Source organism: Phascolarctos cinereus, unplaced genomic scaffold, assembly GCF_003287225.1.
Source record: "Phascolarctos cinereus isolate Bilbo 61053 unplaced genomic scaffold, phaCin_HiC Scaffold_726;HRSCAF=1367, whole genome shotgun sequence".
Taxonomy (NCBI): domain Eukaryota; kingdom Metazoa; phylum Chordata; class Mammalia; order Diprotodontia; family Phascolarctidae; genus Phascolarctos; species Phascolarctos cinereus.
In genome coordinates, this window is record NW_027556098.1 from 349090763 (window position 1) to 349234162 (window position 143400).

Below are 143400 nucleotides of genomic sequence, written 5' to 3' on the forward strand. Positions count from 1 at the left end.
AAATGGGGTCTATTCACTAAGAGCTCTATCTCATATTATGCTATAATCCCTCCTTATTTTCATGACTAAACTCCTTGAGAAAGCCATCTATAATCAATCATGCCTTCACATCATTTCCTGTCACTCTGCTCTTAACTCTCAGTAATCAGGCTTCCTATGTCATCATTCTATTAGAACTGCTCTCTCCTAAGTTACTAAAGTTAATCTCTTTTCTCTAGGATTTCATGACAATACTCACTCCTTGTTCTCCTCCTACCTGTCTGACTGCTCCTCAGCCTTACTTTCTGGATCTTCAGCTGTAGATGTCCACTGAAGTGCTGACCTGAGCCTTCTCCTCTTCTCCCCCAAAGTTATTTTACTTGGTGAGCTCATGAGCTCCCATGGATTCAATTATCATCTTTAGGCTGAGGATTTAGAGATGTATTCATCCAGCACTAACCTCTTACATGAGTTCTAGTCTTGATGTGGAGAAGGGAATGGAAAAAGCAACAGTGCCAGCTATTGTACTAAGTGCTTTTGCAAATATTTTATCATTTGATCTTTGTAACAACTTTGTAAGGAAGGCGCTATTTTTTTATATTATAATTGAGGAAACTAAGGCAAATAGAAGTTGTGACTTGCTCAGGACCTCAGAGCTAGTCAGTGTCAGAGTTCAGCTTTTCCCAACTCTAGGCCCAGCACTCAACTCATTTTGCTACCTACCCAACTCTTGGCAGAAAGCGAGGGTCAGGTCACTTGACCTCTTGCTTCATTGATAGAAAATTCTTTCCTTCTTATTTCTATGAATCAGCTACCAGGAATGGACTCTTGTCATCTAGACATATATAAGCAGAATGCCCTGCCTTCACTGAAGAGAGCAAGGCTGAGGGTTTCTACCTTAGTAGAGGGTAATTCTCTTCCTATACTGATCCTTGATCTATCCATGAGCCACTGACCTTAGCTGTGGCCCTGTATCCTTCACCATCCAAGCATACTTTAGCTAGTATAGGTGATATTTATATTTACCAACATGATGGGCTTTTTGAACATCCACAGTCACCTGGGTTAGCTATGGCTATATGGATGCTGATGGCACCAAGGATGCTGTAGTGATGGCCAAAAAGGCCATACAATGCCTAAACCACAGTGACCTCCATCATGGAAACTATACCAAGTCTTCAGTGGACATCTAGGCTGGCTCCAACATCTTGCAGTAGAACAAGTCAATTGGTGGTTTGTTAAAGGTTCTGCTCATAGGACTATAAAGATCTGAACTTGGCTAGTGGCAAATTAGAACTGTCATTGACTGGATATATTAGTAATATAATGCTGGAGGCCATACCTCTTCTCCTGTGGTGAAGATAAGCAGTTAAAGTGCTGGAATCTTCAATACAATAAGGTTATCAGACATTATCATGGATATCTAAGTGCAGTATTTAGTTTGGATTTGCACCCAACAATTGATATGCTTATGACTTGTAATAGAGATTCAACTGCAAGGATATGGGACTTGGAGACATGAGCCAGTGTACACGCATTGGTGGGACATACAAATGCAGTGGCTGCAGAAAAATGTCAAGCTGCAGAACCACACATTATTACAGGAAGTCATTATACAACCATAAGATTATGAGACTTAGTGGCTGGAAAAACACAGGTCACCTTAATAAATCACACACAAATCTGTGAAAGCAGTGGTTTTGCATCCAAGACATTACATGCATCTGGTTCTCCAGTTAATATTAAACAGTGGAAATTCCCTGAAGGAAACTTCCTTCAAAACTTCTCTGGCTGTGATGCTATAATTAATACATTAGCTGTGAATTCAGATGGAGTTCTGGTATCTGCAGCAGATGATGACATTATGCCTGTTTGGGACTGGAGAACTGGATACGATCTCCAAAGAGTGCATGCAGCTGTGCAGCCTGGATCTTTGGACAGTGAATCAGGAATATTTGCATGTGGGTTTGACCAATCTAGAAGTCGATTACTCACTGCAGAAGCTAAAGTATACAGAAGATAATTTAGCTCAGCTCAGTAATGAAGAAACTCATCCAGTCAGTTGGAAACCACAAATTTTCAAGAGAAAAAAATCTTAAAGTGGTAACAGATACATGATTGGGCCATTGTTTTATTTTGGTTTTTATAAACACATTCAGTCACTTCATGCTGTACATAGGACTATGAAGCAGAAACTCAGAAGTCATTACAGCTTTATCATATTTTATAATAAACTCCCTTTTTTCTTAAAACATAAAATCATTGTGATCTTGTACACAGTACCGGGCATGTTGTGCTATGACTAACTTTGATAGACTTAGCCCTTCTCAGAAATGCAAGGATCTAAGACGTCTCCAAAAGTCTCATGATGAAAAACGCTATCCACAACCAAAGAAAGAACCTTGGAGCTTGAATACAGATCAAAGTATACTATTTGCTATCTTTTCTTCTGTTTTGTTCTGTTTCCTCTTTCTTGTGGTTCCTCCTATTAGTTCTAATTCTTCCTTACAACATGACTAATGTGAAAATATATTTAATAGGAATGTATGTGTATAGCCTATATCAGATTGTGCGCCATCTTGAGGGGGGAGGTGGGGAGAGAGAGGGAGAAAAATTTAAAACTCAGAAGCTTATGGAAGTGATTGCTGATAAATCAAAATAAATTAGTAAAAAATAAATAAAATTGTAAAATATATAATATTTATGTGGAAGGCCCCTAGTATGAGAAGAACAATGGGGAGAAGAGGAAAATAATGACAGATACACTAAACTTATTCAAGAAAGGATGAGACTGCCTTGGAGGTCAGTAGATAATAGCTACCAGAAGTTTGATTGACTGACAGAGATGGATTGAGTGAAACTCAGACATGTCTTTGTGAGGGTGCAAGAAAATACAGTGAGAAGGAAGAGGGCTTGACATAAAAGCTAGGTTACTTCTATGGAGTAGATATTCCAGAGAGTGCAGTGGAATAGTGGGCAGAATGGGACACTGGGAGACCTCAGGTTGAGGGGAATGAGTTGAAGTAAGTTATTGTACTCCCTAGGGGTTCAGTCTCTGGAGACTTACTCCCAGAGCATCAGTCTGTGTAGCTGGAAAGAAGCTGAATAGTTTTCCCTCTGAGGCACTGCACTGCAAATTAAATATGTGGCTGCAAAACCTTGTCAGTTGAACTTGCACATCCACATTGGTTTGACCTCACTTCAAATTTTCTCCCTTTCTAAACTTATCTTCTGTTTATTCCCAATTGTATCCTAGCATTCAAGTAAGAAGAATTGGTAAAGATTCAAACCACCATCTATTTTAAAGCTTTGTCACAAACATAGATACATTTAAAGCATTGTCAGATACATAGAAATAAAATTTCAATCATACTATTTACAAGGATGGTAGCCTTCTTTAAAGCATTTATTTTTTTTAATCACCCCATCACCAGAATTTTTCCCAGTATTCCTCTTCCACACCCTCAGAGAGCCATTCCACATAATAATATTTATTGTGGAGGGACAAAAATTGGAAAAGGAAAAAAAAAACTCAGCAAAACTAATCAATACATCAAAAAAAACCCTGTAAATATGTGCAGTGTCCCACTTCCACTGCCCTCCCACCTCTGCAACCAAGTTAGGTTCAGGTGTCTTCTCAAATCTCTTCTTCAGATCCATTCAAAATGGATCCAAAAAGCCTTGTTTATATGAAATTGGCAGTGGTGCCCTGAAGAATTCCTCCTCTACAAAGAGAACTGAGTGATGAGAGGGGCCAGGCAAGAGATGCTGCTTCAGGTGGCTCCAGACTTGATGGAAAGGAAGATCTGGAGCCAGGTTTTTCACAATCCTCTGCTGAATGTGTAAATATGTCAGGGGCCTGGTTGGCTGCTGAGCTGGTCATGGAGGAAGTTGTTCAGACTTAGGAAGGCAGCACCTAGGCACCTTTAAAGCAGACAGGAAACATGGCAGTGGGTTGGGCAGTTGGTACTGCTCTAAGTGCTGGTACAAGTCTATCATTTCTACAGGTATCAAGGATGTACTTTCCTGAGTGAGTTTCATGGTGTTGGTGGTGAAGCAGTAGAGGGTGTTGCTGAGTTGCCCTAAGATCCAGGCAGTGACCAGCAACAGGAGAGCCAAGTGAAGAAACTGGCAGAGGTGGTGGCAACTTCTGGGGAGAGGTTCTGGAAGTGGTGACTTGATGACCACAAGGTAGAGAAGCTTCCAAAGGAGAAAGTCACAGACCACTCATCTTCCATTTCAGGCCTTGAATGTATCCACTGAAATGAGCTGAGTTTGGGCTTATCTTGTACAAGTCCCCCAAGTAAAGTGCCTGGTCCTGGTACAATGATCTCTTTCTGCACTGTTTTGCAGCTACAGAGAGAAGGGTATTTTAAAGTAGCTTTCACTGTCTGAAATGGCAGTTGGCCTAGGCAGTTGCTGTTGGCCTTTCTTTCCCTGAATATCAGAGACTTCCCCATTATCTGGTGGCTAGATTGCTCCCCAATCCTTCAGCCATTGATGCCAATCACTGATGGAGGGAGGGGGAACCACTTTGTTCTACAGATTTTCTGTTGGTCAGTTCAAACCTAGCTTCCAGGTTGAAGCTGTGGTGCCTTGAAAAGTTCCTTTCTAGGAAGAGGCCTGAAGGGATGAGAGCACTGAGACTTCAGTGAAGAGTAGCTACCTTTGGCTTCTCCACTGGGATGCTTACAAGTTACTGGCTAAATTTTTCAGGGGTCTGGTCAACCTCTGAGCTGGTCATGCCGTGGTTGGTACTGGAAGATGGGTACCCCATGTACCATGAAGAAGGCAGGAAACATGGCATTAGGTTGGGTACCTTGGAGTTGCTCTAACTGCTGGTGTTATCGGTAGTAAGAGTAGGTTCAGGGGCCAGAGATCATTCCTTATTAAGCCACAGTTTGGAAAGGCACCAGGGATATAAATTTCATGATCAAGTTTCCTGATGTTGGTGGGTGAGCATTAGATTAAGTCAAAGTGCCAAGGGATCCAGATGATGACCACTAATAGGCATAACATGAGAAGTTGATGGAAGAAAGCCCAGTGTTGAGAAAGGGGTTCTGAAGGTTGTGTGACCTCAGGGATGTAAAGGGCTTGGTCACTTGCAAGGTGCAAAGTTGGTGTTTGTAAATTATCCATTTCAGGCCTTGAGTATCCACTGAGATGAACTAGGTTTGTGTTCTTCTTGAACCAGTCTCCAAAGTGATTTGCTAGTTCTGGCCCAATGATTTCTATTCCACCAATGTGCCTGGAGAGGGAAAGGTTAGTGTCCAAGTCACTTTGAGTGGCTGAAATGGCAATATGAACCTGGGCAAGGGCTATTGAACTTTCTTTGCTATAATACTGAGTCCTGGATCACAAGATCAGACTCAGAGTCCTAGAGCTCAGAAAAATTTTAGAGGCCAATTGAATCCAACAACCCTCGTTTTACTGATGAGGACACTGAGAGGGCAAGAGTTTGGATGACTTGCTGAAGATTGCAGGTAAATAGCAGAGCTACATTCAAACCTAGTCCTTCTCTATCTGAGCTGTCTCCATCCTACACTGCCTCCACGGAGCAGGGGTCCCAGCTAAGGACTTCTCTCATTAACTGGCATCCAGACTGCTCTCCCCCCTTCTATCCCTTGATCCCTGATCACTGAGAAGGGGATAATTTCATTATACAGCTCTTCTGCAGGGTAGCTCAAACTTAGCTTCTTGGTTGAGAAAGTGAAGGCAAACACTGTACATTCCTTCTTCTAGGAATTGGGCTATGAAAGGAAAGAAATTGATAATCATTTGAGGAGAGGATAGAGTCAAGTGGTTTCAAAATTTAAATAAAATTCTGTGGAAAATATCGTGGTAAAAAGGAATTATCACATTGGAGTTACTTTTTTTTTTAAAGCATTGCCTTTCTTTATATTTTCCTTAAAGCTGTTTTTAGATAGGTCAACGAGAAAGTTAACCCTCATTCCCTCCTCTTCCCACTCCCCTAGAAAAAATCAAGTTGAGGACTGTGAATACCCCCTGCTCTGTGGGAATGCTTGCCTACCTACGAATTCACTTAGGCCAATACATGGAGGCAGTGTAGGATGGAGATAGCTCAGTTAGAGAGGAACTTGGTTTGAATGTAGCTCTCCTATTTACCTGCAATCTTCAGCAAGTCATCCAAACTCTTGCCCTCTCAGTGTCCTCATCAGTAAAACGAGGGTGGTTGGATTCAATTGGCCTCTAAAATTTTTCTGAGCTCTAGGACTCTGAGTCTGATCTTGTGATCCAGGACTCAGTATTATAGCAAACTTCCTCCTTTCCCCTCCTAGTTTCCTGGGTCAAATTAATATGCTCTTGGATCCATGCAATTGAAGGAAGCAGAATTATTTTAGACATTTAAGAATATAAACCTGAAAATGGGTCCATAGCTTTCACCAGATAGCCAAAGGGATCCATGATACCAAAAAAGTGTATTATCACACCAGTCACTCTAATCAGTCTCTCATGGGTTCAGTTATCATCTCTATGGAAATGATCCTCAGATCACACACATAGCTTAACCTTTCTGCTAAGCTTACCTTTGACACCAACAAGTACCTTTTGGACAGCTCAAACTGGATGTCTCATAGGCATCCTAAACCCAACATATCTAAACCAAAGCCATTATCATTCCTTCCAAGTACTATTCCCTATGGACTTCAAGTCCCCTTAAAAGGCCAGCTCTCAGTTTTCACAGATCTGCAAGGAAAAAGGCTTTTTCCCAGGAGAAAACCTATCCTGAGTGTCCTGCTAGGAGGCTTCTCAGTCTGGAACACAGCTACAGCTGGAATCTAGACTCTGAGCAGAGAGCTCAAACTGAGCCAGTACTGGCCTTTTACATTCCTGTTCCTCCCAAGGTTCTCCTGTCCTTTGCTGTTTACATAAAGAAGGTGTGAACTGCCAATCTTATGCTGAGGGGTCCAGTAGAAAAATCCCTTTGTTCCCTTTGATCAATCACCACCCCTCAGCCCTAGACATGCCCTCTTAGCTCTTTGCTTAGCACTCATTTAATTAACTTTTAACTCTGAAACCCTTTTAGGTACACCACTCTTCAGAAACAATGAAGTGGGAGTTTATACCTTTGATTAACCACACAGTAATTAGATTAAGGAAGGGAGGTGATTAGATTAAGGAAAGCTCCAATCTTCTTACAGTGAAGAGAGCCTTTTGCCAAATGATCACATGTTACTGAAGGGCTGAGAAAAGGAACCCAGTATCTCAGTAATCCAAGCAAGACCCAAGCTCCTCTTTTTCTGAACTTTGGACTAGACAACCATTATCTACTAGGAGAGAGTGAAAGCTTCAGGGGCCTCAGGCCCTGGGGCAGGAAAGTTACATGGGTCAGGCAGGGCAGCCATGGCATGAAGAACCAACCGTTGGAGGCACAAACTGAAAGAGTGGCCATGAGAGGTTCAGGGATTGTCCTAGACAGAGGTGCTAATGTAGCTCGCTGGGTGTCTGGGGTTGGCTACAAGATCCAGGTTAAGGAAATGAAACCCCCTGAGGTCCAGGCACCCCAGGCAATAAGAGCAAGAATGAGTGTGAATGGACATGATGCAATGGTTTCTATGACCTTAGGAAGTTTGATGACCATTTTATGGATGAATATTCAGTGGTGGCTCATTGTCCCCATCCCTCTCCCAGACAGGGTCCTAACTATAATGAAAGACAACACTTACATGACTAAAGGGCCTTCACATATCATTTCATTTCAACCTAACAACAATCCTTTGAGGTAGGTGCTAGTCTACCCTTTTTATAGATAGGAAAACTGGTTGAAGGAGGAACTTAAGTTCCTCACCCATGTTCTCACAGCTTCTATATTTCTGAAGCAGACTTGGAACTCAGGTATTCCTGATGCCAAGACAAACACCCATCAGGGAATTTGCACTGTCTAATATTATCTGGGGAACCGGATGCAAATGTGCAATGTCTTGGATGCAAAATCACTGCTCTCACAGAATGTTATAGATTTTGGGTTTCTTGGGGTTCTTTTTTTATGTTAATGTGACCCATGTTTTTCTAGCCACTAAGTCCCATAATCTTATGGTTGTGTCATGACTTCCTATAATGAACTTTGGCTCTGCAGGTTGACACTTCACTGAAAGTCACTACATTTCTATGACCCTCCAATGTATGTACACTGCTTCCTGTCCTCAGGTCCCATAACCTTGCAGTTGCATCTCTGCTACAAATCCCCAGCACATCAACTGTCATGTGCAAATCCAAACCACATACTGCACTGAGAAGGGAATTTATAATTTTCATATTAATCAATATATGTGTAATGAATATACTAATAATTGGGTTTTCTCAAGAGCTGCCTGTCTGGCTTGGGAGTCAGAGCTCACAATGCAGCTTAAACTGAGTGATTAAAACTGGCAATGCTCACAATCACTGAACCTTAAGAGAATCAAATCAAAGATTGAACCTGTTGGTATCGCAAAACTCTGGTTCTGTACTTTAGGGGAGGTGGTCACAATCCCCAAACTTGACTCCAGAATTGTTGTATTGTGGGACTTGCGGGTTTCTCCTGGGAAACCAGTAAATGATTGTTTGTGATCCACCTTTCCCCCTCCTTCCCCAGTTGCGAATTAAGTATATAATCTGTGCTTTTACTTCAGTTAAGAGAACATTCCACACTCTGAAGTTGATTAATTAAACTACTTGATTACTGACACTCCTGTCTCTAGGCCTGCTTTGTGGGGCTAAGCATTCTCAGGTTAGAGACTGGTTCAGTAAAGATCCTGTTGACAGAACTTAGATGTCCATGATAATGACTGATAACCTTACTCTGTTCAAGATCTCAGCATTTCACCTCCTTATCTTCACCACAGGAGAAGAGGTATGGACTCCTTGAACTTACTGTCACCCCTCTTACCCTACTGATATGCCCAGTCATTGACAGTTTAATTAGTCACTAGCCAGGTCACAGGTCTTTATAGTCCTATCAGCAGAACCTCTAACAAACTAGAACCTGATTGCCAGGTTCTACTGCAAGACATTGGACCCAGCCTAGACGTTCACTGAAGGCTCTGTATAGTTTCCTTGGTGGATGCCACTGTGGTTTAGGCATTGTGGGGTCCTTTTTGCCCATCATTACAGAATTCTTGGTGCTACCAGCTTCCATAACAGCCATAGCTAACCCAGGTGACTGAATGTCCAACCAGTGTGCCATGTGAGTTAATATAAATATCTCCTATCTTAGCTGAAGTAAAAGTAAATTATGTATCTAGCCTGGATTGTGAAGGAGACAGGGCCACAGCTCAGGACTGTGCAATAGATTCACTGTGCAGTCTTTGAATCTGAGTGTGTGCAGTCAAAGGCACACCAAGACCTGGTGATTGACCAGGAAAAGCAAAGTCTGCATCATTTTCTCTGTGTCAATTATATCTTCAATGATCAAGACATTCTTTCCAGTTAAGGTTGGGAGATCCTCTCCCCCAATCACTTTTTTATCACCTGCTGACAGATTGTTACAGTAGCTTTCCAATCTGATAAAATCTACAGTCATAGGGATTGTGATCACTATCCAGTAAATTCAGCAAAGAATTTACAGCCACTCCTGAGGACACAGATGGAAACCACGTGGTGGCCTCCCATCTCTTCCATCACGTCTCATGCTAAACATTTGATCCTGTCAGGGATTACCCATGAGGAATGAATACTTTTTCTAGATCTTTAGCATGATGCTTAGGGATGCAAAAAGAATCCAGGTCATAGTCTGGTTCATCATCTTCAATCATGATGTTGTGGCTGAAGTTTGCCATGATGGTGCAGGAAGCTCCATTGTGTCAGCTAGGCAGCAGTAGGAGAAGAGTAGATGGGAAGGGAAAAGAGGAGAGGACAAGAGAGGAGAGAATTAGGAAGAAGAGGAAATGGAAGCAATTCCCAGGGAGGAAGGGAGCTATCAAGACACTACCTACATTGGGAAGGGTTAGTATCAAAGTTACTGGGTTGAAAGAGCAATATGGGCCTGGGCAGTGGCTATTGACTTTCTTTGCCTGCATTATCAGTGAGAATTAGCTAATAACTTCCCCTTTATCTGATAATCAGACTTCTCTCCTCTTTCACCCCTTTATACCTGACCACTGAAAGGAGGATCATTTCGTTATGTAGGTTACCACAAACATAGCTTGTAGGTTGAGAAAGTAAAGACAACCAGGTTCCTTTTTATAGGAGATGGAATATGAAAGAAGGCAGAGACAAATGGTCTCAAAATGTGAACAAAATGATGTGGAAAATGTCATGGCAAAAAGGAACAACATATAATTATCATTACTTTTGAATTGCTTTAAATCTGTTAAGGGCAGCTAGGTGGAGCAGTGGGTAGAGCAGTAGGCCTGAAGTCGGAAGACTCATCTTCCCCACTTCAAATCTGGCCTCAAGACACTTACTAGCTGTGTGACCCTGGGAAAGTCACTTCACTCTGTTTGCCTCAGCTCCTCATCTATGAAATGAGGTGAAGAAGGAAATGGGCAAACCACTCCAATATCTTTGGCAAGAAAACCCCCAAATGGGGTCATTTTGGAAAGTCAGACATGACTAACAATGATAAGAAGTCCTGGTATTCACTCACTAGCCCAATGGCTCCAGACTCCCAACTGTCATTTACCAAAATAACATTTTCCATCCACCGCTGGCAAGGGACTACTTCCTTAACAACCACCAACACTAGGAGGTAGGTGCTGCTGTTATCCCCATTTTACAGTTAAGGAAATTGAGGCAGATATGTTAAGGACATGACCAGGGACCTATAGCTAGCAAATGGTTGAGGCCCTGAAGAGTAGTATTGCTTCACCTTCTGAGGCTGTGCCCTCCACATTAAATATGGGACTGCCAATCACTTGTTCTGGCACATCCAAATTGGGTTTATGAAACCTCACAACTTTAAATGTTCTCCTTTTCTAGAGGTATCTTCACTCCATTGCTAATCTTATCCTAGAATTCAAGTAAAAAGAACTGGCACAGATTTGAATGACCATTCATATTTTAAACTATTATCTGACAGAGAGAAAATAGCAACCAAATTTACAAGGATAGTATCTTTTTAAAATAACTTTTATTGATATCTTGATTTTTCCATGACTCGAGTTTCTCCTGGTATTCTTCTCCTACCCTCTACAAGAGAGCTATTCCATATAAGTAGTATTTATTACAGAGGAGAAAATGGAAAGGGGAAAAAAAATCGAACTGATCAATACAATGAAAACATCTGCAGAAATATTGAATGTACCTCACCAATTATCCTCCCAACTCTGTAGAGAAGTAGGGTGGCAGTGTCTTCTCAAATTTCTTCTTTGGGTCAACGCTTGTTTATATTAAGTTTACAAGGGTGTCCTGAAAAATTCCTCCTCTAGAAGAAGAGTAAGTGGAGATAGCAGTAGATAAGAGGAGCAGCTTCAGGCTTCCCCAGAGTTGTTGGAAAGGCAGATCTGGAGATGAACATTCTTCACAAGGCACTGGCAAAGATCTTCAGGGCCTTGGCTGGTCTCTGACTTGATCATGAAGGAGGATTGGTATTGGAAGGTGGAACCTCATGTACCTTGCAGCAAGCAGGCAGGAAACATGGCAGTATATTGAGTGGTTGGAGCTGTTCTAACTGAGGGTGTCATTAGTAGTTAAGAGCAGGAGCAGGGTCCATAAGCCAGGCCTTATCAATCTATAATTTGTACAAATCTGAGGAGACATGCATGGATTTCATGGTGTTGATTTTCAGCCTGTAGAGGGTGGTGGGATGAAGTGCCATATAATCAAAATAATGGAGGGTATTATGACACTCAGGATAGCATAGCAAAGAATTCTGCTCATACAGTGGCTACATGTGGAGTGGTTTTCTGGATGTGATGGTGTTGAATTCACCACTACAGAGGAGTTCAGTGGTTGGTTTTCTTCATATACCAATGCCAGAGCCCAAGAATCTTTTTTTTCTGGCTGAACGGTATCCATTGAAATGACCTAGGTTTGGGCTCTTCTGGTACAAGTCTCCACAGTGACGTGTCTGATCCTGGGGCAATGATTTGTATTTCACCACTTGCACCTGTAGAGAGAAGGATTAATGTCAAAATAACTTTGATTGGCCAACATGGCAATCTAGACCCATTTAGTTGCTACTCACCCTAGAGCAGTTTTGCCTGGTAGACTTAACTTTCCTGTCCTATCAGGGGTCTCAGCTAATGACTTCCTCTTTATCTGGTTGACAGATTCTTTACTCCACCTCCACCTTTTGATGTTGAAGTCACTGAGAGGGGGGATTCATTTTTTTCTTAAAGGTGAGAAAGAAGTCAACTATTATATGTTCCTTTCTCTGGGAGATGGATTGTAAAAGGGAAGAAATGGAGGATGGAGCAGCTGAGGAGAGGGTAGAGTCAATTGCTTTCAAATTTAAACAATATTATGGAGAATATCATTGTGAAAAGAAACAAAATGTAATTATCACTGATTTGATTACTTTAAGTTTTGAAACATTAAGAAAGCCTGTCATACATAAAGGGTGACTGCATAAGTAAAATCAAAGAACAAGGAATAGTCTACCTGTCAGATCTATGGGGAGGAGAAGAATTCATGACCAAGTAAGAGAGAGGATTATGAAATGTTAAATAGATAGTTTTGATTATATTAAATTAAAAAGCTTTTATACAAACAAAAGCCATGCTACTAAGATTAGAGCAAAAGCAGAAAGCTGGGAAACAATCTTTACAGCAAGTGTCTCTGATAAAGACCTCATTTCTCAAAGAACTGAGTCAAATTTATAAGAATACAAGCCATTCCCCAATTGAGAAATGGTCAAAGATATAAACAGGCAGTTTTCAGATGAAGAAATCAAAGCTATCTATAGGCATATGAAGAAGCCCTCGAAATCACTTTTGATTAGAGAAATACAAAATGAAATAATTCTGAGGTACATGACAAAAAAAGGAAAATGATAAATGTTGGTGAGGATGTGGGAAAATTGAGACACTAATGTATTGTTGGTGGAGTTGGGAGCTGATTCAACCATTCTGGAAAGGGGTTTGGAACTATAGTAACCAAAGTGTTGCCAAACTGTACATACCCTTTGATCCAGCCATACCACTAACAAGTCTGTCTCCCCAAGAGATCACTAAGAAGACCAACATGTGTAAAAGTATTTATAACAGTCCTTTCCTTGGTGGCAAAATGTTGGCAATTGAGGGGAGCTCTATGAATTGGGGAATGGCTGAACAAGCTGTAGTATATGAATGTAATGGAATATCATCGTGAAATAAATGAACAAGCAGATTTCAGAAAAACCCAGAAATGAGCAGAACCAGGAAAATATTGTGCGCACTATCAGCAACTTCTGTGCTATGATCGACTCTGAATGACTCAGTTTTTCTCAGCGAGACAATGATTCAAGACAAGTACAAAGGACTCATGGAGAAAAATATCATCCACATCTAGATAAAGAACTGATGGATTCTTAATGTGGATTAGAGCATATTTTCTCACTTACTTTACTCTTTTATTACTTTATTCTTTTATATTCTTTTATTACTGTGAATATCATAGAAACATGTTTTTACAGAAACCATATGTATAGCCTATATCAATTGCCTGCTATTTCAGAAGGGGGGAGGGCAGGAAGGAATAGAGGGAGAAAAATTTGGAAGTCAAAATATTGTAAAAATGAATGCCAAAAATTGTCTGGACATGAAACTGGGAAAAAAATAAAATACTATCCAAAAAATAAATAAGAAAACCTGTCTTAATACTTTCTTTGTGTTTTGCTTTTGTAACCCCTCTGTGATAGCCCATTGGTATGGGACTCACTTTATTGGTGGAGATGAATGGTCAGCCACGTGTGCCAGGGCTGTGTGAGACTGGCAGGATCAAAGAGAGCTTCACATATTTTTGGAGTCTTTTTTGAAACTTTGATTCACTTCAGGAACTTCTGGCTTCCAGCTTCAAGAAGGGAGATGGATGAGGCCAACCCCACCTCAAGTGGCTGAAGGAAAAGACTCTGTGATAGAATTCATAGGGCAGCTAGATGGTGCAGTGGATAGATCATGGCACCTGAAGTCAGGAAAATCTGAGATCAAATCCAACCTCAGACACTTACTAGCTGTGTGATCCTGGGGAAAAAAAAATCATTTAACCCTATTTGCCTCAGTTTTCTCATTTGTAAAATGAGGTGAAAGAAATGACAAACCACTCCTGAACAATAACTCTAATCTCAAGTCATGTCCCTATCCCCAGCTTGCTATAGTAGAGACTTTGGGGAACTTCCCCTTGGGTGAAATCTGAGACTCTTATCTCTTGGTTGAGCTGAGTTACCTCACTGCCAATGGGAAGAGATTCTCTACTCTGTATTATCTGGTATCTATCTTCTCTTATGTGTACCTTTTCAGACTTCTGTTTGGATATGAATTTGGATAAATGGGTTTTCCTGGTTAAGTGCTATGTATGTCCATTTTGGAACTGGTAGTTAATGGGAAAAGGGTTAAGCCTTAGATATAATGCTTGGAGTCCTTCTTCCCCTGGCCTCAATAATGACAGGGCCAGGAATCTTTGTCTCTCCAGCACTCAACTCACTGCCTGGTTTCTAGTAAGTGCTTAAATAGATGCTTCCTGCCTGACTACTGAATCTGTAAGGTAGAACCTGTAAGGAAAGCAATTGGTGCTAGACCACTCCAGTGCAGCATCCAAATGCTGGCTCAGGACCTTCCCAAGAATTCAACTACACCCAATCTCCCTAGCCAAGACATTTGCTTTTTTTTGGGAGGACAGGCAATGGGGCTAAGTGACTTGCTCAAGGTCACACAGCTAGTAATTGTTAAGTTCTGGAGGCTGGATTTGAACTCAGGTCCTCCTGAATCCAGGGCCCGTGCACTATGTACTGTGCCACGTAGCTGCTCCTAGCCAAGACATTTGAGACCAATAGATCACTGAATCAGAATCAGGACACTTCTGAGTTGGTCTGATCTAACTTTAGCATCAGACCAACCTTAAGACCTATTGCCAGTCTCCATGTATTATCACATTTGATTTTGTCAGCCTGCCTGAGTTAGGATCTTACAGGTATTAAAATGCCTGTAATTTACAGATGAGAAAACTGAAGTTTAAGCAGAGTAAGAAACTTGACTACGCTCATGGAATTATGACCAAGTCATAGGCACTGATGCAAACCCCATATCTGAATTGACTCCAAGTCCCCTCAACAGGACCAGCTCTCAATTTTCACAGACCTGGAAGAAAAGGGAAATTTCCTGGGGTCAAAACTTACCTTGAGTGTCTTGGTTGGGAGGCTTGTAGGTCAGGAACACAGCTCCAGGTGGAGTCTAGGCTGTAAGCAGAGATTTCTCAAACTGAGCCAGTGCTGGCCTTTTATAGCCCATTTCCTCCCAGAGTTCTCCTTCTCTTTCCATTTATATGAAGAAGGTGTGAATTCCAACCTCAACCCTAGTGGTATAGAGAAAAATCCCTTTGTTCCATCTCACCAGTCACCATCCCTCAGTACTTAGTTATCCTCTCAGCTCTCTACTCAGCACCCTTATTTAATTAACACTTCATTCTGAAGTCTTTTAGAGTCCATCACTCCATAGAAACAATGAATAGGGAGTTTACATTATTTATGGATTAATGACACCACTTACTTACTAAGTGTAAGTTACTTAGATAAAGTGAAGCTCCAATCCTCTTGACAGTGAGGAGAGCTTACTAGCTTTGTGGCCCTGACCAAGTCACTTAGCTTTTCATTCCCTCAGGTTTCTCAACTTTAAAATGGGAATAATAACAGAACCTGTTTTTTAGCAGAGTTATGAAAATCAAATGAAGTCATACTTTTAAAGTACTTAGCACAGTATATGGCATGTAGTAGACGCTAAATAAATGCTTATTTCCTTCCCTTTCTCCCATTCTCCAGAGAAGATAGAGCATAGCCGTAGGGCTGCCTCTTTTACCCTCTAGGTAAAGTGTAAGTGCCAGGACTGTTAGTCTAAGCTATGGTTAGTGACTCAGGAACTAAGGGAGTTGCTGATGGCTTGCCTGTCCTGGACTATTACCTATTTCCCCTCCCTTTAGTTGGGTCAGCAACCACAGCAGGGATGGAAAAGACCCTTCTCATAGAGCCTTGAAAGGGGGAGGGAGGTGAGGGTGGTTGGGAAGCCTTAAGATTAGATGCAGCTGGGAAAGTGGATTGGCCTTCAGGTGTGGCTGATCTCAGGATCTTAGTGTAGCACCCAAGGCAATAACATAGCGAATGCAGTCAGGTCATGATTTCAAACTGCCTGTTGCTTTGACAGACAACTGTACAGAAGAGCAGGACAATCGTGATAGGTGCACATGTCCAAAAGAAGATGACCTGGTGTTATCTCAGAGAGGAGTTTACAATCACTTTTCTAAAGGGGATCAAAGCACATGCTCCTTCCTGGACTCTGGCTGGCATGTACAGAGGCTGCATTTGATTTGATTTGCAAGTATTTTGGCCACCCTTTAATAGAGGGATGTTAAGCAAAACTAGGAAAGGGGAATGGGAAATCATGGGTTCACCGAAAATAACTTTGCAGTCGTGGCTAGCTTCTGTACACGAGTACAATGCCGGGTATTCATTACAGTTTTCAGAAAGGACACTGGTCCGTGGTTAGGCCCCTCCCTCACAATGTCCCTAATTATGGGGCCCACCACTGATCTCTATCTTTTCGTATTTTTGTTTCCTCCCCCATTTGCCTCAAAATCTCCGTTTACAGGATTCCCATTTTCTCAGGGGCTACTTCCACCTGGGTGTTCAAACTCCCAGCTCCAAATATAGGATGAATAGATTTTTCAAGCATTAAATCCCCACTATAAAGGATTACCTCTTCCCTAGTGTAAGGCCCTCCTCAGGGCAGCTAGGTGGTGCAGTAGACAGAGCACTGAGCCTACAGGCAGAAGGACTCCTATTCTTGAGTTCAAAACTTACTAGCTCCTCACTTGTAAAATGAGGTCAAGAAGGAAATGGCAAACCATTCCAGTATCTTTGCCAAGAAAACCCTAAATGAGGTCATGAAGAGTCAGACTGAAAAAAAAAAGAGATTGAATAAGAACTAATTCCTGACAAGAGAAAAGCCACCCTGATTGGTGGTTTGGGGAAAGTAGGCTGAGAGTTATCTACTCCTCCTGATTACTTCATTATGGGTTGGGGTGAGAGGAAATCATGTAAGGAATGAAAAAGAACTAAAAATGACTCTATGTAGTCCAAATCTCAGCTATGTCTTTCCTCTACTTTCACTCTTATCCTAGTATCATCCTAGAATCATTTAAATCCAATTTACCTGCAAGTCGAGAAATCACCTTCTTTATGTCATTGTTCCTTTTTCAGAAAGGATAAACAACAATCTGTGAGTGGTAGTAGCTGTCCCACTGGGGACCTAAGTGGCCAGTTCCAGTTGGGCAATGTTGCTCTTTCTTTCCCTTCCTTCCTTCCTTCCTTCCTTCCTTCCTTCCTTCCTTCCTTCCTTCCTTCCTTCCTTCCTTCCTTCCTTCCTCCTTTTCTCCTCTCCCTCTTTCTATATAGGGAATCAAACTCTTACCTCTGAGTGCTCTTCCCAAAGAAATATAATTCTTTCTTTCTTTCTTTCTTTCTTTCTTTCTTTCTTTCTTTCTTTCTTTCTTTCTTTCTTTCTTTCTTTCTTTCTTTCTTTCTTTTTTTAAAAAAAAAATATTTTTTTCATATGCTTTTGAGTTGAAAATTTTTTTTCTCCCTTTTTCCACCCCCCACCCTCCCCAAGACGGCGCACAATCTGACATAGGCTTTACATTTACATACCCATTAAACATATTTTCACATTAGTGAAGCTGTAAGCAAAAATTAAAACCAATAGGAGGAACCATCAGAAAGATGAAACAAAACTCAACTGAAGGTAAAAATAAGTGAGAGCGATTCGACTTCCATAGTTCTTTCTTTGGATATGGACAGCATTTTCCATCCCAAGGCCTCTGGAGATGCCTTAGATCCTCGTAATGCTGATAAGGGTTCAGTTTAACATTCTTAGTCATTGCATAATGTGGCTGCTATTGTATACAAAGTCCTCTTGGTTCTGCTCACTTCACTCAGCATCAGACCATATATGTCTTCCCAGGTTTTTCTGAAGTCAGCCTGTTCATCATTTCTTATAGCACAATAGTGTTCCATTACATTCATATACCACAACTTGCTCAGCCATTCCCCAGCTGATGGGCATCCTCTCAATTTCCAATTCTTTGCCACCACGAAAAGAGCTGCTATGAATATTTTTGTACATGTGGGTCCTTTTCCCATTTGTTTGATCTCTTTGGGATATAGCCCTAGAAGTGCTATTGCTGGATCAAAGGCTATGCACATTTTTGTAGCCCTTTGGGCATAGTTCCAAATTGTTCTCCAAAATGGTTGGATCATTTCGCAACTCCACCAACAATGTATTAGCGTTCCAATTTTCCCGCATCCTCTCCAACATTTGTCATTTTCCTGTTTTGTCATGTTGGCCAATCTGATAGGTGTGATATGGTACATCAGAGTTGTTTTGATTTGCATTTCTCTAATCAATAATGATTTGGAGAGGAATATAATTTTTTAAAATTAATTTATTTCAATTTATCAACACTCACTTCCATAAGCTTTTGATTTTTAATTTTTTCTCCCTTTCCCTTTCCACCTCCCTCCACAAGACCACATGCAATCTTATATAGGCTATACATATACCCTCCTATTAAACATATTTTCACATGTTGTAAGTAAAAATTAGAACCAATAGGAGTAACCACCAGAAGGAAGAAACAAAACACAACAGAAGAAAAAAAATAAGAAATAGTGTGCTTTGTTCTGCGTTGGAACTCCATAGTTCTTTCTTTGGATGTGGATAGCATTTTCCATCATGAGGTCTTTGGAGATGTCTGAGATCCTTGTATTGCTGAGAAGAGTTAAGTCTATCAATATTAGTACATTACTGATTATGTTATTCCCTTCTTGAACCAAATCTGATGAAAGTAAGGTTCAAACAATGCTCATCTCCCTCCCTTCTTTCTCTCTGCTGTAATAGGTTTTTGTGTCTTTTCCTGTAATGTAGTTTACCCTTGTTTGCCTCCTTTCTTTTTTCTCAGTACATTTTCTTAGATCAGATTAATCCACTTACTTGGATCCATTTAACCTACTTGATTAGATTTTTTTATCATTACATCAAAGTCAACTTATACCACCCCCTTTATGTATACCCCTTTTACATGGTATAATAACAATATAGTTCTAAGAATTACAAGTGTCATCTTCCCTTGTAAGGATGTAAACAGTTTGCACTTATTAATAACATGTTGTTTCTTTCTCTTCCATTTACCTTTTCATGTCTCTCTTGAGTCTTGTATTTGAAGATCAAATTTTCTGTTGAGCTCTAGTCTTTTCATCAGGAAGTTTTGGAAGTCTCCTATATAGTTGAATATCCATCTCCTCACCTGAAAGATCATACTCATTTTCACTGCGTAGTTGATCCTTGGTTGTAATCCAAGCTCCTTTGCCTTAGGGAATTATGATCTTCCATGCCCTAAGGTCTTTTAATGTAGAAGCTGCAAGCTCCTGTGTAATCCTGACTATGGTTTGATGATATTTAAATTGTTTCTTTCTGGCTGCTTGAGGTATTTGCTCTTTGACTTGGTAATTTTGGAATTTGGCTACTCTATTCCTTGGCATTTTCCATTTGGGATCTCTTTCAGGAGGTGATCTGTGGATTCTTTCTATGGCTATTTTACCCTCTGGTTCTAGGACCTCAGGACAGTTTTTCTTGATGATTTCCTTAAAGATACTGTCCAGTCTCTTTTTTTTTCATCATGATTTTCCAGTAGGCCAATAATTTTTAAATTGTCTCTCCTGGATTGATTTCCCAGGTCAGTTGTTTTACCAATGAGGTATTTTACATTTTCATCTATTTTTTTCATTCTTTTGTTTTTGTTTGACTGATTCTTGCTCTCTGAGTTATTAGCTTCCATTTGCCCAATTCTAATTTTTAACAAATTATTTTCTTCTAGTAGATATTGTACCTCCTTCTCCATTTGGACAATTGTATCTTTTAGGGACTTGTTTTCTTCAGTGTACTTTTTTTTTTCCCAGTTGGCCAATTCTACTTTTTAAAGACTTTTTTTTTACAGTTAATTTTTGTCCTTCCTTTACCAAGCTATTGAACCTCTCTTGCATACTTTTTATATAAAAAAAGAAATTTGAATTTTTCCCAGCATTCTTCCCTTATCCTCTCCTAAAGAGACATTTCAAGGGACAACTACATGGTGCAGTGAATAGAGCACTGGCCCTGAAGTCAGGAGGACCTGAGTTCAAATTGGGCCTCAGACCAAATGCTTGACACTTACTAGCTGTGTGACCCTGGGCAAATCACTTGACCCCAACTGCCTAAAAAAAAAAATTTAAAAAGTATTCTTAAAAAAAAAGACATTTCATATAACAAATAATATTTATTATGGGGTGGGTGGGGGGAGAGGAAATGGGAAGAGGGAAAAAAATCAGCAAAACTGATGAATACATTTGAAAAATCTGCAAAGATAAACCATATACCACACCCATGATCTGTGTACCTCTGCAAAGGCAGAAAGTTGGGTGTGTCTTCTCATATCTCTTCTTTGGGTCCATGCTTGTTACTTGCAATTACATAATATTTGCTTTTGATTGTTTTGTAGTCATTCTTGCCATTTATTTTATCATAAAATAGTCCTAAAACCTGGCTTGAGAAGAGTAGGCAGAAGCACCCTGGTTGTCTTCCCTAGTGTTGAGGTTTAGAGGTTTAGAGGTGCTGGGATCCCCAAACAACAAGATGTGGGTCCTGCCCAAATGAATTCTACCCAAGCCTTCTTTCAGCCAAAGACGGGGTTTATTAGAACATCCTTCTTATTGGCCAGACTCTTAAGGTGCATTTGTATCATTAATGCAAGTGGGCCAGATCTCAAGAATCTGAGCCCTTGGCTAGACCCTCAATGAATCTGGGTACCTTAATGAAGACAAGATGAATCTTATATACAGAAAAACTGTGGGAGGGATCCAGGAGTAGCCAAGTAGTCTGAGGTGACTGGAGGAGGGGTCTAAGGAGGATATTGATGGAAGTGACCAGTAAACTGTGGTGAACAGAATTCCAGGGACATGGACCACAAGACCAAGAGAGAATGGAGTCTAGATTAAGGATTAAGGATTAAGGGTGGGAAGTGGCCAGGAGCAATTGGGAGGTAACAGAACTGAATTAGGAGATTGGGTGTGGACACAATGAAAGGCCAGGTAAGTGGATTACAGCCTCAGGCAAATGCCAGGGTTTTGGGAAAGTTCAGGGATTTTCCTTTTTGGGGTCCAGATCCCAAAGACATGGTCTTTTCCTTTTAGGTGTTCATATCCCATCCCTATCACCTAGTATATCTGATTTCCCTCCCATCCAGCTCTCCCTTAGGGAAAGGGAAAAGCAAGAGAGAAATGGCTGTAAATCTCAGCCCTTATCCACCCCCAAAGCACCAGAGATTAGCTTCCAAAAGGATCACGCCATCAACCCTTTTACAGTAAAAGGTAACTAGTAGGCTGGAGGGTATCTGTCCTTGGCTCCCTGTAGTTTATTATGGTCAATAAGGAGTGGCAGCAGATGGCCCTCATTGGCCCAATCTGGATTTGCCAGCTGGGAAATAATCTGTGACCCCCCTAGGATGAAAGCGGGATATAAGTAGTCCCGGGGAAGGAGGCTCACAGTGGCCAAGTCAGGGGACCCGGTCATTAATGTTGCTGGTCAAAAGGTGCTGACATCAGTCTGCTCTGGTTGAGGTGGCTTCTAGTAAGGCAGAGGTTGACTAAGTAGATACTGTTCTATCACCCACAACTAAGTTTTGCAACAAATGGAGGGGTGCGAAATAAATTGGCCAGAGGGTCAGTGAAACACTGAGCCAATTTATTATCTGAGGGTCCAGATTATATAGTGAAAGCTAACAATCATCCCTGAGGTGTCCTCACCATTCTTACCTGACTAACCCCAGCCCTTATGTGCATCCTTAATTGTTTACACCTGCTTACAATCAAGGTCTAAGGGTCAGAGTATTCTAACCTTTAGGCATGGGAGGTTGGTGAGCCAAAGGATCTGAATAATTAAGCCCTTATGGGCAGGAAAAGGAAGAGTCAAGCTGTAATCTAAATTCCTTATCCCATATTTAGACTTTCCAGTTCTGGCCCTCCACAATGATCAAAAATCACCTCTATCCTAAAACACATTGGAAGCATCCCTTTGCCATGGTATAATCCCCCTGCAAGGTGGTAAGTAATGCAAACTTAACTCTTCTTGTACAATGTTGGTCACTTTAGCTATGTGTCCTGGGGTTGATTCTTCCCTTGAGAGGTCACATCCCAAGGTGGAGGAGAGGAGAGGACTCAATTCTGACTGGTTTGTCCTTGTAAAATGAAAGAATATATTGTTCAGGCACTGAAGAAAAACAACACCTCAAGGTTGCAGTGGAAAATGAGAGTCAATGCTTTTATTAGACTTCAGGGTGGTCAACTGCAGCATGTTCATTATTTGTAATGTCTTTGTTGTCCTCCTCTGTCATCTGGGACATCCCCTTCTTGTTCTTTTGTCTCTGCGCTTGTTCTGCAGTCTGAGTGTCTGAAGTTTCTGGGTCACTTCAAGCACAGATCTGGATGTTCCATCCAGGAACCCATATTGGTCTTTCTGCACCATCTGGAAAGACAGAAGCATACCCTCACCCCCAAGTCAACAACCTATCTGGCCCAAACCAATGATTGGTGTTTGGGTCCTTCCACATGACTCTTTGAGTCTTTTGTTCTCCATTATTATCTTTCCCATAAACCTTAAAGTGTTTTTCAGCCAGGGTATAGCCTTCTCTATCAGGCCTAAGAAAATTTAGAGCATACACCGCTTGTGCCAATTGTCTTTGTGGCCTTCCCCTTTCTTCTCCCACTTTTTGCTTTTGAAGAAGCATTTTCAGGGATCTAATTTTTCTTTCCACAATTGCTTGTCCCGTAGGGTTATATGGGATTCCAGTAATGTGTTTTATTTGGAAAAGCATGAAAAACATTCCATTATTATTTTTCTCTCTTTATTCAAAGGATAGTCAATGCCACTAGACTGGTTAGAATTAGTGAAAACAGATGCATTATCTGCAGTGTTCTATTACAGAATGACTGATTTTAAGATTGCATTTCATGTATAAGTTAAGCATGGGCTACTGGTGCACCTTATATTCAGTAATCTGGCATGCATGCTGGCAAAATTTCTTCCTACACTTTGACGGCACCACAGGCCTTTTCATTCAGTTACTGGTTATACATGCAGAATGTTAATGCAGTGTTGCAATGGTAAAAATGTGCAAAGTGCCACCAACAGATATAACTGACAACAGATCAAATGTGCCTGACAAAATCTTGTACCACACACAGTATGTTAGGTTTTTGGCTATTATGGACTTCAGTGGAATAGTCTTTAGATATTCCAAGCCTTTGTTTTACTTACACAATGCCATTCTATTCTGTGTTTTTTCTCCTTTCCAAGAGGCATTTGAACACTTGCATTACATATTACATCTAAAAGAGTCTAAATGTGATTAGTTTTTCTAACAACTTTTGTTTTGCAGTCACTGCAAAATAGTCAAATTTCCACTATATCTCTTCTCATCTTAGAATATTTGTTTTATACACTCTGTGCTGACTTGGACCAGATAAGTCAGTAAATATTATAAAAGATGAATGGATTCCACATTGCCTTTGGAGTGTGTCTGTATCCAAATAAAGTCTTAACAGCTCTACTTTAAGCTAATAAAAACCAGGGACTTGTCATTCTCCAATAGTGCTTCTACATCAATGACTTCCCTGTGAAATGGTCACTTACTATGAACTTCTGTTTATAACTTTTTCCAATGGATTTGATTTTTGTATTTTACAGTGGTTCAGTGAAGCAGGTTGCCGTGAGCTGACATTCCAACCAATAAACAGGTGCTTTCAACCAGAAAAAAAAATCCAACCTGAAAAATTTCCAAATATCCTAAAAACTCAGTGTAATGAAATTCAATTTCTCTAAGTTCACAGTAGAACATGTCACTCATAGTGTCATTGTATTATTTGAATGCCTTGAAGTATGTGCAAAGAATTCTCTGTATAGTCCTAGATAGATATGTTTGGAGAAGGTGCTTTGGTTGTGCTGATAAGAACACCCATTCCAAATTAACAATGAACAAATGGTTAAAAGAACTACTCAGAACTGCCATCATATACAAGAATTGGTTCTAATAACAAAACCCAAATGAGCAGATGCCATATTCAGGATAATTCTTTCTTGTTCTTTGCCTTTCTTCTTGAACTCGGTAGAGTCTGAGTCAATGATGTTACTTTCTTGTTAACAACTGGTGATAGTTTAAGTACAATTTCATTCTCTACTTTATCCTCACTCATTTCAGCTGCTTGAGCTTTCCGCCTCTCTAAAGATGTTGGTGAACAAATGGGTGTGGGGCCCTGGCTGTTTACAGAATTAAAGACAGCATCTGAAACATACATTTTTTTCCTCTTGGGTAAACCAGTTGTAATTGTTCTTGCAGGTCTATATGTGCTCTGAAAAAAACATTTAGGGATTTCATAATAAACTGTCCTATAAGGCTTTTTCCTTTTGAAAAACTTAGATGCTTCTGAAAGGTCAAAACTCAGATTCAGGAGTAGGAGAAAGCATAAGGTTTCCTATACAGCTTTCCCAACACCCCTCATTCTTAAGCTGTGCCACTCATGTTACTCTGATGCAGAGCATCTTAATTAGCTGAGATTGGCAATTATATGTGATCTTACTTTCTTTGAGGGGGTGAAATAAATCTGTAAGAGTAGACAGATAACTCAAACTATTTTTTCCACCTCATGACAAGGTACACACTATAAGAACCATAACCAGATCCTAATTTTTGTGCGTATACCTCCACCATTTGTTAGTAATAAAGTTTTGAAAACTGTTTTTCCCTTCTACTTGGGACAGTGATGATATGAAGCATGTCAAGACTAGGAACAGGAGAATTTTATTTTAGCTCTTAATGAGTTCTTATAAAACTTACCAAAGACACCTTTCAAAATCTGTTATTAAAGTCTTTTTCTATGGTTTTTCCCTCTCCTCCTCAAAAAGAAGGAAAAATATCCTATGTACAAGTGAATTGCCTTTTGAAAATCATGTTTTTAAGCAAAAAACCTAAGTTGCCTGTACCTCTTGTTTTGTTGTTAAAAGTTTTTGATCTCTGTTCCTGTCAAGTGTTCCATAGTAATAGGAATCCCTGTTCTGAACTTTATTGTATCTTCTGCTACTATAATATTTTTTTTTGCTGACATCTAAGTTCAATCTTTGGGTATTTAAAAGTCCCTGCATGTGGTATCCAATAACAATTCTCTTTTTCCAGCTATTTTTAGTTGGTCTACTTTAATCAATTCTTTACAAAGATGCACCTTCTGGCTGCTTAAACCACTTATCTATAACTGGTCAATACTTTTCTAAGTTCCAACGGTTCCTTAACATGTTCTTCCATGCCATGATTTGTCTGTTTGAGATCTTCAGTATCCTCCACTTTCCTGACCTCTTTTTGATGGCAAATATTGGAGAGTTTCATGGGCTTGTGAATGGTTCTATGTGTCCTGCAGCTAATTGTTCCTCTACTATCTGATGAAGAGCCCTGATTTTGTCTAGATTAAGCGGTCACGGGTCCACCCATATGGGAAGCCCTTCTTTCCAAGTTATTTTTGGAACTTGTACTGTTTTTTTTTTTTATCTTTGGCTGTGACCCCTGTGAAAAATTCTTGCTACTTATGGTGACATTCATGTGTTCCAGTAAATCTCTTCCCTGTACTATTATCTTTAATGTAGATCTGACATCTGTGATAGTTCTATGCCAAAACATCCCTGTGCTCCCAAAGCCTTCTGTTCCTCTTACTCTTTTAGCTGTTTTTCCTAACTTTGTATATTCCATGATAATCATTTGAGCTACCCTTTCCCCTTTTTTGATAGAAATATGGCAACAAGGGAAAGCATATAACATAACATTAATTTCCCCAACAAAATCAGAATCTATTACTCCTGGGATAATCATGAGACCACGGAATGACTGTGAACTCCTACCTAAATAAGTCCCACTGTCCCAGGAGGGAGTGGACCATATACACTAGTGGGAATGCAAACTACATCATCACTAATTTCTGTAGAGATATGAGAACTTAAATCCTGTTGAGAGCTGATCTTAAGAGTCTGATAAGGGTTTAAGATCCAAGGCAGAGTTTGACCTCTGCTCAGGCTTTCACCCCAAAGGGCTCAAAGGATTAAGTGATATGGCTCCCCAAATTCCTTCCTGATAAAGAGGTCACTGAGATATCCCTTCTCTCTCTTTGAACCTTAGATTTACGTATTTACTCCTCTATGCAGGTGGCGCCTAGGTGCCTGGGAAAACCTTGGAATCTACAGCCCAATCTAGGAACCCTGATAGGAGGAAATTCATGATTGTTACATCCTCAGCAGATGTTCTGGGGAATGTCTCACGGGGAGGACTCTGAAGTTAGGCTAGATCTTCCCTATATATTCTGTGCCCTCAGATGAATAAACTGAGTCAGTAATTCTACTCCGCCTGGCCCATGTCATAAGTTATTTCATGCCTCTCCGTTCGGTGTACAATCTGGTTGCGGGCAACAAAATCCAACCCAGCGCTACCAGAGGTAGCATGTCAAGCACAGTGGTTATTGTGGAGTCGGAGCTGGCGTGGGGTGCATAAGAGACAGCGCAGCTCCTATTGTTTGCTGGGGCCTGAGTGGCCTCACTGGGAGTTTAAAGGTTGCCCATCAATATCAATAGAAGATCTACATTGAGGAGCCCAATGCTTACCCTGGCAACATTTGGGACAGGGCAAACTAGGAGAATTTTGAAAGATTTTTCTGGATATTCTACATTCCCTTTTTAGATGACCTGGTTTCCCACAATTAAAACATTTTAGTGTTCATTGAGGCTTTTGGACATTATTAAAGGCAGCTGCTATGACTTGTGCTTGAAAATGTGTGATTCCTCTTACTCTTTTTTTCTTTGTTTTTATGATTGTTTCTTCTAATATCCTTTTACAATGTGTTTTATGGCTTTTTTGATCTTTATTTGTCTCCTCACTATCTTCTCTGTATGAGCTTGATCTATATGAAGGTGGGGGATGTGGTGCTGCTGAAAGTGTGATAGATTTTGCATAGATAACATCTTCTTCTACAATTCTAAGCTTTTCCTTAAATACTTTATTCATCTTTTCTTCTTCCTCAGTTCCCGCCCCCAGGAGTAAGACACACTTTTAGCACTTTCCAAATTGAGAATGTAGCCATGGAGAATGCACCTGGCCCTACTTCCTTGTAGTGCTCACTCATTTGTCGGCCCACTGTTTCCCATATTTCTAAATCTATTGTTTCTTCTGGAAGGAACCAGGGACAGCATGTTTCTACACGTTCCAAAAATTCCTGTAACTGACCATCTGTAATAAATAAACTTCTTTCTTTCACTGTTTCCTTGAAAGTTTAGGTAATATTCTCTGTCTTTGCTTCTGCTTTGTGTTTGACCCATACTTTCAATCCCAGGCATGCCTCCCAGAAGCAAAAGTAAGTGCGCCCGTTCTAAAGTGGCACTATTCTTATGCTCAAGTCCTTTTCTTTTCTTATGCTCCTATTACGGAGCCTTTTTTCTTTTGTTTGTTTCCCCTATATTACCACTCAGTCCGGTGTAAAAGATAGGGTATTGTGTGCGTCTCTCTCTTACCTTGTTTTCACAGCATTGGAGCTGCCAAGATTCTTTTTTCTTTTTTCTTCTCTGGAGTCCAAGAGAGCTGCCCCTCTTGTACCTTCCTAGGTCCCTGTTCGTAGGGCTACCTGTCACCCACGACTAAGTTTTGCATCAAAAGAGGGGTGAGAAATAAAGACGTGGGCCAGGCAGGTCAGTGAAACACTGAGCCAATTTATTATCTGAGGGTCCAGATTATGTAGTGAAAGCTAACAGTCATCCCCAAGGCATCCTCACCATTCTTACCTGACTAACCCCAGCCCTTATGGCATCCTTAATTGTTTACACCTGCTTACAATCAAGGTCTAAGGGTCAGAGTATTCTAACCTTTAGGCATGGGAGGTTGGTGAGCCAAAGGATCTGAATAATTAAGCCCTTATGGGTAGGAAAAGGAAAAGAGTCAAGCTGTAACCTAAATTCCTTATCCCTATTTAGACTTTCCAGTTCTGGCCCTCAACACTATTCATGGCTAGAGTCTCTGGGCTGGTGGCTAACTGACTAATCATGTCTCCTATTGTTATTATCAGGTATTGAATGATAAGCTAGCAAAGGCAGTTTGAGTTATGTGGTTGACAGTGTTTACAATTATGGAGAGCTGTCATTTCTAGGATCGATATTGGTATGACAGGTGACAAGAAGAAGTATGGTATAGTTTACAGTCACAGGAACTATGGTGGTGGTACTAAGAAGGAAAAAAAATGTGGGAGTCATTCCTCCTTCTTTTTCTTTTTTCTTTTGTCCTGTTGTGTGTATTTGTTTGAGGTGGGATGAGGAGGTGGGGCTACCTACTAGTATAGTTCCTGACACTGGCATATTTCCTATTTATGCAAAATTAATCATAATAATACCATTAGTTCAAACTTAAAACTTTTATTTAATGGTAAGAAAAAAACCAAGAATAATTATAACACCACAAGATACACAAGATAAGGGAAATACAATAATGATCAATACATCACAGTCCACTAACCCAGGTAACATTCTTCTACAATAGCAGTGGGGAAGATGGATCAAACACAGAGAAATCTAGGAAGGAGTCACATAAATGAGAACAGCTCATGTGTATGGGACCATTTACAACTCTGGGACTGTAGGTATTGATGTGTTCACTTTCTTCATGAATATTCTGTGCCACAAAAAAAGCTGCTTTTCTGCTAATAACTGTTTTTATGGTTCCACTCCCCTACTGCTTTCCTGCTAGGCAAATCAACATTCTTTTGCTGTCATATTAGTAATGCAGTGGCAATTTTTTTAACCTTACAATCACCCTTAAACCAGTGCTCAGTATTGCACTATTAAAATGACAAGAATATCCCTTAAATCAGAGAACTGCCAAGTTCCTCAGGATGGATCTGCAGGGCAATATAGAGAAGCTCAGCCATCTTCTCTCTCAATTGGATTCTGCCTCATCCAATCAGATCCCATCATGTTATTATTGGAAAAAATCAATTGAAAAATAAAGAGTTGACTGGGTTGCTGCATCTACCACATCACCTTGGATCCATACCCTCAATTAATTTTTGGAAGTTTTATTTAACAAATTTTACTTCATATAACATGCCTAAAAGGAAATTTCAATCCAACAAAAGATTTAAATCAATGCCTCACAATTTAATAGGAACACTAAGACCAAAGCCCTAGAATATCCATAATGTTTCTAAAAATTGTCTTCATTGACTTAAAAAGAAACAAACCTTAAATGTGCCTTAGAGGATGGTAAAGGAAACAAACTAGAACATGTCATACGTTTCCCTTTTGAATCACACAGTTCTTTATTTGTTGTTTTTTTTAAATTCATATCAAATGTTGGAAGGCATATGGACAAAATTGGGACTCTAGTGCATCGTTAGTGGAGTTGTGAACTGATCCAAACATTCTGGAGAAAAAATTAGAATTGTGCCCAAAGGGCTATAAAACTGCATATCCTTTGACTCAGCAATACCACTACTATGTCTCTATCCCAAAGAGATCAAAGAAAAAGGAAAAGAATCTATGGGTCCAACAATGTTTATACCAGCATTTTTTATGGTGGCAAAGAAGTAGGAATTCAGAGGATGCCCATTAATTGGGGAATGGCTGAACAAGTTGTGGTACATGATTTTGATGGAATACTATTGTGTGGTAAGAAATGAGGAGCAGGATGGTTTTATAAAAAACCTGAGAAGACTTATATGAAGTAATGCAAAGTGAAGTGAGCAGAACTAGGGAAACGGTGTACAGAGTAACGGCAATGTCGTGTAACGACCTGAGACTGATTTAGCTATTCTCAGCAATACAATGATCCAAGACAGTTCTGAAGGACTTGTGATGAAAATTGCTATCCACCTGCAGAGAATGAGCTGATGGAGTCTGAATGCAGATCAGAGCATGCTTTTTAAACTTTATTTTTCTTGCGTGTTTTTTGTCTGTTTTCTTTTGTTGTTGTTGAGTCATTTCAGTCATGTCTGACTCTTCATGACCTAAGGTTTTCTTTTACAATGTGACTGATACGGAAATGTTTTGCATGACTGTAGATGCATAATCGATAGAAAATTAGTGTCCTCAATGGGGGGGGAAGGGAAGGATGGAGAGAATTGAGAACTCAAACTTTTAAAAATCTAATGTTAAAAATTATTTTTGTATGTAATTGAGAAAGTAAATAAATATATTTTTAAAAACTGTGTCTCTCAAAATGCATTTTGACATTCCTGATAGTCTGGCATAAAAGGTACATTTAACAGAACTGAGATTGCTTTAACCTCAATACTTAAGAGCACTCATGCAACATAACTACCTTGAGAAATACCAAATTCTTTTTTAGCAATTATAATCTTTATTCGGCTTGCTTATCGTAAAAGATTATTTTCCTGTGTTCTAAAAATATCTAACTTGGGAACTTTAAAAAACAATTCTGATTTCAATAACAGTAAGTATAAACAATAAACTTGAATTGCAAACCATCATCTTTGTTCGATTTTCTTTAGAAAAGTTGACTAAGGGTCAATTATCAGGATACACTACTGATTCAGTTCCCATACTGGACATGCCTGATATTTCTTCCATTCCATTCATTCCCACAGATGCAAAGCTCTCCAAGTTGTTGTAGCTGCTGTTCACTTCCTCTTGGTTCTCTATGCAATGTGTGGTTGAAAAGCTGCTGAAGTTTTCCTCTAAAACTTGGTCACGTTTGCTCATGCTGATCTGACCATCATAGGTGCCTCCATAAGCTTCATTCAAATTCTGGCTGGATAGACTGCCATAACTAAACTGGTTTGACAAGCCCATGCCTTCCATCATCTGGGGATCATAAACCCCACTGTCTGCTTCTGCTATAGAACACAAGAAGAGTTCTATGTACCTGTGTTGCATATTTGCTTTGTCTTTTGACATAGCTGCCACAGCATCTTCATGAGTAGCAAATTCAACATCTGCTTCTCCAGTCACTCTGCCATCATATCCAATTTCAATGTGTGCTCCCACAGGTTTGAGTGGTGAGAAAAAATCATAGGTATCATTTTCAGTAACTTTGTAAGGTAGTCTTCTCATGTGCACGAAATGGCCTGATAGACTCTGGAAGGTAGACCAGCGGTCTCCATAGCTATGACCAGACATTCCTAAATAGTAATTGAGGTCTCTTCTAAAGTAATATTCAGTACTATATCCATTGTAGTCATCATAACCTGTATACCCACTTTTACAGGCACCACACCTCATTCCTTCCAACCCAGCTCCTCTACTAAGACTGTCATAGCATCTGCCAGCCTGAGGTCTATCATAAGGACCTGGACATTGCCTAGTCATTAGCTTTTGAGGAGGATCATGAGTACTAACTTCTGTCTGGCTACTCTTGAAGATTTCAATGTACCTGTGCCCTATTCTTTCCTTGTGTTTCTTTAGAGCCTTTTCAGCTATTTCCTGGGAGGCAAACTGCACAAAAGCTTCCCCACTATTCCTCCCTCGAAAGTCTACTGGCAACATTATCCATTTGGCATGATTTCCAACCCTGAAAAAAACTGAATAATGTCTTCCTTGTTGCAGCTAAATGGGAGTCCTCTAAGGCGCACATAGCCATCACTGGTGGTGTCAAGGCAATTTAAAGCAGTATGGTTCAATACCCAATCCATTTCAACCTTGTTTGACTTGAATACTTGAACATATCTGTGTGCCATAGTCTCTCTATCTTTTTTCAGTGCCAGTTTGACATCATCTTCAGATCTGAGTTCAATGAAAGCTTCTCCACTTGGTCTCCCATCTCTGGTATAGATGAAATGGATGCCTTATGCCCCATTTTGAATTTTGCATTCTGAGAAGAAGTGTTGGACATCACTGGCTGAGCATGACCAAGGCAAGCCATGGACCTTCACTACAAAGCTTTCTTCTCCTTTTGTGTAATCAGCAGCAGCAGCTTGATATAGGTCTGTCTTGAGACAACTTCAGCCTGTCTGTAAAGAAAAATCTCAATTCATTTTTTTTTAGTTGACTCTCTAGAGTTCTCTAAGTAAACCGTAATGTTTATATACATAGATATTGTGAAGAGTTCTCTCAATAAAATTTCATATCATCCTCTTTAACTATTTATTTTCTCAACTTCCTTTTCTTTTGTTATTGATTTATCTAGAATTTCTAGCACCATAATGTATTAGTGGTGGTAATAGACAAGTCTGCTTTTCCCTTGATCTTATAGTAAAAGCCTCTAGTTTGTTCCTTTTACATATAATCTGGCTCTTGGTTTTAGAAAGCTAGTAATTACCACATAAAGGAAAGATCCACTTATTCCTATTTGTGTGTGTGTGTGTGTGTGTGTGTGTGTGTGTGTGTGATACTGCAGGTCTGATATTTCTGAAATTGATGGCAGTCCACGGAGAAATGGGAATTGACCCTTTTCTATCATCTATTACTACAAAACTTGACCTATTCTTTTTTCTACCCATCTTCAGCCTCATTGTGGTCACTTGTGTGTTACCCTTACCTTTTTGGACTAGGTTCTTTGGCAAAACCGGCAATTGTTTGAACCTGCCTTAGCATACTATAGCTATGGTACCATGGAGGTTTTTTTTTTTTGTGGAAATATTTCTCACTTTCAAAGTAGTGAGTGTTCAGGTAACCCAAAGTCACTCTATGATTGTTGAAAGGACTCCCCATTTCACAAAAACTGCAGAGAGAATTTTGGAAAGCATTCTGGCAGACATTAGGTTTAAGCCATCATTCACAACATACACCACAGTAAGCTTTAAATGGATAGTTGATAGACAAACTATTAAAAAAAATCACATCCTAAATAAATTTGAAGTCCAAAAGTGGAGATTCCTCTCAGAGGTATGGAGAGAGTAAGAGATTATGAACAAATGAGACACAATCATAGTAGATAAAATGGACAATTTTTATTACATAAAATGGAAGTTTTGGCACAATAATAGCTAGAATTTATGTAGTCCTTTAAGGTTTGCAAAGCACTTGACAAATATGATCTCATTTTTATACTCACAACAACACTGGGAAGTAGGTCCTATCATTATCCTCATTTTACAGTTGAGAAAACTGAAGCAGACAGAAGTTAAGTGACTTACCTGGGGTGATACAGCTAGTGTCTGAGGCCAGATATGAACTCAGTTTTTCTTATCTCCAAGTCCAGTGTTCTTTCCACTGTACCATCAAGCTGCACAAACAAAAATCAATGCGGTTAAATTTGGAAGGGAATCAATTACCTGGACACTCTTCCCCCCTCCCCCCCCACAGACACCTCGGGACTTTTGTAGGAATTTTTTTTGATGAAGATCTGAAATCTAAGATGCTTATAGAATTGATTCAAATATAGAAGAATAAGAGCCATTCTCCAATTGATAATTGTTAAGGGATATATATAGTAATTCTCAAAGGTAAAGATCCAAGTAATTAGCAGTGATTTAAAAAGGTTCTACATCACTGCTAGAGAAATTCAAAATAGCACTCTAAAGTTGTACCTCAGAGTCATCTGAGTAGCAAAGATGGCAATAAAAGACAGTGACAATGGTGGAAGGGTTGCAGGAAAATAGGTAAATTAATGTGCTACTGTTTGAGTTATGAACTGGTCTAGCTATTCTGAAAAGCAATTTAGACCTATAAAATCACCAAAGTCACCAAACTATATATACTTTTTGGTCCACTTGTTATCAGTAATTGGCATATACCCCAAAGAGAAAAAATAATGATGGAAAGGAGCAATACACACACACACACACACACATACACACATACACACACACACACACACACACAGATACAATATTACTTTTTGCTCTAGCAAAACCTGGAAAGAAAGTCAAAGTCTATCAATTGAGGAATGGCTGAAAAAACTATGGCATATGAAATGGAATGGAAAATTATTATAGTCTAAGAAATGATGAAAGGAGTGAATTCATCAAAACCTGGAAAGATGTGTTGTATGAACTGATACAAGGCAAAATGAGCAGAACCAGGAGAATAATTTAACAACTACAACTTCATTACAAGAATCTTACAGACTTAAGAACTCTGATTAATGCAATGAGCAGTCATGACTCAAGACTACCAGTGATGAAGCAGGCAACTCATTACCTGACAGAGAGGTGGAGGACCCAAAAGGCAGATGTGTTTTGGGATATGGCCAATGTGAATTTGTTTTGCTTGACTTTGCTTATTTGGTTTTATGAGGACAATTCCTAGACAGAAGAGGGCTAGAGTCAAAGCTGCCAAACTGAAAAAGAGGGGAAGAAAGAAAGAAGAGAAAATAAAGAAAAAGAAAAGAAATTAAAGAAAGCCCTTGTAGCGTCTCACACAAAATGGATAGGAGGGGCAGCTAGGTGGCGCAGTGGATAGAGCACTGGCCCTGAAGTCAGGAGGACCTGAGTTCAAATTCGGCCTCAGACCAAACACTTGACACTAGCTGTGTGACCCTGGGCAAATCACTTAACCCCAATTGCCTAAAAAACAAAACAAACAAACAAAAACCAAAATAGATAGGAGAGAATAAAAGAAGTTTCAAGAGACACAAATAGTACAGCTTTGAAACTCATCTGCACAATTTATTATATACATTTGAAAAGAAAAGCAAGCTGAATTAAGTGGAGATTTTTGGTTTCATATATAATCCTCATTCACTGTTCTCCTCTGTATATAGAAATGTTTATGTTTGTCAATGTCTGTAAAATTCAGAGTAACAAAAAAGGTCATAGATAAAGTCTAGATCTTCCAGGTCAAAGGAAAAAATAGTGCAAGTGGTTGGAAAGAAAGAGTGCAAGTACCAAAGACCCCCAAGCAGGATCATGGAAGACTATGCTGCAACTGATGTGGGTTGAGAGGGTCTGCCTCTATGCCTTTTCCTTGGCATTTCCCTAAGCCTGTAATGATCCCTTTCTTGCCTCTATCCACTGAACTCCCTGGCTTCATTCAAGGGTCAACTCAAATACCCTTTCTGGAGCAGGCCTTTCCCATCATCCCTTGCCCCCTTTTTTTCTGTGATTACCCAAGTTGCACACCATATATTTTCTGTATAAATAGTTGTTTGCTTGCTTTCTCCTCCATTGGAATGTGAGCATCTTGAGGGCAGGGACCATACTTTTGCCTTTCTTTGTATTCCCAAAACTTAGCAAATGCCTAGTACCTGGTAAGAGCTTAATAAATGCTTATTGCCTGACTGCCTACTGTATACATAGGTAGGTACTGCCGAGGAAAGCAATAGGTGCTGGATCCCATCCCAGAACTTCCCCAAGAATTGAGCTGCAGCCAATCTCACTAGCCAAGATAGTCAATACCATGATAGCCATGGATCATAGTCAAGACATTGTTCCTCTTCTGAGTGAATATAAATGAATGTGATTATAAGGCTAACCACATGACAAGCAATCACTCTCTGTGTTATCCTATTTGATACTTACAGTTTTGTGAGTTCAGATATTACAAGTATTAAAATCCCTGTTTAACGGATGACAAATCTGAGGGTTATGCAGAGTAAGTAACTTGACTACGGTCATGGAGGTATAACCATGACACAGCACTGGTTCAAATCCCATATCTCTTATTGATTTCAACTATAAAGAAACCATCTTTCAATTTTGAAGAGATTTGATAGAAAAAGACATTTCCCCAGGAGGAATCTTACCTTTACTATCCTGCTAGGAGGCTTCCTAGTCAAGAACACAGCTTCAGCTGGACTCTAGTTCATATGCAGAGATTTCTCAAACTGAGCTAGCCAACTGAGCCAGGCTTTTATACACTTTTCTCAAGTATCTCCTCCCCTTTCCCATTCACATTAAGAAGGTGTGAATTGCCAACCTCATAATGAGTGGGACAGTAGAAAAATCCCTTTATCCCCCTTCATAAAAGACCACCCCTCAGTGCTTGGCTATCCTACCTGCTCTATGCTTCAACCTCATTTAATTACATTTAATACATTTGCCACTTTTTGAGTACAACATAGTGTTCACACCTCAGAAATAATGAAGAAGAAATTTATTCCCTTGACTATCTGATCACACCCTCTCCTAAGCACTTACTAAGTATAAAGACAGATGAAGATTCTAGTCTTCATTGCAATCAAGAGATGTTTTTACTGAATGTTCACTTATTTCTGGAAGGCCTGACAACAGGATCTCAATATCTAAGTAAACCAATCAGGGCTCAAGCTTAATTTTTTTCTGATCTTCGCAACTGAGAATTACTATCATCTAGGAGAGAGTCAATGCATCCTCAATAGCCATAGTCACTGTAGCAGGTAAGTCACATGAGTCATTCAGTGCAGCCATGACCTCCAGAAAAAAGGTACTAAAAGGACAAACAGAATAAAAAAATGTCTCCTCCAGCCTCAGAAATGGTCTAGGACAAGGATACTAAAGTATAAATATGAATTTCTGGGGTAGGCTATTGAATTTAAACTAAGGAAAGGTAGCACTCTGAAGTATAAACATCCAAGGAAATACCAAGAAATAATGTGAATGGGTGTAAGAAAGGTGTACCTTCTAATAAGGGCGATGACCATTTCAAACCTCAATACACAGCAGTGGCTCACATTTGCCCCATGTTTTTCCGCAACTACTCATAAGTATAACAACACATTTCCATATCACTTTAAAGTTTGCTAAAAACCCTTTACATTTATGATTTCATTTACACCTAAGAAACCTGTGAAGTAGGTACAATTTTACCCATTTTAAGGCTGGGGAATAAGCCAAAGGAGGTTAATTGACTTAAGTACCTTGCCCTGGTTTTCACAAGTAGAGATTGTCTGAAGCAGAAATGGAAATCAAGTGTTCCTGAGAATAGGCCTCTATCACCACCTAAATGTCTCAAATATCTTCTTTTTTAATTAAAAAATTTTCATGTGTTTTTCATTTCAAAAAAATTCATTGTTGATTTATTTTTTAACATTCTTCTCTTTTTAAATTTTGAGTTCCAAATTATTTCCTTCCCACCCTTCTCCCACTCACTCAGAAAGCAAGCAATATGATGTCAATTATACATGTGCAAAACACACCTACATATTAGCCATAGTGTTTTAAAGGAAGAAAAATACAGGAAGTGAGAAAATTATACTTTACTTTACACTCATAGTTTATCAGTTCTCTTCCTGGAGGTAGAAAGCATTATTTTATCGTAAGTCCTTTGGAACTGTATTGGATCATTGTATTGATTAGAGTTGCAAAGTCTTTCACAGTTGATCATCATTACAGCATTGCTATTTACTGTATACATTGTTTTCCTGTTTCTGCTCACTTCACTTTGCATCAGTTCATATAAGGCTTCCTGGATTTTTCTGAAATCATCCGCTTGTCATTTCTTATAGCACAATAATACTCCATCAAATTTTATGTCACAACTGATTCAGTTTATCCAATTGATGAACATCCCCTTGATTTCCAATTATTTACCACCATAAAAGAGCTATTATTAATATGTTTTATATGTCTTTTTTCTTTTTCTTTGATCTCTTTAGGTTATAGACCTAGTAGTGGCATTACTGGGTTAAAGGTTATGAAGTTTTATAGCCCTTTGGGCACAATTCCGAAATGTTTTCCAGAATGGCTAGACCAGTTGGCAATTCTACCAATAATTCATTAGTATATTTCTTTTTTTCCTTATCACCTCTAATATTTGTCATTTCTGATGTTTGAGGTGGCACCTCAGAACTGTTTTAATTTGTATTTCTCATATAGTGATTTAGATATTTTTTCTCATATGAATATAGTTAGCTTTGGTTTCTTCTTCTGAAAACTGCCTGTTCATATCCTTTGACAATTTATAAATTGGGGAATGGCTCTTACTTCTGTGAATTTGATTCAGTTCTATACTCAGTATATATTTTTAAAATGAGGGCTTTACAAGAGAAACTTGCTGTAAAAAGTTTTAATATTATTTCATTGTCTATGGTACCTTTTAGTAAAATAGTTTCCATGATTATCTCTTTTAATTAGGTCTATTTTTGCTTTTGCTTTTTCTGAGATCATGATTGCTATCCCTGACTTTTTGTAGTTTTAAAAAAAATTTAATATTTTTTTACCAATTACATGTAAAAACAACTTTAGCATTCTTTTTATCAATTTTTGATTTCAAAATCCTCCACCTCTCCTCCCTCCTTCCCCAACTGGGAAGGTGAGCAATTTGACCTACATTATACATGTATAGTAATGAAAACACATTTCCACGTAAGTCATGCTGTTTAAGAAAACACAGACAATGCACCCTCCTACCCCCCCAAAAAAAAGAAAAAGAAAAAACATCTTTGTTCTGCATTCAAATTCCACCAGTTCTTTTTCTGGAGATGGACAACATCTTTTATCATAACTCCTTCAGAATTGTTTTGGATCATCATATTGCTGAGAATAGTAAGTCATTTAGCAGATTATCATACAATATTGTTGTTACTGTGTACAGTGTTCTCCTGGTTCTGCTCATTTTATTTCACATCAGTTTGTGTAAGTCTTTCCAGGTTTTTCTAAAAGCATCCTTCTGGTTATTTCTTATAGCACAATGCTATTTCACCACAATAATATATAACAGCTTGTTCAGCCATTCCCCAGTTGATGGACATCCCCTTAATTTCCAATTCTTTGCCACCATTAAAAGAGCTGCTATAAATATGTTTGTACCTATTTTTTTTTTATCTCTTTGGGATACAGTCCTAGTAGTGGTATTCTTGGGTCAAAGGGTATGTATGGTTTTATAGCCCTTTGGGCATAGTTCCAAACTGGTCTCCAGAATGATGGAATCAGGGTACATCTTTACCAATAGTGCATTAGTGTTTTAATTTTCCCACATTCCCACCATTTATCTTTTGCCTTTTCTGTCATATTAGCCAATCTGAAAGGTATGTGGTGGTAGCTCAAAGTTGTTTTACTTTGCATTTCTCTAATCAATCATGATTTAGAGCATTTTTTCATATTACTATAGATAGCTTTGATTACTTTGAAAACTTCCTTTGCATATCCCTTGACTACTTATCAATTGAGTAATGGTTCTTATTTCTATAAATTTGACTCAGTTTTCTTTATAGTTGAGAAATGAAGTCTTTATCAGAGAAATTGACTGTAAATTTTTTTTCACAGTAATGATTGCTATTTATTTCCCTACATCCTATTTTCCCCATTCATCATACTTTCTCTCCTCTTTCACCCTGTGCATTCTCAAAACTGTTTTGCTTCTGACTTTTACCTCCCCCAATCTGCCCTCCCTTTTATCAGTTCCAAAACCCCTCTCTTATCCCCTCCCCCTCTTACTTTCCAGTGTGGTAAGATAAGATTTCTACACCCAACTGAGTGTGTTTTTTCCAGCCCTTTTCTTGTAGTTTAGTTGAAGCATATTAGATTCTGCTCCAGCCCTTTATTTTAACTCTCTGTGTGTCTTTCTGTTTCAAGTTTATCTCTTGTATACAACATGTTGTTGGATTCTGGTTTCTAATCCATTCTGCTGTTTCTGTTCTATAGGTGAGCTCATCCCATTCACATTCATTATGATTACTAACAATGTATTTTCCTCCATCCTGTTTTCTTCTGTTTCTTCTCTCTCTTTTTATCCTGTCCCTCCTAAAAAGTCTATTTTGCTTCTAACCACTGCCTCCCTTAATCCTCCCTCTTCTTTATCTCCCTCCCTCTCTTACCTCTCCCCCTCCTATTTACCTATTGGGTAAGTCACATTTCTATGCATAACTGAGTGTGTGTGTGTGTGTGTGTGTGTGTGTGTGTGTGTGTGTGTGTGTAACTGTGTATGGGGAACAGTTACCAATCAGTATATCTGTGCCAAATGCCAGCAAAGGGTCCTCTGTAATCTCTTTTTGACCAGTTGTCCAATCCCATTACCATCTCCGGACTGAGGGCTCCCAAAGCTGCTCCTGTTGCTGCTGCTCTTCCAGTGTTGCCAGTGCCCTGTGTGTGGACTCTGGATAGAATTCCACCAGACCTCCACCCCAGGCATACAGACTTCTCCTTCCAATCTTGTAAACTTTCTTAGACTGTTTTAAATCTTCCTCCCATGACCTGAGCCTGCCTCCAATGTTTCTCCATTCTTTTCATTCTGTTCCACTTCTATTGGTGTGCACCAACACTGCTTGGGTCTTCACCAACAATCTTTGACAGCTAATTATTCTTGTCTTTTTAAATTTTCAAAATTCCTCCCTTTGATTCTAAGAAGACATTCTAAAATTCTTCTAGGAAATGGTCTCAATTATTCCATCAGTTAATAATCATTTATTAAGTGCTTACTATGTGTCAGGCACCATGCTAAATTTCAGGCTTCCAAAGAAAAAGGAAAAACAATCCCTGTTACAGGGGAGGGCATTAGCATCTTGGAAGGATAGAAAAGGCTTTCTATAGAAAGTAGTGTTTGAGTTGAATCTTGAATGAAGCCAGGGGAGTCTCAAACAACTTCAGAAGAAATAAGAATTCAGATCAACACAATAACCAACCATTTCTCCAGAGAATTCATGATAAAACATGCTACCCACTTTTTTGTCAAACTGTTAAAAGACTGAGAGAGTAGATTGAAACATGTTTTTTAGAAATAGCCAATTTGGAAATTTGTTTTATTTGATTAAAACATATTTGTTACAAGGGTTTTTTTTCAGTTGGGATGCATACCTCTGATCCTTCCATTTGGAATACTTTCCTCTCTCTTGTCAATCCACTTCCTTCTTTTCCTTCCTTACCCCACATTCAACATTTATTCCCTCCAGAAAGGTTTCCCTGATTAACTCCACTTAATTCTTATAATTGCATACATTCCCCTTGTCCCTCCCCAGGCCTAACACTTCTCTAGGTCTGTCCAGATAGTATTAATCTTTCTTCTTTTCTGCCATCTTTTTACCCAGTACCATGATGCAGACTAGAACACAATTGAATATCGGGAAAGACATGGGAATTGGAGAAACTGTTTTCTAGTCCAACCCTGGCCCTTGAGTTGCTGAGCATCCTTAGCCAAGTCTCTTAACCTTCCTTGGCATCAGTTCTCTTATTTGTTCCAACTCTAGAATTCTACAATGCTCTGGAAGAGAGGTTCTTACCCTAGAGTTTGTGGTTTTTAAAAAAAAATATATATTTTGTTAATGATTTCAACAGAATTGGTTTTCTTTGTAATCCTATGCATTATACTCTATTCATTAATATAGCACTTTCAGATTTGTAAAGTACTTTATAAATATTTCATTTTGGTCCTCCAAACAACATTGGGAGGTAGGTGCTATTATTTTCCCCATTTTATATATGAGAAAACTGAAGCAGACAGAGGCTAAGTGACTTACTCAGGTCACACAGCTACTAAGTTTCTGAAGCTGGATTTGAGGTGAGGCCAGAGCAGTAGTGATAGACAGTAAATGGAAAGATATCATAGGAGCACAGATTTAGAATTGTAAGGTGCCTCAGAGTACATCTAGTTCAACACTGTCATTTTACAGATGAGTAAGCTGAAGCCCAAAGAGATTAACTGACTTACTCATGGTAACAGAGGTAATGAGGAGCAAGGCAGGAATTTGAACCCAGACCCTTAGACTTCAAATCCAGCAGTCTTTCCCCTTCACCACATGGGACTGGAGCTTTTTGTGAGAGCAAAGAATAGGTTTAAGTGTAAAGAGAGAAAGGATAGAAAATTACAATCAGAAGTGAATTTCAGAGTTCTAGGGAAAGAAGAGGTTTGAGTAGTTATGAGGTCTGAGTTTTGACCACCTCTGTGGCTGGCTGAGGTAGAGTAGAGCTGGGCATCAAGGCAACTAAGGATGGTGATGAACTAGAAGGCCAGGGGGCTCAAAGGGATATAGTAGAGAAGACTCTGAGCCAGGTATTGAACTCCTAGGGAAAAGAGGGAGAATAATTTAGAGGCTAGGTTACCAGAAAATAGAATTCAAAATGGACAGGTGGGGTGAACCTCAAAAGAGAGAGGCTTCTGAAGGAGGATCAGAAAAGTGGCAGCTCTTGGTGTTACAGGGTTTGTGAGAAGGCTCACCGAGCGCTGGACAGTCTAATGAGGGATGAAATGTCTTCAGAAAAAAATCCAGGTTCCTGCAAGTACCAGAAAAGAGAGAGTATAAAAGAAAGATATCTAAGACAACGGCGATTTGGTAACAATAGATTCCAGACAGTGATGAATAAAATGGAGGGCAGAGGTGGACAGAAATAGGTGGGGGCAAGGCTAGGATGAGAAGGGCTGAGAATGCAGTCTATCCTGGGAAAGAGGATTCCAACTCAGAAAAGGAGTCTGAATGACAAGGATAAGGGGAGTTGGAGGAAGGAATCTGCTGCCATAGGACAAGAGAGGCATCTATTGATCAGAATATTATATAGATCAGAGTAAGGGCAGGAAGGTTCTTAGAAATGGTGCTCCAGAGATCCCTGCAGTGGAGGTCTCTAATCTCAGGCAATCTGTGACTTGGGATGGTGGTTCTTCTTCAGTCTTCAGGGGCAAGAGTGGTCGTGTGGGTCTTCCTTACCCCACTAGGAAAAGGTGAGTAGAAGAGATTTTCTAGATATTGATGGCAGTAGAGAGGGCTCTGTAATGCAGGAAATTTCTAATTCTAGGCAGCTCGTGGCCTGGGCACGACAAGATTTTATTGATTTTAGGCTTGGTCAATGCCCTCTCTGATTCCTCACTTAAGTCGAATTGCTGGAGGCTGTGAAAACCAAAATATTTTGTCCAATCTTTTGCTGAGTTTCTTTTGTAATCCTGATGCCTATGCCCTCTGTCAAGTACCTTCTATAGTCACTTCTGCCTCCCACCCTCCTTCCTCTTCTTTGGAGTCTGTGACTGTAAATGTGTGTGTGTGTGTGTGTGTGTGTGTGTGTGTGTGTGTGTAGAAGCTGCTGTGGGATGGTTTTTAAAAACACATTTGTTATATCTGAAATAGGTTTAAGATTTACTCTTCCAATACCCCCCACATGACTGGCTCAGTGACAGTCAGGAGAAGACCTTGTATGCATGGACTTCATCAGGAGCAGGTCCAGCATAGGCTGGATAGACTCTCTCTTCACAATCACAGCCAAGACAAATGGTTAGTCCTATGCATAGGCTTAAAAAAAGCCAAGTGCACAAGTACTGGAAGGGGGGGTACATGGTTACACAATAGTTCATATGAAAAACATCTGGGTTTTCAAGTCATTATGAATCAGTAGTGTGATAAATCAGACAAAGTAGCCAAGGTGAATTTTGGCTTCATTAAGAGAAGCATGGGATACAAATGGAGGAATGGTTAGTCCTTCTACACTTTGGCCTGGTCAAGCCAGGGCTGGATCATTGTATACTATCGGCAGAGGGGGAAGGGGCTAATTTTAGAAAAGACATTGAGAACTGAAGGATGATCATAGGAGGATAATCAGGAGAGAGAGGTGGGAGGGTGTTTGGGGAGGGGGGGAATAAAGAAGTAAGGAAATAAGAGATTTTTAAGCACCTACTATGTGCCAGGCACTGTGTTAGGCACTTTACATATATTATCTCATTTAATCCTCAAAACAACTGTGAAGTAGGTGCTATTGGTCTCCCCACTTTACAGTTAAGGAAACTGAGACACATAGAGGTTAATTGACTTGCCACTGGTTCACACAGCTAATAAGCATCTGAGGACATACTTGAATTCAGGTCTCTTCTTGACTCCAAACCTAGTGTTTTGTTTTTTTTTGTTTTTTTTTAGGAAATCGGGCTTAAGTGACTTGCCCATAGTCACACAGCTAGAGTCAAGCGTTTGGTCTGAGGCTGGATTTGAACTCAAGTCCTCCTGACTTCATGGCTGGTGCTCTATCCACTGCTCCACCTAGCTGTCCCCAAACCTAGTGTTCTATCCATGCCGCCACCTAGCAGCCTTCTTGACAAAGCTTTGTGTGGGTCAGAAAGAGTTTGGGGAAGGAGGGGAAGGCAGGAATATGCTTGCTGAATTTCAATATTTGGAGGCTATGTATGGGAGGGTTTCACATTTTTGGTTTCGTTTTTATTGTTCTACTGGTGAGGAGGCAGTGGCAGAAATAATAAATGACTGTAAAAATAAATGTGTTCTCTCTACCTATCCTTCAAAAGAGCTTATAAGTAGCAGAGAGACCTGATTAGGTACAGGTTGGACTTGACCAGTGACATCAAACTCAAATACAAATGAATGCCTGAAGACCATATAGATTTAGATAATGACAAATTAACATTATCTATGTTGTGCATTTTTATTTATTTTGTTAAATACTGCCATCTGACTCTGCTTGGGCCAACCTGGGAAGTGTTTTGGCCCCATGTTTGTCCCATCTGGACTAGATGGGGTGGGGGAGGTTTTGACTCCACATGTAAGCAGTATTAAAGTAGTTGTCCTCTACAGTTCCCTCTATGCCCCTCTTCCAGGGTCTGTCTTCCAGGGCTGTTGCTCAACCTTCTCACACTAGAAACACAGACCCTTTCTTTACAAAAAAGAAACAAGAGGAAACATTGAGACAGAATGGGGGAGAAAGGGCGGTAGAGGTCTCATGTGAAGGGGATAGGCTAAAGGAAGGCTAGATTTGTCAGGGGGATGGACAGAAGGAAGTGGATTCTCTTTTGAGCAAACCAACTCTCACATAAGGAAGTGAGAAGGGGAAGACTCCCTGTCTAGAATGTCCTGAGGGACTGAAAACGTCTTAGAATCAGACTGGTGACACCGTATCAGACTGGATGATTCTGGCATCCTTCTCTGATTTTCCCTGCTCATAACTCTTTTTGTGGTTCCAGTAAAGAAGTGGAAACTGAGAGGGTGTCCATCAAAGAAGGAATAGCCCAACAAGTTATAGTATACTAATATAATAGAATATTATTGTACTTGAAGAAATGATGAAGGGGATGGTTTCCTCTGAAACCTGGGAAGGCTTGTATGAACTAATTTGGAGTGATGTGAACAGAACCAGAAAAATAGGTTTTACAATGACATATACAATGACAATTATAAAAACAAACAATTTTGAAATACTTTAGAATCATGATCAATGCAATGATCCACCACAATTCCAGAGCACTCCTGATGAAGCATGGTACCTATCTCCTAACAAAGAGGGTGATGGATTGAGGGTACTGATTGAGACACGTGTTTTTTGGAATAGGCTATTTATGGGAATTTATTTTGCTTGATTATAGATATTTGTTACAAAGTTTTATTTTTATTTATTTTTTTTCTATTTAAAATTGGCAGGGGGAGAAGAGTGATAGAGGGAGATAAGGTAGATTTTTTTTAATTGAAAAAAAAAGGTTTTTTCCCCCACCATTTGCTCTTCCTACTTCCTTTTTTAACCTAATACTTAAGGAACATTCTAGAAAGGAAACTTGGGGAACTCACTTTAGTGTTTGTAATTTGGTCCAGCCTCCCAAGGCCTGACACAGGAGCATTTTTCCTTCATCACCAAAGTAATTACAACTCAGATCCAATGTTTTTAGGCTCTCACTGCAAGAGATAACAGGGAGAAGGTCCTGAAGACAATCATCCATGAGTCCACATTTGAACAACCTAAAAAAGAAGGACAACCAAAGGAGAAATGACAGTTTCATTTCTCTAGGAACCATTCATTTCCTGACTTTTTGTGAGAAGGGGATCAAATCCACAGCCCCTTTAGAATCATACCCTCACAACACACACACACACACACACACACACACACACACACACACACAACACACACACACACACCCCAAATGCTGGAATTTGTTTTGTTTGATCCTGTATATTTGTTACAAGGGCTTTGTTTTTCTTTTCCCTAAAAGGGGAGGGAGGAAGGCAGGTAAGTGGGGAATAAGGATAAGACAGTGAATTGAAAAAGGGAAAAAAAGTCACTAAGGAGTTTTTTTTTTAAATAGAGAGAAAAGAACAGAAGGAAAGCTGGAAAGAAACACAAACAGGACAGTTTTGAAAACTACAGACTGATCTCATATATTTAAAAATAAAACCAAGCTCTACATAAGAGATCCACAATTTCATGCATAATTCTCTTTTTTCTGTTCTACTATATAGAATAAAAGTCCATTCTACTTGGTGTTTGTTAATTTCAGAATTAAAAAAAGAATTCATTAGGTTATATTGGAAATGACAGTTTTTTTAAAATGGCTCCTTCTAGAAGAGTTAATGACCAAATAAGGGATAGAGAGGATCATAAAAATTTAAATGATAATTTTTGATTAAATAACATTAAAGTGTTTGCATAAACAAAACCAATGCAGCTGAAATTAGAAGAAAAACAAGTAAATGGAAGGAAAGAATCTTTGGATCAAGTTTCTCTGATGAAAGTCACATTTCCAAGTTACATAAAAATTAATTTAAATTTATAAGATTAAAAACCATTCTTCAATAGATAAATAATCAAAGGATATGAACAGGTAATTAAAAAATACTATTTTATTTTCTCCTTATTACATATAAGAATAATTTTTAATTTTTTTAAGTTTTGAGTTCAAAATTGTAGTCTTCCTTCCCTTTCCTCCACCTTCTTTGAAACAGTAAGCAATGTGATATAAATTACATGTGTGCAATCATGTAAAACATTTCAATATTAGTCAATTTGTGCAAGAAGACAAGGAAGGAAGAAAGTGAAAAATAAGTATGCTTTCAGTCCAGAGGTGGGGAACTTGCAGCCTCTAGGCCACATGTGGCCCTCTAGGTTCTCAAATTTGGCCCTTTGACTGAATCCAAAATCCACAGAAGAAATCCCCTTAATAAAAGGATTTGTTCTGTAAAACTTGGACTCATTCAAAATGCTGCACCCAAGGACCTAGAAGGCCACATGTGGCCTCAAGGCCACAGGTTCCCCATCTCTGCTTCAGTATATATTCAGACATCAGTTCTCTCTCTGGAGGCAGCAATTTTCATTATGAGCCCTGTGGGATTGTTTTAGATCATTGTATTGCTGAGAATAGTCAAGTCATTTACAATTCTTCATTATACAATATTGCTATCACTGTCTACAATGTTCTCCTGGATCTGCTCACTCCACTTTGTACTAGTTTATGTACATCTTTCTGCTTGTCATTTCTTATAGCACAATAATATCCCATTATAATTATATACCATAACTTGTTCAGCTATTCCCAAGTTGATGGGCATCCTTTCAGTTTCCATTTCTTAGCTACCACAAAAAGAAGTTCCATAAATATTTTTGTACATGTAGGTGCTTTCCTTTTTTTTTTTTTTGTTATCTCTTTGGGATGTAGACCTAGCAGTGGTATTGCTGGATCAAAGGGTATGAATGGTTTTATAGTGCTTTCGGCATATGAACAGACAATTTTTAAAGAAAGTAATACAAGTCATCAACAATCATAATAAAAAAATTCCATAAATCAATAGCAATTAGAGAAATGTAAATTAAAGCAATTCAAAATTCCATTTAACACCCTTCAGACAGGCAAAAATGACAAAAGAGAAGAACAAGGAGTGCTGGAGAGGCTACGGCAAAACGGGCACAGTGATACATTGTTAGTGGAGCTGTGAATTGGTCTGGATATTCTGGGAAGTGATTTAATTTCCTGGAATGCCAAGAAATTGTGAATACTAAATTGTGTATACCCTCTTACCCAGCTATACCACTACTAGTCCTATACACCAAAGAAACGAAAGAAAAAGGAAAAGGAGTTATATGTACAACAATATTTATAGAAACTCTTTCTTTTGTAACCAAAAATTTGAAACTAAACGGGTGTTCTATTGGGGAATGGTGAAACAAGTTGTGGTATATGAATGTAAAGGAATATTGTGCCATAAGATATGATGAAATGGATGGTTTCAGAGGAAACTGGAAAGACTTTAGGACCTTATGGGGAGGGAAATGAGCAGAACAAGATCAATCTACACAATAACAAGATTATGGAGAAAAATAACTGTGAAAGACTTTAGAACTCTGATAAACACAATGATAAATGAGTCCCAAATAATGATGATAAAACAGACCACCCACCTTCTGACAAAGAGATGATGAACTTGAAACACAGAAAGAGACATATATTTTCAGACATAGTTAACGTGGAAATTTGTTTTGCCAGACTCTCTAGCTATGTATTGAGGGATTTTTTTTCTCAATGGGGGAGAAGCTAGTGGGGAGGGACAATTAAAAAAAAATGTTATTTGAAAATTAAAAATAATTAAGAAAAAAGAGAGAAAAATGTGACTGTTGAGTCTTTGCTAGTCATATGTGGAAGACCATGGAAAATAAGACAGGTCCTCCTAGGTTGGAGCAGGACAAATGTCTGTATTTTCAGAAAAGGAAAGATAATAGGGTCAGCAAACTTTGTGCCAGTGAGCTTGAATTCAATTCCTGTAAAATATATAAAATGACTTATTAAAGAGATGGTTGGTGTACATCTAGATGAGGAAATTATGATTATAAAAAGTCAGCCAATAAAGAATTCATGAAGAACAGGTTATGCCCAACTAATTTCATGTCCTTTTTCAGTTGGTTATTCTTCTTTCTCAAAGAGGATCAAAATGACATCACTATGTTAGAGTCAAGTGTCCAACTCTAGCTGATCAGACCAATATGAGCTTGGAATGCTCTACCACAGGTTGGGCACAAATAGTCCATGTGAATATTTGTGGTGGATTCTCTAAATTTGTACTTTTCCCATTTCTTTTGAGCTACTTCAACTCCACTTTGCTCATTGAGCACAGCACCTTCTTTGATGAGGGCATGCCATGCTGGGTGGTTCTTTGCCAGTGTCTCCCATGTTATATAATCAATTCAAAAGTTTTTCAGAGAGACTTTGAGAGTGTTCTTGTATCACTCTACCTGTCACCATAGGACTTTGAGATAGGTAAAAATGGTGTATCTTTTGATTCATGCACAAATTAAGTAAGCAGAGTTGTGTGAAGCCATCAGCCTCTCTCTTCCACAATTATTACAGTCCAGTGGCAGGATAGATTGACCCAACAATACCACTTCTAAAGCTATATCCCAAAGAGATCATACAAATAGGAAAAGGACCTACATGTACAAAAATATTTATAGCAGCTCTTTTTGTGGTGGCAAAGAATTGGAAATTGAGGGAATGCTCATCAATTGGGGGATGGCTGAACAATACATTATTGTATATTAATGTAATGCAATGCTATTATTCCCTAAGCAGGGGGTGATGAACAGGCAAACTTCAGAACAACCTGGAAAGACTTATATGATCTGATGCTGAGTGAAGCAAGCAGAACCAGAACATTGTACGCAGAAATAGCCACATCATATGATGACTAACTTTGATAAACTTACCTCTTAGCAATGCAAGGATTTAAAACAACTCCAAAAGACTCATGATGGAAAATGCTCCATCCAGAAAAAGAACTATGGAGTCTGAATGCAGATTGAAGCATACTATTTACTCTCTTTTTTTTGTTTGTTTTGTTTTTTTCTTCTTTCTTGTGGTTTCTCCCATTGCTTCTATTCTTCTTTACAACATGACTAATGTGAAAATGTGTTTAATATGAATGTATACGTAGAGCCTATATCAGATTGCATGCTATCTTGGGGTACAGAAAGGTGAGGAAGGGGAAGAAAATGTGGAACTAAAAATGTTAGGGAAGTGAATGTTGAAAACAAAATAAATACATTTAAAAAAATAAATTTTACTAAAAATAAATTAAAATATTAAAAAATAAATTTTAAAAAATCATTACATTTTGGAAGGTTCCTAAAGAGATACATAGTGATAGAGGTACCCATTTCACAGGAACTTCAATAGCTAAACGCCTGTATTGTGCCTATCACCACAAGTCCTCAGGAATGGTTGGAAGAGTTAATGGGATACTTTGCTTTGGTTCTGTACTCTAGGGGAGGTGGTCACAACTCCAGAAGTGTTGTATTGTGGGACTTGTGGATTTCTCATGGGAAACCACTAAGTGATTGTTTATAATCTCCCTTCTCCCCTCCTTTCCCACTTGTGATTTAAGAATATAACCTGTGCTTTTACTTCAGCTAAGAGAACATTCCTCACTCTGAAATTAATTAATTCAATGGCTACCTTATGACTGGTACTGTGTCTCTGGTCTGCTGTTTCATCATTCTCAGGTTAGAGACTGGCTGAGTAACATCCTGTCAACATATTATTTTGCACATTTGTCTGCTTCTCTCCACTTACATGACCATTGACTTTCATTCAGGTCCTATTTCAGCGTTGATCAAACTTTAACTTCTATAATGATTTCTAGTCTACATATTCTTTTCTTATTATATGTAGAAGGATACGATTTAGCATTTTAGAATTGTGTAACTACAAGGGCTACCCTTCCTCGCCCTAAGGAATATAAATAAATCAAAATGACTTGCTGTAGAATACATACACATCTATGCATAGGTCTACCTATATTCACAAATGAGGCCTTTATTCCCCTATTAGGATTCTTGTGTCTCCCCACCACCCCTCCCATCCCACCAAATCAGGGTTAGCATTCATATACAAAATTTCAAAACAAAAACAAAACAAAAACAAAAGCCAAATAAAGCACAAACACCTCTAAGAGGTCTTTGCCCCAGCGTTTAAAATAATGACCCCAGACTACTTTTTTTGCACTTACCAGATAATTATTATGGATCCAGGAGGAGTTAATTTTCCCTTGCTCTTTGTACTCACTCCTAAAATCACCAGAGAAAGACTCTCCTTCTTTACTCAAGAATAATCCCTTAGATAAAGTGTCTACCCGTGCCCAGGCTTTATAGAAACGACTGTACACATCCCTCTTATTAGACAACCTTGACTGAGTCAAGGAATATTCCATTTTCACACTTTCATCTCCTTCAACCAATCACTGTGTTCAAAAAAACCCAAAGCACAGATCTGAAAGCAGAGGTAGAAGATAATCCCTTGTTACCCACAAGTAACTATACTAAAACCCTGAAAAAGGAGAGAGAATCTGTAAAACACATCAGAGTTGGGGTAAGTGCCGAATCATCACCTCAGCCTGGATACGGAGTAGGAGGCCTGCAGCTTCCTATGCTTTCTCTAGATATCTGTAAGGAATATCCTTTAGCAAATTTCATTTGAACATTGAAATCTCACGAGTGTGTTTCCCTTTCTCCTCCCTATTTCACATAGAGGGCTACAACATTTGGTCTGATCATGTCATTCTTCTCATCAATAAACTCCAGCAGTTCTCTACTACCTCTAACATCAATACAGCATAGGTCTGACCATTTCACCTTATAATAAATAAGGGCACTGGCAGTATTTTTCCATCTTGCCCTCCTAGGAGATATATTATCTTCTAGAACCCACAAAATTTTACTTCACTCAATGGTTGGGGAATTGGTCCAGGTTCCTGCAGCACATCCCCTTAAATTTTACTGATGGCACCCCATTAACAGACAATCTGAGCTCCAGGATGACAGATGAGAAAAAAAACACGCTAATTGCGCCTAGACTTGTACATTGACAGTGGTTACAGACCTGAGGCGGCTGGAAGAACTGTAGCAGGAACTAATCCAAGAGCCTCTGTAAGAAAGAAAAACAGAAGATAATGAAAGACCTATCCATTGCATAAGTAGATAGTTGGGAGCTGAAAGTAGGAATGAAGCTGGAGGACAAATATTTTATGAATATTGTGATTATTTTTAATGGGATTTCCCTTTATATTATGTTTTGGATTTTGTTATTAGTGTACAGAAATGTTATTGATTTTTATGGGTTTTTTTTAGGAAGTACCTTTGCCAAATTGTTTTGATTAGTATTCTAAGTATAAACATAGAGAGTCTTCTTATTTTTTTAAATTTATATTTATTTACTTTGGCAATCAGGGTTAAGGGACTTGCCCAGGGTCACACAGCTAGTAAGTGTCATATGTCTGAGGCTAAATTTGAGTTCAGGTCCTCCTGACTCCAAGGCCAGAGCTCTATCCACTGCGCCACCTAGCTGCCCCCATTGAGGGTCTTTCTAAAAAATAACAAAACAGTATCTTCTAAATAATCTCTGTGTTATCGCCCTGTAAATCTTGTTCTCTCCACCCTCCCCCAACTCTTTTTATTTTTATTGTGTCTCATTCTTAAAAATATCAAATTCTATGGGCAGTATTGTCTTATGTTGAATTTTTCCCAAATCCTTAGACATGTGGTCTATTTCTCCCCTTGTCTTCCTCATTTGCCATGAAATCTGCTTCCTGAGTTGATGGCCTCTCACCTTTCTGGATGATCTCCAGGGCTCTAAACATCAAAATTTCTGCAAATTATATTCATTGTACAGTCAATCTTCCATCACAAGAGAACTCATGGCAAATGAGGAAAGGGAGGGATGGAGGAAAGGAAGGATGGAAAGAAGGAAGACTTTTTTTGTTTGTTTCTAGGTTTTTTTTTTTCAATTTGGTGAACATTCACACTGTGGATTCAGGGAAGGAATGAAGAATGGAGGAAAGAAAAAAGAAAGAGTGAAGGAAAGAAGGAAGGAAAGAAGGAAGAAAGGAAGGAAGGAAGGAAAGGAGAGAGAGAGAGAGAGAGAGAGAGAGAGAGAGAGAGAGAGAGAGAGAGAGAGAGAGAGAGAGAGAGAGAGAGAGAGAGAGTAGGGGAGAGGGTAGAACCTTGAGGGGACATAGAGTTGGGAGGGAGAAGCCCTGACTCTCAGCCGGACCCTTACCCTTCCTGCCTTGCTCCCACAGCTCCCTCAGGCCCATCTTCTTCCAGATGCTTAGAGCAATCTCCCAGGCCTCCTGCTGACCAAGAAAAATGACCAGGAGATCTGCCACTTTTGTGCGATCGGCCTTCTTCAGCAAGCACCTGGGGATAAATCCCACCAGGTACAGCTTGAATTTTCCAGCTCCTCCCACGTCAGGTCGCTCCAAGTCCCGGACCAGCCTGCAGCGAACAACTTCCGCTAAACCAAAGGGCCCTTTGGGCCCTTCCCCAGGCTCCAACTCCCGCCCAGGTGTCCTCACTGGCTTCAGTTTCTTCTGTGGTGTCAGGAAAGGCTCGGGGCTCGCTTCGGGGTCTCCATGCCATTCTCCTGGAGCCCTCTCCCTCAAAAATCAGCCTTTTTTCCACCTGTCCCCATCCAGGGCTCCCAGATCCCGACACTGCTCTGGGACCAGAGCAAAAAGGGAAAGTGAAGTGGTCCAGGGGCCGGCGAGTCTGGGGCTTGGCCACGCCCCCTGGAATTCAGAAGCGCAATTAGGGTTAGAGCAAGGACTCGGCGCGCCCACTACCCACCCACCCCGCTACCTCTTCATCGCCACTTACTGGCTACTCTGGCTTCTTTCAAGTCCCAGCTACGATTTTGTCTTCTGCAAGAAGTCTTTCTGTATCCACCTTAATGGTAGTGCTTTCCCTAGTTTAACATCTCCATTTTCCCCTGTATGTATCTTATTTGTGCATAGTTGTTTGCATATTATCTTCTCTTATTAGACTTTGAGTTCCTTGGGAGCAAAGGTTAGACTTTTTCATTTTGTTTTGGCCTTTGTATCCTCAATATTTGGCAGATAGTAGGCGCTTAATAAGTGATTGTTGACATGACTTGAGTTGACCTGGCCATAAATCTTTCCCCCAAGTCCTAAAGTTCATTCCAGGACAACCCCTGGCTGCAACTACATGGAAGATATTGGAAAACTAGGGAAGGAGTTGGAGGGTTGGTTAATAGGGAGGGAGAAGATAAGAATCTGGGAGGCAGAGCTGAAGAAAGGGAATCCAAGGAGGAAAGGACAGATGTGGGAAAGGATAAAAAAAGAGATGAGTGAGAATAGGTAGGGGGGCACAGAGTACATAAGGGTCACAAGGGAAGAAATGAGGAAAGAAGGGAAAGAGAAGAGCCAGGGAGCACTGAGGTGGGAGGGGGAAGCTGCAGTCTGCAGAGGCACCCTTATCCTGCAGTCCTGCTGCCCTGGCTTGCTCCCACAGCTCCCTCAGGCTCATCCTCTCACTGGTGATTAGAGCCAGTTCCCAGGCCTCTTGCTTCCCATGAAAAGTGACCAGGAGCGTCACCATTTCAATCCTACCTGTCCTCTCTGGTGGCTCTGGGGAACTGTTTATGGAGATGGTCTGAGACATACAGCTTGAATTTCTTCAGCTCCTCTGACGTTAGGTGCTCCAAGTGCTAATTCATTCCCAAATTTAAAGGCTGTCTCCATAGCAGTGGATTCTCTTCACCTTCGCTCCCTCCTTGTCTGCCCTTCCCTGAGCTCAGGTTCTGGCTAGAGCAGACCCTCCTCCGTTATACCCGAGCCTAGGCCAAGCATGAGTGTCTCTCCCCTTCCTCTTGGGTGATCTTAGCCACATTGCCTAACCATCCTGGACCTCTGTCACAGATCGGAGATCTCTTCATCTCTTCCTATGTTGTCCTTCAGGGGCCTTCTCCACCTAACAATACTCCTCTGCCCACAACAGCCCCTACCTGGAGCTCAAGTACACTTCCACTCCTTCCCAGATCAGCCTGACCTTCCTTGGACCTTGCAGATCTAGACTTTGTTTTCTGAACAGCTTGGACTTAGGTGAAAAGGAAAGCTGGTGTCCCCCACCCCTGCCCCCACCCCCAGCACTGACACAGTCAGAATCATGTGGTGAAAAGGAGTGGAGAGGGGATTTAAGATTGACAGCCTACATTCAGGGGAGAGTTTGATTCCTGAGCTTGGGAGAATGTTTACTTTTAAAAGCTTGGGCTTTTCCCAGCAACTGGTTGGAGGAGACAGGGAATGAATGGAGGAGATAAATGGTGCTGCCTTCTGAGCAGTCTCACTCTTCAGGCCCAGCTCAGACTCCTAGCCAGACATTTACATCCTCCCTCCTCTCTCCAACATCCACCCAGATGAAGATTGGACTTTCGGCCAAGTGGAGTCAGTTCTGCCCACCCCTCATCTTCTCCACTCAAAATCCATTTAATGCACATTTCCTACACCCCAGGGTGCCTTGGGTCCTCTTCTTAATTCTGACAGTGGCCTTTCTCTGCCATGATATGTTTTTTTCTATGGCTGCCATCTGGCAAAGCTTTTCTTCCCGATGCAAGTCAAAGGAGATAGGTCTCTCCTTTCCTACACTGAGATGTGGTTTCATCCTAGGACTGCCTTGGAACTGGTTCTTTTTTCAACCTTTCCTTGCTCCTCTTGCCATGAGATATTGGTAATACGTCTTCCTCTGAATTAGATCCTCTTCTTGATCTCATTCTATTACAAGAATCAAGGGAGAGGTCCTGCTTTGAACATTTAGACAAAGGTAGAGGCAACATCTTTGGCAGTACACAGACTACCCCTGACTCCTTTAAAACATAACCTGTTCCCATTACTTCTCCATTCTCCTTACATCTTATGTCCCCATTGCCCCCTCCACTCCTCCCTGAATTCTGTGATCTGGTTAAACTGGCCTCCTTGCTGTTCCCGGATCAAGACCTTTCACTTCCCAACTGGTCATTTCTTTTCAGGTGTCTCTGAAATCACTCTTTTGTCATTTCTTATGTCCATTACATTAACATACCAAAATTTATTTATTCATTCCCAAATTTAAAGGCTATCTCCATAGTTTCCAGTTCTTTCCCACTACAGAAAGAGATGTTATAAATATTTTTGTATATCTGGGTCTTTTTCTTCTTTCTTTGACTTTTTAGGGATATGAGTTTAGTAGTGATGTTATGAGAGAGATGATTCATTGAGGACCCCTACTCAAACTCTAATCTCTTTTAGTCAGTTTATTATGATTCTATAAGGGGTAATGATTGTTAGCAATTATTTCATTATGTTCATCTAGTAATACGTATTTACTCGATCATCTAATAATAGGTATAAAAAGAAGCAATGTAGATGATTGGAAGTACCTTGCGGCAGCAAGATGGCAGCTTCCAAGGTGAAACAGGACATGACCTCGCCGGGGGCTACAGTCCCATCTATTACAAGTAGAACCTGCCCCATCAGGGAATATTGGGCTATAGCATATTTGCCATTGGCATGGGGATGCTGTTGTTTGGCTACTGGGTATGATGAAGTGGAACTGAGAATGAAGATGTTGCCTGATTGAAGAATTGGAAGCCCGAATTGCATTGATGCCATCAGGAAGAGGAGGATCAGAGGAAGTTTTGTATATTGAGAGAGAAACTGGAGGAGGAGGCTATAATCATGAAACGTGTTCCTGGCTGGAAGGTAGGTGAGTCTGTCTTCCATATTAGCCAATGGGTGCCTCCAACCTTGGGTGAACTGTACACTCTATGGACCAATGAGTGATGGGTCCATGGTATGGCTCCGTGTGATACATCTAAAAGTGTGCCAAGGCCTTTCCATCCCTCAGAGAGATTAAAGGTTCACTTGGAAAAAAAAAGAATAAGCAATGTATTAATCCATATTTCATATAAGTAACATAGGAATATAGGTATTAATAGAAGGGCCTTATAATAGGCCTTGAGGTTTGAAGTATTATTCAGTATTTGTTTACTAGCTATGGAACTTGTATAAACACAGTAATGCTGACAAGGATATCTCTAGCTTGTTTTGCTGAAATTCCATGACCAAAATAAGCATGGGTGTCATGGTTCAGAAAGTCCCACAATATGTTCTTGACCAAAGAGGAGCCCATCTATCTTGTGACCACCTAGTCAGCTGAGATATTCCCTGATTCATCCAACTTGTGACCCTACTGAAATGCCATTATTTTAGCTTACATGTCAAATGTCAACCTGTGATTCTGTATTTTGTATAGCTGCTTTAGAATGTTCAAGTAATAAATCTGGCATGAAACCTTATAAAAATAAGGCACTAAAAGGAGGGGGTATCTTAGGTCATAAGGAACATCTGGGGCCCACTACATTAGAGGGGGCACATCCCTTTAATAAAGTGCTTTGGCTCAGAGCTCTGCCTCAGTTTCTCTTTTAGTCATTAAGGGTGATTTTTGTCCCCACATTTCTGGTGACCAATGAAGGAATGGGAGGACAGGATTCCCACCTCCTTTGGCTCTCCCACTTGCAGGGGACCCAAGAAATAGCTCTCACATCAGATGAACTTTAGCTGTTGGCACCCCTACAGACTCAAGCCCTGGCAGTTGGACTCCCCTCATTATTAGAAACTAAAGGTAAGTCTCTCCAAGCTGCAGATTGATGAGTCTGCCTTTATTTCCAAATTCTTATCTTTTAAGTAAAGTACCTAATTGAACTAAAAGAGACTAGTCAAATTTATGATTAATTTGTTTGAGTGTATAAGCTCCAGAGCACTTAAAGTATCTTATGGCCATGATTTTACTTTTTAAGATGTAAACCAGTTTTTATTCCTTTTTTTTTCTTTTACTTTGCTAGAAACTCTGCTCAGACTTTTTTTTTTGACAAAGTTAAAATAGACTAATTGCTTTTTTCTCTTAAACCCACTGGATATTTGGGAATTTTGCTGATATTAATCTAGTTAAAGTTTAATTGTTTCTTAACTAAAATGACTGGTTATAAGCTTGGTCTCTGGATTTCTTTAAGTACTCATAAAACGATACATAAAAGGGGAAAGGCCAATGATGCTGGCAGCTGTGCCTGTGACTGGAGGAGCAGGGCACTGCAATTCTAGTTGCAGAAAGTAGGGGCAAGCAGTGGAGCCCTGTAATCCCTTAATAGGAGACAAAGGTTCTCAGTAGCTTTCATGGTATTGGGGCTGATTTTAGCCACACTAAGGCCTTTTTGAGCAGCTCAAAGTGAGAGCAGCTTTGAAAGTAAGGGTAGCTTTGCAGATGATATGATGGCATACTTAGAGAATCCTGGAGAATCAGCTAAAAAACCTACTTAAAACAATTAAAAGTTTAGCAAAGTTGCAGCATATAAAATAAACCCACGTAAATCATTGGTGTTTCTATGTACTACTGACAAAGCCCAATAGCAAGAGATAGAATGAGAAATTCCATTTAAAATTACTGTAGACAATGAAAAATATTTGGGAATCTACTTGCCAAGACAAACCCAGGAGCTATATGAACACAATTACAAAACACTTTTCACACAAATAAAGTCAGATCTAAATAATTGGAAAAAAACCATCAGTTGGTCATGGGTAGGCTGAGCTAATATAATAAAAATGATAATTCTACCTAAATTAATGTACTTATTCAATGCCTTACCAATCAAACTACCAAACAATCTTTTGTAGAGCTAGAAAAAAAAAACAATAACAAATTTCATCTGGAACAACAAAAGGTCCAGAATATCAAGGGAATTAATGAAAAGAAATGCAAGGGAAGGTAGCCTAGCTATACCAGATCTTAAATTGTATTATAAAGCAGCAATCATCAAAACTGCTTGGTACTGGCTAAGAAATAGAGTAGTGGATCAATGGAAGAGGTTAGGTATATAAGACGCAATAGTTAATGACTATAGTAATTTACTGTTTGATAAGCACAAAGACTCAAGCTTCTGGGATAAGAAGTCAGTATTTGACAAAAACTACTGGGAAAACTGGAAAATAGGCAGAAACTAGGCATAGAGCAACACCTCACACAGTACACCAAGATAAAGTCAAAATGGGTACATAATTTAGACTTAAAGGGTGTTAACATAAGCAAATTAGAAGAGCAAGGAATAGTGTATCTGTCAAATCTATGGAGAAAGGAAGAAATTAGGAGCAAACAAGAAATAGAGAACATTATGAAATGTAAAACACATAATTTTGATTACATTAAATTGAAAAGTTTTTGCACAAACAAAGCCAAGACAACCAAGATTAGAAGGAAATCAGAAAGCTGAAAAACAATTTTTATAGCCAGTGTCTCTGATAAAGGCTTCATTTCTAAAATATATAGAGAACTGAGTCAAATTTATAAAAATACAAGTCATTCCCCAATTTATAAATGGTCAAAGGATATGAACAGGCAATTATTAAAAAATTTATTTTAATTTATCAACAATCACTTCTATAAGCTTTTGAGTTTTAAATTTTTCTCCCCCTAATATTGAACCAACCCTGCATTTCTGGTATAAATCCTACTTGGTTATAATATATTATTCTTGTGATAACGTGTTGTAATCTTTTTACTAATACTTTATTTAAAATGTTTGCATCTATATTTATTAAGGAAATTGGTCTATAATTTTCTTTCTTTGTTTTGACTCTTCCCAGTTTAGATACCAGTACTGTATTTGCATCACAAAAAGAATTCGGTAGATTTGTTCTTTGTCTTCTTCTTAGTCTATATAGTACTGGAATTAATTATTCTTTTTAAAATTAATTTAATTTTTTATTTATAGTTTTCAACATTTACTTCCACAAGATTTTGAGTTCCAAATTTTGTTCCCATTTCTCCCCTCCCCCATCCCAAGATGGTGTGCATTTTGAATACCTCTTCCCCCAATCTGCTCTTCCTTTTATCACCCCCTCCCCTCCCCTTCTCTTATCCACTTCCCCTTCTATTTTCTTGTAGGGCAAGATAGATTTCTATACCCCATTGCTGAATATCTTATTTCCAAATTGCATGTAAAAACAATTTTTAACATTCATTTTTAAAACTTTGAGTTCCAAATTCTCTCCCTTCCTCTCTCCATACCCACCCCCATTGAGAAGGCAAAGAATTTCATATAGGTTATACATGTGTAGTCATGTAAAACACTTCTATAACAGTCATGTTGTGAAAGACTAACTGTATTTCCCTCCATCCTATCCTGCCCCCTCATTTTTTTCTATTCTCTCCTTTGACCCTGTCCCTCCTCAAAAGTTTTTGCTTCTGATTACCCCCTCTCCTTATCTGCCCTCCCTTCTATCATTCCTCCCCCCATCCCCTTTCTCACTATGTTGCTGTGAGGTAAGATAGATTTCCATACCCAACTGAGTGTGTATGTTATTCTCTCCTTAAGGAAAATCTGATGAGAGTAAAATTCACTCATTCCCTCTCACTTCCCCCTCTTCCCCTCCACTGTAAAAGCTTTTTCTTGCCTTTTGTATGTGAGATAACTTACCCCATTCTACCTCTCCCTTTCTCCTCCCAGTACATTTCTCTCTCTCACCCTTTAATTTTTTTTTAGATATCATTCCTTCATATTCAAATCACCCTGTGCCTTCTCTCTCTCTTGTGTGTGTGTGTGTGTGTGTGTGTGTGTGTGTGTGTATATTCCCTTTAACTACCCTAATACTGAGGACTCATGTGTTACAAATATCATCTTTCCATGTAGGAATATAAACAGTTCAACTTTAATTAGTCCCTTATCATTGCTCTTTCCTGTTTATCTTTTCCTGATTCTCTTGAGTCTCGTATTTGAAAGTCAAATTTTCTATTCAGCTCTGGTCTTTTCATCAAGAATGCTTGAAAGTCCTCTATTTCGTTGCATATCCATTTTCCCCTCTGAAGGATTACACTCAGTTTTTCTGGGTAGGTGATTCTTGGTTTTACTCCCAGCTCTTTTAACCTCTAGTCTATCACATTCCAAGCCCTCTGATCCCTTAATATAGAAGCTGCTAAATCTTGTGTTCTCTTAATTGTGTTTCCATATTTTCTCCTTGACCTGGGAACCCTGGGATTTGGCTCTAATATTCCTAGGAGTTTTCCTTTTGGGATCTCTTTCAGGAGGTGATTGGTGGATTCTTTTAATTTCTATTCTACCCTCTGGTTCTAGAATATCAGGGCAGTTTTCTTTGATAATTTCTTGAAAGATGATGTCTAGGCTCTTTTTTTGATCATGGCTTTCAGATAGTCCAATAATTTTTAAATTCTCTCTCCTGGATCTATTTTCCAGGTCAGTTGTTTTTCCAATGAGATTTTTCACATTGTCTTCTGTTTTTTCATTTTTTTCTAATTTCTTGATTTGTCATAGCATTATTAGCTTCCATTTACTCCATTCTAATTTTTAAGGAATTATTTTCTTCATGTAGCTTTTGTATTTCCTTTTCCATTTGACCAATTCTGCTTTTTAAGGCATTCTTCTCCTCATTGGCTTTTTGGACCTCTTTTGCCATTTGGATTAGTTATTTTTTAAGGTGTTAAGTTCTTCAGTATTTTTTTGGGTCTCTTTTAGCAAGTTGTTGACTCATTTTTCCTGATTTTCTTGCATCACTCTCATTTCTCTTCCCAATTTTTCCTCTACTTCTCTTACTTGCTTTTCAAAATCCTTTTTGAGCTCTTCTGTGGCTTCATGGTTTTTTTTGGAGGCTTTGGATGTAGGAGCTTTCATTTTGTTGTCTTTTTCTGGTTGTATGTTTTGATCTTCTTTGTCACCAAAGTAAGATTCTAGAGTTTGAGATTTTTTTCCACTCTTTGCTCACGTTCCCAGCCAATTAATTGACTTTTAACTCTTTGTTAAGGTAGGGCTCTATTTTCAGTGTGGAAGATGTACTGTGGCAAGCTTCAGGGGTTTTGTGCAACTGTTTTCAGAGATACTTCTGGGCACCTGTGAAATTTCAGTTCTTCCAAGATGGTATGAATAAAGGAGAGGTTTTTACTCCTTTCCTGGCCTGTGCTCTGGTCTACGAGTGGTCACAAGAACTCTTTTCTGCCTTGGAACTGTGAGGAGGATTCTCTCTTTACTGCTACCACAAGCTCTACCATGCCAGCATTCCTCCTTGCCCCAGGAAGGCCACCCAGGACTACAACCCAGATTCAAGCACAGGCAAAGCAAGAAAATCCTGCCTCAGCATCAGCAAGGAGATCCCTGAAATTCCCCTGTGATGAGCCCCTTGATCCTCCCAACTTTTGTGGGCCCAGAGCTCTGGAAGAAGCCACTGCAACTGTGGCTACCACCCCAGGGCTGTGCTGGATGCCAGGGCTGGCTCGAGTTCCTCTCTCAGCCTGGTCTGACAGACCTTTTCCACTGACCTCTAAGTTGTCTCTGGGGTTTGTGGGTCAAGAAGTCTGGAAACTACCACAGCTGCTCGTGATTCAGTCTTCTGAGCCTCGCTCTGTGTTCGCTGGGGCCTCGTCTTTGCCTATGTGGCCCATGCTGAACTGCACTTCTCTCTCAGCCCAGCAGAACAGAGCTTTCCTAACAATCAATCAGGTTGTCTTGGGCTGGAAATTGTTTTTTTTTTTCACTCTGTCTTTGTGTGGGTTCTGCTTCTCTAGAATTAGTTTAGAGTCATCTTTTTACAGGTATTTGGAGGGGTTTGGGGGAGAGCTCAATCAAGGCATTGCTTTTACTCCATCATCTTGGCTCCACCCCCAGCAATTAGGTTTTTTGTAAATATTCATCCATTTCACTAAGATTGTTAAATTTATTGGCATACAGTTTGGCAAAATAGTTTCTAATTATTGTTTTAATTTCCTCTCCATTGGTGGTGAATTCATCCTTTTCATTTTTGATACTGGTGTTTCTTTCTTTCTTTCTTTTTGAAATCAAATTAACCAAACATTTATCTATTTTATTGATATTTTTTTCCATAAAATCAGCCCTTAGTTTTACTTCTTAGTTCAATAGTTTTCTTAATTTCTATTTTATTAATCTCTCCTTCGGTTTTCAGTATTTCTAGTTTAGTATTTAACTGAGGATTTTTAATTTGTTTTTTTTGTAGCTTTTTTAATTGCATGCCCAATTCATTGATCTCCTTTTTCTCAATTTTATTCATATAAGTATTTAGAGATATAAAATTTCCTCTACGAACTGCCTTCATTGCATCACATAAGTTTCGGTATGTTGTCTCATTATTTTCGTTCTCTTGGTTGAAGTTATTGATTGTTTCTATGACTTCTTCTTTGACTCACTCATTCTTTAAGATTAGATTATTTAGTTTCCAATTAATTTTTAGTCTATCTTTCCATGGATCTTTATTACATACAATTTTTATTACATCATGATCTACAAAAGTGTATTTAATATTTGTGCCTTTCTGCATTGGATTATCAGGTTTTTATGCCCTAGTACATGGTAAATTTTTGTGTAGGTGCCATGTACTGTTGAGAAAAAAGTATATTCCTTTCAATCTCCATTCAATTTTCTCCAGAGGTCTACCATATCTAACCTTTCTAAAATTTTATTCACTTCCTTAACTTCTTTCTTGTTTATTTTGTGGTTAGATTTATCTAGTTCAGAGAGAGAGAGAGGTTAAGGTACCCCACTAGTATAGTTCTACTGTCTATTTCTTCCTATAATTCCTTTAACTTCTCCTCTAAGAATCTGGACGCTATACCATTGGTACATAAATAAAACACCAACTTTATAATAAGAGAAGCATTGGAAGCATTCCTCCAAAAAGAAAAATGGGATGACAAGAGATGAATTCAAGGTCACACAGGGTTGTCGTTGTTGTTGTTGTTGAGTCATGTCTAACTCTTCATGACCCCTTTGAAGTTTTCTTGGCAAATATACTGGAGGGCTTTGCCATTTCCTTCTCTAGCTAATTTTACACATAAAGAAATGAGGTAAACAGGGATAAGTGACTTGACCAGGGTCACACACATAGTAAATGTCTGAGGCTAGATTTGAATTCAGGAAGAGGATTCTTTCTGACTCCAGGCCCAGTGCTTTATCTGCTGTACCACCTAGATGCCATCAAAACTGGGATTCCACCCTATGGTCCAATCCTAATGGTCTCTGTTTTATTTAGCCTGCTCATTACTGTACTTGGCTCCATAAAGGTATTCTTTTTCCTGCTACATTGATATATCCAGAAGTATTTGTGTTCCATTTCTGCCTCAGTTACTTCTCATAACTTGGCCCTGTGGAGCCTGACCATATTCCTCTGTGATCAACTGCAAACTGTAAATGATGAAGATTTTAACTCAGTATCCTCCCAGGCTTCTCATACCTCCAGGACTCGTGGGACAAAGTACTATATCTGGCATTAAGTAATTTAAACCCAAACACCAGAATAGGGAGGCCATTTGGCTCTGTATCACTCAGCACCATAACTTTCCTACCCAATCCAAAGCTCAGGCAGGACGTGTAGTTCTGTCTGCCTTTATATAAAAGATCATTTTGGGTTCCCAGATCTGGAGGTCCTACAAAGCCACCCCAACAACCCCTAACACCTGCTTTACTATACCATATGGTTTTCAAATGATGGGAACTATTTCTTTTCCCTTTGCTATTAATATAAATAAATAGAAAACATTTATATATAGCGCTTTAAAGTTTACAAAACACTTTACAAATATTAGCTCATTTTATCATCACAATCCTGGAAACTAGGTGTATTATCCCCATTTTACAGATGAAGAACCTGAGGTAGAGAATAAGGGACTTGTCCATAGGGTCATAAGGCTATTAAGTGTCTGAGAACAGATTTCATCTCAGGTCTTCGGGACTCCTGGTCCAGCAGTCTATCCATTGTGCCACCTAGCTGTCTCTAATGAAGCTATAGGCAAGGTCTGATAATAGCAACTTGTCTTTCAAAAAAAGGTTTCAAATGCATCTGCAAGATGACACATGGTAAGGGGCTTATTCTAGAATGACAATGACTTTTTGTTGACCCATCTCATATATGCAAGAGACTGTAATGTGTGAAGAACTGAACAAAAGGTGCTGAGTGAATATTAGCCTCTCCCCTTCCCCTCCTGGATGGGCTTCATTGTCTGGAGCCTGGATGAGGAGGTTTTTGGTGAATTTGAAATTCTACCAGGCACAAGCATGAGCACCTTAGTCCTTTATGATCCCATGATTACCAATGTAAAGGAGAGTATCTTAGAATCTAGTCAAGGACATGGAGAGCAGCTTCCTATCACTAACAGCCATGGGATGAGGACTATTCTTCCTCCCTTCTCTTTCCATGCTTTTCCCTCTCAATGAGGGACATTCTTAAAGATTCCAAAGCAGAGAGCTGGTGCCATAATACCATTTACTCTCCTACCAATCACTTCCTGAGGGCTCCTGAAAGAGAAGAAATATCAGTAACACCTACCAGAGATGGGGTTTTTCTTGGACAAAAGGGGAAAGGTACTGGATGTAGAGCTAAAAATTTATATGACCCCTCCCTCACTGCTTCCCTCTCAGTTCCTTGTCCACCTCCTCATTCTCCAGGACTTCAGTTAATTAATCTCAGCTGGATACAAAAATCTGTGCACAGGTTTTGTCCTTTTTTTTTTTCTGGCATAGATTATGATATCATATAATTATCTTTTTTCAAGTCTCTGCTGCAAAACAGAACTTAAATAGCACTAATTCAATGTGGTGTGCTGTTAGTAGGGTTAACACATAAATGGTGGGAAAGAACAATACCTTATTTTCCCACAAAGGCACAAAGAAAAATTCAGCAGTGCCTGGTGTTTGACTCTTTGCTCTGAAAAGCTTGTGTGCATAAACAAAGAAAAGCAGGGTTGCAATCTGAGCTATCCACTTGTCCAAAGCTGAAAGGTGAACACTGGGTTGCCTCATAAGAAAGATTCATAGCTCAGTTTGTCTGCAAAGAGTCTAGTAAAGGCTTCAAGACACAAGAAATGAAGATATGCACAAGCAAATTCTTGGTGCTCCATGACAGTGCTTAATGCAGAAAGCTACACTCAGGGCTTCATAGTGGTACCTAATACATTGATTTCTTTGATGTTCACTAGTGCCTGTGCTACAGACTCAGCATCCTGAGTCACATAGAAATGAGAATATCATTCTCAGAAGCAAGTAACAGGATATTCATCTCTTTTGGATTTTCCCTCAACCCACTACAGTAATTGTGACTTGATTTCAGGCAACATTCTACATCTGTACTTCATCTCCAGCTCCCTTCCTGTATTTAGGAAGCCAAACAGGACCACAAAGCTGATGTCATGCCAGCTACACTTCTCCAGAAGTTTTCTTACATCTGTTATGGAACAGTTAGGGCTCTTCCCACCTTCTTTGTGCTCATCAAATAGAATAAGGCAGCAAAACCTCTTGGAAATTCAAGTGAATGAAGTTGTAGCAGTTTTTACAATCCATGTATTTCTGAAAAATGTTTATGTCTAAGAAGGCAGAGACATCAGCTGCCTCTAAGTCATGCTTCCTCAGGTCCTCCTCCTCCAACAGCAGTTCCCCTACCCCCTACCAGATCCCCTTGGCAGTCAACTGATAAAGGCCCTTCAAGTGCTGAGGTATGAAGTTCTCATCATGAGGTGTGATTAAATTGATATAACATATATATCGAGCAGTGGTAGTTTTCAAGGTCTGGATGAGATCTCCTCCTCTCTCCTCTTGCTGTTTCAGGCAAGTGCACAAAATGCTTTTAAACCCATTTTTGAAAAAAAAATGCAGAAACACTTCATCCTGTGCTCTGCAGAGAAGTCCAGGATCTCCACATGATGTGGATTCTCTAACAAAGGACTAAATTTCCCCAGAGCAGTAAGTCTTGTAGTGAGCAGCAAGGAGGCTTCAGGGAGCATGGTTTTCCTTAGTAAGTTGCTCAGTAAGATGAGCACCGGCCTGTGCTGCTTTCAGTCTTTGCTCATATTTATGCTCATTACAAGGGAATTTCTGTGATGAACACTCTCTCAGGCTAGGATATGATCTCTGTCATGGTCATCTCTGTCATGTGGTCCAGGCTAGTCACTGGCAATTAAATGGGACTAGAAAGAAATATGCCTTTTTTCAGCAGTACATGGCACCTCACACACACACACACACACGCACACACACACACACACACACACACACACACAAATTAACAATGTATTAGGGCATAGAAACCTTAATCAAATACAGAGAAGCAGAAATATTAAATGTATCTTTTTCAGATCATAATGCAATAAAATTACATTCAATAAAAAGTCATAGAGGAATATATTTAAAATTAATTGGAAACTAAAGAATCTAATCCTAAAGAGTCAGTCAAAGAACAAATCGTAGATATAGTCAATAATTTCATTAAAGAAAATTACAATAATGAGACAATATGCCAAAATTTATGAGATGCATCCAAAGCAGTACTTAGGGCAAAAATTTTTATCTCTAAATGCTTCCATGGATAAAATAAAAAGCAGATCAATGCATTGGGTTTGCAACTAAAAAAAAAATAAAGAACAAATCAAAAGTCCCCAATTAAAAACCAATTTGAAAATCCCCCAAATCAAAATAGAAATTAATAAAATTGAAAGTAAGAAAATAATTGAAATAATAAAACTAAGATTTGGTTTAATGAAAAACCTAATAAAATAGATAAACCATAGGTTAATTTGATTTAGAAAAAGAAGAAAATCAAATTACCACTCTCAAAAATAAAGAATGAATTCACCACCCTTGAAGAGAAAATTAAAGCAATTATTAGGAGCAAGTTTGCCCAATTATTTGTCAATTATTCTTGCAATCTAAGCAAAATGGATGCATATTTATTTAAAATGTCCAGATTAACACAAAAGGAAACACAGCACTGAAATGACTTTTTCATAAAAAAAAAAAGATGTTGAATAATTGTGGTGATTAAAAAGATCTGAGAGAGAAATTTCTGGGTAATTTAATATTTTTATTAATAAGGCTAGCAGCTTTATTAATAAAAGGAAGGTCATTTGGCTGTCTCTCTTAGACCAAAAAACCAATCATGTAGGTGGGCTCACAGTTTATATACTCTTCCAAGGGTAAATTTTCCACAGGGTGGGAATCAGCCCTGATTGACTAACAATTTATGTGATAATGAATATTAGTGTGAGGGCCTGAGGGTGACATCATATCACCCTTGGACAGAGAACCAATCTCTGTACCCACACCACCCCTAGTCTTGGGCAATTTAGACAAAGGGGTCTATCTCCATCCCATTTAAACAAAAGGGTCTGTCTCCACCTGGCTTGATTGAATGGAATTCACCTTGGCCTACAGATTCCTGGTAAGGTTGATGGGGTCAGATAGAGGAGGTTAGCTAAACATTCATATTCAACAAAAGCAGTAGCCCTAAGGCAAGATGAGTACCAGAAGACTTAATGTCAACAGATTAGAGGATTTCTCCATAGGAAAACAGTTTATTTCTAACTTGAAAAAAAAAAAAGCTGAGCCAGCTCATGGTTGGCAACAGTGGAGAAGAAAGGGAATGAGCAGCTTTCAGAGATGTTGTGTACAGCACCACATTTACTAATCTGGACTGGAACATTGGCAAATACTAAGATTGGTTTGGTGAAAATGATGGGGAAATTCAGAAGCTGCTAAACTCCATGGGGTTTACTAGCAGGTTGGTTTTTCCATTTCTAAAAAGGAAGCAGTTAACTCCATGAAAAGTAAAGTGCAAGTGAAACTTAGAGAAATGCAGCTGTCTTGCCTCAGTAAGAAGGCAGATGAAATTCAGTTTTATGCTGATAGTAACAATCCAAAGTGCTTTTATGATTCCCTGAAGGCTAGATATGGGCTAAACACCTCAGGTGTATCTGTGCTACTCAGTGCTGATGGAGCTACATTACAAGGAAATTCTTATCACTAATAAGAACATAATCCTGGAGAGGTAGACTGAATCCTTCTATAGTGTTCTCCTCAATCCTCAATCACTCTTTAAGCCATTGACTATACACCTCAGGTTGAAGTCAATCTTTCTCTAGCCAATTGGTCAAACCATTCTGGAGAGCAATTTGGAACCATTTGGAAAAGAACAAGATACTTTCACAAAAACCTGGGAAGACTTACATGAGCTGGTGCAAAGTGAAGTGAGCAGAAGCAGAAGAATCTTGAACAGTAACAGCAACATTGTGCAATGAACAATTGTTAATGAATTAGCTATCAAGACTCAAGGAAATTCTGAAGGACCTATGGTGAAAAATGCTATCAACCTCCTGAGTAAGAACTAATGGAGTCTGAACACAGATTGAAGCATACTGTCTTATGTCTGTTTTGTTTTTTTACTTTTACTTTTTCTTTTTTTTTTTGTCTGTGCTTTCTTCACAACATGACTAATATGGAAATATGTTTTATATAACTGGACATGTATTATCTTTATCAAATTGCTTGCCTTCTCAATGATAGGGAAGGGGAGAGGAGAGAATTGAGAACTCAAAATCATAAAAAAACAGAGCGCAAACCAGGCAGATTAGCAGATACAAGGTGGAGTTTGTAACTGGTTAAGCTTTTTGCCTAATGAGTTGTCAAAGATCAGGTTTATTCTGGTCACTAGCAAAATAGAGGCTTTTCAATGTCAGACTGACCTTGCTGAAGAAATTCAATCCACCTTCCTCCCTCCTTCCCTAGTTGTGATTTTAAGTATATAACCTGTGCTTTTACTTCAGCTAAGAGAACATTCCTTACTCTGAAAATGATTAATTAAACTACTAGATTACTGGCACTCCTGTCTCTAGGCCTGCTTTGTGCAGCTCCAAGCATTCTCAGGTTGGAGGCTGGCTTAGTAAAAATCCTGTTAACAGAAGCAGTATCAATACTAAACATATATACCTCAAGTGGTACAGAAGAAATAGACAGCATAACTATACTAGTGGGGGACCTCAAGATGTCCCCTCTCAGAACTTAATAAATCCAACCAAAAAATAATCAAAAAAGAAACTAAGGAGGTAAATAGAATATTAGAAAAGTTAGATATGACATACCTTTGGCATGATCTAGACATAAAGAGTGACACAATAAGCAAATTAGAAGAGCAAGAAATAGTCTATTTGTCAGATCCATGGGGATGGGAAGAATTCATGACCAAACAAGGGATAAAGAGTATTATGAAATGTAAAACAGATCATTTTGATTATGTTAGATAAAAAAGCTTTTGTACAAACAAAACTAATTAAACAAAAATCAGAGGGAAAGCAGAAAGATGAAAAACAAATTTTATAGCAAGTGTCTATGGTAAAGGCCTCATTTCTCATATATAGGGAAAACTGAGTCAAATTTACAAGAATACAAGCCATTCCCCAATTGATAAATGGTCAAAGAATGAAACAGGCAGTTTTCTGATGAAGAAATCAAAGCTATCTATAGTCATATGAAGAAGTGTTTTAAATCACTTTTGATTAGAGAAATGCAAATTAAAACAACTCTGAGGTATCACCCGACACCTATCAGATTGCATAATATAATAGAAAAGGAAAATAATAAATGTTAGAGGAGATGTGGGAAAATGGGACACTAATGTACTGTTTGTGGAGTTGTGAACTGATCCAGGCAATCTGGAGAACAATTTGGAAGTATGCCCAAAGGGCAACCAGACTGTACATATCCTTTGATACAGTAATAGCATTACTAGGTCTGTATCCCAAAGAGATGATTAAAAAAGGAAAAAGGACTTACATATGCAAAAGTATTTATAGTAGTCCTTTATGTGGTGGCAAAATATTGAAAATTGAGAGGATGCTCATCATTTGGGGAATGGCTGAAGAAGCTGTGGTATATGAATGCAATTGAATTGTGTATGTTTTACCCCAGTAGAAGATAAACTCCTTGAGGGCAGTAATCACTTTTCTTTTTGGGTACTGATTCTGCCTGACATAATATTTGGCATATATAGATCCTTAAAATAATTGTTGAATTGAGAAGGGTAAGTGACCTGCCAATGATTACATAGCCATTAAGTGTCAAAATTGGTATTTAAACCCAGATCTTTTAACTTGAGCTGCAGCTAGGTTGGGGGCAATCCAGAATTTGTTCCAGGGCAACAAAATTTGGAAGGCACTTGTACTTTTGTAGAAACAACTGAATTTACCACCTAGAGAGTAAGAAAGAATATTTAAAATAAGAAGTTGCCATATGTCATGTTTCTTCCAATTGTGGCTCACTTCACCCTATCCTGTCTCTCCTCCTTCCTGGTGGCCTCTCCAGCAGTAACCTCTTGGGGTCTCAGGATCTCCACCCAGAGGGGCCATTACCTCCAGTCGGAGGAAATATAGGAGATATTTGTTTGTCTCAGATTATCTGTGCTGAGAAAAACCACTCACATTTCTACGGTGCTTAAAGTTGATAAAGTACTTTCATCACAGCAGCCCCATAAGGAAGATCAGCATGATTCCTCATTTTATAAGGGAATGAGCTCAGAAAGGGGAAGTATCTTCTGTAAGCCCACCTCCCCAGCTAGTGGCATAAATATAGACAGCATACAAGCCTAAGTCTTCTGACTCCACAGCCAATGTCTTTTCTCCTATACTAGCTGCCTTGCCTGATATTCCATTCTCCACAGCTCACTAGCTCAGGCTTTTCCCTGGGGAGAGGAAATAGGTCTTCTAAGAGGACTCCAGGGCACCAGGTTCCCAGAGCAAGGAGGAGTCTGGGTTATAAATCCTCCTCATCTAAAGAGGGGGCAGCTGAGATGCTCCTGTTGCTCTTTCAGAGAAAGAAAGACCTGGAAGTTTCCTTAGGTAGGTCCTGGGGTGGGGTGGGGGGATGGAAATTCAGGTATGTGCCTCTTCGAAGGTATGGGACAAAATCAGTTTTCTCTGCTCTGGAGTTCAGAAGCTCAGGCTCTCAAGCAGGATGACTGAGTACCTGACCCAGAGTCTCAAGGTTTCAGAGAATCTGATCTAGACTATCTTCCCTCCTCCTGTCCAGGGGCTCTGGCCCTCAGGCAGAATGACAGGGTGCTCTCCTCCACACTGCCAGGGTTTGTGCTCCGTAACACACTGGTTTTAGGGATTGTTCCTACTTCCAGAACTCAGACTGTCCTCAACTGACTGGAGGCTTCTTCCTTGCCCACTCAGGGTCTCTGGCTCCTAGACAGGCTCGCCAGGGACCCTCTCAGGCAGATTCTCAACTGAGGTTGATCTCTTTGCAGGTTTTCATTAAACCTGAGGTTTAAAAAAGAAGGTGATTTTGATCAAGGACTATGCCTGTCTTTCCCTCTAGCCTTGTCTGCAGGGCCCTCTCTCTAACATGATGCCTATAGGCTCAGACCAGGGGAAAATAACAGCAGAATTATCAACCACCTCATTCCTGGAATTCTCATCTCTTATAATGTAGCCCAAGGGCACATTAGCTTTTTCAGACATTGTCATGCTTTTGACTCACATTAGTTTGAAGTTCATTAATGTGCAGACTTGTTTTCAGAGAAGTTGTTGTCTAATTATGCTTCTCTCCCCTATTTGTACAGGATGTCCTAAAAGTCTTACTGCATTGTTTAGCTTATCACTGCACTAAGACTTTTGGGACACAGTATTTGTGAAACCCAGTGTTGTCCTTGTTTTTTTTTTAAATCTAAATGTAAGACTTGAAATTTATCCCTATTAAATTCCATCTAACTAGAGTTCCAACAATGTTCTTGCCTGTCATGACATGCTTGGATACTGACCCTGCAAATGAAAAAAAAAGAGCTGAAAAATATTACTAACAACAATATAAGAAATGTATTAGGGATGTCATCTATGCTTTTACCTAAGTCAGTGATAAAAATGTTTATCAGCAAGGGAGAAACAAGACTCCTGGTCCTCCACTGGAGACCTCCTTCAAACTTGTCATTCGTGACTACTTCTTACAATTTTTTGCTGTCAGGACCCCATTACATTCTTAAAGTTTATCCCGCACCCCAAAGAACCTATGTTTATTAAGTTCATATTTATCATATTAGAAATTAAGCTGATTAAGTTTAAAATATCAGTTAAGTTGGGGAAGCTAGGTGGCACAGTGGATAGAGCACCAGCCCTGGATTCAGGAGAACCTTAGTTCAAATCTGGCCTCAGACACATAACACTAGCTGTGTGACCCTGGGCAAGTCACTTAACTCCAGTGCCTAGCCAAAACAAACAAACAAAATATCAATTGAGTTAAAACAATTATAAGCCCATTGTATGTTAATATTTTAATACAAATAATTATGTTTTCCAAAGCAAACAAAAATAGTAAGATGAATAGCATAGTTTTACATATTTTGGCAAATCTCTCATGTCTGGCTTAGTAGAAGACAACTGGATTCTCTTACCTCATTCTAAAATTCAATATCTCATGATATGCTGTTAAAGTACATGAAGAAAATTTGGTACCATACACATATGTAGTGAAAAAGAAAAGATATTTTAACAAATGAATAACATTTTAGTATTATTATGAAAATGATTTTGACCTTGCAGACCCATTCAGGGGATCTCAGGGACTCCCAGAGGTCCATGGACCACAGTTTGAGAACTGCTGATTTCTAGCTGTTCACTGACCACCTTTTTACACAATATAAACTAGAATTTTTTTAGGAATTGAAATCAAGCTCACAGGTCAATAGTTTTCAGATTTCATTCTTGCTCCTTTCTTGAAACTTGAGACAATATTTGCCCTTCTTCACTCTTGAATCATGTCTCCTGTGCTATGCAATCTTCCAAATCACCAACAGTGGCCCAGAGGTCATGTCCACCCTTTCTTTCAGTCCTTAAGGATGTCATTCAGATTGGTCACATGACCTGAAATGAACAAAATGGCACCTAATTCACTTTGATCTCTTTACTTTTCATGGACATCTGCTGCCAATTAGTCGTTTTTGTTCTCCCTTACCAAGTATCTTCTAGTTGGCAGAGAAAATAGAGGCCAAATAATAATTGTCATCAAGTAGGAGGTGGCACTGCGAGAGATAGGAGCCTAAGCTGGGCTCTTTGCCCTTTTAAGAGCTTTGTGCTTTTATCCACAGGAAAGAAGCCTCCCTTGTCATGCTGGCATCACCTTGCAACCAGACATCAGATAATTCTTTCATCCTTGTGGGCATCCCAGGACTGGAGGGGGCACACCTCTGGCTGGCAGCTCCATTGAGTTTTATGTATGCTGTGGCCCTTGTAGGGAACACTCTGATTCTGACTGTGATCTGGGTCGACTCTACTCTGCACGAGCCCATGTACTACTTCCTTTGCATTCTGGCAGTTGTTGACATCATCATGGCAACCTCTGTAGCTCCCAAGATGTTGAGCATCTTCTGGTCAGGTGATGGTGCCATCACATTCACCGCCTGCTTTGCTCAGATGTACGTGGTCCATGCAGCCACAGCTGCTGAGACAGGCCTGTTGCTAGGCATGGCTTTTGATCGCTATGTGGCCATATGCAAACCCTTGCACTATCAAACCATCCTCACACCCAAGATGATGCAGGGGATCAGTCTGGCTATCATAATGAGAGCTATTCTGTTCATGACTCCACTAAGCTGGATGATGATTCAGCTGCCATTCTATGGCTCCCACATGGTCCCCCATTCCTACTGTGAGCATATGGCTGTGGCCAAATTGGCATGTGCTGATTATATGCCCAGCAGCCTTTATAGCCTGATTGGTTCCTCTATCATTGTAGGTTCTGATGTGTCCTTTATTGCCACCTCCTATAGCTTGATTCTGCAGGCAGTGTTTAGACTTTCTTCCAGGGATGCCCGACTTAAGGCTCTCAGCACATGTGGCTCCCATGTAGGAGTCATGGTGCTTTACTATCTTCCTGGTATGGTATCCCACTATGTGGAGTGGTTTGGGCAGGGTGTAGTACCTCTGCACATGCAGGTGCTACTTGCTGATTTTTATTTGGTCATTCCACCCACCTTGAACCCAATTATCTATGGCCTGAGGACCAAGCAGATTCTAGAGCAAGTGTTAGGTGTGCTAGGGAACTGTTGATGCACTGTGTCAAGGCTCAAATTGGAGAAACCATGTATGAGGGCTTAATTATTAGAGGTTTTAAAACCAGTATGGGCATGGGGACTAGACTTGTGAGTTTTTTATAAAGAACTTGAAGGAAACTTTCATTGTGAATACAAGTTGGTACCATTTCTGAAACTTGAAGTCTTATAAGGTTTCATAAAAATGCTGAGAGGTTAGGTGACTTGCCTCAGAGTTACATAGCTGGTATGTGTCAGTGGCAGACCTTAAATCCATCTCTCCCTGGCTTCAAGGTCAGCTCCTTATCCACTGTGCAACACTTCTTCTCTGGCACCAGGGTGGTGACTTGATGAAGGGGAATGTCTCCTATCCTTGGAGCAAACTATGATCCTTCATTGGCTATCCACCTTAGAAAATATCACTTAACAACACTATGGAAACTATTTTACACTGACCAATTGTGCTAATTGTAGACAATCAAATTGTCATTTAGGGGAGGACTTAGCTGGCTAACTGTGAATCCTCTTATGGGAAGCAGTCAAACAGAAGCTGTATGACTTTTCATGGCATTGTAGAAGAGTGTCCTGCTGTGGATGGGAGGATGAACAAAACCACCTCTAGAATCATTGAATTGCAACTGGATGTTTGATTAAAAGAGTTGGAAGGAACCTCAGTGGTTATCCAGTACAAATTGTAACTACAAAAAGGAGTCCCTCTACCACAGTCCTGATGAATCATCTATCACTCTATGTTTGAAGACCTGCCTTGGTGGGAACCCTCACTACTCTGGTGTGAGATGGTACTAATTACTAGGAAGTCTTCCCATATGTCAAATCTCAATCTTTTTCTTCAAAGCTTTTCCCCTTTCTCCTAATTTTGCCCTTTGGGAGAATCAGGGAATTAGAGAATTGTAGACTTTGAAGGTACAAAGCTTACTGATATAAAAATTTGAACTTTAGCTAAAAAGATCAGTATTTGCTGCTCCTAATGAAGCTGAGATTATTAGATTCAATATTCACCTGTCCAGGATTATGAGAATCTCTTACTTAGTCCTACATGTGAGAGTGTGGATGGTTTATGGAACAATCAACCCAAGAGCTGCCCACTTTATTCTGTTGAGCTGTAATTCATATTTGAAGATACTACTCTAACCATTAGGGGTGAGTTCAGAACCAGTGAGTTTGAACTAGGAGAACTGCTAGTTTGCTATGGTAGCATTATTATGGTAACAAGTGTGCTGTATGCCATCCACCTAGGCTACTGCGTTTGCATGTTATCTTCATTTCATCTCCCCATCTGTGCTTTTTGAAAAGTCAAGCAGGCAAAGAAATGATGAGCTCAGGTCATATAATGAGATATACATTTTTGGAAAGGGCAAGTATAAGGATTAAAATTTTGAACATACATACCCAATATAAGCATTTTATTTTTCTTTCCTTTGATTTTTTTTGAGAGGGAAGAGAGGTGAAGAAGTTAGGTGACTATGGTGCCACCAAAATGAAATATTTTTTAAAAAAATAAGAAAAGAGAGTCACTGGAACATTTAAAATTGTATAGAAGAGAAGAGAATGAAAGTCAGAAATAGAAAAGCAAGACAGCTTTTAAAACATGTTTCTTGTAAAGCAAACTGTACATAGTAAATATTCACAGCTTCATGTACAATTCAGTTTTTTCTGTTCTTTGCACATGGAGATGTTCACCTTATTTCATGTTGGTTAGTTCAGAATTAAACAATAAAGAGAAAGATCAAGAATGTCTGTTAAATCATGCCTCTCACGTTGAATCTGCAGTGACTTTTCTCTATATTATGGTGCTGCTGGCTCTGTCTTTTTTGGGGGGGGCGGGGGAAGAGGATAATGAAATAAAAATAGGCTTCGTGGTTTCGGGTACTTTTGAAGTTCTTGTAATCAATAATATTTCCTCCTTCCCTTTCCCTTTGGGGCTCCAGTCCTCAGCCCAGTAATACTGGGCTGGTATGTATGTTACTCATCTCTAAAAGAAGAAATTCCTCTTATTTTCCTTATCACTATCTGTGTATACTATCTTAAATAGTCTGAGCTATTTGGTGACCAGTAAATTTATCATAGTTTGACAACCAAAATAGAAATTAAACATTTGTGAAAAGAGAAAAGCTTCCATATCATTCTAGAAGAGTCAAATGGAAATAGGTAGTAAGAGAACATGAATAATACACACGAACATCTAACTTCTCCCTAGACAGGAAGAAAGGAAGGGGGGCCAGTCATTGCCCCTGCCTTTAGGATTAACTTTGATCAGCTGATTCAGTTTAGCTCATAGTTCATGCTTAGAACATCTCTATCAGCTCCTGCCCCAATCATCCCTTTATGAACACTGACTAGATCTTTGGAAGATCTGATGATTCATACCAGGAGCCTCTCAAGATAGATCCTGGTGATTTCCTTTTACTCTCTCACACTGCTCCCCCAAACTCTCTACAAGTCAAGATCAGGAGCAGACCAGAACTTGAGAATGCTGTGTAATCCAACTAAACCACACAGGTTTTTACTGTGGTCATCACACAGTGAGATTTTAATATTTATTGAATTATTAACCGATTCCTATAAATAACTCACTTTTTTATAGTTCAAAGAATTGTTTACAAGCATGTTCTTTATAGTGCCCCTGTAAGGCAGGATGCATAAGTATTATTCTCTCAATTTTACAAATGATGACATTGAAGCTCAATTTGAGAATTGATTTGCCCATTGTCACAGAGTAATTGGTAGAATTAGAAAGACTTGGGTACAAATTCAGACTCTAAATCCTGGGTGCTTTCTGCCATATCACAGTGTTTCCCTGAAGTACAGTACTAATCTTAATAATAAAAATAGAACCCAATCATGTGTATATATCTCTTTCAATATACCTAGCATTTATAATATTTTATTAGCATATTTTCACGTGTGTTGGGATCTGGGATTTCAGATCAGTAAGTCTACAACTCCTCTCTAATTTATCACTTGTGAGCATTGTACTATTAGTTTCTTTTCTTTGACAAAATATGTAACAAAATCTATCCTCACTTCAGCAACACACTTTTATGAATTCATGGACTTCATTGGAAAAAAAAACAACTCCCCACAGGGATCTGTGGTTCAGTTTGGAAACTATTACCCCAATCCCTCTCTTTCCATTTCATCTACAAGACTAGCAAGAGAGACTGAAAATGTTTTGCTCAAATCTAGCTATACTACTACTATTAGTAAAAGGAAATGAAAATAGTCTGATGTTATTTATCTTTAATGAAGCTATGGTAGCTCTTTGTGACCTCCATTTCTCTTTTTAAATTTCAAAAATCCCTAATTCGTTCTAAAATTCTTCAAAAAATTGATCTCAATAATTCCATCAATTAATCAATTAATCACCATCTGTGAAGTGCTCAATATGTATGAGATACCATGCTAAACTTCAAAGATGCAAGACAAAAAGACAATTAATATCTTCAAAAAGTTTACATTCTAATGCAGTAACAGCATAAGTGTATATGCGTGTGTGTATACATAAAAATACATAAGGATTAAATGAAAGATTCCTTACTGGAGAGGGCATTAACATGTTGAATGAATAGAAAAAGTTTTCTGCAGAAGGTAGTGTTTGAGCTGAATCTTGAATAGAATCAGGAAATTCCCAAACAACTTCAGAAGACTTAAGAACTGTGATGAACACAGTAACTAACCATTTCTCCATCAAACTTATGATGAAACTTGCTACCCACTTTCTGCCAAACAAGTAATACTCAGGGAGTAGATTGAGATGTATTTTTTTGGACATAGCCAATTTGGGAATTTGTTTTGTTTGACTGCATATTTGTTACAAGAATTTTGTTTTTGTTTTTCAATGAAAGGAGGAGGCAAAAGAGAGAGAAAACAGATTTTGTTAATAAAAATAATTTTTGCATATGAAAATGAATTTCTCTTACATATACTTTGTCTTTCTCCCACTCCATGCATTTTAGGGTTTTTTTTTGGTGGGGGAGAGGTGGGGAAAAGGAAGTAGTGGGAAAGAAGTATATTTCAAATTTCACCTGGCAATTCCAACACTGCCCCAATTGTTGCCCTATTGAATATCCTTCTGTTTGAAAAATAAACCAAAATTAAAAAATGAGGCAATTTTTGAGAAAGTTAAATAATTTATCTATCACAGCAAGGAAATGGTAGATCTGGGACTTGAATCCAGTTCTTCTGACTCAAAGCCCACTGCTTTTTGAATTACATCACATTGTCTCATTACCCATTTATATGGGTCATTCTGCTAGACTTTGGGTGTGAAATGTGAAGACAATGCTGTCATTATTACAATATATTTGTGATTGCATCTAAATGGGTACTGCTTCCGACAGTAAAGGCTGCGATCTACAGATACTTTCTCATAGCACATTATACTTGGGCATGAGCTGTCCAGGGTACTGAAGACCTTCACTCATTTTTTTTGCCATTTCTTTTTCTTTTTTTCTTTTTTCTTTTTATATTTTTGCTTTTTCCTTCCTTCCTTCCTTCCTTCCTTCCTTCCTTCCTTCCTTCCTTCCTTCCTTCCTTCCTTCCTTCCTTCCTTCCTTCCTTCCTTCCTTCCTTCCTTCCTTCCTTTCTTTCTTTTTTTTTTTTTGCTTTTAGGCAATTGGGGTTAAGTGACTTGCCCAGGGTCACACAGCTAGTAAGTGTCAAGTGTTTGGTCTGAGGCTGGATTTGAACTCAGGTCCCCCTGACTTCAGGGCTGGTGCTCTATCCACTGTGCCACCTAGCTGCCCCCCCCCTTAAGGCAATTAGGGTTAAGTGACCTGCCCAGGGGCACACAGCTAGTAAGTGTCAAGTGTTTGGTCTGAGGCCGCATTTGAACTCAGGTCCTCCTGACTTCAGGGCCGGTGCTCCATCCACTGTACCATCCAGCTGCGCCTGCCGTTTCTTCTGTAGCACTGCAGCCTTTTGATTGTCCTCTGATGCTCAACTCTTGCTGCATGGCAGCCCACCATACATTTGCTCAATGTTCATGCTTTTTCATCTGTACCTCACTGCCTCTCCACCATCATCTATATTTAAGGAATCTCTCTTCCATTTCAATTCCTATCAGGGCATTTTTCTTGCCAGAGACAAATAGACAAGCATATTTTTTTTTAAAGTTTTATAGTTTAGTGCAGTCTCTAAATGAAATCATAAGCAAGATTGCTTCATTAGAACTGTGAATGCTTGCGTCAGCTGTCAACATGTTTTTTTCAAAATGCATAGAAAAGTATATTGATTTACCTTATGAGATAGATAGTATAAGTATCATCATTTACATTTTACAGAAGAGGAAACTGAGGCCCAAAGAAGGTAACCTTTCAAGTTCACCCAGATAATAGTGGTAGAGATGAAACTAAAAAAAAAAAACAAAACCAGTTCCTTGGACTCCATAGCTAGTGACCTTTCCAGTACATGATGTTACTTCCCTTGGCAACCTGGACTGGTGAGCTGTGATTATCAGCTATTCCATCAGGTGATTCATGAGTTGATCAGTTTCTCCCTAGAGTCTCTTAGACTAGCTCCCTGTGTCTCAGATTATCTACTCTTCTTCCCCAGGGGTCCCATAGCATGGAGCAGCCTGGGTTATAAATATATGCCATTTGAAGAGGAGAGAGCACAGATGCCTGGCTGCCCCCTCAGAGAAGGAAGTTTCTTTGAAGCAGGTGGATACTGGGGTTGGGAACATGGAGTTTGGGGTGGGGGAAGGTATAGGAGGTAGTCCTTTAAGGGATATGACACAATAGGCTTTCCCTTGTCAGGGACTCAGGCCTCCAGATAGACTGACTGAGGAAACCATCCAGGGACTCAAGTCCTTAGGCGGATTGATCAAAGATCCCACTCCACTCCACCTTAGCCCAGGGGATTCAGGTTTTCAAATAGGCCAATCAAGAAACAAACACAGCCACATATCACACCATTTCCCCCCTTCCCACCAGAGTATAGACACCCTCCATAACTAGGGATAGTTTCCTTTGGTTATACAGAATAACTAGGGATAACTTTACCTGCTATCCTTCCCTTTTCTCCCCCTCTTAGAGCTCATGCTCCTAGAAAAAATGAATTTGGGATTCTTACTGTCCCCAGGGTCTCAAGCCCCCAAGCCAGTCTCATTGAGGGTTCTCTCAGCAAGGTCCCCCATCTCCATGGAGTGAGTTTTTGGGTGGACTTCTACTGTCACTTTCTGAGGATAAGGAGAAAGGAAATTTCTTGCAGAGACCATGCCTTTGAGTCTTCACCTTCTAATCATTAAGACATTTTACTTTATATTGAACATAAACTTTCCTCTGGTTCAGCCTTTTTATAAAAAGTAAAACAGGTATGATCCTTTTCCTCCATGACAACCTCTTTAAATATTTGAAGACTCTTAATTCTCACTTAATTCTTCTCTTTTCTAGTTAAATGTCCCCAGATCCTTCCATTTATTTTCATGTGACAAGACGACTTTCAGTCAGCTCAATAAATGTTAGTTATCACCTGCTTTATATAAAATGCTGTGCTGGGTGCTGCAGGGAAGACAAAGACTGTAAAGCTCTGGTCAGAATCTAATCTTTCTTCCTGCACTCAGGAAGTTCGCAAAAATAGTAGAGATGTAGATAGGGGAGTATGACAGGGACTCTTAAAATTTTCTTTTTCATGGCCCCCTTTGGTTGTCTTGCGAAGCCTGTAGATCCCTTCTCAGAATGGTGTTTTTAAATGCAAAAAATTAATAATAATAATAACAATCATAACCAGCGTTTATAGAGAACTATAAAGTTTGCAAAGCACAACCCTGGGAGATAGGTATTATTATTATCCTCATTTTACAGATGAGGAAACTGATGCAAACAGTGGTTAAGAGACTTGCAGAGGATTACACAGCTACTAGGTGTCTGAGACCAGATTATAACTCAGGTCTTCCTGACTTCAGGTCCAGCATTCTATCCACTGCACCACCTAACTGCCTCGCACATAAAATATATGTGATAACAAAGAAAATCAATTATACTGAAATAGAGTTATCAAAATATTTTTTAAGGCCATTGATCACAGGTCGAGAATCCCTGGGCTATGAAGTTTCTTAGCTGGGTCACAGGGATAGAATAGATTGGTGGCAAGGATTATATTTTATGACTTTCTGGTCAGCCACTTGACTGCATCAAGGAATAAACACATTCACAGCTAGAAGGTAGAGTCTGTGGTACAGAATTTTGTATGTTCACACTTAAATTCATAGGACTTCTGAATCCCATTTTCTTCTGCATGCCTTTCATGCATAAATTTGAGTGTGGGGACAGAACTCTTGCAAGCTGCTAGAGAACAACAGGACTTTTCAGAGCATAGCTGGGAAAGAAGAGATGGAGAAGGAGTGTGCTCCACAAGTAGATGGTGGTATGTAAGATACAAAACATCAACTGTCAATCTCAAGAGTTAGCTCCCAATCCTGCCTGCTCTTCTCTGTATGCAGTCAAGCTTTTCCATGGCCCTTCTAAAATGTGGTTCCCAGGATAATGAGATATAGTCCCAGTCAATCAGTTGACAAGCATTTATTAAGGGCTTACTAGGTGTCAGGCACTATGACAAGCAGTAAGGATAAAAGGAAAGACAAAAATAGTCCTTGCCCTCAATAGTAGCTAGTAGTTATATAGCACTTTGAGGCTTACAGATGTATCTCTCCCAGGGAGTTAGGTGCTATTATTACCCCCATTTTACATATAAGGGAACTGAGGCAGGTAGAGGTTGAATGATTGTCCAGGGTTACACAGTTAGTAAGTATCTGAGGGAAGATCTGAACCCCTGATTCCAGGTCTAGCTTTCTATCCATCATACCACCTAGTGCCCCTAACAGGGAAGGCAACATGCAAACAATTATGCATAAACAAGGTGTAAGATACTCTGAATTAGAGGCACATGGGGCAGTAGGAGGGGAAATAATGGGGTACACTATTTGTTATACTGTCCAGGCACAATGAAGCATAGGAAGATGGGGAGACTGATCTTTTACAAGATATTGATTCCATTCTTACCTAAGCCTTTTCCCCCCACCCTCAAGCGCAAGGGAGAATCACAGAACTATGGATTTAAAGCTGGAAGGGACTTTTTAGTTGCTACTTAATCCAGCCCCTTTATTTGAGGGTTGAAGAAACTAAGCACAAAGAGGTTTAAATAACTTTTCCAAGGTCACACAGTAAAGTGACAGTGGCAGGATTTGACCTGAAGTCCATTGATGGCCAATCCAGTCCTTTTCCCACTGTCCTATGTTGCCTTTCTTGCCTTAAGAGCTTAAGAGCATCTTAGAAAGAGGAACTCTGATAGGCAACTGCATGTGGCATAGCTGGGTGAGGCCAGATAAATAAGAGGAGGCCCCTTTTGTCTATATCAAAAGAGTCTCAGACAGAGAGGACTGGAAGTTAGAATCTCCATGAAGAAGAAGAAAGAGGTGTTCTGCATTTGTTTCCTAAACTGCAGGAAGATCCTGAGAGCTTGTAGGAGCTAAGTTGTGACCAGGTGAGGCTTTTCTGTGATGTGAGATAGGAATGGACTCCAGAAAACTTTGGGGAAATTCCCAGTTTCCAGTATGACAGTTCACTGTGGAAGGTTCCAAGCATTTAGGATCTTATTCTTGTTGGATGGAATCCCTGTGGACAGCTACAGTTTCCCCTAAACTATCCCCTCAAAACCATAGTTAGAGCTCAAACTGAAAGCTGGAGCTTGTATAGGATTTCCTGAACAGGAAAAAATGTTTTTTTTTTTTTAAATGAAGGGACTGGGTAGGACACTGGATAGGAGTACACAGGGATTCTTAAGTATCTGTATATCTGTCTTCGTTTCTGTGTTGCTGGTACAGTCCAGGGCTTTTGTCTGATTTTTGAGGGAGGAGGTTCCCATACACTTAGGAAAAATCTGAATTTATCAGTATGGGCTTTGTTTAGCCTCTTCACCTGGTCTTGCCCCTATTTCTGTCTTTTATGGCCTTATGCTTCTGCTCCAGTCTGAAAACTTCCCCTCATTCTCAACATCCAAAGCCCATGCCTCACATTCCTCAGACTCTGAGATTCCCTTTTGGAATACCTTCCACTCTTTCTCTTAACAATTCATTTCCTTCTTTTCCTTCCTTGCTCCACTCAACATTCACCCCCTCCAGCAAGGCTTCCCTGATTTACATCCCCACCTAAGCCTAGCACTTCTGCCTTTAAGTTTGTCCAGATATTATTAATCTTTCTTCTTTCTTTTCCATCTTTTTACCCCATAATATGTTTCAGACTAGAACACAACTGAATGTAGGGAAAAATATGGGATTTGGGAAACCTATTTTTGAGTCCAAGCCCTGACCTTGAGCTGCTGGGCATCCTTTACCAAGTCTCTTAACCTCCCTTGACATCAGTTCTCTCATCTGTCAAATTAAGGTTTGGACTAAATGCTTCTAACCCTAGAATTCTATAATGTTCTGGAACAGGCGTTCTTACCCAAGGGTCCAAGGAAAAAATTGTTTGAAAAATTGTTAATGATTTCAATAAGAATTGGTTTCCTTTGTAAGCCTATGTTTTTTACCATATGTATTATTATAGTATTATTCTGAGCAGGGATCCATAAACTTCAATGGATTTTCAATGGGGCCCACATCACAATTAGAGGTTAAGAACCTTGCTTTCCAATAAAGGGATCTATCAGCCAATTAGCTTGAAATATTAACTGAAAGACCCCTGGCAGTAGAGCTCTGTGTTAGGCATTAGTGGAGGGAAAAGCTGAAGAAATAGGAGACACACAGTCCCTATTCTCTGTGGGCTGAAGACCAGTTGTTGAAACTGGAAGACTGTAACAAAATTAGTGGTTGAGTTTAAGGTCTCAAACAGTGAAAGACCACTGCTGAATTTGGAGCTAGAAAGGACCTACCACAGACCTGCATACCTTGGTAGTAGGTAGGGGCCAAATTAAAATAGGCTAAACTTCTTTGGGCTGAAGATAGGTTTTTAGCAGCTCACTTTCCAAGTAAAGTTATAATTAATGAATAAACTATTTTGCAAATAAACCATATTAAAAAAGGGAAATTTCAGTTAATATAAATTAATTACACTTATTACTTAAGATTTTTATTTATCATGAAATCACAGCAATGTTAAATTCTTTGCTAAGTGGTACAAGTTTTATTACATTTTTCAGGTTTTCTTACTGTTTACATTTAGTAATGACCAAAAATGCAGAGAAAAGACACTACTCTTGCTCCTCTGAGGCTAGAGACACACTGACAATGGTTGGTTGCTGTGGGTCATGTGACAAGCAGGAGAAAGTGTGTAGTGGCAGCCCACCAGTCAAGTTACATGAAGGGTACAGTAGTTACTAGTGGAAGGTGGGTTAAGTGGGGTATGGACAAACCACTCATTATATCTTTAATTTCTTTACATCCTCTACTTTTTTTGAGGGCTGCCCAAAACCCATTTGGTGGGCTGCAAGTGGCCTATGGGCCACATGTTGTTCAGACTTAAGAGATGATCTAGCCCAACTCCTTCATTTTCCATAAGGAAACAAAACCAGAGAGATTCAATGAGTTGGCCAGGGTCACACAGGTAATAAGTGACAGAGGCTCTGACTCCAAAATCAGGTTTCTTTTCACTGGGCCATACTGCCTTATCAGAGTAGGATCATTCATTCTTTCAACAAATGTCCATTTCAAAGCACTGTGTTTATCAGAAAGGATTAGTAGTAAAAGGAAAGGGTCAGAGTATATTATTAACTTAAAAGAATAGCAGGTTAAGGTCCCCCCTTCAATATATGGAAGACCTGCGCAGTTTGGCAAAGAGAGAAGCTATTCAAGGCCCTAAAGAGATGATATGAGAGGACAAGTTTAGCTATAGGAAGAAGGATACTTTTTCTTTGAGACAGGAGGGAAAGAAAAAATGAATGGATGAATGTAGAAAGAGGAATTCCCAGAAGTTTAATATCCTTAACAGCATGGGGTGTAATCCTGCTATCTTTTGCCCTGGGAGGACCACATCTATAGTACTGTGTTTAGTTCTAAATGCCATGTTTTAGGAAGGAAATTAATTAACTGGAGATTATCCATACAGGTGAGGCCAAGGTGGTGAGGGCCCTTGAGAATATGCCATTCAATCATTGATTGAAAGTACTGGTGGGGCAGCTAGGTGGCACAGTGGATAAAGCACCAGCCCTGAAGTCAGGAGGACCTGAGTTCAAATCCGGCCTCAGATACGTAACACTTACCAGCTGTGTGACTTTGGGCAAGTCACTTAACCCAAACTGCCTCACCAAATAAACAAACAAACAAACAAACAAACAAAGAAATAAATAAATAAAGTACTGGGGATCTTTATCCTGGAAAAACCTTGGGTTCAGAGGTAAGGGAGGGGAACATAATAACTCCAAGTCTTTGTAGGGTTGGTATGGGGAAGAGGGATTAGACTTGTTCTGCTTGACCTCAAAGTACAGTCTTAGGAGCCCTGGGCAGAAGTTGCAAAGATAGAGGTTTCAGCTCTTCTAACTATCCAAACTATTCAAGAGCAGAGTAGGCTGCTTCCAGAAGAAAAAGGCTCCCTCACTCACTGGAGGACTCAAAGGAGGCTGGGTGCTCAGATTGAGGATGTTGTAGCAGAAATTCCTATTGAAGTACAAGTTAGATTAGATGACCACTGACATTCCTTCTGATTCTGAGATTCTGTGATTCTATGATCCTAGGCATGGAATTCACTATGGTGGAATTAACTTAAATGTTCTCCTCTATCTCTGCCTTCTCAGTAAAGGAGGGGGGCATTTTCTTTTTGCCATGTGTATGGTAGAATTGGTAGCTTGACCAAAAAAGGCTAGAAGAAATCTACAGAACATGGAGGTGGTGGTTTTTATTTTTATTTTTTTTTAAAGGCAATTAGGGTTAAGTGACCTGCCCAGGGGCACACAGCTAGTAAGTGTCAAGCGTTTGGTCTGAGGCCAGATTTAAACTCAGGTCCTCCTGACTTCAGGGCTGGTGCTCTATCCACTGTGCCACCTAGCTGCCCCAATGGGAGGGGGTGTTTTGGCAATTGCCCAGTTAATCAGATCCAAATGGACAGCTATTTCTGATAATTCAGTTAAAACATTCACTCCTCTTACTATGATTTTGGCAACAGGGAGCCACTGCAGGTTCTAGAGCAGAGTACTAGCATGATAGATGTCCCACCTCTTCAATGGAAACCTTCCTGAACATGGCAGCCCATAGCATTCATTACCTCTTCCTAAAGTCTATAGCACTTATTGCTTGTATGTCTCACTTGGCATTCCTTGTGTTATTTAACTTTCCAAGTGTGTATATGTCATATTCCTAGTGACATTAAGTTCTTTAAGGAAAGAGACCACATGTTGTTCTTTGTATCTATTCAGCTTACTCACTGCCTGATTTTCCATTAGGTTTTGGAATGAGGACCAGGGGTCATCTTCACAGTTGGGAGGTCAGAGATTGATATGTCTAATTCTGATCACTCTGAGCACTCTCTCTTGAAAGGGGAGAAGCCACTAAGAAGACAGGTGTGGATGAGACCAGCGTACAGTGGCTATGTCAATCATGAATAGCACTTCCCTGCACCCAACCTCCTTCCTGCTGATGGGGATCCCAGGTCTAGAACATTTACACATCTGGATCTCCATTCCTTTTTGCTCAGCTTACATCTTGGCCTTGTTGGGCAATTGCACCCTCCTCTTCATCATCAGGGTAGATGCTACCCTCCACAAACCTATGTATCTCTTTCTGGCCATGTTGTCAGCCATTGATCTGGTCCTCTCCTCCTCCACATTGCCTAAGATGCTGGCCCTATTCTGGCTTGGTGATCATGAGATTAACTTCCATGCCTGCCTAACCCAGATGTTCTTCCTCCACTCCTTTTCCATCATGGAGTCAGCCATTCTCTTGGCCATGGCCTTTGACAGATACATGGCCATCTGTGAACCTCTTCACTATGCCACAGTGCTGACACAACAACTCATTGCCAGGATTGGGATGGCAGCTGTAGCCCGGGCTGTGGCCCTCATGACCCCACTGCCATTGCTTCTCAGGCGTTTCCCATATTGTCGGGGTCGGATGATCACCCACTGCTATTGTGAACACATGGCAGTGGTAAAACTGGCCTGTGGTAACACATGGTTCAACAATATCTATGGCATTGCAGTAGCACTGGGCATAGGTGGGATGGATCTATTATTTGTAGCCCTCTCCTATGCTCTGATCTTGAGGGCAGTGGTGAGATTAGCATCTCGAGAAGCTTGCTATAAAGCCTTTGGAACATGTGTGTCTCATGTGGGTGCCATCCTGGCCTTCTACACACCTGCAGTGCTCTCATCATTCTTGCACCGTATGGCCCGCCATGCTGCTCCTCATGTCCATATCCTTGCTGCTAATTTCTACCTACTCTTTCCACCTATGGTCAACCCTATAATGTATGGCATCAAGACAAAGCAAATTCGTGACCGGGTCCTTGGTCTGTTCCAGGGAAAGAATGTGTAGGTTGGGGAAAACAGGGCTGGGCAGAAACAAGTCTCACTGGAGAACTGAACTAGGCCTTAATATGGTTGTAAGGGAAGGAGGAAAAGGAGATGTTGTTGTTTAATTGTGGGTAAACTCATGTTGGACAAATGAAGCACAACTTTCTATTTTTAGAGGAGTGCCCAATAAGCTCCTAGAGGATAGAAACTATCTTTTGCCTCTTTTGTATCCTTAGCACTTAGACCAGTGCCTGGCACATAGCAGATGCTTAACAAATGTATATTGGTTGACTATTGATTTGACAGGTACCCTTGCCTTCAAGAAGTCCCTGGTCTGATCTGGGTGACACATTCCTGCCCTCATGGAGCTCTCAGTCTGAAAAAAACTATTTGCTGCCATTATTATTCTCATATTTTCAATTTCTATTTACTGGATCCTTTCCACTTCTTTACACACATGTCCATGTCTCCCTCATCCTTAAAAACTCTCACATGATGTAATCATCTCCACTGGTTCTAATTTCTTCTCTTTTGTGGTTAAATTACTTGAGAAAGCCATCTACAGTAGATGATTCCACTACTCACTCAATACTAAACCCCTCTGTAATCTGGTTATTTCACTGAAGGTGCCCTCTCCAAGGTTACCAGTGATCTCTTAACTAACAAATTTACTAGCCTTTTCTCAATCCTCATCCTCTCTGCAGCCTTTGACAATGTCAATCACCCTTTATTATTATTATTATTATTATTATTTTTGTATATTCTTTCTTCTGTTTCTGTGTCATTCTTCTCTGCTGGCTCTCCTATGTGTCCAACTATTCCTCAGCCACTTTGCTAGTACTTCATCCACAATTAGAATTGTGGATTCCCCAAGGTTTTGTCCTGTGCCCCGGAATATTATCTTACTTAATGACCTCATCAGAGCTCATAGGTTCAGTGGGATTAAATTCAATGTATCATAGATGACACATGAATAACATGGATAACAACCCTAATCTTTATGCTAATAGTCACAGTTCTCCAACTGCCTCTTGTACATCTCAAACTGGATGCCCTGTAGATACCTCGGACTCAATATGTCAAAAGCAGAACTCATTATTTCCCCGAAACTCCCCTAATTTTCGTACTTCCTTAGTTCTATCAAATAGATTCCCAATTTCCAAGGCTCATAAATTCAATGATTTGACTCCTCTAATAACTGTCTATATAAATTCATTGCCAAGTCTTGTCATTTCTACCTTACAAACTTGTCATTTATATATCTCCTCTTTGTTCTTGTAACTGCCTTTGTACAGTAGTCCCTCATCACCTCTTTCTTGGCTTACTGGAATAGCCTACTGATTTGTCTCCCTGTCTCAAATTTCTCTCCACTCTATTACATCTTCTCCTCAGGCGCCACAGTGATTTGTCTGAAGTGCAGTTCTGATCATGTCACTTCTCTGCTTTAGTGGCTACAACCTCTAGGATCAAATAAAAAGTCTCTGTCTGCCATTTAAAGCTCTTCAAAACCTGGTCCTTTCCATTGTTTGTACATCTTATTCCCCTCCAGACATTCTACAGTGAAGTTCCAGTGATTGACCTATGGTTCCCTAAACACCCCATCTCCCACTTCCATGGCTTTATACTGGCTGTCTCCCATGCATGGAATGAGCTATTCCTCTCTTAGTCCCTCACCCCACAGCTCCACCTCTTGGTTCCCCTAGCTTCCTTCAAGTTCAGCTCAAATCTCACCTTCTGCAGGAGTCCTTTTTTGGTCTCCCTTCCTCCAGCTAATATTTTCCCATTTCAGATACACACACACACACACACACACACACACACACATACATATATACATATATATACACATATATACATATACACACATATACATACATACATACATACATACATACATACATACATACATATATATGTATGTATACACACACACCTTGTATGTACTTTTCTTTTTTTTTGCATAGTGTCTCACCAATAAGAATGAGAGTTACTTGAAGGAAGGCCCGTTTTTGCCTCTTTGTATCCCCAGTGCTTGTGCTTAGCACAGGACCTAGCATGTAGTATGCACTTAATAAATGCTTGACTGGTAACTTGCCAAAGGCTAACTGAAGCTACTTATGGATAACCAATGAAGAGCACACTGGTGGAGATTTATGAGCAACAGTATTAGAAGCCACAACACCTCAGAGTTACACTTTTACTCTGAGTGAAATAATAGTTTCACCCTCTGGGGACCCTAAACCTGAAGTTTAAGTGCAGTTTGAAGGAGTGGCCCCAAAGCAGAGTGCTGCAGAGAAAAGACACTGAGAAACAAAGTGATTAAATACATTATATAAGAGCACACAGGTATTATAATCAGAAGATGGCAGTGACCATGGAAGCCAAGAGAGAATATTCAAGAGGACAGGATGGTCACTGGTGGCAAAAACTACAAGAAAAGACAAAGAAGATAAGAACTGTGAAAAGGCCATTGGATTTAGCAATTGAGGTCTTTGATATCTCTTGAAAGATTGTTTTCAATACAGTGGTGGGGTTGGAAGTTAGGTCAAAAGGGATTGACAAGTGAGGGGAAGAAAGGAAAGGAAGTAGTGAATATAGACTTTTAAAAATATGTATACATATATGTATATATACATACATATATAATGTATACACATATGTTTTTCTCAATTACATATTAAAACACATTTTTAACCTTTTTTAAAGTTTTGAGTTCCAAATTCTATTTCTCCCTCCCTTCCTGCCCACTCCCCTCCCTGAGATTGTAAGCAATCAGATATAGGTTATACATGTATAATGTAAAACATTGCCGATTAGTCATTACGTACAAGAAGACTAAAATAAAAGAAAGTCAAAAATTGCATGCTTCAGTCTGTATTAAAACAATACCATTTCTTTTTTAAAATTTATTTTTAGTTTTTAACATTTTGAGTTTTAAATTTTCTCTGCATCCCTTCCCTCCCCCCTTTCCAAGATGGTGTGCAATCTGATATAGGTTCTACATATACATTCATATTAAACCATATCAGTTCTTTCTCTGGAGGAGGATAATATGCTTTATCATTAGTTCTTTGGGATTATCTTGGATCATTGAATTGCTGAGAATAGCTAAGTCATTCACAGTTCTTCACTGAACAATTTAGCTGTTAGTGTATACAACATACTCCTGGTTCTGTTCACTTCACATTGCAGCGGTTCATGAAAGTTATAGACTACTTTAAAAAAACAACAACAAAAACAACAATGCTTTTTAAAATTAAACTTTTTTTTATTAGGAATTTAAACAAATGTGAACATTTCAATAAACAACACACCCAAAATATGATTACACATGAATCTGTGTATAATTTTGTACAGTTTTATTTTTAAAGAACGTATGTTAAATTTAACACATTAGAAATATGAAATAAATAAGAACACAGAAATATGAAATAAGAAAGAGGACTGGAGACAATGACAAATATTGGTTGGTGAAAAGAACTAATAACTTTCTTTAAGTAACTGAAGGACAGTCACATGGAAGAGGTCTGAAATGTGCTCTACTTCTTTGAAAATGAAATAATGATGTGTGAGTATATTTAAGAGAGCCAGAAATTAGTTACATATCAAGACAAACTCTCTCAGTATGTAAACTGTTCCAACATGGAATCAGCTGTCTGACAAGCTAGTGGCTTCCTCAACAGGAGATCTTCTACTGGGGAAGGATATAATCATATCTCAGAGATGTTGTAAGAGGATTCCTATTCAGGAACATGTTGGAATAGATGACTTTTGAGGTCTATGTCCACTTGGTGACTCAGTAATAGCTTTGAGAAACAATGCATCCCCAGTTTCTGGAATTAGTGAATTTATTCACTGAATATAGCATAATCTTTCCTTATCAGATCTTTGTTCTGCCTCCATCCTAGGCTTATTCATACTTCTCACTCTGTAACTGAGCCCTCTAACATAGACAGAACAACCACAACCAAAAATAGGGGCAGGGTTTGTGAGAGAAAAATGACTACCAATTGACAGTGCTGAGACTAAGCTTTGGGGATGCTTTAACCAGGCCTTTCAGAGACATTTTGAGAAACCCCTAAGCCAACCACTTTCTAGTCAATTTCCCAGGAGAAACACAATCCCTACAGCAACAAAAATGTGTGAGACCTTGATCTCTGAGCCTACCTCAAGAAGGGAGCTTCCAATTTCCCTCCCCAAACTTGTGCTCCTGTCTCACTACCTACTTCTCCTTTCGACCACCAAACCTAAGATACCCTAAAGAAAACTCATAGCAGCTCACTTGAGTGTTTGTAGTTTACAATCCTGTTTGATCAAGGCATTTACACAGAAGCTTCATTTCATCCTTCCTAATGCAAATATTACTCAGGTCCAAGTTTTTCATGCTGTTATTATTAGCCAAAGGACAGAAGCAAATCTAGAATACAGTCAGCAAATCTTTTGGTATATTTCATTCTGAAAGAGACAGATAATAAGAGGGGACATGTCCAGTTACATTCTTAAGGACTCATTCACTCATTCACTTAAGGACTTATCCACATTCATTGCCATGTGTCAGTGGCAAAGAAATCAATCTCACAGCTCATTTAGAATTACCATACTCAATAAGCCTAATTCTATCCCCATTCCGTTCAGTTTATTCAAAAATGCTCCCTGCCTATTAAACTACCCATTTCCTACTCAGATCCCCATATAGCCCTACATCTGGATTAAGGATAGGGGTTAGACCTTTGATTTCACTAATAGAGGCAACTCCCTGGTGAGGAAACCCACAAGGTACCAAAATAATGGGTGGATCGACTTGTTGGTAAATTCAAACATGATGTGGAAGAATGGAAGAATTGCCACAGGACTGGAGAGGGACAAATGTCTCAATATTCAAAAGGGGGAAAGGTGGGCTCTTCTAGTGAGGGGCCAGGAAAATTCATTTGGCTTCCAAAGAAAATTTTAGAATGCATTATTAAATGAGATTCAAAATATCAACTGTGTGAGTACAGGATGGGTTGACAAGACAACAATTTGTGCAAAAAGACCTGGAGTTTGTGTGCATGTGTGTGTTTTGTGTGGACTATAAGTTCAATATGAGCCAACTTTGTGACACAATAGCCAAAAAAGCAAATGTGATGTTAGGCTGTATTAAGAGAGATAGTAAGAGAGGAATAGCATCCACAGTGGTGGAGGGGATAGTTCTTCTATATTTACCTTGGTTCACTCATTCTCTCTGATCCAGACAAAGGGGATTACTAACTCCTCCCTGACCTTGCCATCCCTGCCTTTTCACAAGCTGGGGCCAGTGTCATGAATAAAATGCTTCAACTCCTCCTCCACCTCCGCAAACTCTTCAACTGAGACAAGAGCCACAACATCAATGGTGCTGACAGCTCTGCTTCTGTTCTCCTTGTGGGCAGTGTCCCAAATGAGTAAGCACAGATTTTACAGATTGTAGAGATAAAGGAGTGAAGGAGTATGAAGGAGATCCTTCCTCCACAAGAGTCCATTTCAGCAACATTTATTCATTGAAACAGCAGTTTCCCCCCCCATAGTTGCCTATCATTGCAGTTCATCCTTATCACATGAGAACTAAACTCCATACTAGAACTAAACTCTAGCACAAGAAACTTAATGGGATGGGGGCAGCTAGGTGGCACAGTGGATAGAGCACCGGCCCTGAAGTCAGGGGGACCTGAGTTTAAATCTGGCCTCAGACCAAACACTTGACACTTACTAGCTGTGTGACCCTGGGCAAGTCACTTTACTCCAATTGCCTAAAAAAAAAGACATAAAGGGAAGAACATAAGGGAAAGCCTTTTATCAATTCATGGGGCTAGATCAAGGGAAAGTCAGAGAAGTTTCAGAGGGAGAGCAGAGGGAAGGGGGCACTTCCCTGAATAAACTGGCCCCAAAAGCCTGGTGAAAAAAGGATCTATTGTGCAAAATTCCCTAGAATAAAAGTAGGTAAAGCCCTCCCCTGATCTCAGACAAGCAGCTTGCAGTAACCCTCCCCAAATCAACGTTGTTCTTCCTGCTTACTTTAATCTTATGGCTCTAATGTTCAGGAGGCTCTGATGAGAAGACATTTTTGGGGACTCACCCTAGCATCTGTAGCTGACAGTTCTTTTTTTCCCAAGGTCTCATATGACATGCCATCATTCTCAAAGAAAATTTAGCCCAAGTACAGGCCTTTCAAACTGGGAGCAGAGAAGAGACACTGACAACACAGGTACCTTCCATGGCACTAGTATAATCTGTAGGAGACATACAACCACAGGTTAAATGACCCATTTGTTTCTATTAGGAGGTGTGGGGCATATTTCATCATCATTCTCTTGTACAAATAGTTCAGTTGTTTTTCTCTATAACTTTATCATTGTATACATTGTTCTCCTAGTTCTGCTCACTTTACTTTCCATTGTCCATTCCATCATTTATTATGGCACAATAATCCATTATAGTCATAAATTACAGTTTGCTTAGTCATTTCCCTATTGGAGGACATCTTAACTTCTAATTTTTAGCAGCCAAAGAAAGAGCTACTATAAATATTTTGTATGGATGGATCTTTCCCCCTTTTCTTTGATTTCTATGGAGTATCACCCCAGTAGTGGTATAGATGGGTCAAAGAGCATGCACATTTAAGTGTCCTTCTGGGCACAGTTTCAAATTATTTTCCAGAATGACTATACCAATCCAAGTTCTACTAAAAATGCACTGGTGTACCTCTTTTCCCACAGCCCCTCCAACATTTGTCATTTTCTTTTTCTGTCAGATTTGCCAGTCAGATAGGTATGAAGTAGCACATCAAAGTTGCTTTTTCATTTTTTTATTTGTGATGTACAGCATTTTACACTCATTTTTAATTTTCACTTTGGCTTCAAATTTTCACTCATTTCAATCATTTTTTTTCATGACTGTTGTTAGCTTCTTCCTTTGAAAACTGCCTGTTTGTATCTTTTGACCATTTATTTACTGGGGAATGGCATGGGTATAAGTACTTTATCCTAGGTCTCTAAAATATTCTTTAGGAAATATGAATTGTATGGCACTAAATAAGTAGGTAGTATTTAGGTAGTATTGTCATTCTTCATATATTGGTCTGATCTACCAATGAGAAATAACAATATTTCTCCAATTATTTAGATTTGTAGTTATTTCAACAAAGAGTGTTTTAAAGTAAGATTCATATAGTCTCTTGGTGAATCTGAATCTTGATAGGTATACTCTCAAATATTTTATAGTTCTTGTAGTTACTTGAATGTACTTTCTTTTTAGCTCTTCCTGCTATATTTTGTTGATTTTATAGAGTAATAATGATTTATATGATTTTATCATATATCTTGTAACTTTGCTGAAGTTATTATTTCAGTTGGTTTTTGTTGTCTCTCTGAAGTTCCAGAAGCACACATATCAACTCAAAAAGGAATAATTTTGTTTTTTCTCTGCTCATGCATATTCTATTTCTATTTCTTGCTTTATTGCTCTAGCTACCATTTCTAACACTATGTTAAATAGAAGTGATGATAATGGGTAGCCTTGTTTTACCCCTGATCTTACTGGAAAGGAATCTATTGGTTTTAAGGAAAGGTCCATTGATTTATATGATTTCTAGAGTCTTTTAATAAAAAAGGGTTACTTGGTTTAGTCAAAAGCTTTTTCAGCAGCTATTGATATTATCATATGGTTTTTACTATTTGTATTATTAATGTGACTTATTATATTTATAGTTTTACATTGATTCAACCCCGCAGCCTGCTTATAGCACATAGTCTTATGATATGTTGTTATAGCCATCTTGATAATATTTTATTTATCATTTTTGTGTCAATGGTCATTAAAGTTACTGGTCTTTAGATTGCTTTCTCTATTTTGTTTCTCCTTGGTTTAGTTATCAAGACCTTATTTATATCAGAGAAAAATATTATAAGGGTGCCTTTTCTTATTATTGCTAACATTTTATGTATTATTGGAATTAATTGTTCTTGGAATGATTGATAGAATTTACTTGTGTATCCATCTTATCCTGGAGGTTAGTTTTACTCTGGAAGCTCGTTCATGTCTTATGAAATTTTTTTTTTACTGCTAATTGGTTATTGAAACAGTTCATTTCTTTTTTATTAACCTGGACATTTGTATTTTTGTTAGTTTTACTGTATCATCTCTAAATTATCAGTATGTTGGCATATATCTGGGCAAAAATGATTTCTATTGGGTGTGGACAGTTTATGATATGTTTTGTATAACTCTAAATGGATATCCAGGATAGTTGGACCAATTCACTACCCCATCACGAGAGTACTAGTGTTCCTATATTTGTACAGTATCTCCAAAATTGACTGCTGCCATTTTTTGTCATCTTCATGAATCTGCAAAGCATAAAATACAACCTGAGTGGTTTTAATTTGTATTTCTCTTACTATCAGTGACTTAGATTATGTTTTCATGTGGTCATCTATACTTTACAGTTCTTTTGAAAATTGTTCACTTCTATTGACCTGTTTATCTATTTGAGAATGGTTCTTGGGGTTAAATGTGTGTTAATTATCTAAGAATTCAGGATATCAAACATTTATTAGTGATATTTGATGAAATATTTTCTCCACCATTTCTTTTCCCTTCATCCTGGTAGGTAGATAGATAAAACATGTAAGGACTTAGTGCCAAGAATTGTGCAAGTTGTTAGAGATACAAATAAAAGCAAGCTAGTCACTTCCTTCAAGGATCTGACATTTTAATATGAGAAGACAACACATAAAGTAGAGACGGAAAGGGGGTGGGATTAGTACCTAATTTTTTAGGTGAAATGGCATGGCTGCGGGTATGTGGGAAGTGTTGTGGAGGCCTGGAACAGAACCAGATGAAGGAAAAGCTGCCCTATCAAAGTCGAGGGGAGTTCCAGGAGTACAATCCAATTTTTCAGAGGCTGGAAAAAGAGAGAGTAGAGGTGAACTATATGATCAATAATGCTTATTTTATATTTTATGATCTTTTCTCTCACTCACTTAAGATATTTCCCCCAGTCATAGTTGTGAAAGGTACCTCACTTTGCTCTCATCTAACTATTTTTTAGGGTGTAAATGTTTATATTTAGTTCAAATAATCCATTTTGAGCTTATTATGATATATAGTATGAGATTCTAAACTGAATTTCTACCATATTGCTTTCTAGTTTTCAGGGCTGGACTTATCAAAAAGGGAATCCCTCCCCTTGTAAATTATACTCTTGGGTTTCAGCGTAATGTTGTGTTCAAAGGTTTCTGTTCATTCTTTTTCTCATCTCTTTTCCTTATCTATCTACACTTCTATTTTAACCACAACCAAAAAGATTCGATGTCTACTGTTTTATATTAGAATTTGAGGTTTTGTAATACCCTTTATCTATACCTTTTTTCTATTATTTCCCTTGGGACCAAAACTTTTGATTATCCAAATGAATTTCGTTACTATTTTATTTGATTGTATAAAGCATTTTCTTGGTAACTTGATTGGCATAACACTAAACTTAAAAATCAAAGGAGTTTTCATTTTAATCTCTCTCCAATTTTTTATATCTCCCTTTATTTCTATAAAAAGTTGTATTTGTGGAAAGATATTAAGACAGAAATGAAGATGAGCACCATGACTTACAAATGAGTCCAAATGTGCCTGAATTTATACGGCAACAAAGTTAATTGAGCCAACACCTGATGAGGCAGAGGACCCATGGATTCCCAAGAGAGCATGGAACCATAGAAGGATGTTAATGGTTCAAGAGAGAAATAAGAATAATGAAAGAAGAATTTATAGTTTGCACAGCAGAAATAATTGGCAGCAAAAACCAAAACCAAAAATAAAAACAGAAACAACTTGAATCCAGTCATGAGTGTCTCCAAAATAATGAGGAAACAACTGGCTGGTGATACAAATATATAGAAAGGAAGGACAATTTGGAAGAAGGGAATAAAAAAGCATTAATGTTAAAGAACACATGATGTATATACAAGCAAAATATATTGATCTCAAAGACAGTGTGAGCAAATACAACTTAAGGTGTATAAGGTCTCAAGAAGATCACAAGTCAAAAAATCTGAACACCAAAATGCAAGAAATAATACAAGAAAAATACCCAGGTCAGAATACGGAAAACAAAGGGCCAATCCAAAAATCTATAGTTCACTTTCAGAAAAAACCTTAATCATGAAAACTCAAGGATGTAAAGTGGTTAAATTTTAACAACAGCAATGACAAAAAAAAAATTCTTCAAATGACCAAGATAAAGACATTGAAAAATAAAGGAAATGAAAAATGAATAACACCAGTCTATTCAGGACTTAAAAAAAATACAGAAAAGAATGTAAGAATGTGATCTAAAGAGCAAAAGAGTTCAGAATTCAACTGAAGGTGACATATCAGAGCCCCATTACCAATGAAAAAAATGGCAACTTTTTAATAAGAGAAGCACTGGAAGCATTCCTCCAAAAAGAAAAATGGGATGAGAAGAGATTAATTCAAGATCACACTGGTTGTTGTTTTGTTGTTGTTACTGTTGTTGAGTCATGCCTGACTCTTCATGGCCCCATTTGAGGTTTTCTTGGAAAATATACTGGAGTGGTTTGTCATTTCTTCCTCCAGCTCATTTTACAGATGAGGAAACTGAGGCAAATAGGGTTAAGTGACTTGTCCAGAGTCACACAACTAGTAAGCGTCTGAGGCCAGATTTCAATTCAGGAAGAAGATTCTTCCTGTCACCAGTCCCAGTGCTGTATTTGCTGTGCCATCTAGATGCCATGCAAAACTGGGATTCCATCCTAAGGCTCAATCTTACTTGGTCTCCATGTTTTTTAGCCAGGCCTTTATAGTACTCATCTCACCTATAGGTACTCTCTTCTTTCTGCGACACCAATATATCCAAAGGTGTTCTTACTCCAGTCCTGCCTCAGTTACTTCCCATAACTTGGCCCTATTTGGTCTGTGGAGCCTGACCTCATTCCTCTGTGATGAATTGCAAGTGGCAAATGACTAAGATTTTAACCTCAATATCCTTCCAGGCTTCTCATACCTCCAGAACTTGTAGGAGAAAGTACTGTATCTGCATTAAGCAATTTAATCTCCAAGACAGGAATGAGGAAGCTATGCAGCTTTGTCTCACCCAGTTCCTATACTTTCCTGCCCAATCCAACATTGAAAATGGACATGTAGTTCCGTCTACTTTTATACAAAAGCTCTTCTTTTGTTCTCGGCTCTGGAGCTATTACAAAGCCACTCCCATAACCCCTAAGACCTGCTTCACTACACCATATGCTTATCAAACAATGAGAACTATTTCTCTCTCCTTTGCTGTTAAACATGAATACATAGCATTTATATAGTACTTTAAGGTTTATAAAGCACTTTAAAAATATTATCTCACTTTATACTCACAAGCCTGGAAACTAGGTGATGTTACCCTCATTTTACAGATGAGGATCCTGAAGTAGGCATTAAGTGACTTGTCCACAGGGTCACAAGGCTATTGTCTGAGAACACATTTTATCTCAGGTCCTTCTGACTCCTGGTCTATCCACTGTGCCACCTAGCTGTCTCTAATGAAGCTACAAGGCAGGCTTTGCTAATGGCAACTTGTCTTTCCAAAAAAAAAAAAGTTTCACATGCATCTGCAAGATGACACATGGTAAGGGCTTATTCTAGCATGAAAACAGCTTCCTGCTGAGCCATCTCATAAGTGCAATAGACTCTAACATGTGAAGAACTGAACAGAAGATGCTGAGTGAATATTAACTTGTTTCCTCCACCTCCAGGGTGGGCTTCAGAGTCTGGAGCCTTGCTGAGGAGGCTGTAGGTGAATCTGAAATTCTGCCAGGAACAAGCATGAGCACTTTAGTCCTTTATGAACCCATGATCACCAATGCAAGGGAGAATATCTTAGAATCCAGCCAAGGACAGGAAGAGCTGGCTCCTATCACTAACAGCCATGGGGTGAGGCCTATTCTTCCTCCCTTCCCTTCTCCTTGCTTTGCTCCCTCAACTAGGAACACTCTTAAAGATTCTAAAGAAGAGAACTGGTGCCATAACGCCATCTACTCCCTTACCTTCCTGAGGGCTCCTAAAAGAGAAGGAGCAGCTGTAACACACACCAGAGATGGGATTTTTTCCCGTAGAAAAATGGAAAGCTGCTGGAGACAGATCTGGAAATTTGTATGACCCCACCCCTTCTGCCTCCCTTGAAGCTCCTTGTTCTCCTCCTCAATCTGCAGGACTTCAATACCCTGGACAGAATATCCTTTAATTAATCTCATTTGGATGAAGAAATCTGCGCACAGGTTTTATCCTTTTCTTTTCCTAGCATAGATGAAGATAACACAGCCTAACACTTTTACAGATCTCTGTTGCAAATCACAACTTAAATAGCACTAATTCAATAGCATGTCTTTAGTGGGGTTAATACAAAAGTGGTAGAAAAGAATAACACCTTAGTTTTCTATAAAAGCATGAGGAAAGGTAAAGTGCAGCAGTGCCTGGCATTTGACTCTTTGCTCTGAAAACTCTGTGTTGGGGCAGCTAGGTGATACAGTGGATAGAGCACCAGCCCTGAAGTCAGGAGTTCCTGAGTCCAAATCTGGCCTCAGACCAAACACTTGACACTTACTAGCTGTGTGACCCTGGGCAAGTCACTTAACCCCAATTACCTAAAAAAAGAAAGAGAGAGAGAGAGAGAGAGAGAGAGAGAGAGAGAGAGAGAGAGAGAGAGAGGGAGAGAGGGAGGGAGGGAGAAAGAGAGAGAAAGAGAGAGAGAGAGAGAGAGAGAGAGAGAGAGAGAGAGAGAGAGAGAGAGAGAAAGAAAGAAAGAATGAAAGAAAGAAAGAAAGAAAGAAAGAAAGAAAGAAAGAAAACTCTGTGTCCTCAAACAAAGAAAAGCCAGGATGATAATCTCTCCTGGCCACATGTCCAAAGCTGAAAGGTGAACACTGGGCTCCCTCTTAAGAAAGATCCACAGTTCAGTCTGTCTGCAAAGAACCTAGTAAAAGCTACAATACAAAAGAGATGAAGATACAAGGTAATTCTCTGTGCCCCAGGACAGTGCTTAAAGCAGAAAATTGCTTGGGTCATCCTACTGGTGGCAAACTTTTACTTTGGTTTCTTGGATATTAACTGGTGCCTGTGTTATAAAATCAACATTTTGAGTCATATATATGAGAATACAATTTTGGGAAATCAGGCATTACAAAAAATTATATTCTACATAATCTATTTGGGCTTCTCCCTCAACCCACTGAAAAAAAATTGTGACTTGATTTCCAGTGACATTCTGCATCTGAATTTACTCTCTAGCTCTCTTGCTTGTCTCTGTATTTACAAAGCCAAACAGGAAGTGCACCACCAAGACTGCAAAGCTGGCATCATGCCTGCTATACTCCATCAGACTTTTTTTGACATCTGTTATGGAAGAGTCAGGGCTCTCCACTTCTTCTTTGTCTGTGCTCAGCACATAGAATATGACAGCAAAAAACTCTTGGAAACTCAAGAGAATGAAGTTGGAGCAGTTTTCAGAGTCATTGTCTTTCTGAAAAATGTTCATATTTAAAAAGACAGACACTTCAGCGGCTTCTAAGTCATGCCTCCTCAGGTCCTCCTCCTCAAACTTCAGTTTCCTGCCCTAGATCCCCTCAACTGCTAAGCGACATAGACCTATCAAGTGCTGATAGAGAAAGTTGTTGTCAGGTGTGATTAAATTGGAAAAGTAACACATGTATAGGGCAGTGGTAATTTTCTTTTTTTTTGTATTAAACTGTTTTAATGGTCTCAAAATTCTGTGACAGATTTTTGGTCAAGTTGTTTTCATTTAAAAATTGCTGATTTTAAAAACTAATAACTTAAAACTGTCATGAAACAAATGGTCCACAAAACATTCCTTTCTTCCTGAAGCTTTTATGATGCATTGTAGTCATTAACTAGTCTTTTACTATTAAACTTAAATGTCCAATTGAGACAAACACTTCTGAGACTGTTCTTCCACCACTGATTAAGACTGGGGTGGCAGGTGTTGTACAAAATATTCATTTAGCCTTCTAGGCCTTCTGGGCAGATCTGGTGACCTCCCAGCTCCAGAAGCTGGCTCTTTTCTTGTCCATTGCCTTGATGACACCAACTGCAACAGTCTGCCTCATATCATGAATAACAAAACAACCCAGAGCAAAATAATTGGAGAAGCTCTCCACACACATGGGCTTGCCTGGAACCATGTCAGCAATGGCAGCATCACCAGATTTCAGGAGTTTAGGGCCATTTTCCAGCTTCTTACCAGAATGACAATCAATCTTCTCCTTCAGCTCAGCAAACTTTCAAGCAATGTGAGCAGTGTGACAATAGAGAACAGGTGCATAGCCAGCACTGATTTGGCATGGATGGTTCAGGATAATGACTTGTGCAGTGAAGCCAGCTGCTTCTATTGGTGGGTCATTCTTGCTATCAGAAGCCACATTGCCACAGTGGACATCTTTGACAGACATGTTCTTGACATTGAAACCAATGTTATCCCCTGGCAGAGCCTCACTCAAAGCTTCATGGTGCATTTCCACAGACTTTACTTCAGTTGTAACATTGACTGAAGCAAAGGTCACCACCATGCCTGGTTTTAGAACACCGGTTTCCACTCAGCAATAGGTACAATACCAACACCGACAATTTTGTAGACATCTTAGAGGGGTAGACAAAGGGATTTGTCAGTTGGATGAGTTGGTGGCAGGATGCTATCCAAAGCTTCAAGCGGTATAGTTTCATTAACATTGCCATCCTCACAAGTGACTTTCCATCCCTTGAACCAAGGCATATTAGAGCTTGGCTCCAGCATGTTGTCACCATTCTGACCTGAAATTGGCACAAAAGCTACTATGTCAGGGTTGTAGCCAATTTTCTTAATATAGGTACTGACTTCCTTGACAATTTCCTCATATCTCTTCTGGCTATAAGGAGGCTCAGTGGAATCCATTTTTTTACACCAACAATCAGTTGTTTTACAGTTAGTGTGTATGCTAGAAGAACATGCTCATAGTCCACCCATTCTTCGAGATACCAGCTTCAAATTCACCAACACCAGCAGCAACAATCAGGACAGCACAGTCAGCCTGAGAAGTGCCTTGTAATTACGTTCTTTTTTTTTTTTTAAGGCAATTACGGTTAAGTGACTTGCCCAGGGTCACACAGCTAGTGAGTGTCAAGTGTTTGGTCTGAGGCTGGATTTGAACTCAGGTCCTCTTGACGTCAGGGCCGAAGCTCTATCCACTGCACCCCTAGCTGCCCCCTGTAATAATGTTCTTGATAAAAGTCTCTGTGTCCTGGAGAATCAATAATGGTCACATAGTACTTGCTGCTCTCAAATTTCCACAGGGAGATATCAATAGCGATACCTTGCTAATGTTCCACCTTTAGCTTATCCAAGACACAGGCATACTTGAAGGGGCCCTTTCCCATCTCAGAAGCCTCCTTCTCAAACTTCTCAATGGTTCTCTTATCAATTCCACAAAATTTGTAGATGAGGTGGCCGATAGCAGTGGCCTGCCAGCGTCTATGTGTCCAGTGATGTCAATGTTAATGTGAGTCTTTTCCTAGTAATTTTTGTGGAAGTTAAGTTTAGCAATGGTTTTCACAACACCTGTGTTCTGGCAGCAAACCCTTTGCAAAAAAAGTGCAGTGGTAGTTTTCAAAGCCTGGACAGGTTCTTTTCCTTTCTCCATCTGTTGTTTAAGGGAAGTGCATCAGGAGAACAGAGCACATGGTGAAGAGTGTGCCCTTGTCCTCTACTAAACTAATGGCTTTTTCACCTAAATACTCATTTCTGAAAAATTTGCAGAAATACTCCTTCCTGTGCTCCACAGAGAAGCCCAGGACCTCTACATGACATGGATTCTCCAACATAGGGCTAAATTGCCTCAGAGCAGTGAGTCTTGTAGTGAGCAGCATGGATGCTTCAGGGAGCATGATTTTCCTTAGTAAACTGCTCAGCAGAACGGGCACTGGCCTCTGCTGCTTCCAATCGTTGCACAGATTATATCTATGCTCATTACAAGGGAATTTCAGTTCATCTAAACCATCAATGATGGATGGAAGTCTCCCTGGCTGGGACATGATCTCTATCATGGGAGCCTGTGTTCCAGGCCAATCATTGGCAATTAAATAAGCAAAACTGAGTTCTCCCTCTCCTAATGGGTTCAGTTCTCTGCAAATGAGATAGAAAACATAGTCAAACTTGTCCTGGTAGAGTTTTCCCTCTGCCCAACATCACCTTGCTGGCTAGGGTGGTCTTCCCAATACCACCAGCCCCCTCAGCACAATAGTTTGGGGTTGGACACCTGTCTTTTGATCAGGATCAAATAAAGCTGACACCTTTACATGCTGTCCTAGCTTCTCAATGACCTTAGCATGTTCCCATCCTTGGACTAGGAGCTCATGCTGCTTCTGCTCCTTGTAATGGTACTCTGGAAGCAGCAGCAGCTATGTGAATTGTAGATAAAAGAGTTCATATTCCCCAGGAGTAGAGTTCCTGTCCCTCATGAGCTGGAATTTCTCTCTCATTCACTCTCGGTACTTATTTCTTTCATCTAAAGTCAACAAATGTAACACAGAGATATTCAAGATCAAGTCTGCTGGGGTATTTTTGGGGAAAGCCCCTCAGATGATGGTTTGGCCATCATTGCTCCCAGAGCCCATATGGAGGTGAAGTGCTACCCTGTTTCTGCCTTCATGTCACTTCTTCTGGTGTCTAAGGTAAATCTTAAACCCCTGTCTATACCTCAACTTAACTGATTTTTCTGAAACACAGCCTTGACAACATCACATCCCTGATTATAAGCCTTCAATCTCTCTTTCTTATCCATAGGATAAAGTCCAAGCTCAGACTAGAATTCAAGGTCTTTCTACTTGTCTATATTTATTTCCTCCCTGCTTCCCAAAATACACAATAAGCTTCCTACCTGCCTGGTTCATGCTATGCTACCCAAGTCAACAATTCAACTCCAGAAAAAATTTGTTAAATGCCTATGATATGGAAAATACTCTGCTAAGAGCTAGGGATATGAAGAAAGACAAAAACAGTCTCTGTCCTCAAGAAGCTCACAATCTCATAAGGGAATCAAGATGCAAACAATTATCTTCAAACAAGACATGTACAGGATAAATGGGAGATAATCTTATCAGGAAAGCACTAACATAGGGGACCTTGGGAAAGGCTTCTTATACAAGGTAGGATTTTAGCTGAGATTTTAAGGAGGCCAAGGAAGCCTGGAGATGGCGATTAGGAGGAAGAAAATTCCAAGCATAAGAAACAGTCAGTGACTATGCAGTGAGCAATTGGAATGTCTTGTGCTCACCACAAGCTATCTCTTCTCCTCTATCAAAATCTTGTCAGTTCCTCAAGGCCCAAGACAAATCCCACCATCTTATGAGGTTTCTTCTGATCATCCCAGCTACATGTGATTTTTCAGCTTTTATAGACTTCCTTTTTTTTTTACACTCATTTGTATCTCCTCACTGACTCCCTTATATTTATTTTTACTCTTTGGAGGCAATGACTCTGTGCTATAATCACAGAATTAATAGAGTTGCAAAGTGTCCTGAGAGATTATCAAATCAAGTATTTGCTTGGAAGAGTCATTTATTCTCATCTCAATGAAATGCCTATGGTGTACAAAGCACTGTAGGAAGTTTCTATAACATCCCCAACAAAAGCTTGTCCAGGCTTTTTATAATGACCACCAGTGATGGGAACTCACCACATAACAATGCTGCTCCTCACTTTCTGGACAGCTCTAAATAGCTGGAAGTCCTTTCTTTCACTGAGCTGCAACCTGCCTTCCTGTACATTCTACTCCCTGGTCCTAGTTCTGTCTTCCAGAGTGACTTCATGCCTTTCTAGTCTACACTGTGAATTTCCTCCACCATGCCTCAGGAATCATTTCTTTCTGGAAGCTCTTCCAGCCAAGGAATTAACACAATGGAAGCACCCTCCACTTTCCAGGCCTTTTCCTCAGAATGAATAGCTCCTCTAAAAACTTGCATTGAAGGAAGGCACTCAGGCTAGCCACTTCTTCATTCCCCTCTAAGCTACATTCAGAATTTTCTCTGCCATGCACCAAGGCACATATCTCTCCCCAAACCCACCTTTTCAGTTTCTTTTCATGCGTCTTCTTCCCCTGTTAGATTATAAGCTCCTAGAGTGAGGAGACTCTTTCTACTTTCATTTGTTACTCTCAGCTTACACAGTGTCATGCAGCAAGCACATAGCAAGCACATAATAGATGCCTGTTGACTGACTGACACATGGTAAGTCTGAGCCCTTTCCCAAAGGGTTCAAATAGTCGACCTCCTCATGTAACATCCAAATCTGTATATCTAACTCTAGTCTTTCTCCTGAGCTCCAGTACATCACCAACTGCCTATTGCACAGTTCACATTGAATTTCCTGAATTTCTCTAGGAATCTCAAACCCAACAAATTCACAACTGAACTAATTATCTTTTCCCCAAACATCCTTCTTCCAACCTTCCCCATTCTGTTGAGTACACCATCATCCTTTTATCCATGTGGTTTTGCTACCCCTGTGTCATCCTCTACACTGTCTCTCACCCTACATGTTCAAGAAATTGCCAAGTCTTGTCAATTCTACTTCTTTAACATTTTGCACATTTGTCAGCTTCTCCCTACTCACATGACAATACTCTCATTCAGGTCCTATGTTAGGGTTGTTCAAACTTTAACTTCTATAATGCTTTCTTTCCATTAGTCTAGTCCCTAAAGTTCTACATACTCTTTTCTTATTATATATAGAAGGATATGATTTGCATTTTAGAACTGGGTAACTACAACAGCTATCCTTCCTCATTGTAAGGAATGTAAATAAATCAATATCACTTGCTGTACAATACATGCACATGCCTATGCACAGGTCCACCTACATTAATAATTGAAGCCTTTATTCCCCAATTAGGATTCTTGTGTTTTAGAAGTCTGTCTGCCTCCCACCCCCAACCCCATCCCACTGAATGAGAGTTAGCATTCATATATAGAATTTCAAGAGAAAAACAAAAGAAAAACAAAAGCCAAATAAGCCACAAACACATCTATAAGGCCTTTGCTCCAACATTTTAAGAGGATGATCCCATACTACTCTTCTGGCACTTGCCAAATAATTATCATGTATCCAGGAGGAGATAACTTTCCCTTGCTTTTTTTTTTTTACTCCTAAAATCAGCAGAGAAAATCTCTCTTTCTTTGCCTAAGAATAATCCCTTAGATAAAGCATCTACCTGCACCCAGGCTTCACAGAGATGACTGTACAACCTTGAGTGAGTTAGAAAAGTATTCCATTTCCACACTTTGATCTCCTTCAACCAATTACTGTGCTCAAAAAATTCCCAAAGCAGAGATCTGAAAGCAGAGGGAGCAGATAATCCCACAAATCACTATACTAACCCCAGAAAAGGAGGGAGAGTCTGTAAAACACAGAGCTCGGGCCCTTCTTGTATGAAGAGGAAAGTTTGTATGCTATCTTTGGAGCTTCCACAGCAATGTAATCTCAGGAAATGCCAAACCATCATCCCAATCTGGACACAGAGTTGGAGGCCTATAGCTTCCCATCTTTTCTCTAGATAACTGTAAGGAATATCCGTTAGCAAATCTCCTTTGAACACTGCCTCATGAATGTGTTTCCCTTTCCTCTCCCTATTTCACATACAGGGCTACAACATAATTGCTCATTTGGTCTGATCAGGTCATTCTTCCCATCAATAAATTCCAGCAGTTCTCTATTACCTCTGCCATCAATATAGTGTAGTTCTGACCATTTCACCTTATTACTAAATAAGGGCACTGGCAGTATTTTTCCATCTTGTCCTCTTAGAAGGGCATATTATCTGTTATAACCCACAAAACTTCACTTAACGGTTGGGGAATTGTTCCAGGTTCCTTTGACACATTCCATTAAATTTTATAGAAGGGGACTCATTTATAGATAATCTGAGGTCTGGGGTGACTGATGAAAAAAATGAACTGAGCCTTGTTTTGCCTACAGCCAATCCCATTACCTTCTATATACCTTCCCCTTCTTCATGCTTTTTCTTGCTTCTTGGAAATATTTTCAGTCTCAGCCCTTCTGTAGATATGAATAAATATGGAAATTAGCCTAAGAAGGACTCAGCAAAGTATTTAAAGCAATACTGAGGAATAACTTCAGTACCAGCTCTCTATGCAATATGGAAACCCCTAACTGCCTCCAGGTTGGACTAGGTTCATTTCCAACTCCAATAGCCAGTGAAATTTTGTAAAATACTCATCTCAAGGGCAACTAGGGGTCCATTGGTTATAATGCTGACCCTGAAGTCAGGAAGGCTCATCTTCCTGAGTTCAAATCCAGCGTTAGACCCTGTATGCTTAGGTTTCCCTATCTCTAAAATGAACTGGAGAAGGAAGTAGCAAACCATTCTAGTCTCTTTGCCAGAAAAACCCCAATGACGTTATAGAGTCAGACACCACGTAAAACAATAAAAAAACCAACCAACGCACCTCAAGGATGGTCAGAAGGCCAAACGACATATTTTTTAAATGCTTTGCAAACTTTAATGTACTATAGAATTGTCATTTATCATTATCAGTCAGTTATTTGCATCTTTTTCAAGATACAAAGTCCTGAGAAAAGTCATTAAATCACTAGCCTGTTTGTAATATATAAACATATACATATACATGCACATACATATACACACGTACATAGTATGCAAATGTACATATATGTGTGTATATATATATATGCATATATATATATATACACACATATAATTCCTTTATATTCAATGTTCTGCAGTCTACTGAACTACTGAAGAGGTAGATAAGATCACTGCTTTTTATAATTGAATAACAGAGTTGGTCTATGAACTCACCTTCTGCGAATAGTCTTCAGAACAACTCCAGTGTTGCCATGAACCCCCCTTTTTCCAGCTGGTAGAAGAGGTAAATTAGCCTTTAAAAAGAGTCTTATGATTATTTTATTCCTACAAATATATGTCTTATTCTAAATTATCTGCTACTAAATGATAAAGTCTCATCAATCTATTAATTTGCTTAATCTATTATCTATGTTAGTCTGGCTTAGCTGTTAGGGCTAGCTTTTCCTAAAGAAGTGAGCTTAATGTTATAATCAAACTAAAAATAAATCAAAGTAATCAATACTGAATTCCTTTTTACTACTCAGAACTCAGTATAGACTCCAGGGAATTGTCTTAAATTCAACAGCCTAATCATACTCTTCCTGGGACATATTCCTTATGTGAGATACAATACCTGATCAAAGACTGACTCATTCCATTTCATCTTCTCCTTTTCTCAACCATAGCTGAAATCTCCTCTATTAGCTCCATTCTCCCAGATCCACCATCTCTCCTTCTCCACAACTCTTTCCCTCAACTATAGTGCCTCCTGAATATTCTCTTGCCTCCAGAAAACTCTTCTCAAGGCCCAGATGCTCTTCCTAGGACAGTTATTGAAATTCACTCCTTCCATCTTGATTGTTAGAAGAAGAGAGAGGTGACCTTCCCTCCGGATTTCAGACCTATATCATATATCCCAATAGATTCCTCTTATCTTAGAGTCAAAAGTTATCAGTCAATCAACAAGTATTTATTAAGTACCTATCCGGTGGCTAGCAGTAGGCTTGTCAGCTGAGGATGCAAACAAAAATAAAATAGTTCCTGCTCTGAAGAAGCTTGCATTCTTTAGAGGTGAACTACCTATAAATGCAAAATTAATGCAGAGTAACTACAAGGTAATTTTGGTGTTGGAGAAGCCCCCAAACTGAGCACATCAGGAAAGGCCTCATGTAGGAGCTAAAGCAAAGTAAGATTTCTAAGAAGCATATGTGAAAATGGAGTGCATGGTCTATCTAGGAGCTGTGAATATGTCTCTAGCTACTTAAAGTTCATCTTTATTTCTTTAAGGGATCACTTTGCATATGAATCTATACAAATATTTTGTAGGTTTTGATAGCCTGATCTCCAAATATTTTATGAATTTTGTGATTATTTTTAATGGAATTTCCCCTTGCATTACGCTTTGGATTGTTTTATTAGTGTAGAGAAATGCTGTTGATTTTTATGGACTTATTTTTTAGGAAGCAACTTTGCCAGTTTGTTTTGATTAGTATGGTAAGTATAGATAAAGAAAGTCTTTAAAAAAATCACAAAATAGTATCTTCTAAATAATCTCTGTTATTGCCCTGTAAATTTTGTTCCCCCTCCTCAACTCCTTTTATTTCTATTGTGTCTCACTCTTAAAAATATCATTTTCTGTGGGTAGAGAGGATGATATTGACTCATGTTGAAATTTTCCCAAATATTTAGTGATGTGGTTTATTTCTGTCCCCAGTCTTTCTTCCCCATTTACTGTGAAATCTGGGTTGATGCCCTCCTACCTTCCTGGATGATCTCCAGTGCTCTAAACACCAAGAATGTCTGCAAATTATATTCATTGTACAGTCTTAATCTCCCATCACTGGACAACTCACAGCAAATAGGAAAGGAAGATAGAGGAGAGGAAGGGAGGAAAGGAAGAAAGGAAAGAATGAAGACTTTTTTTGTTTGTTTTTTTTTTCAATTTGGGGAAAATTTGTATTTCGAATTCAGGAAAGGAAAGAAGGAAGAAGGGAGGAAGGAAGGAAGGAAGGAAGGAAGGAAGGAAGGAAGGAAGGAAGGAAGGATGGAAGTACAGTAGAAGGAAGGAAGGAAGTTAGGAATGGAGGGAGAGAGTAGGGGAGAGGGTGGGACTTTGGGGGAACATAGAGGTGGGAGGGGGAAGCCCCAGCCTGCAGGCCGTCCCTACCCTGCAGTCCTTAGTCCTTGGCTTGCTCCCACAGTTCCCTCAGGCCCATCTTCTTCCAGATGCTCAGAGCCAGCTCCCAGGCCTCCTGCTTCCCAAGAGAAATGACCTGGATCTCGGTCGTTTCTGTTCTACCGGCCCAGCTCCTGGAGGATGCCCGGCCTAGAGGGGTGGTCCTTTAGGTACAGCTTGAATTCTTCTGCTCCTCCGGCGTCAGGTGCTCCAAGTGCCGAGTCAGCCAGCAGCCGACACCCTCGGCCATCGAGCCCCCTAGGCCCTTCCCCAGGCTCCGGCTCCCACCTGGTCCTCTGATGGCTTCAGTTTCCTCCTCCGTGTGGAGAGGCCTCGGGGCTCGCTTCGGGGTCTCCATGCCGTTCTCCCTGCGCCCTCTCCTTCAAAGATCAGCCTTTTTTCCACCGGTCTCCATCCCGTGCTCCCAGATCCCGAGCTTGCCAGAGACTGCTTGTAACAAGAGCAAAGAGAAAGGGAAAGTGAAGTGGTCCAGGGGCGGACAGCATACAGAGCTTGGCCACGCCCCTTGGAACTCGGAGCCAATGAGCAAGGGGCCCAGCCCGCGGGACTTTGGGTTTCCTCTGAGACCCAGGGCCAAATATGAAGAGGAGAAGCCTGATTGTGCTCAGAGCCGGGCTTTTTTTTTTTTTTAACTGTTAACTCTTAGTGGCCTGGATGACTCCCAGCCGATGGTCAGAGGAGCCGGGGACCCTGGGGATGGCACTGGGGGGGGGGGTGTGGAGACCGTATGACTCCCTTCCCTCATAACATTCCAGGCCAGATATTTTAATTTTCCCTTCTTCTAGCCTAGCCTGCTGTTTACATCTACTTAGTGACTTTGCATTGAAGGACCTGGGTTCAAATTCCACCTAGGACAGTTATTTGCCTTAAGCAAGTCACTTCACTTTGATAGAATTTAGTTTCCTCATCTGTAAAATGCAGGACACGAGCTGGACTAAATGGCCTCTGCCTTTTTACAAGTAATATGTGTGAAGCACTTAGCAAAATGTCTGCCACATTGGGGCAGGCAAGGGCTTCATAAATGTTTACTGAAAATACTAGCAAGGATATGACAGCAACATGTCACAAGAAGTTTACACTACAGCCTGGAAGGATTTAAACCAGGAATGCAGGGTTGGTTCAATGTCAGGAAAACTATCAGCATAATTGACATTATTAATAACAACAGAAGTCACATGATTATCTCAATAGATGCAGAAAAAGCCTTTGAAAAATACAAAATCCATATTAGTAACACTAGATATCATAGGAACATATGGAGCTTCCCTTATAATGATAAGTAATTCATCCATCTCTCAACTTCATGCATTTTCATGGGCTGTCTCCCAAGCCAGGAATTCTCTCCCTCCTTATCTCCACTTCCAGGCTACTCTGGCTTCTTTCAGGTCCCAGCTACAATTTTGATTTCTGTAAGAAGGATTTCCATATCCCCCTTAATGGTAGTGCTTTCCCTAGCTTAGCATCTCCATTTTCCCTTATATGTATCTTATTTGTACACAATTGTTTGCACATTATCTTCTCTCATCAGACTTTGAGTTCCTTAGGAGCAAGGACTAGAATTTTTTGTTTGTTTGTTTGTTTGTTTTTGTTTTGGCCTTTGTGCCCCAGCTGGTGTGGTGTAGGACAGAGCAGTGAGGAAAAACGGAGAAAGAAAAGACAGGCTAGGTGAGTCTTAGAGGTTAATGCTCAAAACTAGTTTACTTCAGGAGTTTTCTCATTATATTCTCATAGAAAAACAACTTTGTACTGTGAGAAATGATTTACAAGTTCTGTGAAATGCTCTTACTAACATACACAAACTAAGCAGCTAAAGATCATCTTTGTCTCTTGAGAAAGCAGTTACATTGCCTAAGTTCATATCTATTGTTTTCCTGTCCAGTTCTTGGTATTGTCTACCGCAAGTCAGCCACCTGGCTTCAAGGCTGGTCATGAGTAAGGACTTCAAATCAAGAAACAGTAACAAACAGGAAGTGGCGTAAAAGTCAAGGGAGAGTTTACCCTGAGGCAAGCCTCTGTATGTACTGACCCCTTAAGTCACTAAGGAGTTAGAGATTTTCCATAGGACCCTGCTCCTGACACCTTTGTATCCTCAATAGATGGCACATAGTAGGTGCTTACTTAATAAGTGATTGTTGCCCTGACTTGAGTGGACCTGGCCATAAATCTTTCCCTCAGGTCCTTAAGTTCATTCCAGGACAACCCCTGCCCCCATCTCCATGGAGAGATTGGGAAACTAGGGAAGGACTTCGAGAGTGGTTAACAGGGAGGGAGAAGATATGAATCTGGGAGGCAGAGGTGAGAAAAGGAATCCAGGGAGGAAAGGACAGATGTGGGAAAGGATGAAAAAGAGATAAGTGAGAATAGGTAAGGGGGCACGGAGAGAATAGGGGTCACAGGGGAAGAAATGAAAAAGGAAAGGGAAAAGATGGGACCTAAAAGAAGGGCCAAATGGAGGGCTCTGTTGAGAGAGGGAAGCTGCAATTCGTAGGGAGACCCTTATCCTTTAGTACTGCTGCCCTAGCTCGCTCCCGCAGCTCCCTCAGCTTCATCCTCTGGAGGATGCTCAGAGCCAGCTTCCAGGCCTCTGGATTCCCAAGAAAACTGACCAGAAGCGTCTCCCTTTCAATCCTACCTGTTCTCTCCCAAGACTCTAGGGGATGCCCCGCTTATGGGGATGGTCCTATGTAGATAGCATGGATATCGTCGGGTCCTCTGATGCCAGGTTCTCCAAGTGCTGAAGCATCCGGCCGTGGATCCTCTCGACTATCTCTCCCCCTTGTCTGCCCTTCCCCGGGCTCAGATTCATGATAGAGTCAGACCCTCCTCCATTTCACCCAAGCCTAGGACATGCATGAGTGTCTCTCCCCTTCCTCTTGGGTGATCTTAGCCACATTGCCTAACCATTCTGGACTTCAGTGTGCGCCTATGTCACAGATGGGATCTCTGAGGTTTCTCTGTCTCTCCCTACACTGTCTTCCAGGTGCCTTCTCCCCCTAACGATCCCCTCTCTGCCCACAACAGCCCCTACCCTGAGCTCTGGTGTGCTTCCACTCCCCGGCTCAACCTGACCTTCCTTGGACCTTGCAGACTTTGTCTTCTGACCAATTTGGACTTAGGTGAAAAGGAACATCTGGTATCTCCCCTCCCCCCTCCCTGCACTGACACAGTCAGAATTACATGGAGAAAAGGAGTGGGGAGGGTATTTAAGATTGACAGTCTACATTCAGGGGAGGGTTAGATTCCTGAGCTTGGGAGAATGTTTAATTTTAAAAGCTCAGACTTTTCCCAGCAGCTGGTTGTAGGAGACAAGGAATGAATGGAGGGGATAAGTGGTGCTGCCTTCTGAGCAGTCTCACTCTTCAGGCCCAGCTCAGCCTCCTAGCCGGATGTTTACATCCTCCCTCCTCTCTCCAACATTTACTCAGATCAAGATTGGAAGTTCAGCACAAATGAAGTCAGTTCTGCCCACCCCTCATCTTCTCCACTCAAAATCAGTAGATACTCATTTAATGCAGGTTTCCTACACCCCAGGGTGCCTAGGGTCTTGTTCTTAATTCTGACACTGGCCTTTCTCTGCCATGGTATGTCTTTTTCTATGGCTACCATCTTGCAAAGCTTTTCTGCCCAATGCAGGTCAGAAGAGATGCATCTCTCCTTTCCTACACTGAGATATGGTTTCATCCTATGAGTGCCTTGGAGGACTTGGTTCTTTTTTTCCACCCTTCTTTGTCCCTCTTACCATGAGATATTGTCTTGTGATGAGATATGCCTTCCCTGACCTAGTGGACCTGGCATTGAATCCTCTTTTTGATGTCATTCTACTATAAGAATCAAGAGGAAGATCCTGCCTTGAACGTTTAGACAAAGGTAGAAGCAACATCTTTGGTAGTATAAAGACTATGAAAGTCACTTTCCTCAAGCACAGATGCTGACCATATCCCTGCCCCTTCCCTGACTGCTTTTAAAGCTCTACATAAGCTGTTCCTATTGAGGTTCAGTGAACCATATGTTGAGGTTTGGGGTTCTGAGACCCTGAAATAGCAACACCTGCCAGAGTGAATTTGACCCAAGTCTTCTTTCAGCCAAAAACAAGGTTTATTAAAGATTCACCATATTGGTCAAACTCTCAAGGAATCTGAACATTTGTGCTATTGGCTAGATTTTAAGAATCTGAGGCCTTGGCTAGACTAATAGAATCTGAGCACCTTAATGGAGGCAAGACAGACCTTATATACAGAAAGACTGGGAGGAATGTAGGAGTGGCCAAGTAGTTTGAGGTGATTGGAGGAGGGGCCTTGAAGAAGGGGTGTAGGGAGGATCTTGATGGGAGTAGTCAGTAGACTGGGATGACTAGAGGAGGGGTCTGGATAGGATCAAGGGTGGGTGGGAAGTGGGGGGATGTGTGTGGGGTGTGGGCCACTGGGAGGTAACAATGGAGGGCTAGGCTAGGGTAAAAGAGAATTGGGAGGTTGGGGTAGGCTATAATGAAAGGTCAGTTGATAGGATTATAGCCTCAGGCTGATGGTAAAGACTTCCTTGACCAAGTGGCAGAATTCAAGGAGATTCCAAGGTGGGGTTTTCCTAGGGCCTATAGACAAATGGACCTCAAATTCTTTTTTGGGTAAGGGGCAAAGGTCTTGGCTTGGGCCCATACCCCATCATTCCTGACTGCTTTTAAAGCCCTACATAACCTGTTCCCACTACCTCTTCAGTTTCCTTACAGCTTATGCCCCACTCCCACCCACCACCCCCAAACTCTGTGATCCAGTTAAACTGGCCTCCTTTCTGTTTCTGGATCAAGAGACTTCAACTCCAACGTGGTCATTTCTCCTCAGGTCTCTCTGAAACCACTCTTTCGGCATTTCTTATGTCCATTATGTTAATATACCATAATTTATTTAGTTAAGGACATCTCCATGGTTTCCAGTTATTTCCCACTACAGAAAGAGATGTTATAGATATTTTTGTATATCTAGGTCTTTTTCTTTTTTCTTTGACCTCTTAGGGATATGAATTTAGTAGTGGTGTGGTGAGAAAGATGATTCATTGAAGACCCCTACTCAAACTCTAATCAGTATTAGTCAGTTCATGATTATTCTACAAGGTAATGATCATTAGCAATAATTTCAATATATTCATCTAGTAATACATATTTAGTCTATTATCTAAGTATAAGAATAAGCAATGTATTAATCTATATTTTATATGTCACATAGGAATGTAAGTTCTAATAGAAGGGCCACATAACAGGCCTCAAACTTTGAAGTATTGTTTACTACTTGTTTACTAGCTATGGAACTTACTTGCATAATCACAAGAATGCTGCTACAGACAACTGCATCCTGTTTTGCTCAAATTCCATAACCAAACCAAACATGGGTGGCATGGTATGGAAAGTCCTCCCCCTATGTTCTTGGAACATATGTATAGCTTGTACCCTCTCCTCTTGCCCAACCTAAGGTGGAGCCCATCCATCTTCTGACCACCTAGTCAGCAGAGATATTCCCTGCTTCATCCAACTCATGACCCTGCTGACATACCATTTTTTGCTTATTTTAGCTTATGTGTCATATGTCACCCAATGGGATTTTGTATTGTTTATAGCTGCTTTAGAATGTTCATGTAATAAATCTGGTATTAAGTCTCATAAAAATAAGGCACTGGAAGAAGGGGGCATCTAAGGCCATGAGGAAGGTCTAGGGTCCACTTCATTAGAGAGGTCTGGGTTCCCTTAATAAAGTGGTTTGGCTCAGAGATCTGCCTCAGTTTCTGTTTTAGTCATTTGAGGTGATTTATATCCTCACCTTTCCTGGGTCAAACAGTGATGCTCAGTTTTTATTTCCTTTTTGGGCACAGATCCAGACTGCTTTCCAGAATAGTGAGACCAATCAATGCATGACTCCAACAACAATGCATTAACCTCTTTTCCTGCAGTCTCTCCCAACATTTGCCATTTTGTTTTTCTTTTGTCATCTTTGCCTATCTGATAAGTCTAAAGTGGCATCTCAGAGTTGTTTTAATTTGAATTCCTATAATTATCTGTGTTTTGGAGCACTTTTTTCCCCCTGAGGCCTGCTGACAATTTGGATTTCTTCCTTTGATGTTTGTATCCTTTCATCATTTATCAATTGGGGAGTGGCTCTCATTTTTATAAATTTGAATGAATTCCTTATAAGCATTGAAAATGAGACCCTTATCAAAGAAATTTGCTGCAAAGATTTTCCCACTTAACCTTTTTGCTTTAAATTGGTTTTGTTTATGTGAACTTTATATATATATATACATAATCAAAATTATCCACTTTATCTTCTAGGATATTCACTATTCCTAATTTAGTTATGAATTCTTCCCTTATCTATACATCAAACTGAAAGTATCTTCAAATTTGATTCTCAATTGCTGTGCTATGTTGCTTTCTTTACTCCTTAGAGTCATCATTGTATTGATAACTTTCTTCACTCCATGTGAATGACTGATAATGTTTATTGAACCCTATTCTATTTTTTCATTAACTTATGATGGTCAGATGTCACATAATTCACATAAGACATCAGCAATAGCTTGTCCTAACTACCCCTAGATGAACTAACTTTTTGTTTACCAAATCTTATATTATCCTACAAATTTTTTCATGAAAGTAAACATTAATACAGTGCCTACTACGTACTAGGTGCTATACTAAGTACTTTTTACAAATATTATCTCATGCAATCCCCAGAACAACCCAAGGAATTACATGTTATTGATATTTCCCTTTACAGTTGAAAAAACTAAGGTAAATAGAGATTAGGTGACTTGTCCAGTATTTACAGCTTGAAAGCATCTGAAGCTGGATTTGAACTTATGTCTTCCTGACTCCAGGTGCAGCTATGCTACCAGCTACTTTATAACACCTTTGTTCCCATATACAAGATATACTCCAAATTTCAGTAAAATATTATGTGCATAAAACTCTATTGAAGCATCATAATGTCACTCCATAATGTCAGTGTTTAATCTGTCACCGAAGAGCAAAACACTAGCCAACTAAATAATTTTGTCAAATCTAATATAGCTCAGTAGTGATAATAAGCATCAAAGAAATTAATGGTGCAACAACACACTAGGAAACAATTATAATAATAAAAGCAGGCACAATACAGATGGTATTCTTATATGCAGAATCAAATAACAAGAATTAATATTCAGAAATCCTTGAGTAGTTAATGGTCTATCCCAAGTAAAATATGACAACAAGCCAATTCTAAAAACCAGTAGCATATGTGCCAACACAATTAAAAAAAAAAACTATCAGGTGAAATCAATGAAAAAAAAAAGTGAAGGAATGTAGCCTAGCAGTACCAGGTCTCAAACTGTATTACAAAGTGGTGATCATCAAAATAACCTGGCTAAGAAATACAGTGGTGGATCAGTGGAATAAATTAGGTACAGAAAACACAGTAGTAAATGACTATAGTAATAAAGTGTTTAATAAAGACAAAGATCTAAGTGTTTGGGACAAGAATTCACTGATAAAGATTCCTGGGACAACTGGAAAGCAGTTTGGCAGAAACTAAGTATATAATAACACCTCACACCTTATATCAAGATAAAGTAAAAATGGGTACATTATTTAGACATAAAGATAGATATCAGAAACAAATTAGAGGAGTGTAGATTACCTTTCCTGTCATGTCTGTAGATAAGGGAAGAATTTATGACCAGACAAGAGATAAAGAGCATTACAGGATGTAACGTGGATATTTTTGATTACGTTAAATTTAATTTTATAAGTTCTTCCACAAACAAATCCAAAGTAGCTAAGATTACAAGGAAAGCAGAAAACTGGGGGGAGGGAGATTGTGACAATTTTCTCTGATAAAAGCCCCATTTCTCCAATATATAGAGAAGTAAGTCAAATCTACAAAAGTACAAGTCATTCCCTAATTGACAAATGGTCAAAGGATATGAAAAATGGTCTAAATCAGTACTGATTAGAAAAATGCAAATTAAAGCAACTCTGAGGTGCCACCTCCTACCTATCAAATTGGCTAATGTGACAAAAAAAGAAAATGACAAATGTTGGAAAGGATGCAGAAAAATTGGAACACTAATACATTGTAGGTGGAGTTAATTGATCCAACTATTCTGGAGAGCAATTTGGAGCTATGCTCAAAGGACTATAAAACTACACACTCTTTGACCCAGCAATACTACTGCTAGGTCTGTATTTCAAAGAAATTTTAAAAAAGTGAAAGGACCTATGTGTACAAAAGTATTTATAGAAGCTCTTTTTTTTTTGTGGTGATAAAGAATTGAAAATTGAGTGGATGTGTATCAAATGAGGAATAGCTAAGCAAGTTGTGGTATATGATCGTGATGGAAGACTATTGTGCTACAAGAAACAACAAGCAGAATGGTTTCACAAAAAATCTGGGAAGAATTATATGAACTGGTGCAAAGTAAAGTGATCAGGACCAGGACATTGTGCATATAACAACAATACCTTAAGAATGATCCACTATGAATTGTTTAGCCGTTTTCAGAAATACAATGATCCAAGATAATTTTGACAGACTTATGAAAAGTTCTATCCACCTCCAGAGAAAGAAGTGATGGAGTTTGAAGCAGAAAGAAACATTTTTTAAATTTTCTTTTTCTTTTTTTTTGTTGTTTTTGTTTGTTTTCTTTTGCAACACGGCTCATACGGAAATATATTTTGCATGCCTTCACACGTATGATCTATAACAAAATCCCTGCCTTTCAGGGACAGGGGAGAGCTAAGAAGGAGGGAGAGAATTTGGAAATCAAAATCTAAAAAAATGATTGTTAAAAATTGTTTTTATATGTAATTGGAAAAATAAAATATTGATTAAAATCTTACCCAAATGGCATAGCATTCATAACATTTGATATATAATAATTTTCCTCAAAATTAGACAGTATTGGTCTGGAGAAATTAATAAAAATAAAAGAAAAAAAACAAATTTTCTTTGAGACTTGTATTAAACCTGGGTAGCACTTGGTAGCAAATTTTTAAGGAACACTACTAAGCCATACCAAAGAAAACAAACAAAATCAGGTAAAGGTGATCCCAGAAGGAGATTTTCATTTGTAACATAAAGTATCACTATAGCTCCAAACGGCCTCCTGGTATTTAGTGAGTCAAGTATCTGACTTCCATAGAAAAACAACAGGTTAAGCTCATAGCCTGATGAAGGTCCAAGTTCATATTAACCCTGCCCTTGGAAGTGTTATGAACCACATGAATGGTTCAAGACTATGCCTTTAGTTGGAAAGAGAAACACTAACAAGAGACTGGGTTTTGGATCCATCTGTGCTAAGAAAGGTTGCATCTTCCATAGGGCTTCCAAATTCGTCCCTATGTTCTCAAACCTAGAGCTAAAAGACACAAGGAAATACAAATGCCCCTCTTGACCACAGAAGTTTATAAGGAGCAGAACTAGTTCTATAAAACATAGTTTTGTGACATGGTAATGGAAGAGGCTTAGAAACAGGCTCCACTTGAAGCCAGCTGAAGAGGTGGGAGTAGGGACAATTCAGTTTTTGATCTGCTACCTTCTAACACAGTCTATTTTTAGGTATTCTTTCCCATCTGCAGCCTGTGTCTTGGGAGAGAAAAAAACACATTTTTTTGGACCAGTGTTTAAACTGCCATGCCAGTTTCTATGTCATTTGCTCAACCCCTTCTCCACCTTTGCCCTGTTAGACTCTCCTTATAATACCACTGCAGTTCTAAATCACATATTACTACCAAGGTTTAAATCCCACAAGTCTAATTTAACCATCCCTGCCCCCTCTAGAGAAAGTGTTACAAGAGTTTTGTTTGTTTGTTTGTTTTTCCTTCTTTTTCATAATTATGAAAGGTTGCTATATGGCCAGAAGGAGGAGGATGACTCATCATGTAGTAAGAGTGAGGGCTACCAGAAAGACAGCCCACATTTCTCACCTGTTTTCATGGAATATTAAAACAACTGGAAGCTGGTCTCCAGTATTTTGGAGAAATCTTCTGTGAAGTAATTATGGAAAAATATGGACAAGATCTGTACAAAGTAAGATGGCAGGGCCACATGATGGAAAGAAAAGAAAGAAGATAAATATGTATTATGTGCCTATTGTGTGCCAGGCACTGTGCTAGTGTTTTAAAAATATCTCATTTGAAGAACCTTAGAAGGAAGGTGCTATAATTATGCCCATTTTAGAGTTAAGGAAACTGAGGAAAAGATTGGTTAAATGATTTGGCCAGGAACCCTTGGGTGTGAGGATAGATTGGAACTCAGGTCTTCCTGACCAGACCTCATGCTCCAGCCACTTGCAGGTCAGTGGATATCCTAGCTGCATGACAGTACAGAGAGAAATAGCTCTGGAGTTGAGAGGACCTAGGTTCAAATCCCACAGCTGATATTTATTTCCTGTGTGACCTTGGGCAAGTCATTTAACTTCCTTGGACTTCAGTGTCTTCCTGTGTAAAATAGAGGGCTTAGAGTAGCTGGCTTCTGAGATCCCTTCTAGCTCAAGATATGTGATGAATTGGATGTCTATGAGCTGTACCAGAGGGGGCAGTGCCTACACTGATATGGGCATAGATCCATGACAGTACCTACCCTAGCACACAGTCCTGTGTCTGAGGATTTGGGGCCATTTCTCCACCTGGGGTCTTCCCCTTGGTTCTTCAAGTCTTGTCTATTAGATCTTCAGTCTCGGTTTGGGATCCTCCTGCTACTATACACAGACACCAACAGAAGAGCCCCAATGAGCAATTAAAGTGAACAATCAGACATAAAAGGCCATAATGATATAAATCTATTTACCTGGTGTATCTAAGAAAACCGACACCTTTGACCTCACTGGAGAATAATAACATAACAAACCTCCAAAAGAGACAATTTTCTCCCCATTATCTGTAAGTTAAATAGCCTCAGTATATGTGAATATTGTCTGGGGCTGGGGCCTCTGTTGGCCAAACTGGAGCTCCTGATGAGCACATGGCCTGGGACACCTGGGAGCCTATTTAGGGGTCCACCAAGTCCAGTGATCTCACGTGTTTAAGATACTCATCATGGGGACTAAGGACAAAGTACGGCAAGATCTCCATTGAGGGCCCTAGAGGACAACTGGAGGGGGAAGAAGCTGTTGAAAGGAAATGGAAGTAACTTGAAGAGAGAAGGTCATGCATTGGACTAAGGAATATCAGTAAGGGAGAATCATCTTTCAACTGAAATGACTCTCCAAAATTGCCAGTGAGCTCTTATTTGCCAATCTGGTGGTCTTTTTCCACTCCTTATATATTCTTAATTTCTTGTTGTATATGCAACACATATATGCATACATATATATGTGCATATATGTACATAGATATATACATACACACACATATACACATATGTTTGTACACACAGCCCTAGTCTTCCCTTGATTTTTAGTTCTTTACTGCCAATTTTCAATTGGATATCTAAGAGACATCTTAAATTCAATGTGTCTAAAACATAAACTTTTTATCTTTGTTACTATACCAGCTTCTCTTCCATACTTTCCTACTTTTGGCAGACACCACTCTTCTCCCACTTTCTCAGGTTCAGAACCTTGGATTATCCTCAACTCCTCATTCCTCCTCACCCCACCGATCCAATCAGTTGCCAAATCTTTCCATTTCTAGCTCTGCAACATTTCCCACATTGAACCACTTCATTATGTTTATATAGCTGTCACCTGAGTTCAGGGCCTCGTCAATCCCCTGATTGGTTTTTTCTTCTTCAAGTCTCTCTCCAGTTCAGCCCATGTTCCACACATCTGCTAAAGCGATTTCCCTTAAGCACAGATCCTTAAGTCTCTATACCCCCATCTTAATGAGCTTCAGTTGCTCTGTATTATCTCTAGGATACAATATGAACTCCTTTGTTTGGCATTTAAAGTGCTTCACAATCAGACCCAGTGTGTCTGTCCATCTCCATTATATATCACTCACCTTCCCAAATTTTGTGACTCAGCCAAATTGATTCTTCATATCAGGACATTATTTCCCTTCTCCACATGTTTGTGCTGGCTATCCTCTATGCTTGGAAAACATTCTTCTCAAATTTATATTAGTCAGTCAATAAATATTTATTAAGTACCTAACATGTGTGAAGCACTGTGCTAAGGGCTAAGGATACAAAAAAAGGTGAAAGACAGTTCCTGCCCTGAAAGAGCTCACAATCCAATGGATTGTGATAATGGATATACCTCTTAGAATACATGTTTTCTTTCAAGAGAAAAAAGCTCAAGTGTCATCTATTACATGAAGCATTTTCTGATTTCCCCAACTACTAATTTCTCCCTCCCCTACTATTTTTTTTTTATTTAACCACTCATATTTATTTATTTCTGTTTGCATTTATTCACTTTATACTTATTCTGGCTATACTTATAAATGTACTTGTAGCTCTACTCCAGAGAACTCCGTAAACTCCCATAGATTAAGGATTGGTTTATTCTCTGTATTGTATTACTAACACCAAGTGCAATTCCTTGCACACAGTAGGTAGAGAATTGCTATACATGATCTAAGGCAGGTAGGTGGCACAATTGATGGAGTGCTGGGCCTGATATCCAGAAGACTTATCTTTCTGAATTCAAATCTGGCCTTATACACTTATTAGCTTTATGACTCTGGACAAGCTACTTAACCTTGTTTGCCTCAGTCCCTCAGCTATAAAATGAGCTGGAGAAGGAAATGGCAAACAACTCCAGTATCTTTGCCAAGGAAATGCCAAATGGAATCATGAAGAGTCAGAAATGACTGAAACAGCTGAACAACAACAACAACATGTGGTCTAGAGTCGGCTGATGTCATAGTCAGCTAGGGGAGATGAAGAGAGAATATCCATAAGGATATGAAATTGGAGGCAGAGAGTTAAAGGCCCTTTCTGAGACTCAGGAAAGGCAGGATTGAAGAAAAACCATGAAGCTCCATTTCCACAGATGTGTTGGACCTGAAGAGAGAGCCTGAAGGACTTGGGGACTTGACTTTGAGAAAAACATGGGAGATTTGCAGTAACAGGAATGATGAGTGCCTGTAGGAGGTGGAATAATCTTTGCCAGGGATTTTAGTGGACTGGAGCAGAACATGGCAGACAAAAACATTAATATAATCCTACATTAAGGCAAGCAAAGTCTAGAGAGCTGACTCTGTAATGCTCTACTCTGTCCTGATCAGACCACACCTTGAGATGGGTTCACTTCTAGATCCCTCATTTCAGGAAGGGTGTGGCCAAATTTCAGAGGGTTCACGGGAGGATGCTTGTAAGGGAACTGGAGACTATATCATCTGAAGCTTGGCTGAAGGAGCTAGAGGTGCTGAGCACAATAAGAAAGCATGGTTTAGTGAGTGAAGTGTTAGACTTGGAGTCACAAAGACTTGTCATTCAAATTCCCTCAGGCACTTGTGTGACTGAAGCTGAAACATAAGCTCCTCGAGCCTCAGTTTCCTCATTTGTAAAATTGAGATTAATAAAACCTATAATATTTATTTCTCAGTCTTATTGGAGTCTCAATGAGATAACATAAAATGTTTTGCAAACCTTAAAGTCCCATATAAATGCCAAATATTTGCTTTGTTTTTCAGAAGAGAATAATCATGGGAAGAAATAATAATTGTCTTTAAATGTCTGAAGGTCCTTCCTATAAAAGAGAAATGAGATTTGTTCTGTTAGGCTCCTAAGGTCATAAAAATGGAACAATGTGTGAAAGTTGTACAGAGGGAGATTTTAACTTGATAAAGGAAAACCTTCCAAACAATTCAACCACCGAAAAGTACAGTGGGCTCAGATGACTTCTGAAATCCCTTGGAACTCTGAGATTCTGTTCCCTTTACAGGGCTGCCTTGGGGAAGGGAGGAAGGAAGGCAGTGGGTCTTAGAAAGGGAGTTATCTCTGCATCTGTCACTGCCTCCCCATGAGACTTTGATGTCCTGTATAGTTCTCCAACAGTTTCTAAAGACTCCAGGGCCCATTAACAGGAGGAGTTGTTTCTGCTTCAGAGACAGTATATTAAAAGTGTATTAAAGCCTTCTGAGCAAACTGTGATCTCCTGGAAGGCAAAGATAGGCTGCTTTCCCTTGCTCCTCACACCCAGATCACTGTGAACAGCTAGTGCTTAATGAACGTTTTTTGGAAAGTATATTCTGAGTGGACAGACAGGATACCCGTTCTCTTCTTCCATCCTAAGGAAGGGTCTTCCTAAGGTCAAAAGGGCATTAGAGGAGAGGAATTGGCCCTGTGCCAGTTAAGTAAAAGCTAGATTTCTATAACTGTTTATTATCACTTTGCTTATTTGTGTTTTTTGGTTTGTCATTTGGGAAATATTTTTGTGTCTCTGTGTGTGCTCAGCCTCTTTCATTAGCCTAAGACTCACTGAGGAACTTTGCCTTCTCTACATCTGATAAGTACTTCTCAAAGGGCAAGGATGCTAGTATTTGAATCAAGGGTAGATACTGTGTTTCTCTTCATATAATCTTAGGCCAGTTCCCAGAAGAAGCAAAAGTGTTTCATTTCTCCCTTCTTCTGTTTAGGGACCAAGTTCAGAACTCTGGGCAGGGGGCAGTGAGAAATGGGAAACTCTTTCCTGCCATCTGCCCTACAGTCCCATGATCAATTCACTGGCCCCCATCTAGATTTTCTTTCTTTGGAAGATACCTAGGACTCGTTCACGGATCTGTTTTGTCTTGACTCCATAGATGATGGGGTTGACCATGGGTGGGAAAAGCAGGTAGAAGTTGGCTGCAAGGATATGGACATGGGGGGCAGCATGGCGGGCCACCCGGTGCATAACTGATGAGATCACAACAGGCGTGTAGAAAGCTAGAATGGCACCCACATGGGAGGCACATGTTCCAAAGGCTTTGTAACGAGCCTCCTGAGAGGCCAGTCTCAGCACTGCCCTAAGAATCAGAGCATAGGAGAGGGCCACAAAAAGCAGGTCCAACCCCACTATGACCAGAGCTACTGCAATGCCATAGATGTTGTTGAACCGTGTGTTACCACAGGCTAGCTTCACCACTGCCATGTGTTCACAGTAGCAGTGGGCAATCACTCGGCTCTGGCAGTAGGGAAAACGTCGGAGTAGGAATGGGAGAGGGGTCATGAGTGTCACTGCTCGGGTTACAGTTGCCATTCCAATCCTGGCAATGAGTGACTGTGTCAGCACTGTGGCATATCGCAGTGGTTCACAAATGGCCACAAAACGATCAAAGGCCATGGCCAGGAGGACAGCTGACTCCATAATGGAGAAGGAGTGGAGGAAGAACATTTGGGTCAGGCAGGCATGGAAATTGATCTCATGATCACCAAACCAGAAGATTGCCAGCATCTTGGGAAGTGTAGAGGAAGAGAGGACAAGATCAATGGCTGATAACATGGCCAAGAAGAGGTACATAGGTTCATGGAGGGCATGATCTGTCCAGATGATGAACAACAGAGTACAGTTACCTAGTACTGCAAGGGTGTAGGCTGAACCAAAAGGGATGGAGATCCAGATGTGCAGATGCTCTAGTCCTGGGATTCCCATTAGCAGGAAAGAGGCTGGATGTAAGGAAGTGATATTGGAAGCTGACATGATGATCCTTAGCTGAGCTTACCTATGGCTGCCTTCTCAGTGATATTTTCCCATTAAAAGTGCCCAGGAAGGGCCTCTCACCTTGCAATTATGAATACCTCCTTTGGTCCAACCTCTTGGAAATTAGAAAGTTATTGACCTAGATGGAAACCAAAAAAGAACGCTTTAGAATACATTTCCAAGATTAAATAACAGGGCAAGAAATGCCACCAGGCAGTGTGTACTAAATGGAAAATGAGATATATTGATGTTAAGTTTTGTAGAAGTTAAGAGGAGCAAATGAGCATTGAGTGTTCAAGTGGTCAGGGAAGATACCTGGAGGCCTTGTTACTATCATATTAATCCTCTCCCTGAAAATATACAATGACTGGCTAACATGAAATGGCTCCCTGTTTCAAAAGTTGGATTTTAGAAATCTAAATAGTCAGGTTTTCATGTCTGTAGGTATCTAATGGTTAGTAATCACTGATGTACGACTTTCTTGCTCTGAACACCTTGTCCATGGAACCCCAATTTTATGAAGCTCTGTGGTAGGCATAGTTTTTAGCCTGAGCTGTTCTCATAAATGCTTACTAATTGAATCTCAAAAAAGTGCACATGGCACAATTTCGAGTTTAATCTGCATTATTAATATTTTCTCCCTCATTTTTCTAAGTCGAGATAATCAAGAAAACAATAAATCAAACCTCAATTTATAGCATTTACCACTTTCTGAGGTGTAAGTCCTTACACTGAAAATGTAACAAGTGGCTCTAGTGAGTTGGTTTCAGTTGGCTTCAGTACACCACTTTTTCCAACTTGACTGAGAAGATGGACATTGCTTGTGTGAAACTCCTTCACCTACCTGTCTTCCCCTGAAATGTGAAGGACAACACATAGTACTGACTTCGTATGTACACACCCTGAGGTGTATATATTGAATTAGTTCTGGATTCCTCCAAATTTCAAGGATTATATCTCATGACCTAGATTTTTCCTACTTTTTACGCTCCCTGAGGTGCATGGCACCTGTGCTCAAATAGCAAAGAAGTCCCTAAATAATTCATGAGGACACTGCTTATATTTTTCTGCATAAGCCATTTGAGGGGCATAAAAGCCCTCAGTGTCAGAGGATGGATCATCCAGAATGTGTGATTTCTATGCAACTGATGGTCTCCTCTTGATCCATCCTGCTCAAGGTCCAGAATACTTTCAAGGGCAAGAGTCAGGGGCTCCCAAGGCTTCTGCGATCGCCTTTGAAGGATCTTCTGTTTGCCTGAATTATTCTGCCTATCTTTGGAAGAAATCTATCCTTCTCCTAATCCTGAGGGGTGTGTGTGTGTGTGTGTGTGTGTGTGTGTGTGTGTGTGTGTGTATGTGTGTCTTCCTTCTCAAAAACCCTTCCATTAACTAATGTGACTATAACTCATTGATGGGTGAAGATGCACATATAGAAAAAAGTGCTGGGCTTAGGGTGAGCATTCCACTGAATTCAGCTCAGCATGTATTTATTAAATGCCTACTATATTTCAGGTACCAGGCTAAGGAACTAAACCAAAAACCAAAATAGTCCTTTCAAGATATTTACTCATTCTTGGAGGACAGGTTATGTGCACAAAGAAGTGAATTAGATCATTTGAGAAGATGAAGAATACCAACAACTTATGGGGAGTTCAAGAAAGGTTCTGCGGAGGAGACGGCTCCTGAGGTGAACCTTGAAGGATGCTTGGGATGCCAGGGGACAACAGAAAAGAGGGAGTACATTCAGAAAATGGGAGGAAATTGATGCCAAAGGTACAGAGTTGAGAGAAGGAATATTGAGTTTGGGAAATGGATTGGGAAATGATTTGGTTGAGATGTGGGTGTGTGAAGAGGTGTACATGTTGGGAGATCTGCATTTGACTTCTGACTGGGACACTAATTAGTTGTGTATTCGGGGCAGGTCTCCTAAGATCTCTTAATTTTAATTTCCTCACTTGTAAAATAGAGATAATAATCATTTCACTGTACATCTCATAGGGTTGTCTTAAGGAAAGTGCTTAGCAAACCTATAAGTATTATAGAAAGAGGAGTCATTGATTAGAGATTCAAAGAGAAAGGGGGAGGAAATAAACATTTATTTAGTACCTACTCTGTCCTAAGGGCTTTAGAAATATTATCTCATTTGATCCTTATAACAACTCTATGGGATAAATACTATTATTTTCTCCACTTTACAATTGAGAAAACTGAGGCAGTGAGTGGTTAAGTGACTTTCCCACGATCATACAACTAGTAAGGCCAGATCTGAATATAGGTCTTCCTGACTGCAGGCCCAGTATTCTCTCTACTGCATCATCTAGGTGCTTATAGTCCAATTGGTACACGAACAGGAATCCTCCCTACCACCACATTCCCAACAATGTGTTTTGATTTAGGAGTTTCAATAAAAAGGGACCCCACTCACTGTTGAGGCACTTTACTTTTGGGCAGCTCTCATTGTTAAGGAGCTTTTCCTTCCATGCAGCCCAAATCTGCCTCTCTGGAAGTTCCATATATCTGATGTTACTCCTTCTACACTCTGGGGTAAAACCCAGAAGCTAGGTGGCCTAGGGCAATGGACAGAGCACTGGATCTCTAGTCAAGAAGACTTGAGTTCAAATCTGATCTAAGACACTTAGTAGCTATGTGACCCTAGGAAAGTCTCAGTCTGCCTCAGTTTTCCTCATGTGCAAAATGTGAAAAATAAAAGTACCTACCTCCTGAGGTTGTTGTGAGGATAAAATGAGATAATATTTGTAGAGTTCTTTGCAAACCTTTAGTGCCACATAAGCTCCAGCTATTATTATTAATGATAATAATTAATAACAATGGTAATAATAATAATAATAAACCAAACAAGTATAATCCCCATTCCACATAACTGATCTTCACATACTTGAATTTAGGGATCATGTCCCCCATAATCATCTTATCCTAAGGCATCCAACCCTAGTTCTTTTTTTGTTTTTGGCTAGGCAATGGGGTTAAATGACTTGCCCAGGTAAGTGTTATGAGTCTGAGGCCGGATTTGAACTCAGGTCCTCCTGAATCCAGGGCTGGTGCTCTATCCACTGTACCACCTAGCTGCCCCCAGCCAACCCTAGTTCTTTAAATTGATCTTTATATGACATGATTTATAGTTCCTTCACCATCTTGGTTGCCATAATTTAGCTTTTCGGTGTCCTTTCTAAAAGGCAGCACCCTTAAGACCAAGAAATATATATTTGTACTGTGAACTTAAATGGTTTGTCAAATGAATTAATAAATGAATAAATGATCTGATCATATGTGCTGGTATCATTTACTTTCTGGTCCTTCTGTACTGAAAACCTCAGAGATATCAGTTATATTTCCATAATCTTGTCATTTTCCACTTCTCTGCCTTATTTCACCCCCTAGCCTTTAGCTCACAGATACCCAAGAATGTCTCCTATTTCTTTGGTGCCTAGTATGGGGCTCTGCCTATAGTGGATATTAAATCAGTCCTGTTAACTGACTGCTGGAGCAAGTATTGCAGAACCCTGAAATTGTCAAGCTGGAAAGAACTGTAGAGATAATTTAATCTGAACTTTCATTCTAAACAACGAAGGAATTGAAACCAACAGAGTTAGAAGAGAGTTGGTCAAGATAACATACCGTGTCAGTGAAGGAGCTGGGGTATAGACCTAGTCTCCTGGTTTACAGAACTAATCGTGTTCATACAGCATTTTGATATCTATGTCTTGGTCTCTATACCGTTTTTCCTTTCTTCCCTTTTATCTTCCCCCCCTAGTCCATGCCCTCGAGAAGGACGTAAGTTTTGATATTCAGACAAACTGAAATACCATAGTGTTTAGGAGACACTAGTGGGAAGTGAGAAATTAGAGAATCTGGTTTGGTGTATAGAGAAGGGAAAGAGAACAAACATTTATTAAGCATATACTGTGTGCCAGATACTGTGCTAAGCACTTTATAGCTACTCTCTTATTTCATCCTGTCAGTAACCCTGTTAGGTAGGTGAACTTATGCTTCCTACCTTACAGTTTAGAAAACTGAATCAAATGGAAGAGGTGATATATGAGTTAGATGGGGAAGAAGAGCAAACATAGGGCCTGGTAATCAGGAGGACATTCCAAGTGGGAAGAATAGAGATTTGGAGGAGGATAAGACACAGAGGTGCAGTGGAAATGTAATTAGATGAGTTAGTCAATTAGTGGCACTTCTCAGTGGGTAAGGATAGACACCAAGGACAGGATCTCTCTGAATCTCAGTATTTTTATTTGTATGATGAGTCTAATAATGGCTAGAATTTATGTTTCACTTTGAGATTTTCAAAGTCCTTTAACTATGTTATTGCATCTGATCATTCCTACAAGTCTGGGAGGTAGAGGACTATTATCATTCCCAATTTACAGATGGGGAAACTAAAGCTAAGTTACTTGCCCTGAGGCACATAATTAGAAAGGCTTTAAGTCCAGATCTGAACTCTCCTTGATTTCAAGTCCATAAAATATTTGTACCACGTACCTTATACTTTGTGTGTCCCTGTCTTTCTGCCTCTCTCTCTCTCTCTCTCTCTCTCTCTCTCTCTCTCTCACACACACACACACACACACACACACACACACACACACATATATGAGAGAGAGATCCATTTGTTAATAGTACTATACAAATGTGAATTGTTACAATTATAGGGGTCATAGGGAGGAAAGTTTTCCTTGAAGGAAAAGTAATATAGAACAACAGGAGACGAAAGAGAAAGTGCTGAAACTGAGATGAAGTACAGGATGATTAAATGAAGTGTAGGATGAGTGGTTCTGGTTTATTCTATGAGAGATCACATGATCTCTCATATGAAATTGATGTCCCTCATAGATGAGACATGAGGTATGGATCATATAAGTAACAAAGACAAAACAACAGACTTTAAGACTCCCAAATACCCTATCTCCCAATATAGGCTCATTTCCTTCCTACCTTGTCTGTTTAAAATAAGCTCAGCCTTGTCAACCTGATCAGCTCTATATAGACCATTGGAAGCTATCACAGTCATTCACCCTGACGTTATCTTTCTAGGGAGGCAATGAGTCTTAACTGATGGTCTCTCACCACCCTGCTACCCATGTTCCTCTAGAACTCCTAGTGCCTGATCACGTTTCCACTTTCTCTGACTACTGTTCTTACCCTCAAGGCCTGGAAGTTGTCTTAGTATGTATCCATAGGCTCTAGTATCTATGCGTACAGTTTGGAGTTGTTCTCCTCTGTCCTTTCCAAATACCACAACAAGAATAGGATGAAAGGTAGGAGGGAGGTAAATCAATATTTACCTCACCACTGGCCTCTTTTGTAGGAATTAAAAAGGAGTAATTAAAGGTGCCTCTGTCCCCAAGGAAGGTTTTTAGGGAGACTCCAGAGAAGGACCATAAAATCACTGTTTATAAGGCCATTAGAAGCTATTATACTGGAATGTGGGGTGTGATCTTGTATTTTTCATTCCTACTGGGAATGAATTAGGGGAATTGTAATTTACTTGACAGAGTCAGGGAGTCTGAAGACCTGGGTTTTTGTCTATAATCTATCTCTACTAAATTCTTTCCTGATCTCTCTTCCTCTCCCTTCCTCCCCCCCCCATAATTGCACCCATATTCACAGAATTTCAGAGACAAGAAGAGACTCAAAGTTTTAGTTTGCCCTCTCCTTGAACAGAAATGCCCTGTACAGCATCTTAACAAACAGCCATCTAAGTTTTAGTTGACTGATACAATGCTGTACATCATCATATGATTTAAAACTGGAAAGGATAATTTCTATGTCTAATCCTCTCATCTTGTAGAGAAGGCAGTAAGCCCAGAGTAGTGAAGTGAAATGCCTCAGGTTCTACTCACATTTTTTTTTTTAAGGCAATTGGGGTTAAGTGATTTGCCCAGGATCACACAGCCAACAAGTGTGAAGTGTTTGGTCTGAGGCCGGATTTGAACTCAGGTCCTCCTGACTTCAGGGTCAGTGCTCTATCCACTGTGTCACCTAGCTGCCCTGGTTCCACTTCCATTAACCGAAAAGAGCCAGGTTTCCAAGCCAACTTTCCTGTGCTTTTTCAACTATACCATTCTAGACACCATAATATATAAGGTCAGTTAAAGAATGTAGCGATGTTTCTCTTGGAGGAAAAATGACTTAGGGGAGAAGAGATAGCAGCTACAAGATAGCTGTCATGTAGAATAGGTATGCAACTTGATTATGTTGTCCCAGAGGGCAAAACTAATAGGAATGGCTGGAAATTGAAGGACACATTTAAGCTCAATATAAAGAAAAAACTCTTCATCAGTTGGAGCTGTTCGAAACTGTAATGGGCTACCTTGAAAGGTAGCAAATTCCCCCCTTACTGGAAAACTTCAAGTATGGGTTGGTTAGAGGTGATTCTACTGAGGATCATGTTTAATTAGAAGACTTCCCAGTGGATAGAGTGCTAGACTTGGAGTCAGTAAGACCTGTGGTCAAATCATGCCTAGGACATTTATTAATTACATGACCCTAGGCATGTCAGTTAACTTCTCTCAACCTCAGCTTCCTCCTCTGAAAAATGGGGATAAGGCAGCTAGTTGGTGCAGTGGATAGAGTGTTGGGAAGTCAGGAAGACTCCTCTTCAGGAGCTCAAAGCTGGTCTCAGACGCTTACTAGTGATATGACTCTGGACAAGTCACTTAACCTTGTTTGCCTCAATTTGCTCATTTGTAAAATTATCTGGCAGTATCTCTGCCAAGAAAACTCCAGCCGGGATCATGAAGAGTCAGACATGACTGAGACAACCAAACAATAACAACAACAACAAATAGGGATAATAATAGCACCTACTTCTTAAGGTTGTTGTGAGGATCAAATGAGATAACTCATGTAAAGAACTTCACAAATCATAAAGCATTATATAAATTGTAACCATTATAAATATATGGATGCACATGTTAATAATAATAATAATTGCTGGCATGCACTAGGTGCCTATTACGTGCCAGACAGTGTGCTAAGTGATTTGCAAAAATATGTAGATATCAATGTGGATAAATATAGTATATTACATGTGACATATATGACGTATGTGTATGGATAGATACATGGATACATGTTGTTTTTCTGGAACAGTGTCTGGTAGATAGTAGGTGCTTAATAAATGTCTGTTGAATGAATGTATTCCCCAGCTTTTACACAGTGCCCGTGAACTTTCTCCCTCTTCATCACCTCCTGACTTCTCTGGCTTCCTTCAAGTCTCAGCCAACATTCCACCTTTTGTAAGAAACCTTTCCCAGTCTTCCTTAATATTAGTACCCTCCCCCTAGATTTTCTCCAGTTTATTCTGTGTATATCTTACTTGTACATAGAGTTTGCATGTTACATTATAAGCTCCTTAGGAGCAGGACTGTTGTTGTCATCATTTTATTTTGATTTGGCTTTTTTTATGTCTCCAGTGCCTAGCACAGTGCCTGGCACACAGTGGACAATTAACAAATGCTAATTGAATGTTGTCTAACTGATGAAGCTGAGGTATAGAATGTTAGAGTCCTGGTATAAGTCTAGAGTGAGTCTGCTACATTGAGATAATGTTTAGAGTGGCTGAGAAGCAATGGCAGGAGGGAAATACAATCTAATTTCCTCTGACTATAAGATCACTCTTTCCAGAACCTGCCCCATATACATATATATGTGTAATTAAATACAAAATTTATGCAAAATAATATTTTGGGGAAGGCGTTAGTAGGTAGAGCTAATCAGAATATTCTTCCTGTATGAGGTGGCACTTGAGTTATGGTTTGAACATAATTAGGCATCATGAATCTAAGAGGAGGACCGATGGGGATAGCCAGTGCAAAGCTACAGAGATAGGAGCTGGGAATACAAAAAAGAACAAACAAAACAAAACAAAACAAAAAAATGTCTCTTCTTTTAAGGAATCCACATTCTAATTGAAGAACTCAGAGTCTAATGGTTTTGGCCCATAGTCATAACCTTTCCCAATGGGTAGCATCTGCTAGAGCTTACAAGACAGTAGCCTAGCTGTCCCAAATTCATTCTCACCTTCACAACAAGGAATCAGGAAAGGACTTCAACTGAGGAACAACACCAGTCAGTCAACAATCAGCTTAGGTTCCAGTCTATCTTCTGCAGCACCATCTATATCAGGGAGGCTGTCCTAGAATGAGACAGTTATTTGCCTTAAGCAAGTCGCTTCACCTTGATAGAATTCAGTTGCCTTATGTGTAAAATGCAGGACGCTAGTTGGACTAAATAGCCTCTGATGTCCCTGCCTTTTTACAGGTAATATGTATGAAGCACTTAGCACAATGTCTGCCACATTGGGGCAGTCAAGGGCTTCATAAACGTTTATTGAAAATACTAGCAACGATAATGACAGCAACATATCACAAGAATTTTACACTATACACTGGTGGGATTTAAACCAGGAATTCAGGGTTGGTTCAACATTAGGAAAACTATCAGCATAATTGAGAGTATTAATAACAACAGAAGTCACATGATTATCACATTAGATGCAGAAAAAGCCTTTGAAAAATACAAAACCCGTATTAATAACACTAGATATCATAGGAACATATGGAGCTTCCCTTATAATGATAAGTAATTCATCCATCTCTCAACTTCATGCATTTTCATGGGCTGTCTCCCAAGCCAGGAATTCTCTCCCTCCTTATCTCCACTTCCAGGCTACTCTGGCTTCTTTCAGGTCCCAGCTACAATTTTGATTTCTGTAAGAAGGATTTCCATATCCCCTTTAATAGTAGTGCTTTCCCTAGCTTAGCATCTCCATTTTCCCTTATATGTATCTTATTTGTACACAATTGTTTGCACATTATCTTCTCTCATCAGACTTTGAGTTCCTTAGGAGCAAGGACTAGAATTTTTGTTTGTTTGTTTGTTTGTTTTTGTTTTGGCCTTTGTGCCAGCAGCTGGTGTGGTGTAGGACAGAGCAGTGAGGAAAAACGGAGAAAGAAAAGACAGGCTAGGTGAGTCTTAGAGGTTAATGCTCAAAACTAGTTTACTTCAGGAGTTTTCTCATTATATTCTCATAGAAAAACAACTTTGTACTGTGAGAAATGATTTACAAGTTCTGTGAAATGCTCTTACTAACATACACAAACTAAGCAGCTAAAGATCATCTTTGTCTCTTGAGAAAGCAGTTACACTGCCTAAGTTCATATCTATTGTTTTCCTGTCCAGTTCTTGGTATTGTCTACCTCAAGTCAGCCACCTGGCTTCAAGGCTGGTCATGAGTAAGGACTTCAAATCAAGAAACAGTAACAAACAGGAAGTGGCGTAAAAGTCAAGGGAGAGTTTACCCTGAGGCAAGCCTCTGTATGTACTGACCCTTAAGTCACTAAGGAGTTAGAGATTTTCCATAGGACCCTGCTCCCGACACCTTTGTATCCTCAATAGATGGCACATAGTAGGTGCTTACTTAATAAGTGATTGTTGCCCTGACTTGAGTGGACCTGGCCATAAATCTTTCCCTCAGGTCCTTAAGTTCATTCCAGGACAACCCCTGCCCCATCTCCATGGAGAGATTGGGAAACTAGGGAAGGACTTCGAGAGTGGTTAACAGGGAGGGAGAAGATATGAATCTGGGAGGCAGAGGTGAGGGAAAAGGAATCCAGGGAGGAAAGGACAGATGTGGGAAAGGATGAAAAAGAGATAAGTGAGAATAGGTAAGGGGGCACGGAGAGAATAGGGGTCACAGGGGAAGAAATGAAGAAGGAAAGGGAAAAGATGGGACCTAAAAGAAGGGCCAAATGGAGGGCTCTGTTGAGAGAGGGAAGCTGCAATTCGTAGGGAGACCCTTATCCTTTAGTACTGCTGCCCTAGCTCGCTCCCGCAGCTCCCTCAGCTTCATCCTCTGGAGGATGCTCAGAGCCAGCTTCCAGGCCTCTGGATTCCCAAGAAAACTGACCAGAAGCGTCTCCCTTTCAATCCTACCTGTTCTCTCCCAAGACTCTAGGGGATGCCCCGCTTATGGGGATGGTCCTATGTAGATAGCATGGATATCGTCGGGTCCTCTGATGCCAGGTTCTCCAAGTGCTGAAGCATCCGGCCATGGATCCTCTCGACTATCTCTCCCCCTTGTCTGCCCTTCCCCGGGCTCAGATTCATGATAGAGTCAGACCCTCCTCCATTTCACCCAAGCCTAGGACATGCATGAGTGTCTCTCCCCTTCCTCTTGGGTGATCTTAGCCATATCGCCTAACCATTCTGGACTTCAGTGTGCGCCTATGTCACAGATGGGATCTCTGAGGTTTCTCTGTCTCTCCCTACACTGTCTTCCAGGTGCCTTCTCCCCTAACGATCCCCTCTCTGCCCACAACAGCCCCTACCCTGAGCTCTGGTGTGCTTCCACTCCCCGGCTCAACCTGACCTTCCTTGGACCTTGCAGACTTTGTCTTCTGACTAATTTGGACTTAGGTGAAAAGGAACATCTGGTATCTCCCCTCCCCCCTCCCTGCACTGACACAGTCAGAATTACATGGAGAAAAGGAGTGGGGAGGGTATTTAAGATTGACAGTCTACATTCAGGGGAGGGTTAGATTCCTGAGCTTGGGAGAATGTTTAATTTTAAAAGCTCAGACTTTTCCCAGCAGCTGGTTGTAGGAGACAAGGAATGAATGGAGGGGATAAGTGGTGCTGCCTTCTGAGCAGTCTCACTCTTCAGGCCCAGCTCAGCCTCCTAGCCGGATGTTTACATCCTCCCTCCTCTCTCCAACATTTACTCAGATCAAGATTGGAAGTTCAGCACAAATGAAGTCAGTTCTGCCCACCCCTCATCTTCTCCACTCAAAATCAGTAGATACTCATTTAATGCAGGTTTCCTACACCCCAGGGTGCCTAGGGTCTTGTTCTTAATTCTGACACTGGCCTTTCTCTGCCATGGTATGTCTTTTTCTATGGCTACCATCTTGCAAAGCTTTTCTGCCCAATGCAGGTCAGAAGAGATGCATCTCTCCTTTCCTACACTGAGATATGGTTTCATCCTATGAGTGCCTTGGAGGACTTGGTTCTTTTTTTCCACCCTTCTTTGTCCCTCTTACCATGAGATATTGTCTTGTGATGAGATATGCCTTCCCCTGACCTAGTGGACCTGGCATTGAATCCTCTTTTTGATGTCATTCTACTATAAGAATCAAGAGGAAGATCCTGCCTTGAACGTTTAGACAAAGGTAGAAGCAACATCTTTGGTAGTATAAAGACTATGAAAGTCACTTTCCTCAAGCACAGATGCTGACCATATCCCTGCCCCTTCCCTGACTGCTTTTAAAGCTCTACATAAGCTGTTCCTATTGAGGTTCAGTGAACCATATGTTGAGGTTTGGGGTTCTGAGACCCTGAAATAGCAACACCTGCCAGAGTGAATTTGACCCAAGTCTTCTTTCAGCCAAAAACAAGGTTTATTAAAGATTCACCATATTGGTCAAACTCTCAAGGAATCTGAACATTTGTGAGCTATTGGCTAGATTTTAAGAATCTGAGCCTTGGCTAGACTAATAGAATCTGAGCACCTTAATGGAGGCAAGACAGACCTTATATACAGAAAGACTGTGGGAGGAATGTAGGAGTGGCCAAGTAGTTTGAGGTGATTGGAGGAGGGGCCTTGAAGAAGGGGTGTAGGGAGGATCTTGATGGGAGTAGTCAGTAGACTGGGATGACTAGAGGAGGGGTCTGGATAGGATCAAGGGTGGGTGGGAAGTGGGGGGATGTGTGTGGGGTGTGGGCCACTGGGAGGTAACAATGGAGGGCTAGGCTAGGGTAAAAGAGAATTGGGAGGTTGGGGTAGGCTATAATGAAAGGTCAGTTGATAGGATTATAGCCTCAGGCTGATGGTAAAGACTTCCTTGACCAAGTGGCAGAATTCAAGGAGATTCCAAGGTGGGGTTTTCCTAGGGCCTATAGACAAATGGACCTCAAATTCTTTTTTGGGTAAGGGGCAAAGGTCTTGGCTTGGGCCCATACCCCATCATTCCCTGACTGCTTTTAAAGCCCTACATAACCTGTTCCCACTACCTCTTCAGTTTCCTTACAGCTTATGCCCCCACTCCCACCCACCACCCCCAAACTCTGTGATCCAGTTAAACTGGCCTCCTTTCTGTTTCTGGATCAAGAGACTTCAACTCCAACGTGGTCATTTCTCCTCAGGTCTCTCTGAAACCACTCTTTCGGCATTTCTTATGTCCATTATGTTAATATACCATAATTTATTTAGTTAAGGACATCTCCATAGTTTCCAGTTATTTCCCACTACAGAAAGAGATGTTATAGATATTTTTGTATATCTAGGTCTTTTTCTTTTTTCTTTGACCTCTTAGGGATATGAATTTAGTAGTGGTGTGGTGAGAAAGATGATTCATTGAAGACCCCTACTCAAACTCTAATCAGTATTAGTCAGTTCATGATTATTCTACAAAGGTAATGATCATTAGCAATAATTTCAATATATTCATCTAGTAATACATATTTAGTCTATTATCTAAGTATAAGAATAAGCAATGTATTAATCTATATTTTATATGTCACATAGGAATGTAAGTTCTAATAGAAGGGCCACATAACAGGCCTCAAACTTTGAAGTATTGTTTACTACTTGTTTACTAGCTATGGAACTTACTTGCATAATCACAAGAATGCTGCTACAGACATCTGCATCCTGTTTTGCTCAAATTCCATAACCACACCAAACATGGGTGGCATGGTATGGAAAGTCCTCCCCCTATGTTCTTGGAACATATGTATAGCTTGTACCCTCTCCTCTTGCCCAACCTAAGGTGGAGCCCATCCATCTTCTGACCACCTAGTCAGCAGAGATATTCCCTGCTTCATCCAACTCATGACCCTGCTGACATACCATTTTTTGCTTATTTTAGCTTATGTGTCATATGTCACCCAATGGGATTTTGTATTGTTTATAGCTGCTTTAGAATGTTCATGTAACAAATCTGGTATTAATCCTTATAAAAAGGCACTGGAAGAAGGGGGTGTCTCAGGCCATGAGGAAGGTTAGGGTCCACTTCATTTAGAGATGTCTGGGTCCCTTTAATAAAGTGGTTTGGCTCAGAGATCTGCCTCAGTTTCTGTTTTAGTCATTTGAGGTGATTTATGTTCTCACGTTTCCTGGGTCAAACGGGGACGCTCAGTTTTTTATTTTTTAACCTTTTTGGGCACAGATCCAGACTGCTTTCCAGAATAGTGAGACCAATCAATGCATGACTCCAACAACAATGCATTAACCTCTTTTCCTGCAGTCTCTCCCAACATTTGCCATTTTGTTTTTCTTTTGTTATCTTTGCCTATCTGATAAGTCTAAAGTGGCATCTCAGAGTTGCTTTAATTTGAATTCTTATAATCATCTGTGTTTTGGAGCAGTTTTTTCCCCCTGAGGCCTGCTGAGAATTTGGAATTTTTCCTTTGATGTTTGTATCCTTTCATCATTTATCAATTTTTATAAATTTGAGTGAATTCCTTATAAGCGTTGAAAATGAGACCCTTATCAAAGAAATTTGCTGCAAAGATTTTCTCCACTTAACCTTTTTGATTTAAATTTGTTTTCTTTATGTGAACTTTATATATATATATAATCAAAATTATCCACTTTATCTTCTAGGATATTTACTATTTCTAGTTTCGTTATGAATTCTTCCTTTATCTATAGATGAAACTGAAAGTTATCTTCAAATTTGATTCTCAATTGCTGTGCTATGTTACCTTCTTTACTCCTTAGAGTCATCATTTTATTGATGACTTTCTTCATCCTACAGAAATGACTGATAATGTTTATTGAACCCTATTCTATTTTTTCATTAACTTATGATGGTCACATGTCACATTATTCACGTAAGACATTCATAATAGCTTGTCCTAACACTACTCCTAGATGAAACAGCCTTTTGTTTACCAAGTCTTATATTATCCTACAAATTTTTCATGATAATAAACATTTATATAGTGCCTACTATGTAGCAGGCACTATACTAAGTAGTTTTTACAAACATTATCTCATATAATCCCCACAACAACCCAAGCAATTAGATGCTATTGATATCTCCATTTTACAGTTGTCGGGGATTTACAGCTTGAAAGCATTTGAAGCTGGATTGAACTCAGGTCATCCTGACTCCAGGTGCAGCTATGCTACCAGCTACTTTATAGCACCTTTGTTCCCATATACAAAATCTGCTCCACATTTCAGTAAAATATTATGTGCGTAAAAACTCTATTGCAGCATCATAATGTCACTCCATGATGTCAGTATTTAAGCAGTCACCGAAGAGCAAAACACTAGTCAACTAAATAATTTTGTCAAATCTAATACAGCTCAGTAGTGATAATAAGCATCAAAGAAAGTCATGGTGCAACAACACATTAGGAAATAATTATAATAATAAAAGCAGGCACAATACAGATGGTATTCTTATATGCAGAATCAAATAACAAGAATTAATATTCAGAAATGCTTGAGCATTGAATGGTCTATCCGAAGTAAAATATGACAAGCCAATTCTAAAAACCAGCACTATATGTGCTAACACAATTAAACAATCTATGAAATGAATCAAATGAATAAAAAAAAAAAGTGAAGGAATGTAGTCTTGCGGTACCAGGTCTCAAACTGTATTACAAAGTGGTAATCATCAAAACAACCTGGTACTGGCTAAGAAATAGGGTGCTGGATCAGTGGAATAGATTAGTTAAGCAAGACACAGTAGTAAATGACCATAGTAATATAGTGTTTAATAAAGACAAAGATCTAAGTGTTTGGGACAAGAATTCACTGATAAAGATTCCTGGGACAACTGGAAAGCAGTTTGGCAGAAACTAAGGATATAACAACACCTCACAGCATATATAAAGATAAAGTCAAAATGGGTACATTATTTAGCCTTAAAGGTAGATATCAGAAGCAAATTAGAGGAGCCTGGATTATCCTTCCTGTCATATCTATAGATAAGGGAAGAATTTATGACCAGACAAGAGATAAAGAGTATTACAGAATGTAACATGGATACTTTTGATTACATTAAATATAATTTTATAAGTTTTTGCACAAACAGATCCGATGTAGCCAAGATTATGAGGAAAGCAGAAAACTGGGGGGAGAGATTGTGACAATTTTCTCTGATAAAAGCCCTGTTTTTCTCCAATATATAGAGAAGTGAGTCAAATCTACAAAAGTACAAGTCATTCCCTAATTGACAAGTGGTCAAAGGATATGAAAAATGGTCTAAATCACTACTGATTAGAAAAATGCAAATTAAAGCAACTCTGAGATGCTACCTTATACCTATCAAATTGGCTAATGTGACAAAAAAGAAAAATGACAAATATTGGAAAGGATGCAGAAAAATTGGGACACTAATGCATTGTAGGTGGAGTTAATTGATCCAACTATTCTGGAGAGCAATTTGGAGCTATGCTCAAAGGACTATAAAACTACACACTCTTTGACCCAGCAATACTACTGCTAGGTCTGTATTTCAAAGAAATTTTAAAAAAGGGAAAGGACCTATGTGTACAACAATATTTATAGAAGCTCTTTTTTGTGGTGACAAAGAATTGAAAATTGAAGGGATGTGTGTCGAATGAGGAATAGCTAAGCAAGTTGTGGTATATGATTGTGATGGAAGACTATTGCGCTGTAAGAAATGACAAAGTGGAATGGTTTCACAAAAAGTCTGGGAAGAATTGTACGAACTGGTGCAAAGTAAAGTGAGCAGGACTATGACATTGTACATATAACAATAATACCATAAGAATGATCCACTGTGAATTATTAGGCATTTTCAGAAATACAATGATGCAAGATGATTTTGAAGGACTTGTCATGAAAAGTTCTATCCACCTCCAGAGAAAGAAGTGATGGAGTTTGAAAGCAGATTGAAACATATTTTTAAAACTTTATTTTTCTTTTTTTGTTGTTTTTGTTTGTTTTCTTTGCAATGTGGCTAATATGGAAATATATTTTGCATGCCTTCACATGTATGATCTATATCAAAATCCCTGCCTTCCAGGGACAGAGAAGAGCTAAGAAGGAGGGAGAGAATTTGGAAAGCAAAATAAAAAAAATGATTGTTAAAAATTGTTTTTGTATGTAATTGGAAAAATAACATATTAATTAAAAACTCACCCAAATGGCATTGATATATAATAATTTTCCTCAAAATTAGACAGTATTGGTCTGGAGAAATTAATAAAAATAAAAGAAAAAAAACAAATTTTCTTTGAGACTTGTATTAAACCTGGGTAGCACTTGGTAGCAAATTTTTAAGGAACACTACTAAGCCATACCAAAGAAAACAAACAAAATCAGGTAAAGGTGATCCCAGAAGGATTTCATTTGTAACATAAAGTATCACTATAGCTCCAAAGGGCCTCCTGGTTATTTAGTGAGTCAGGTACCTGACTTCCATAGAAAAGCAACAGGTTAAGCTCATAGCCTGAAGAAGGTCCAAGTTCATATCAACCCTGCCCTTGGAAGTGTTATGAACCACATGAATGGTTCAAGACTATGCCTTTAGTTGGAAAGAGAAACACTAACAAGAGACTGGGTTTTGGATCCATCTGTGCTAAGAAAGGTTGCATCTTCCATAGGGCTTCCAAATTCGTCCCTATGTTCTCAAACCTAGAGCTAAAAGACACAAGGAAATACAAATGCCCCTCTTGACCACAGAAGTTTATAAGGAGCAGAACTAGTTCTATAAAACATAGTTTGTGACATGGTAATGGAAGAGGCTTAGAAACAGGCTCCACTTGAAGCCAGCTGAAGAGGTGGGGAGTAGGGACAATTCAGTTTTTGATCTGCTACCTTCTAACACAGTCTATTTTTTAGGTATTCTTTCCCATCTGCAGCCTGTGTCTTGGGGAGAGAAAAAAACACATTTTTTTGGACCAGTGTTTAAACTGCCATGCCAGTTTCTATGTCATTTGCTCAACCCCTTCTCCACCTTTGCCCTGTTAGACTCTCCTTATAATACCACTGCAGTTCTAAATCACATATTACTACCAAGGTTTAAATCCCACAAGTCTAATTTAACCATCCCTGCCCCCTCTAGAGAAAGTGTTACAAGAGTTTTGTTTGTTTGT

General features: G+C 39.6%; 5 protein-coding genes and 4 pseudogenes across 5 annotated transcripts; 3 read left to right on the top strand and 6 right to left on the bottom strand.

Moving 5' to 3' along the window:
- Positions 1–1144: 1144 nt before the first annotated feature.
- LOC110195150 (uncharacterized) lies at positions 1145–2002 on the top strand (annotated as a pseudogene).
- Positions 2003–7806: 5804 nt separating this feature from the next.
- LOC110195149 (uncharacterized) lies at positions 7807–9127 on the bottom strand (annotated as a pseudogene).
- Positions 9128–28602: 19475 nt separating this feature from the next.
- Positions 28603–110760, bottom strand: LOC110195029 (heterogeneous nuclear ribonucleoprotein H2-like). The gene is given in 6 exon segments (XM_020967683.2): positions 28603–31711; positions 31714–32173; positions 33299–33387; positions 45499–45666; positions 51570–51614; positions 110671–110760. Coding segments are annotated over 2 exon segments (1167 nt in total). The 5' UTR covers positions 31901–32173; positions 33299–33387; positions 45499–45666; positions 51570–51614; positions 110671–110760; the 3' UTR covers positions 28603–30731.
- Positions 52835–74398, top strand: LOC110195027 (olfactory receptor 52I1-like). Its single transcript, XM_020967681.2, has 2 exons — positions 52835–53420; positions 73416–74398. Exons 1-2 carry the CDS (start codon positions 52835–52837, stop codon positions 74396–74398), a joined length of 1569 nt encoding a protein of 522 aa, XP_020823340.2.
- Positions 86915–87859, top strand: LOC110195026 (olfactory receptor 52K2-like). The gene has a single exon (XM_020967680.1). The coding sequence runs from the start codon at positions 86915–86917 to the stop codon at positions 87857–87859; it is 945 nt and encodes a 314-aa protein (XP_020823339.1).
- On the bottom strand, positions 96546–101632 carry LOC144454389 (NACHT, LRR and PYD domains-containing protein 3-like; annotated as a pseudogene).
- LOC110195028 (elongation factor 1-alpha 1 pseudogene) lies at positions 96546–103541 on the bottom strand (annotated as a pseudogene).
- Positions 96546–111037, bottom strand: LOC144454390 (NACHT, LRR and PYD domains-containing protein 12-like). The gene is given in 5 exon segments (XM_078146205.1): positions 96546–104083; positions 104085–104124; positions 104127–104298; positions 110684–110843; positions 110898–111037. Coding segments are annotated over 5 exon segments (1047 nt in total). The 3' UTR covers positions 96546–103548.
- A 14309-nt stretch (positions 111038–125346) lies between these two features.
- On the bottom strand, positions 125347–126291 carry LOC110195256 (olfactory receptor 52K2-like). The gene has a single exon (XM_020967915.1). The coding sequence runs from the start codon at positions 126289–126291 to the stop codon at positions 125347–125349; it is 945 nt and encodes a 314-aa protein (XP_020823574.1).
- Between the last annotated feature and the right edge of the window lie 17109 nt (positions 126292–143400).

Bases quoted from the DNA above. Each gene is read 5' to 3' on its own strand.
- LOC110195026 (XM_020967680.1), top strand. From the start codon at position 86,915: ATGTCAATCATGAATAGCACTTCCCTGCACCCAACCTCCTTCCTGCTG.
- LOC110195256 (XM_020967915.1), bottom strand. From the start codon at position 126,291: ATGTCAGCTTCCAATATCACTTCCTTACATCCAGCCTCTTTCCTGCTA.
- LOC110195027 (XM_020967681.2), top strand. From the start codon at position 52,835: ATGACCAGGAGATCTGCCACTTTTGTGCGATCGGCCTTCTTCAGCAAG. The intron at 53,421-73,415 runs GTAGTGCTTTCC...TGCCCTTTTAAG, and splicing joins TTTCTGTATCCACCTTAATG to AGCTTTGTGCTTTTATCCAC.